This window comes from Oncorhynchus nerka, unplaced genomic scaffold (genome assembly GCF_034236695.1).
Source record: "Oncorhynchus nerka isolate Pitt River unplaced genomic scaffold, Oner_Uvic_2.0 unplaced_scaffold_801, whole genome shotgun sequence".
In the NCBI taxonomy this organism is placed as follows: Eukaryota; Metazoa; Chordata; class Actinopteri; order Salmoniformes; family Salmonidae; genus Oncorhynchus; species Oncorhynchus nerka.
Window position 1 is genome coordinate 209,787 of NW_027040446.1, and position 144,179 is coordinate 353,965.

Consider the following 144,179-nt stretch of genomic DNA (forward strand, 5'->3'; position numbering starts at 1 on the left):
GGAGAACAGCACCTTGTTCCCTACCTTAAACTGACTGTGTTATAGCTGGTAGGGAGAACAGCACCTTGTTCCCTACCTTAAACTGACTCTGTTATAGCTGGTCAGAACAGCACCTTGTTCCCTACCTTAAACTGACTGTGTTATAGCTGGTCAGAACAGCACCTTGTCCCCTACCTTAAACTGACGGTGTTATAGCTGGTCAGAACAGCACCTTGGTCCTACCTTAAACTGACTGTGTTACTGGTCAGAGCACCTGGTCAGAACATAGCTGGTCACCTTGTTCCCTACCTTAAACTGACTGTGTTATAGCTGGTCAGAACAGCACCTTGTTCCCTACCTTAAACTGACTGTGTTATAGCTGGTAGGGAGAACAGCACCTTGTTCCCTACCTTAAACTGACTGTGTTATAGCTGGTAGGGAGAACAGCACCTTGTTCCCTACCTTAAACTGACTGTGTTATAGCTGGTCAGAACAGCACCTTGTCCCCTACCTTAAACTGACTGTGTTATAGCTGGTAGGGAGAACAGCACCTTGTTCCCTACCTTAAACTGACTGTGTTATAGCTGGTCAGAACAGCACCTTGTTCCCTACCTTAAACTGACTGTGTTATAGCTGGTGAGGAGAACAGCACCTTGTTCCCTACCTTAAACTGACTGTGTTATAGCTGGTCAGAACAGCACCTTGTTCCCTACCTTAAACTGACTGTGTTATAGCTGGTCAGAACAGCACCTTGGTCCTACCTTAAACTGACTGTTATAGCTGGTCAGAACAGCACCTTGTTCCCTACCTTAAACTGACTGTGTTATAGCTGGTCAGAACAGCACCTTGTCCCCTACCTTAAACTGACTGTGTTATAGCTGGTAGGGAGAACAGCACCTTGTTCCCTACCTTAAACTGACTGTGTTATAGCTGGTCAGAACAGCACCTTGTCCCCTACCTTAAACTGACTGTGTTATAGCTGGTAGGGAGAACAGCACCTTGTTCCCTACCTTAAACTGACTGTGTTATAGCTGGTCAGAACAGCACCTTGTCCCCTACCTTAAACTGACTGTGTTATAGCTGGTAGGGAGAACAGCACCTTGTTCCCTACCTTAAACTGACTGTGTTATAGCTGGTCAGAACAGCACCTTGTCCCCTACCTTAAACTGACTGTGTTATAGCTGGTAGGGAGAACAGCACCTTGTTCCCTACCTTAAACTGACTGTGTTATAGCTGGTCAGAACAGCACCTTGTTCCCTACCTTAAACTGACTGTGTTATAGCTGGTAGGGAGAACAGCACCTTGTTCCCTACCTTAAACTGACTGTGTTATAGCTGGTCAGGAACAGCACCTTGTTCCCTACCTTAAACTGACTGTGTTATAGCTGGTCAGAACAGCACCTTGTTCCCTACCTTAAACTGACTGTGTTATAGCTGGTCAGAACAGCACCTTGTTCCCTACCTTAAACTGACTATGTTATAGCTGGTCAGAACAGCACCTTGTTCCCTACCTTAAACTGACTGTGTTATAGCTGGTCAGAACAGCACCTTGTTCCCTACCTTAAACTGACTGTGTTATAGCTGGTAGGGAGAACAGCACATTGTTCCCTACCTTAAACTGACTGTGTTATAGCTGGTCAGAACAGCACCTTGTTCCCTACCTTAAACTGACTGTGTTATAGCTGGTCAGAACAGCACCTTGTTCCCTACCTTAAACTGACTGTGTTATAGCTGGTAGGGAGAACAGCACCTTGTTCCACTACCTTAAACTGACTGTGTTATAGTTGGTAGGGAGAACAGCACCTTGTTCCCTACCTTAAACTGACTGTTATAGCTGGTCAGAACAGCACCTTGTTCCCTACCTTAAACTGACTGTGTTATAGCTGGTCAGAATAGCACCTTGTTCCCTACCTTAAACTGACTGTGTTATAGCTGGTAGGGAGAACAGCACCTTGTTCCCTACCTTAAACTGATTGTGTTATAGCTGGTCAGAACAGCACCTTGTCCCCTACCTTAAACTGACTGTATTATAGCTGGTAGGGAGAACAGCACCTTGTTCCCTACCTTAAACTGACTGTGTTATAGCTGGTAGGGAGAACAGCACCTTGTTCCCTACCTTAAACTGACTGTGTTATAGCTGGTCAGAACAGCACCTTGTCCCCTACCTTAAACTGACTGTGTTATAGCTGGTCAGAACACACCTATACAAACTGAGTGTTATAGCTGGTCAGAAAACTATACAGACAGAGAGGAAACAGTAGAACACTATACAGACACAGAGGGAACAGTAGAACACTATACAGACACAGAGGGAACAGTAGAACACTATACAGACAGAGAGGGAACAGTAGAACACTATACAGACAGAGAGGGAACAGTAGAACACTATACAGACAGAGATATAGCAGAGAGGGAACAGTAGAACACTATACAGACAGAGAGGGAACAGTAGAACACTATACAGACAGAGATATAGCAGAGAGGGAACAGTAGAACACTATACAGACAGAGAGGGAACAGTAGAACACTATACAGACAGAGAGAGAACAGTAGAACACTATACAGACAGAGAGGGAACAGTAGAACACTATACAGACAGAGATATAGCAGAGAGGGAACAGTAGAACACTATACAGACAGAGAGGGAACAGTAGAACACTATACAGACAGATATATAGCAGAGAGGGAACAGTAGAACACTATACAGACAGAGAGGGAACAGTAGAACACTATACAGACAGAGAGAGAACAGTATAACACTATACAGACAGAGGGAACAGTAGAACACTATACAGACAGAGAGGGAACAGTAGAACACTATACAGACAGAGATGGAACAGTAGAACACTATACAGACAGAGCAGAGAGGGAACAGTAGAACACTATACAGACAGAGGTATAGCAGAGAGGGAACAGTAGAACACTATACAGACAGAGATATAGCAGAGAGGGAACAGTAGAACACTATACAGACAGAGAGGGAACAGTAGAACACTATACAGACAGAGAGAGAACAGTAGAACACTATACAGACAGAGAGGGAACAGTAGAACACTATACAGACAGAGGGGGAACAGTAGAACACTATACAGACAGAGAGAGAACAGTAGAACACTATACAGACAGAGAGAGAACAGTAGAACACTATACAGACAGAGGGGGAACAGTAGAACACTATACAGACAGAGAGAGAACAGTAGAACACTATACAGACAGAGATATAGCAGAGAGGGAACAGTAGACAGAGAGGGAACAGTAGAACACTATACAGACAGAGAGGGAACAGTAGAACACTATACAGACAGAGAGGGAACAGTAGAACACTATACAGACAGAGAGCAGGAGGGAACAGTAGAACACTATACAGACAGAGAGAGAACAGTAGAACACTATACAGACAGAGAGAGGAACAGTAGAACACTATACAGACAGAGAGGGAACAGTAGAACACTATACAGACAGAGAGAGAACAGTAGAACACTATACAGACAGAGAGGGAACAGTAGAACACTATACAGACAGAGAGGGAACAGTAGAACACTATACAGACAGAGAGGGAACAGTAGAAGGGAACAGTAGAACACTATACAGACAGAGAGGGAACAGTAGAACACTATACAGACAGAGAGGGAACAGTAGAACACTATACAGACAGAGAGCAGAGGAGACAGTAGAACACTATACAGACAGAGGGAACAGTAGAACACTATACAGACAGAGAGGAGAGGGAACAGTAGAACACTATACAGACAGAGATATAGCAGAGAGGAGAACAGTAGAACACTATACAGACAGAGAGGGAACAGTAGAACACTATACAGACAGAGAGAGAACAGTATAGCAGAGAGGAACAGTAGAACACTATACAGACAGAGGTATAGCAGAGAGGGGAACAGTAGAACACTATACAGACAGAGAGGGAACAGTAGAACACTATACAGACAGAGAGAGAGAACAGTAGAACACTATACAGACAGAGAGGGAACAGTAGAACACTATACAGACAGAGAGAACAGTAGAACACTATACAGACAGAGAGAGAACAGTAGAACACTATACAGACAGAGGTATAGCAGAGAGGGAACAGTAGAACACTATACAGACAGAGAGAGAACAGTAGAACACTATACAGACAGAGAGGGAACAGTAGAACACTATACAGACAGAGAGGGAACAGTAGAACACTATACAGACAGAGAGAGAACAGTAGAACACTATACAGACAGAGAGGGAACAGAGAACACTATACAGACAGAGAGGGAACAGTAGAACACTATACAGACAGAGGGGGTAGAACACTATACAGACAGAGAGGGAACAGTAGAACACTATACAGACAGAGAGGGAACAGTAGAACACTATACAGACAGAGATATAGCAGAGAGGGAACAGTAGAACACTATACAGACAGAGAGGGAACAGTAGAACACTATACAGACAGAGAACAGTAGAACACTATACAGACAGAGGGGAACAGTAGAACACTATACAGACAGAGAGAGAACAGTAGAACACTATACAGACAGAGAGGAACAGTAGAACACTATACAGACAGAGAGGGAACAGTAGAACACTATACAGACAGAGAGGGAACAGTAGAACACTATACAGACAGAGAGGGAACAGTAGAACACTATACAGACAGAGAGAGAACAGTAGAACACTATACAGACAGAGAGGGAAGGAACAGTAGAACACTATACAGACAGAGAGGGAACAGTAGAACACTATACAGACAGAGGAACAGTAGAACACTATACAGACAGAGAGAGGGAACAGTAGAACACTATACAGACAGAGAGAGGGAACAGTAGAACACTATACAGACAGAGATATAGCAGAGGGAACAGTAGAACACTATACAGACAGAGAGAGAACAGTAGAACACTATACAGACAGAGAGGGGAACAGTAGAACACTATACAGACAGAGAGAGGGAACAGTAGAACACTATACAGACAGAGATATAGCAGAGAGGGAACAGTAGAACACTATACAGACAGAGAGGGAACAGTAGAACACTATACAGACAGAGAGGGAACAGTAGAACACTATACAGACAGAGAGGGAACAGTAGAACACTATACAGACAGAGAGGGAACAGTAGAACACTATACAGACAGAGGTATAGCAGAGAGGAACAGTAGAACACTATACAGACAGAGAGGGAACAGTAGAACACTATACAGACAGAGAGGGAACAGTAGAACACTATACAGACAGAGAGGGAACAGTAGAACACTATACAGACAGAGAGGGAACAGTAGAACACTATACAGACAGAGAGGGAACAGTAGAACACTATACAGACAGAGATATAGCAGAGAGGGAACAGTAGAACACTATACAGACAGAGAGGGAACAGTAGAACACTATACAGACAGAGAGGGAACAGTAGAACACTATACAGACAGAGAGGGAACAGTAGAACACTATACAGACAGAGGGGGAACAGTAGAACACTATACAGACAGAGAGGGAACAGTAGAACACTATACAGACAGAGATAGCAGAGAGGGAACAGTAGAACACTATACAGACAGAGAGGGAACAGTAGAACACTATACAGACAGAGAGGGAACAGTAGAACACTATACAGACAGAGGAGGGAACAGTAGAACACTATACAGACAGAGAGAGAACAGTAGAACACTATACAGACAGAGAACAGTAGAACACTATACAGACAGAGAGGGAACAGTATAACACTATACAGACAGAGAGAGAACAGTAGAACACTATACAGACAGAGAGGAACAGTAGAACACTATACAGACAGAGAGGAACAGTAGAACACTATACAGACAGAGATATAGCAGAGAGGGAACAGTAGAACACTATACAGACAGAGAGGGAACAGTAGAACACTATACAGACAGAGAGGGAACAGTAGAACACTATACAGAGATATAGCAGAGGGAACAGTAGAACACTATACAGACAGAGAGAGAACAGTAGAACACTATACAGACAGAGAGAGGAACAGTAGAACACTATACAGACAGAGAACAGTAGAGCAGAGAGGAACAGTAGAACACTATACAGACAGAGAGGAACAGTAGAACACTATACAGACAGAGAGAGAACAGTAGAACACTATACAGACAGAGAGGGAACAGTAGAACACTATACAGACAGAGAGGAAGGGAACAGTAGAACACTATACAGACAGAGGGGAACAGTAGAACACTATACAGACAGAGAGGAACAGTAGAACACTATACAGACAGAGAGAGAACAGTAGAACACTATACAGACAGAGGGGAACAGTAGAACACTATACAGACAGAGAGAGAACAGTAGAACACTATACAGACAGAGGTATAGCAGAGAAACAGTAGAACACTATACAGACAGAGGGGGAACAGTAGAACACTATACAGACAGAGAGGGAACAGTAGAACACTATACAGAGATATAGAGAGGGAACAGTAGAACACTATACAGACAGAGAGAGAACAGTAGAACACTATACAGAGAGAGAGAGGAACAGTAGAACAGACAGAGAGGAACAGTAGAACACTATACAGACAGAGAGAGAACAGTAGAACACTATACAGACAGAGAGGGATAGAACACTATACAGACAGAGAGGGAACAGTAGAACACTATACAGACAGAGAGGAGAGGGAACAGTAGAACACTATACAGACAGAGAGCAGAGAAACAGTAGAACACTATACAGACAGAGAGGGAAGGGAACAGTAGAACACTATACAGACAGAGAGGAACAGTAGAACACTATACAGACAGAGAGGGAACAGACAGAACACTATACAGACAGAGAGAGGGAACAGTAGAACACTATACAGACAGAGAGGGAACAGTAGAACACTATACAGACAGAGAGGAACAGTAGAACACTATACAGACAGAGCAGAGGGAACAGTAGAACACTATACAGACAGAGAGGGAACAGTAGAACACTATACAGACAGAGAGGGAACAGTAGAACACTAGACAGAGGGGAACAGGAGAAACAGTAGAACACTATACAGACAGAGAGGGAACAGTAGAACACTATACAGACAGAGAGGGGAACAGAACACTATACAGACAGAGAGGGAACAGTAGAACACTATACAGACAGAGGGGAACAGTAGAACACTATACAGACAGAGAGGGAACAGTAGAACACTATACAGACAGAGAGAGAAACAGTAGAACACTATACAGACAGAGAGGGAACAGTAGAACACTATACAGACAGAGATATAGCAGAGGGAACAGTAGAACACTATACAGACAGAGAGGGAACAGTAGAACACTATACAGACAGAGAGGGAACAGTAGAACACTATACAGACAGAGAGGGGGAACAGTAGAACACTATACAGACAGAGAGGGAACAGTAGAACACTATACAGACAGAGGGAACAGTAGAACACTATACAGACAGAGAGGGAACAGTAGAACACTATACAGACAGAGATAGGAGAGGGAACAGTAGAACACTATACAGACAGAGAGCAGAGAGGGAACAGTAGAACACTATACAGACAGAGAGGAACAGTAGAACACTATACAGACAGAGGGGAACAGTAGAACACTATACAGACAGAGAGGAGAACAGTAGAACACTATACAGACAGAGATATAGCAGAGGGAACAGTAGAACACTATACAGACAGAGAGGGAACAGTAGAACACTATACAGACAGAGAGGGAACAGTAGAACACTAGCAGACAGAGAGAGGGAACAGTAGAACACTATACAGACAGAGCAGAGGAACAGTAGAACACTATACAGACAGAGATATAGCAGAGGGAAACAGTAGAACACTATACAGACAGAGGGAACAGAGATATACAGACAGAGAGGGAAACAGTAGAACACTATACAGACAGAGAGGGAACAGTAGAACACTATACAGACAGAGAGGGAACAGTAGAACACTATACAGACAGAGAGATAACAGCTGTAGGACAGAGAGGGGGAACAGTAGAACACTATACAGACAGAGAGGGAACAGTAGAACACTATACAGACAGAGAGGGAACAGTAGAACACTATACAGACATAGCAGAGGGAGACAGAGAACACTATAGACAGAGAGGGAACAGTAGAACACTATACAGACAGAGAGGGAACAGTAGAACACTATACAGACAGAGAGGGAACAGTAGAACACTATACAGACAGAGATATGGAGAACAGTAGAACACTATACACAGACGGGAACAGTAGAACACTATACAGACAGAGAGGGAACAGTAGAACACTATACAGACAGAGATATAGCAGAGAGGGAACAGTAGAACACTATACAGACAGAAAGGAACAGTAGAACACTATACAGACAGAGATATAGCAGAGGTACAGAACAGTAGAACACTATACAGACAGAGAGGAACAGTAGAACACTATACAGACAGAGAGGGAAACAGTAGAACACTATACAGACAGAGGGGAACAGTAGAACACTATACAGACAGAGATATAGCAGAGGGAGAACACTAGAACACTATACAGACAGAGATATAGCAGAGAGGGAACAGTAGAACACTATACAGACAGAAAGGGTACAGTAGAACACTGGGTACAACACTGGGTACAACACTGGGTACAGACAGATATAGCAGAGGGAGAACAGTAGAACACTATACAGACAGAGATACAACACTGAGAACAACAGGGTAGAACACTGGGTACAGACAGAGAGGGAACAGTAGAACACTATACAGACAGAGAGGGAACACTGGAACACTATACAGACAGAGAGGGAACAGTAGAACACTGGGTACAACACTGGGTACAACACTGTAACAGATCACTGGGTACAAGCACTGGGACAGTACACCAGCTCAGAGTCGTGATAAATCCCCCAGACGCTGGGAACAACACTGTGGCCCTGTGCTGCAGGACCAACAGACAGAGAGCCATTCATCTGAACACTGGGATTAATTATTCCTGGTTAACAGGAACGTTAAAACATTGGGTCAATCACGGTTTATCTGAGAGAATATTCAATAATTCATTGATGAATGAACTACCTTACATCACTCTAAACCACTGAATACGGTGTCCACTGGGTACAACACTGGTGAACAACACTGGGTACAACACTGGGTACAACACTGGGAACAACACTGGGTACAACACTGGGTACAACACTGGGAACAACACTGGGTACAACACTGGGTACAACACAACACTGGGAACAACACTGAGTACAACACTGGGTACAACACTGGGTACAACACTGGGAACAACACTGGGTACAACACTGGGTACAACACTGGGTACAACACTGGGTACAACACTGGGTACAACACTGGGAACAACACTGAGTACAACACTGGGTACAACACTGGGTACAACACTGGGTACAACACTGGGAACAACACTGGGTACAACACTGGGAACAACACTGGGTACAACACTGGGTAGACAACACTGGGTACAACACTGAGTACAACACTGGGTACAACACTGGGTACAACACTGGGTACAACACTGGGAACAACACTGGGTACAACACTGGGTACTGGGTACAACACTGGGTACAACACTGGGTACAACACTGAGAACAACACTGGGTACAACACTGGGTACAACACTGGGTACAACACTGGGTACAACACTGGGAACAACACTGGTCAACACTGGGAACAACACTGGGATACAATGACTGGGTTAACAACACTGGGTACAACACTGGGAACAACACTCAGGTACAACACTGGGAACAACACCCTGGGTAGAACACTGGGTAACAACACTGGGAACAACACTGGGAACAACACTGGGAACAACACTGGGAACAACACTGACTAGAGGTACAACACTGGGTACAACACTAATGGTTAGAGACAACCAGTCTGGGAACAACACTGGGTACAACACTGGGTCAACACTGGGTACAACACTGAACAACACTAATGGTTAGTCAACACTAACAACTAATGGTTACAACACTGGGTACAACTAATGGTTAGTCCAGACACTACCAGTCTGGGTCAACACTACCACTAATGGTACAACACTACCAGTCTAACAACTGGGTTACTGGGACACAACACTAATGGCAACACTGGGAACAACACTGGTACAACACTACCAGTCAACACTGGGTTAGTCAACACTGGGAGTCAACACTGCTGGGTTAGTACAACACTGGGTACAACACTGAAAGTCAACACTGGGTACAACACTGAGAACAACCACTGGGTACACTACACTGGGTACAACACTGGTCAACACTGAGAACAACACTGGTTAGTCCAACACTGAGAACAACACTGGGTTACAACACTGAGTACAACACTGAGTCAACACTGAGAACAACACTGAGTCAATGGTTGAGAACCAGACACTACCAGTCTAATGGTTAGTCAGACACTACCAGTCTAATGGTTAGTCCAGACACTACCAGTCTAACTGGGTTAGTCAACACTGAGTCTAACTGGGTACAACACTGGGTCTACACTGGGTCCAGACAACAGTCTGGGTTACAGACACTACCAACAATGAGTTAGTCACAGGACACTACCAGTCTAATGGCTGGGTTAGTCCAGACACTACCAGTCTAATAGCTGAGGTCAGGTCCAGACACTACCAGTCCCTTCTCCAGACACTCCAGTCTAATGGCTGATTGGTCCATGAGGTCAATGGTTAGTCCAGACACTACCAGTCTCCTTAGTCCAGACACTCCCAGTCTAATGGCTGAGGTTAGGTAGACACTACCAGTCCCTGGTTAGTCCCCACTCCCTAATCTGATAGATAGACACTACCAGTCTAATGGCTGGGTTATAAAATATGATTTGATTTTGATATGGCTGAAGCGCCCTCTAGAGGACAATAACAGATATTACAGCAATGGTACCAGACACTACCAGTCTAATGGTTAGTCCAGACACTACCAGTCTAATGGCTGGGTTAGTCCAGACACTACCAGTCTAATGGCTGGGTTAGTCCAGACACTACCAGTCTAATGGTTAGTCCAGACACTACCAGTCTAATGGCTGGGTTAGTCCAGACACTACCAGTCTAATGGTTAGTCCAGACACTACCAGTCTAATGGTTAGTCCAGACACTACCAGTCTAATGGCTGGGTTAGTCCAGACACTACCAGTCTAATGGCTGGGTTAGTCCAGACACTACCAGTCTAATGGTTAGTCCAGACACTACCAGTCTAATGGTTAGTCCAGACACTACCAGTCTAATGGCTGGGTTAGTCCAGACACTACCAGTCTAATGGCTGGGTTAGTCCAGACACTACCAGTCTAATGGTTAGTCCAGACACTACCAGTCTAATGGCTGGGTTAGTCCAGACACTACCAGTCTAATGGCTGGGTTAGTCCAGACACTACCAGTCTAATGGCTGGGTTAGTCCAGACACTACCAGTCTAATGACTGGGTTAGTCCAGACACTACCAGTCTAATGACTGGGTTAGTCCAGACACTACCAGTCTAATGACTGGGTTAGTCCAGACACTACCAGTCTAATGACTGGGTTAGTCCAGCCACTACCAGTCTAATGGCTGGGTTAGTCCAGACACTACCAGTCTAATGGTTAGTCCAGACACTACCAGTCTAATGGTTAGTCCAGACACTACCAGTCTAATGGCCGGGTTAGTCCAGACACTACCAGTCTAATGGCCGGGTTAGTCCAGACACTACCAGTCTAATGGCTAACTAACTAACTAACTAACTAACTACTCCAGACCAGAGCCCTATTCCCTATGAAGTGCACTACTACAGACCAGAGCCCTATTCCCTATGAAGTGCACTACTTTAGACCAGAGCCCTATTCCCTATGAAGTGCACTACTCCAGACCAGAGCCCTATTCCCTATGAAGTGCACTACTCCAGACCAGAGCCCTATTCCCTATGAAGTGCACTACTTTAGACCAGAGCCCTATTCCCTATGAAGTGCACTACTTTAGACCAGAGCCCTATTCCCTATGAAGTGCACTACTACAGACCAGAGCCCTACTCCAGACCAGAGCCCTATTCCCTATGAAGTGCACTACTACAGACCAGAGCCCTACTACAGACCAGAGCCCTATTCCCTATGAAGTGCACTACTACCAGAGCCTACCAGAGCCCTATTCCCTATGAAGTGCACTACTCCAGACCAGAGCCCTATTCCCTATGAAGTGCACTACTACAGACCAGAGCCCTACTCCAGACCAGAGCCCTATTCCCTATGAAGTGCACTACTCCAGACCAGAGCCCTATTCCCTATGAAGTGCACTACTTTAGACCAGAGCCCTATTCCCTATGAAGTGCACTACTCCAGACCAGAGCCCTATTCCCTATGAAGTGCACTACTACAGACCAGAGCCCTTACCAGAGCCTACTCCAGACCAGAGCCCTATTCCCTATGAAGTGCACTACTCCAGACCAGAGCCCTATTCCCTATGAAGTGCACTACTCCAGACCAGAGCCCTATTCCCTATGAAGTGCACTACTCCAGACCAGAGCCCTATTCCCTATGAAGTGCACTACTCCAGACCAGAGCCCTATTCCCTATGAAGTGCACTACTCCAGACCAGAGCCCTATTCCCTATGAAGTGCACTACTACAGACCAGAGCCCTATTCCCTATGAAGTGCACTACTCCAGACCAGAGCCCTATTCCCTATGAAGTGCACTACTACAGACCAGAGTCCTATTCCCTATGAAGTGCACTACTTTAGACCAGAGCCCTATTCCCTATGAAGTGCACTACTTTAGACCAGAGCCCTATTCCCTATGAAGTGCACTACTACAGACCAGAGCCCTACTCCAGACCAGAGCCCTATTCCCTATGAAGTGCACTACTACAGACCAGAGCCCTACTACAGACCAGAGCCCTATTCCCTATGAAGTGCACTACTACCAGAGCCTACCAGAGCCCTATTCCCTATGAAGTGCACTACTCCAGACCAGAGCCCTATTCCCTATGAGGTGCACTACTACAGACCAGAGTCCTATTCCCTATGAAGTGCACTACTTTAGACCAGAGCCCTATTCCCTATGAAGTGCACTACTTTAGACCAGAGCCCTATTCCCTATGAAGTGCACTACTACAGACCAGAGCCCTACTCCAGACCAGAGCCCTATTCCCTATGAAGTGCACTACTACAGACCAGAGCCCTACTACAGACCAGAGCCCTATTCCCTATGAAGTGCACTACTACCAGAGCCTACCAGAGCCCTATTCCCTATGAAGTGCACTACTCCAGACCAGAGCCCTATTCCCTATGAAGTGCACTACTACAGACCAGAGCCCTACTCCAGACCAGAGCCCTATTCCCTATGAAGTGCACTACTCCAGACCAGAGCCCTATTCCCTATGAAGTGCACTACTCCAGACCAGAGCCCTATTCCCTATGAAGTGCACTACTCCAGACCAGAGCCCTATTCCCTATGAAGTGCACTACTCCAGACCAGAGCCCTATTCCCTATGAAGTGCACTACTCCAGACCAGAGCCCTATTCCCTATGAAGTGCACTACTCCAGACCAGAGCCCTATTCCCTATGAAGTGCACTACTCCAGACCAGAGCCCTATTCCCTATGAAGTGCACTACTCCAGACCAGAGCCCTATTCCCTATGAAGTGCACTACTCCAGACCAGAGCCCTATTCCCTATGAAGTGCACTACTCCAGACCAGAGCCCTATTCCCTATGAAGTGCACTACTCCAGACCAGAGCCCTCTGTAGTAGTTCACTTTGTAATGAGTTTCCTGGGTTGACAGAGGGGGGTTTATTTTTGAGGTTTAATCTTGGAGACGTATTCGAACATAAGGCCAGTATAACAGGCTTCCCTGGCTACGCGCCTGGTTACGCGCCTGGCTACGCGCCTGGCTACGCGCCTGGCTACGCGCCTGGCTACGCGCCTGGCTACGCGCCTGGTTACGCGCCTGGTTACGCGCCTGGTTACGCGCCTGGTTACGCGCCTGGCTACGGAACACACAGATTGATATTAGATGCATTGAGTTTGGCAGCAGATTGGTGATTATTCAATTGAAACAGCAAGGTCAAGACACCTATTACTTTACATACGAGACACGCTGTTGTATACAATTATAACAACCCAGCTTCTCACACACACACACACACACACACACACACACACACAGCCTGTTTGCTACTACAGTCCCAGACAGACAGATTGCTGAGGATAATGTAGTAGAGAAATGAATCAAACACTGTTGACTCTGCTGGGGATTTGATTCAAACACTGTTGACTCTGCCGGGGATTTGATTCAAACACTGTTGACTCTGCCGGGGATTTGAATCAAACACTGTTGACTCTGCTGGGGATTTGATTCAAACACTGTTGACTCTGCTGGGGATTTGATTCAAACACTGTTGACTCTGCTGGGGATTTGAATCAAACACTGTTGACTCTGCTGGGGATTTGAATCAAACACTGTTGACTCTGCTGGGGATTTGAATCAAACACTGTTGACTCTGCTGGGGATTTGATTCAAACACTGTTGACTCTGCTGGGGATTTGATTCAAACACTGTTGACTCTGCTGGGGATTTGATTCAAACACTGTTGACTCTGCTGGGGATTTGAATCAAACACTGTTGACTCTGCTGGGGATTTGAATCAAACACTGTTGACTCTGCTGGGGATTTGAATCAAACACTGTTGACTCTGCTGGGGATTTGAATCAAACACTGTTGACTCTGCCGGGATTTGATTCAAACACTGTTGACTCTGCTGGGGATTTGATTCAAACACTGTTGACTCTGCCGGGATTTGAATCAAACACTGTTGACTCTGCTGGGGATTTGATTCAAACACTGTTGACTCTGCTGGGGATTTGATTCAAACACTGTTGACTCTGCCGGGGATTTGATTCAAACACTGTTGACTCTGCTGGGGATTTGATTCAAACACTGTTGACTCTGCTGGGGATTTGATTCAAACACTGTTGACTCTGCTGGGGATTTGATTCAAACACTGTTGACTCTGCTGGGGATTTGAATCAAACACTGTTGACTCTGCTGGGGATTTGATTCAAACACTGTTGACTCTGCCGGGGATTTGATTCAAACACTGTTGACTCTGCTGGGGATTTGATTCAAACACTGTTGACTCTGCTGGGGATTTGATTCAAACACTGTTGACTCTGCTGGGGATTTGAATCAAACACTGTTGACTCTGCCGGGGATTTGATTCAAACACTGTTGACTCTGCTGGGGATTTGAATCAAACACTGTTGACTCTGCCGGGGATTTGAATCAAACACTGTTGACTCTGCCGGGGATTTGAATCAAACACTGTTGACTCTGCTGGGGATTTGAATCAAACACTGTTGACTCTGCCGGGGATTTGATTCAAACACTGTTGACTCTGCTTTGATTCAAACACTGTTGACTCTGCCGGGGATTTGATTCAAACACTGTTGACTCTGCTGGGGATTTGATTCAAACACTGTTGACTCTGCTGGGGATTTGAATCAAACACTGTTGACTCTGCTGGGGATTTGATTCAAACACTGTTGACTCTGCTGGGGATTTGATTCAAACACTGTTGACTCTGCCGGGGATTTGATTCAAACACTGTTGACTCTGCTGGGGATTTGAATCAAACACTGTTGACTCTGCCGGGGATTTGAATCAAACACTGTTGACTCTGCTGGGGATTTGATTCAAACACTGTTGACTCTGCTGGGGATTTGATTCAAACACTGTTGACTCTGCTGGGGATTTGATTCAAACACTGTTGACTCTGCTGGGGATTTGATTCAAACACTGTTGACTCTGCTGGGGATTTGATTCAAACACTGTTGACTCTGCTGGGGATTTGATTCAAACACTGTTGACTCTGCTGGGGATTTGAATCAAACACTGTTGACTCTGCTGGGGATTTGATTCAAACACTGTTGACTCTGCTGGGGATTTGAATAGTGTCTGAAGGACAGCTCCAAACACTGTTGACGGAGGGGAGGAGGAAAAGGAGGACAGGTCCCACTAGGGGAGGAGGAGGAGGGGACAGCTCCCCTGGGGATTCAAACACTGTTGACTCTGCTAGGAGGAAACACTGTTGACCCCCAGGGGATTCAAACACTGGAGGAGGGAGAGGAAACACTGCTCCCCTGGGGAATCAAACACTGGACTCTGGAGGAGGAGAAACAGGACAGCTCCCCAGGTTGGACTCTGCCGGAGATTCAGGACACTGCTCCCTGCTGGGGAGGACTCTGAGGAATCAAACTCCCCCCTGGGGAGGAGGAGTTGACTCTGGAGGAGGACAGCTCCCCTGGGGATTTGAGGAGGAGGAGGAGAGGAGATTTGAGGAGGACAGCTCCCCTGGGGACGGAGGAGGAGGAGGAGAAGGAGGACAGCTCCCCTGGGGAACAGAGGAGGAGGACAGCTCCCCAGGGAACGGAGGAGGAGGACAGCTCCCCCAGGGGAACGGAGGAGGAGGACAGCTCCCCAGGGGAACGGAGGAGGAGGGACCCCTCCCCAGGGGGACGGAGGAGGAGGAGGAGAAGGAGGACAGCTCCCCTGGGGGACGGAGGAGGAGGAGGAGAAGGAGGACAGCTCCCCTGGGGGCGGAGGAGGAGGAGGGACAGCTCCCCAGGGGAACAGGAGGAGGAGGACAGCTCCCCAGGGGAACGGAGGAGAAGGAGGACAGCTCCCCCAGGGGAGCGGAGGAGGAGGACAGCTCCCCCCAGGGGAGGGAGGAGGAGCTCCCCCAGGGAACGGAGGAGGAGGACAGCTCCCAGGGGAACGGAGGACAGCTCCCCCAGGGGAACGGAGGACAGCTCCCCAGGGGAACGGAGGACAGCTCCCCAGGGGAACAGGGAGGACAGCTCCCCCAGGGGAACGGAGGACAGCTCCCCAGGGAACGGAGGACAGCTCCCCAGGGGAACGGAGGGACAGCTCCCCCAGGGGAACAGAGGAGGAGGACAGCTCCCCCAGGGGAACGGAGGAGGAGGACAGCTCCCCAGGGGAACAGAGGAGGAGGACAGCTCCCCCAGGGGAACGGAGGAGGAGGAGACAAACAGAAAGAGATGCTTGATGGGAACGGTGACGGGCTCGTAGTTTCTCCTTTGCGCGGGGGGGTCACGTACCTCTTGACAACGTCGACTCCGTTCCAGCAGGCCAGTCCATCGGCGGAGGCCAGCTGGTTCACACACAGCTGGTCCGCCAGGCCACCGTAGAAGGTACGGTACAAACGCAGACTGTTCAGGAACTCTCTGTTGAGACAGACACACGGGGGGGAGGGGACCAACGCTGGTATACTTCCACACCCCCAGTCCTCTCAAGAACCTCATAACGCTAAAATCATCATCTAAGCAAACCTTAATCAACAACAAAATACGCCCTGAGAGATCAACCTTTTGAGTGTGGTCTAAAAGTGCTGAGTAGAAAATGAGGACTATAAAGTGAGTGTTTAGCAGTGGTGAACTGAGACAGTGTACTCACTTCCTCCTGGTAGCCAGGCTGTTTCCTGTTTCTCCGATGAAGGCTTTGAGAGGGATGGACTCTCCGTCCTGCTGGCCGCTGACTGACTGGGCAGGCTGTCTACTGGGACGACCACATACTTTATACACCTGGAGCACAACAAACACACAGAACAATCAGTTGATGTACAGCTCCTAATGTTAGAGAGCTCCTAACAGGGTGCAGTGGCAGGATGTCTCCACTAGATGGACCCAGAGGACTCCCTCCTAACAGGGTGCAGTGGCAGGATGTCTCCACTAGATGGACCCAGAGGACTCCTAACAGGGTGCAGTGACAGGATGTATCCACTAGATGGACCCAGAGGACTCCCTCCTAACAGGGTGCAGTGGCAGGATGTATCCACTAGATGGACCCAGAGGACTCCTAACAGGGTGCAGTGGCAGGATGTCTCCACTAGATGGACCCAGAGGACTCCCTCCTAACAGGGTGCAGTGGCAGGATGTCTCCACTAGATGGACCCAGAGGACTCCCTCCTAACAGGGTGCAGTGGCAGGATGTCTCCACTAGATGGACCCAGAGGACTCCTAACAGGGTGCAGTGGCAGGATGTCTCCACTAGATGGACCCAGAGGACTCCTAACAGGGTGCAGTGGCAGGATGTCTCCACTAGATGGACCCAGAGGACTCCCTCCTAACAGGGTGCAGTGGCAGGATGTCTCCACTAGATGGACCCAGAGGACTCCCTCCTAACAGGGTGCAGTGACAGGATGTATCCACTAGATGGACCCAGAGGACTCCCTCCTAACAGGGTGCAGTGGCAGGATGTCTCCACTAGATGGACCCAGAGGACTCCCTCCTAACAGGGTGCAGTGGCAGGATGTCTCCACTAGATGGACCCAGAGGACTCCCTCCTAACAGGGTGCAGTGGCAGGATGTCTCCACTAGATGGACCCAGAGGACTCCCTCTAACAGGGTGCAGTGGCAGGATGTCTCCACTAGATGGACCCAGAGGACTCCTCCTAACAGGGTGCAGTGGCAGGATGTCTCCACTAGATGGACCCAGAGGACTCCCCTCCTAACAGGGTGCAGTGGCAGGATGTCTCCACTAGATGGACCCAGAGGACTCCTAACAGGGTGCAGTGGCAGGATGTCTCCACTAGATGGACCCAGAGGACTCCTAACAGGGTGCAGTGGCAGGATGTCTCCACTAGATGGACCCAGAGGACTCCCTCCTAACAGGGTGCAGTGGCAGGATGTCTCCACTAGATGGACCCAGAGGACTCCCCTCTAACAGGGTGCAGTGGCAGGATGTCTCCACTAGATGGACCCAGAGGACTCCCTCCTAACAGGGTGCAGTGGCAGGATGTCTCCACTAGATGGACCCAGAGGACTCCCTCTAACAGGGTGCAGTGGCAGGATGTCTCCACTAGATGGACCCAGAGGACTCCCTCCTAACAGGGTGCAGTGGCAGGATGTCTCCACTAGATGGACCCAGAGGACTCCCTCTAACAGGGTGCAGTGGCAGGATGTCTCCACTAGATGGACCCAGAGGACTCCTCCTAACAGGGTGCAGTGGCAGGATGTCTCCACTAGATGGACCCAGAGGACTCCTAACAGGGTGCAGTGGCAGGATGTCTCCACTAGATGGACCCAGAGGACTCCTCCTAACAGGGTGCAGTGACAGGATGTCTCCACTAGATGGACCCAGAGGACTCCTCCTAACAGGGTGCAGTGGCAGGATGTCTCCACTAGATGGACCCAGAGACTCCTCTAACAGGGTGCAGTGGCAGGATGTCTCCACTAGATGGACCCAGAGGACTCCCTCCTAACAGGGTGCAGTGGCAGGATGTCTCCACTAGATGGACCCAGAGGACTCCTCCTAACAGGGTGCAGTGGCAGGATGTCTCCACTAGATGGACCCAGAGGACTCCCTCTAACAGGGTGCAGTGACAGGATGTCTCCACTAGATGGACCCAGAGGACTCCCTCCTAACAGGGTGCAGTGACAGGATGTCTCCACTAGATGGACCCAGAGGACTCCCTCCTAACAGGGTGCAGTGGCAGGATGTCTCCACTAGATGGACCCAGAGGACTCCCTCCTAACAGGGTGCAGTGGCAGGATGTCTCCACTAGATGGACCCAGAGGACTCCCTCCTAACAGGGTGCAGTGGCAGGATGTCTCCACTAGATGGACCCAGAGGACTCCCTCCTAACAGGGTGCAGTGGCAGGATGTCTCCACTAGATGGACCCAGAGAACTCCCTCCTAACAGGGTGCAGTGACAGGATGTCTCCACTAGATGGACCCAGAGGACTCCCTCCTAACAGGGTGCAGTGGCAGGATGTCTCCACTAGATGGACCCAGAGGACTCCCTCCTAACAGGGTGCAGTGGCAGGATGTCGCCACTAGATGGACCCAGAGGACTCCCTCTGAGCCAGTCTAGTGAGCCAGTCTAGTGTACACTACTCACTGTAGTCTATGTTGAAGTGAGCCAGTCTAGTGTACACTACTCACTGTAGTCTATGTTGAAGTGAGCCAGTCTAGTGTACACTACTCACTGTAGTCTATGTTGAAGTGAGCCAGTCTAGCTAAACTCACTGTAGTCTATGTTGAAGGAGCCAAGTGTACACTACTCACTGTAGTCTACCCTGAGTATACCACACATTATACTGTAGTTTACCCTGAGTATACCACACATTATACTGTAGTCTACCCTGAGTATACCACACATTATACTGTAGTCTACCCTGAGTATACCACACATTATACTGTAGTCTACCCTGAGTTACCACACATTATACTGTAGTCTACCCTGAGTATACCACACATTATACTGTAGTCTACCCTGAGTATACCACACATTATACTGTAGTCTACCCTGAGTTAACCACACATTATACTGTAGTCTACCCTGAGTTAACCACACATTATACTGTAGTCTACCCTGAGTATACCACACATTATACTGTAGTTTACCCTGAGTTAACCACACATTATACTGTAGTCTACCCTGAGTATACCAAACATTATACTGTAGTCTACCCTGAGTTAACCACACATTATACTGTAGTCTACCCTGAGTATACCATACATTATACTGTAGTTTACCCTGAGTATAGCACACATTATACTGTAGTCTACCCTGAGTTAACCACACATTATACTGTAGTTTACCCTGAGTATACCACACATTATACTGTAGTTTACCCTGAGTATACCACATTATACTGTAGTTTACCCTGAGTATACCACACATTATACTGTAGTTTACCCTGAGTTAACCACACATTATACTGTAGTCTACCCTGAGTATACCACACATTATACTGTAGTTTACCCTGAGTATACCACATATTATACTGTAGTTTACCCTGAGTATACCACATATTATACTGTAGTTTACCCTGAGTTAACCACACATTATACTGTAGTCTACCCTGAGTATACCACACATTATACTGTAGTCTACCCTGAGTATACCACACATTATACTGTAGTTTACCCTGAGTATACCACACATTATACTGTAGTTTACCCTGAGTATACCACATATTATACTGTAGTTTACCCTGAGTTAACCACACATTATACTGTAGTCTACCCTGAGTATACCACACATTATACTGTAGTCTACCCTGAGTATACCACACATTATACTGTAGTCTACCCTGAGTATACCACACATTATACTGTAGTCTACCCTGAGTTAACCACACATTATACTGTAGTTTACCCTGAGTATACCACACATTATACTGTAGTTTACCCTGAGTTAACCACACATTATACTGTAGTTTACCCTGAGTATACCACACATTATACTGTAGTCTACCCTGAGTATACCACACATTGTACTCTAGTCTACCCTGAGTATACCACAGATTATACTGTAGTCTACCCTGAGTATACCACACATTATACTGTAGTCTACCCTGAGTATACCACACATTATACTGTAGTCTACCCTGAGTATACCACACATTATACTGTAGTCTACCCTGAGTATACCACACATTATACTGTTTATACCCTGAGTATACCACACATTATACTGTAGTCTACCCTGAGTATACCACACATTATACTGTAGTATACCCTGAGTATACCATGTAGTCTACCCTGAGTATACCACATTATACTGTAGTCTACCCTGAGTATACCACACATTATACTGTAGTTTACCCTGAGTATACCACACATTATACTGTAGTTTACCCTGAGTATACCACACATTATACTGTAGTTTACCCTGAGTATACCACACATTATACTGTAGTCTACCCTGAGTATACCACACATTATACTGTAGTCTACCCTGAGTATACCACACATTATACTGTAGTCTACCCTGAGTATACCACACATTATACTGTAGTTTACCCTGAGTATACCACACATTATACTGTAGTTTACCCTGAGTATACCACACATTATACTGTAGTTTACCCTGAGTATACCACACATTATACTGTAGTCTACCCTGAGTATACCACACATTATACTGTAGTTTACCCTGAGTATACCACATTATACTGTAGTTTACCCTGAGTATACCACACATTATACTGTAGTTTACCCTGAGTATACCACACATTATACTGTAGTCTACCCTGAGTATACCACACATTATACTGTAGTCTACCCTGAGTATACCACACATTATACTGTAGTCTACCCTGAGTATACCACGCATTATACTATAGTCTACCCTGAGTTAACCACACATTATACTGTAGTTTACCCTGAGTATACCACATATTATACTGTAGTTTACCCTGAGTATACCACATATTATACTGTAGTTTACCCTGAGTTAACCACACATTATACTGTAGTCTACCCTGAGTATACCACACATTACTGTAGTTTACCCTGAGTATACCACATATTATACTGTAGTTTACCCTGAGTATACCACATATTATACTGTAGTTTACCCTGAGTTAACCACACATTATACTGTAGTCTACCCTGAGTATACCACACATTTACATTACATTTACATTTAAGTCATTTAGCAGACGCTCTTATCCAGAGCGACTTACAAATTGGTGCATTCACCTTATGACCTCCAGTGGAACAGTAGTGCATCTAAATCTTTTAAGGGGGAGGGGGTGAGAGGGATTACTTTATCCTATCCTAGGTATTCCTTAAAGAGGTGGGGTTTCAGGTGTCTCCGGAAGGTGGTGATTGACTCCGCTGTCCTGGCGTCGTGAGGGAGTTTGTTCCACCATTGGGGGGCCAGAGCAGCGAACAGTTTTGACTGGGCTGAGCGGGAACTGTACTTCCTCAGTGGTAGGGAGGCGAGCAGGCCAGAGGTGGATGAACGCAGTGCCCTTGTTTGGGTGTAGGGCCTGATCAGAGCCTGGAGGTATACTGAGTGCCGTTCCCCTCACAGCTCCGTGAGCAAGCACCATGGTCTTGTAGCGGATGCGAGCTTCAACTGGTAAGCCAGTGGAGGGAGCGGAGGATAACACACATTATACTGGGTGACGTGAGTAGAGAACTTGGGAAGGTTGAACACCAGACGGGCTGCGGCTGTTCTGGATGAGTTGTAGGGTAGTTTAATGGCACAGGCAGGGTAGCCCAGCCAACAGCTGTAGTTGCAGTAATCCAGACGGGAGATGACAAGTGCCTGGATTAGGACCTGCGCCGCTTCCTGTGTGAGGCAGGGTTATACTGTACTCTGCGGATGTTGTAGAGCATGAACCTACAGGAACGGGCCACCGCCTTGATGTTAGTTGAGAACGACAGGGTGTTGTCCAGGATCACGCCAAGGTTCTTAGCGCTCTGGGAGGAGGACACAATGGAGTTGTCAACCGTGATGGCGAGATCATGGAACGGGCAGTCCTTCCCGGGAGGAAGAGCAGCTCCGTCTTGCCGAGGTTCAGCTTGAGGTGGTGATCCGTCATCCACACGGATATGTCTGCCAGACATGCAGAGATGCGATTCGCCACCTGGTCATCAGAAGGGGGAAAGGAGAAGATTAATTGTGTGTCGTCTGCATAGCAATGATAGGAGAGACCATGTGAGGTTATGACAGAGCCAAGTGACTTGGTGTATAGCGAGAATAGGAGAGGGCCTAGAACAGAGCCCTGGGGGACACCAGTGGTGAGAGCACGTGGTGTGGAGACGGATTCTCGCCACGCCACCTGGTAGGAGCGATACTGTGTCAGGTAGGACGCAACATTATACGTGGTCCGCGCCGGAGATGCCCAATACTGAGAGGGTGGAGAGGAGGATCTGATGGTTCACAGTATCGAAGGCAGCCGATAGGTCTAGAAGGATGAGAGCAGAGGAGAGAGAGTTAGCTTTAGCAGTGCGGAGCGCTCCGTGGTACAGAGAAGAGCAGTCTCAGTTGAATGACTAGTCTTGAAACCTGACTGATTTGGATCAAGAAGGTCATTCTGAGAGAGATTATACTGGAGAGCTGGCCAAGGACGGCACGTTCAAGAGTTTTGGAGAGAAAATTAAAGAAGGGATACTGGTCTGTAGTTGTTTAACATTATACTGACATCGGAGGGATACTGTAGTTTAGGTTTTTTCAGAAGGGGTGCAACTCTCGCTCTCTTGAAGACGGAAGGGACGTAGTCAGCGGTCAGGGATGAGTTGATGAGCGAGGTGAGGTAAGGGAGGAGGTCTCCCTGAGTATACCAAATGGTCTGGAGAAGAGTTAACAGGGATAGGGTCAACCGGGCAGGTTGTAGGGCGGCCCTGGTATACCACAAGACGCGAGATTTCATCTGGAGAGAGAGGGAGAAAGAGGTCAGAGCACAGGGTAGGGCAGTGTGAGCAGAACCAGCGGTGTCGTTTGACTTAGCAAACGAGGATCGGATGTCGTACGACCTTCTTTTCAAAATGGTTGACAAGTCATCTGCAGAGAGGGAGGAGGGGGAGGGGGAGGAGGATTCAGGAGGGAGGAGAAGGTTGCAAAGAGCTTCCTAGGGTTAGAGGCAGATGCTTGGAATTTAGAGTGGTAGAAAGTGGCTTTAGCAGCAGAGAGAGAAGAGGAAAATGTAGAGAGGAGGGAGTGAAAGGATGTCAGGTCCGCAGGGAGGCGACACATTTACTGTATTTCCGCTGGCTGCCCGGAGCCCTGTTCTGTGAGCTCGCAATGAGTAGTCGAGCCACGGAGCGGGAGGGGAGGACCGAGCCGGCCTGGAGGATAGGGGACATAGAGAGTCAAAGGATGCAGAAAGGGAGGAGAGGAGGGTTGAGGAGGCAGAATCAGGAGATAGGTTGGAGAAGGTTTGAGCAGAGGGAAGAGATGATAGGATGGAAGAGGAGAGAGTAGCTACCCTGAGAGAGAGCGAAGGTTGGGACGGCGCGATACCATCCGAGTAGGGGCAGTGTGGGAAGTGTTGGATGAGAGCGAGAGGGAAAAGGATACAAGGTAGTGGTCGGAGACTTGGAGGGGAGTTGCAACGAGGTTAGTGGAAGAACAGCATCTAGTAAAGATGAGGTCGAGCGTATTTCCTGCCTTGTGAGTAGCGGGGGAAGGTGAGAGGGTGAGGTCAAAAGAGGAGAGGAGTGGAAAGAAGGAGGCAGAGAGGAATGAGTCAAAGGTAGGCGTGGGGAGGTTAAAGTCGCCCAGAACTGTGAGAGGTGAGTCGTCCTCAGGAAAGGAGCTTATCAAGGCATCAAGCTCATTGATGAACTCTCCGAGGGAACCTGGAGGGCGATAAATGATAAGGATGTTAAGCTTGAAAGGGCTGGTAACTGTGACAGCATGGAATTCAAAGGAGGCGATAGACAGATGGGTAAGGGGAGAAAGAGAGAATGACCACTTGGGAGAGATGAGGATCCCGGTGCCACCACCCCGCTGACCAGAAGCTCTCGGGGTGTGCGAGAACACGTGGGCAGACGAAGAGAGAGCAGTAGGAGTAGCAGTGTTGTCTGTGGTGATCCATGTTTCCGTCAGTGCCAAGAAGTCGAGGGACTGGAGGGAGACATAGGCGGAGATGAACTCTGCCTTGTTGGCCGCAGATCGGCAGTTCCAGAGGCTACCGGAGACCTGGAACTCTCCACGTGGGTCGTGCGCGCTGGGACCACCAGATTAGGTACTGTAGTCACGCGGTGTGGAGCGTTTGTATGGTCTGTGCAGAGAGGAGAGAACAGGGATAGACAGACACATAGTTGACAGGCTACACAAGAGGCTACGCTAATGCAAAGGAGATTGGAATGACAAGTGGACTACACGTCACGAGTGTTCAGAGAGTTAAGCTTACGTAGCAAGAATCTTATTGACTAAAATGATTAAAATGATACAGTACTGCTGAAGTAGGCTAGCTGGCAGAGGCTGCGTTGTTGACTAAGTAGGCTAGTTGGCATTGGCTGCGTTGTTGACACTACACTAATCAAGTCGTTCCGTTGAGTGTAATAGTTTCTACTGTGCTGCTATTCGGGGTATACCAGCTGGCTAGCTAGCAGTGTTGATTACGTTACGTTGCTAAAAGAACGACAATAGCTGGCTAACTAACCTAGGAAATACGCTCTAGACTACACAATTATCTTTGATACAAAGATACTGGCTATGTAGCTAGCTATGTAGCTGAGCTACGATCAAACAAATCAAGCCGTTGTACTGTAATGAAATGAAATGAAAAATGTGATACTACCTGTGGAGCGACCCTGAAATACGACCGGATTGTTGAGTGCAGAAGTTCTGTTCGGTAGACGTTGGCTAGCTGTTGGCTAGCATTATACAGAGTCTCCTATGTTAAGGACGACATAAAACTACACACTCTAAACTACACAATTATCTTGGGTACCCTGAAGACAGCAAAGACAACTATGTAGCTAGCTAACACTACACTAATCAAGTCGTTCAGTTGAGTGTAATAGTTGTGCTACTAATCGGTAGACATTGGACTGTAGCTAACCTGGTGGACGTTAGCTAGCTGGCTAGCTGCAGGGCAGTGTAGACTGCGTTACCCTGAGTATACGACGAAATACTGATAATTACGCAATTATCTATGATACAAAGACGGCTGTGTAGCTAGCTAAGAAGAAATTGCTAAGATTAGACAAATCAAACCGTTGTACTATAATGAAATGTAATGAAATGTAATGAAATGTAATACTACCTGCGGACCGAGTGCAGATGCGACCGCATCTGCTCCATGCTGTGGGCTCGATACGTTATACTGTAGTCTACCTGAGTATACCACACATTATACTGTAGTCTACCCTGAGTATACCACACATTATACTGTAGTTTACCCTGAGTTAACCACACATTAACCACACATTATACTGTAGTTTACCCTGAGTATACCACACATTATACTGTAGTCTACCCTGAGTATACCACACATTGTACTCTAGTCTACCCTGAGTATACCACAGATTATACTGTAGTCTACCCTGAGTATACCACACATTATACTGTAGTCTACCCTGAGTATACCACACATTATACTGTAGTCTACCCTGAGTATACCACACATTATACTGTAGTCTACCCTGAGTATACCACACATTATACTGTAGTCTACCCTGAGTTAACCACACATTATACTGTAGTTTACCCTGAGTTAACCACACATTATACTGTAGTTTACCCTGAGTTAACCACATACTGTAGTCTACCCTGAGTATACCACACATTATACTGTAGTCTACCCTGAGTATACCACACATTATACTGTAGTTTAGCCTGAGTATACCACACATTATACTGTAGTTTACCCTGAGTATACCACACATTATACTGTAGTCTACCCTGAGTATACCACACATTGTACTCTAGTCTACCCTGAGTATACCACAGATTATACTGTAGTCTACCCTGAGTATACCACACATTATACTGTAGTCTACCCTGAGTATACCACACATTATACTGTAGTCTACCCTTAGTATACCACACATTATACTGTTTATACCCTGAGTATACCACACATTATACTGTAGTCTACCCTGAGTTAACCACACATTATACTGTAGTTTACCCTGAGTTAACCACATACTGTAGTCTACCCTGAGTATACCACACATTATACTGTAGTCTACCCTGAGTATACCACACATTATACTGTAGTTTAGCCTGAGTATACCACACATTATACTGTAGTTTACCCTGAGTATACCACACATTATACTGTAGTCTACCCTGAGTATACCACACATTATACTGTAGTCTACCCTGAGTATACCACACATTATACTGTTTATACCCTGAGTATACCACACATTATACTATAGTCTACCCTGAGTTAACCACACATTATACTGTAGTTTACCCTGAGTATACCACACATTATACTGTAGTCTACCCTGAGTATACCACACATTATACTGTAGTCTACCCTGAGTATACCACACATTATACTGTAGTCTACCCTGAGTATACCACATATTATACTGTAGTTTACCCTGAGTATACCACACATTATACTGTAGTCTACCCTGAGTATACCACACATTATACTGTAGTCTACCCTGAGTATACCACACATTATACTGTAGTCTACCCTGAGTATACCACACATTATACTGTAGTCTACCCTGAGTATACCAAACATCAGGAACACCTTCCTAATATTGAGTTACACCCCCCCCACACACCTTTTGCCCTCAGAACAGCCTCAATTCATCAGGGCCATGGACTCTACAAGGTGTCGAAAGCGTTCCACGGGGATAATGGTTCCTGTGCTGTGAAGGGAGTAGTACACAGCGTTGCACCAGACCTTCAGTTTCTTGGCAATTTCTCACATAGAATAAATAGCCTTCATTTCTCAGAACAAGAATATGGGCCTGTTTGGGACCCAGTCATGATCTAACTCTCCCTGGTTAACAGTCTGGACAACCTCTTCTGGCTACTGGGGATGATCTAACTCTCCCTGGTTAACAGTCTGGACAACCTCTTCTGGCTACTGGGGATGATCTAACTCTCCCTGGTTAACAGGACAGTCTCTTCTGGCCACTGGGGATGAGCTAACTCTCCCTGGTTAACAGTCTGGACAACCTCTTCTGGCTACTGGGGATGATCTAACTCTCCCTGGTTAACAGTCTGGACAACCTCTTCTGGCTACTGGGGATGATCTAACTCTCCCTGGTTAACAGGACAGTCTCTTCTGGCCACTGGGGATGAGCTAACTCTCCCTGGTTAACAGTCTGGACAACCTCTTCTGGCTACTGGGGATGATCTAACTCTCCCTGGTTAACAGTCTGGACAACCTCTTCTGACCACTGGGGATGAGCTAACTCTCTCTGGTTAACAGTCTGGACAACCTCTTCTGGCCACTGGGGATGATCTAACTCTCCCTGGTTAACAGTCTGGACAACCTCTTCTGGCTACTGGGGATGATCTAACTCTCCCTGGTTAACAGTCTGGACAACCTCTTCTGGCTACTGGGGATGATCTAACTCTCCCTGGTTAACAGTCTGGACAACCTCTTCTGACCACTGGGGATGAGCTAACTCTCTCTGGTTAACAGTCTGGACAACCTCTTCTGGCCACTGGGGATGATCTAACTCTCCCTGGTTAACAGTCTGGACAACCTCTTCTGGCTACTGGGGATGATCTAACTCTCCCTGGTTAACAGTCTGGACAACCTCTTCTGGCTACTGGGGATGATCTAACTCTCCCTGGTTAACAGTCTGGACAACCTCTTCTGGCTACTGGGGATGATCTAACTCTCCCTGGTTAACAGTCTGGACAACCTCTTCTGGCTACTGGGGATGATCTAACTCTCCCTGGTTAACAGTCTGGACAACCTCTTCTGGCTACTGGCGCTCGCTGCCCACAATGGTCTATTCTTAGAATGTTCTGGGCACGCTGTTGTTGAGTGGTATGTACCGTGTGTGTGTGTGTGTGTGTGTGTGTGTGTGTGTGTGTGTGTGTGGTCTGCAGTACATTCCTGGGTGACGGAGTGGTAGCAGTTGGTTCGGTCATTAAACCTCAGATCAGTGTTACAACTCTGTCTCTCTTTCTGAGAAAAATGTGTTTCTTCCTTCTTCATCAGTTTCTAAGGATGTTAATCACTTAGTCTGGTGACTGGTTGGTTTTATAGGGACATTATTCACTTAGTCTGGTGACTGGTTGGTTTCATGTTATTCACTTAGTCTGGTGACTGGTTGGTTTCATGTTAATCACTTAGTCTGGTGACTGGTTGGTTTCATGTTATTCACTTAGTCTGGTGACTGGTTGGTTTCATGTTAATCACTTAGTCTGGTGACTGGTTGGTTTCATGTTAATCACTTAGTCTGGTGACTGGTTGGTTTTATAGGGACATTAATCACTTAGTCTGGTGACTGGTTGGTTTCATGTTAATCACTTAGTCTGGTGACTGGTTGGTTTTATAGGGACATTAATCACTTAGTCTGGTGACTGGTTGGTTTCATGTTAATCACTTAGTCTGGTGACTGGTTGGTTTTATAGGGACATTAATCACTTAGTCTGGTGACTGGTTGGTTTTATAGGGACATTAATCACTTAGTCTGGTGACTGGTTGGTTTTATGTTATTCACTTAGTCTGGTGACTGGTTGGTTTTATAGGGACATTATTCACTTAGTCTGGTGACTGGTTGGTTTCATGTTAATCACTTAGTCTGGTGACTGGTTGGTTTTATAGGGACATTATTCACTTAGTCTGGTGACTGGTTGGTTTCATGTTATTCACTTAGTCTGGTGACTGGTTGGTTTCATGTTATTCACTTAGTCTGGTGACTGGTTGGTTTCATGTTATTCACTTAGTCTGGTGACTGGTTGGTTTCATGTTAATCACTTAGTCTGGTGACTGGTTGGTTTCATGTTAATCACTTAGTCTGGTGACTGGTTGGTTTCATGTTATTCACTTAGTCTGGTGACTGGTTGGTTTCATGTTAATCACTTAGTCTGGTGACTGGTTGGTTTCATGTTAATCACTTAGTCTGGTGACTGGTTGGTTTTATAGGGACATTAATCACTTAGTCTGGTGACTGGTTGGTTTCATGTTAATCACTTAGTCTGGTGACTGGTTGGTTTCATGTTAATCACTTAGTCTGGTGACTGGTTGGTTTTATAGGGACATTAATCACTTAGTCTGGTGACTGGTTGGTTTTATAGGGACATTATTCACTTAGTCTGGTGACTGGTTGGTTTCATGTTAATCACTTAGTCTGGTGACTGGTTGGTTTCATGTTATTCACTTAGTCTGGTGACTGGTTGGTTTCATGTTAATCACTTAGTCTGGTGACTGGTTGGTTTTATAGGGACATTATTCACTTAGTCTGGTGACTGGTTGGTTTCATGTTAATCACTTAGTCTGGTGACTGGTTGGTTTCATGTTATTCACTTAGTCTGGTGACATTATTTAATCACTTAGTCTGGTGACTGGTTGGTTTTATAGGGACATTATTCACTTAGTCTGGTGACTGGTTGGTTTCATGTTAATCACTTAGTCTGGTGACTGGTTGGTTTTATAGGGACATTATTCACTTAGTCTGGTGACTGGTTGGTTTTATAGGGACATTAATCACTTAGTCTGGTGACTGGTTGGTTTCATGTTAATCACTTAGTCTGGTGACTGGTTGGTTTTATAGGGACATTATTCACTTAGTCTGGTGACGGGTTGGTTTTATAGGGACATTAATCACTTAGTCTGGTGACTGGTTGGTTTCATGTTAATCACTTAGTCTGGTGAATGGTTGGTTTCATGTTAATCACTTAGTCTGGTGACTGGTTGGTTTTATAGGGACATTATTCACTTAGTCTGGTGACTGGTTGGTTTCATGTTATTCACTTAGTCTGGTGACTGGTTGGTTTCATGTTAATCACTTAGTCTGGTGACTGGTTGGTTTCATGTTAATCACTTAGTCTGATGCCTGGTTGGTTTCAAAAATGATCTCTGATCTTAATCTGACAACTGGTTGGTTTCATGTTATTCACCAAACTGACCTGCCCATTTCAAAAATGATCTCTGATCTTAATCTGAGCAATGGGAGACGACAACGCGTCACCAAACACCTCACCTGTTCAGAGAGGTGTGGCCCGTTCCTCTGAGCATGTGGGACGACAACGCGTCAACCAAACACCTCACCTGTGCCGAGAGGTGTTGCCCGTTCCTCTGAGCATGTGCGACGGCGTCGTGGACGACGGCGTGAACTCCCAGCAGCACTTGCTCCAGGTCCAGAGATCCGTGCATGCGTGCCGACAGCCCCTCTAACGACCTCACGAATTCTCTCCAATGGGGGTCCACCTCAAATCAAAATCAACATTTTTTTTACAACCTTTTAAAAAAAAAAAACACACTTTCCAAGTAAAACAAATCAAAATGAAACAAGGAGCAAGAAGATGAAGTAGATAACAAGCAGAGGGAACCTATAGAATAGTGGTGTTATTATCAGGTGTAAAACAACGCCAGGGTTACCTCAGCCATGCTAGCCAGACAGCCACGCATCACGTTGAGACAGTAGCCCATGCAGGGTTTAGACAGGGTGAGTCCGTGGCAGTGGGGACAGTACTGCATCCTGAGCAGAGCTCTACGACACTCCCTGCTGAACACCAGATGATCCGTGGTGTTGATCACCTCCACGCCGAGGTGCAGCGCCTGTAACAGCACACGACCCCCGACCCCCGACCTCCCGATCTGATTGGCTAGGACTCCCGGAGCGGCGCCGAACGGGGACAAATCGCGGCGGGCGGAGCGGACGCACTCGGCGTAACCGGGGGTGACGCGGCTGAGGCTGGGGTTGATGAGGTGGTGGTAAACCAATGGGAAGAGAGCGTCGAAGAAGCGGCTGGTGATGTCATCAACGTTGAGTTCGGAGCCAAGGAGGAAGAGGCTGACGTCAGTGAACAACTCTCTCACCAGACCTGACGCCTCCCCAGCCATGTTGCGGTACGACGCCTGGAGGACCAGGTTGGTGTGGTTCTCTGATGCCTTTATCAGAGACTCAAAGCTTTCTACAAGAAGAGAGAGAGAGAGAGAGAGAGAGAGAGAGAGAGAGAGAGAGAGAGGGAGAGAGAGAGAGAGACAGAGAGAGACAGAGAGAGAGACAGAGAGAGAGAGAAAGAGAGGGGAATGAAGGGAGAGAGAGAGATGGGGGAAAGAGAGAGATAGAGATGGTTAATACTAGAGGACCAGGTTGGTTCTCTGATGCCTTCATCAGATTCAAAGGTTTCTACAAGAGGGGTGGGGGGGTGAAGGGACTGAAAGGGTTTCTGGGTAGGCTGGGACTCTCCAGTTTCTCTCCCCCCCAGGCTGGGACGAGCTAGGACCTGACCAGTGGGTAGTCTCTCCTTCCCCCAGGCTGGGACGAGCTAGGACCTGACCAGTGGGTAGTCTCTCCTTCCCCAGGCTGGGACGAGCTAGGACCTGACCAGTGGGTAGTCTCTCCTTCCCCCAGGCTGGGACGAGCTAGGACCTGACCAGTGGGTAGTCTCTCCTTCCCCCAGGCTGGGACGAGCTAGGACCTGACCAGTGGGTAGTCTCTCCTTCCCCCAGGCTGGGACGAGCTAGGACCTGACCAGTGGGTAGTCTCTCCTTCCCCCAGGGTCCAGGATGGGACGAGCTAGGACCTGACCAGTGGGTAGTCTCTCCTTCCCCCAGGCAGGGACGAGCTAGGACCTGACCAGTGGGTAGTCTCTCCTTCCACCAGGGTCCAGGCTGGGACGAGCTAGGACCTGACCAGTGGGTAGTCTCTCCTTCCCCCAGGCTGGGACGAGCTAGGACCTGACCAGTGGGTAGTCTCTCCTTCCACCAGGGTCCAGGCTGGGACGAGCTAGGACCTGACCAGTGGGTAGTCTCTCCTTCCACCAGGGTCCAGGCTGGGACGAGCTAGGACCTGACCAGTGGGTAGTCTCTCCTTCCCCCAGGATGGGACGAGCTAGGACCTGACCAGTGGGTAGTCTCTCCTTCCCCCAGGTTCCAGGCTGGGACGAGCTAGGACCTGACCAGTGGGTAGTCTCTCCTTCCCCCAGGCTGGGACGAGCTGGGACGAGCTAGGACCTGACCAGTGGGTAGTCTCTCCTTCCCCCAGGCTGGGACGAGCTAGGACCTGACCAGTGGGTAGTCTCTCCTTCCCCCAGGCTGGGACGAGCTAGGACCTGACCAGTGGGTGGTCTCTCCTTCCCCCAGGCTGGGACGAGCTAGGACCTGACCAGTGGGTAGTCTCTCCTTCCCCCAGGGTCCAGGCTGGGATGAGCTAGGACCTGACCAGTGGGTAGTCTCTCCTTCCCCCAGGGTCCAGGCTGGGACGAGCTAGGACCTGACCAGTGGGTAGTCTCTCCTTCCCCCAGGGTCCAGGCTGGGACGAGCTAGGACCTGACCAGTGGGTAGTCTCTCCTTCCACCAGGCTGGGATGAGCTAGGACCTGACCAGTGGGTAGTCTCTCCTTCCCCCAGGGTCCAGGCTGGGACGAGCTAGGACCTGACCAGTGGGTAGTCTCTCCTTCCCCCAGGGTCCAGGCTGGGACGAGCTAGGACCTGACCAGTGGGTAGTCTCTCCTTCCCCCAGGGTCCAGGCTGGGACGAGCTAGGACCTGACCAGTGGGTAGTCTCTCCTTCTCCAGGCTGGGACGAGCTAGGACCTGACCAGTGGGTAGTCTCTCCTTCCCCCAGGGCCAGGCTGGGATGAGCTAGGACCTGACCAGTGGGTAGTCTCTCCTTCCCCCAGGCTGGGACGAGCTAGGACCTGACCAGTGGATAGTCTCTCCTTCCCCCAGGGTCCAGGTTGGGACGAGCTAGGACCTGACCAGTGGGTAGTCTCTCCTTCCCCCAGGCTGGGACGAGCTAGGACCTGACCAGTGGGTAGTCTCTCCTTCCCCCAGGCTGGGACGAGCTAGGACCTGACCAGTGGGTAGTCTCTCCTTCCCCCAGGGTCCAGGCTGGAACGAGCTAGGACCTGACCAGTGGGTAGTCTCTCCTTCCACCAGGCTGGGACGAGCTAGGACCTGACCAGTGGGTGGTCTCTCCTTCCCCCAGGCTGGGACGAGCTAGGACCTGACCAGTGGGTAGTCTCTCCTTCCCCCAGGGTCCAGGCTGGGATGAGCTAGGACCTGACCAGTGGGTAGTCTCTCCTTCCCCCAGGGTCCAGGCTGGGACGAGCTAGGACCTGACCAGTGGGTAGTCTCTCCTTCTCCAGGCTGGGACGAGCTAGGACCTGACCAGTGGGTAGTCTCTCCTTCCCCCAGGGTCCAGGCTGGGATGAGCTAGGACCTGACCAGTGGGTAGTCTCTCCTTCCCCCAGGCTGGGACGAGCTAGGACCTGACCAGTGGGTAGTCTCTCCTTCCCCCAGGGTCCAGGTTGGGACGAGCTAGGACCTGACCAGTGGGTAGTCTCTCCTTCCCCCAGGCTGGGACGAGCTAGGACCTGACCAGTGGGTAGTCTCTCCTTCCCCCAGGCTGGGACGAGCTAGGACCTGACCAGTGGGTAGTCTCTCCTTCCCCCAGGGTCCAGGCTGGGACGAGCTAGGACCTGACCAGTGGGTAGTCTCTCCTTCCCCCAGGCTGGGACGAGCTAGGACCTGACCAGTGGGTAGTCTCTCCTTCCCCCAGGCTGGGACGAGCTAGGACCTGACCAGTGGGTAGTCTCTCCTTCCCCCAGGCTGGGACGAGCTAGGACATGACCAGTGGGTAGTCTCTCCTTCCACCAGGCTGGGACGAGCTAGGACCTGACCAGTGGGTAGTCTCTCCTTCCCCCAGGGTCCAGGCTGGGACGAGCTAGGACCTGACCAGTGGGTAGTCTCTCCTTCCCCCAGGCTGGGACGAGCTAGGACCTGACCAGTGGGTAGTCTCTCCTTCCCCCAGGCTGGGACGAGCTAGGACCTGACCAGTGGGTAGTCTCTCCTTCCCCCAGGCTGGGATGAGCTAGGACCTGACCAGTGGGTAGTCTCTCCTTCCCCCAGGGTCCAGGCTGGGACGAGCTAGGACCTGACCAGTGGGTAGTCTCTCCTTCCACCAGGCTGGGACGAGCTAGGACCTGACCAGTGGGTAGTCTCTCCTTCCCCCAGGCTGGGACGAGCTAGGACCTGACCAGTGGGTGGTCTCTCCTTCCCCCAGGCTGGGACGAGCTAGGACCTGACCAGTGGGTAGTCTCTCCTTCCCCCAGGGTCCAGGCTGGGATGAGCTAGGACCTGACCAGTGGGTAGTCTCTCCTTCCCCAAGGGTCCAGGCTGGGACGAGCTAGGACCTGACCAGTGGGTAGTCTCTTCTTCTCCAGGCTGGGACGAGCTAGGACCTGACCAGTGGGTAGTGTCTCCTTCCCCCAGGGTCCAGGCTGGGATGAGCTAGGACCTGACCAGTGGGTAGTCTCTCCTTCCACCAGGCTGGGACGAGCTAGGACCTGACCAGTGGGTGGTCTCTCCTTCCCCCAGGCTGGGACGAGCTAGGACCTGACCAGTGGGTAGTCTCTCCTTCCCCCAGGGTCCAGGCTGGGATGAGCTAGGACCTGACCAGTGGGTAGTCTCTCCTTCCCCCAGGGTCCAGGCTGGGACGAGCTAGGACCTGACCAGTGGGTAGTCTCTCCTTCCCCCAGGCTGGGACGAGCTAGGACCTGACCAGTGGGTAGTCTCTCCTTCCCCCAGGGTCCAGGTTGGGACGAGCTAGGACCTGACCAGTGGGTAGTCTCTCCTTCCCCCAGGCTGGGACGAGCTAGGACCTGACCAGTGGGTAGTCTCTCCTTCCCCCAGGCTGGGACGAGCTAGGACCTGACCAGTGGGTAGTCTCTCCTTCCCCCAGGGTCCAGGCTGGGACGAGCTAGGACCTGACCAGTTTGTAGTCTCTCCTTCCCCCAGGCTGGGACGAGCTAGGACCTGACCAGTGGGTAGTCTCTCCTTCCCCCAGGCTGGGATGAGCTAGGACCTGACCAGTGGGTAGTCTCTCCTTCCCCCAGGCTGGGACGAGCTAGGACATGACCAGTGGGTAGTGTCTCCTTCCACCAGGCTGGGACGAGCTAGGACCTGACCAGTGGGTAGTCTCTCCTTCCCCCAGGGTCCAGGCTGGGACGAGCTAGGACCTGACCAGTGGGTAGTCTCTCCTTCCCCCAGGCTGGGACGAGCTAGGACCTGACCAGTGGGTAGTCTCTCCTTCCCCCAGGCTGGGACGAGCTAGGACCTGACCAGTGGGTAGTCTCTCCTTCCCCCAGGCTGGGATGAGCTAGGACCTGACCAGTGGGTAGTCTCTCCTTCCCCCAGGGTCCAGGCTGGGACGAGCTAGGACCTGACCAGTGGGTAGTCTCTCCTTCCACCAGGCTGGGACGAGCTAGGACCTGACCAGTGGGTAGTCTCTCCTTCCCCCAGGCTGGGACGAGCTAGGACCTGACCAGTGGGTAGTCTCTCCTTCCCCCAGGGTCCAGGCTGGGATGAGCTAGGACCTGACCAGTGGGTAGTCTCTCCTTCCCCAAGGGTCCAGGCTGGGACGAGCTAGGACCTGACCAGTGGGTAGTCTCTTCTTCTCCAGGCTGGGACGAGCTAGGACATGACCAGTGGGTAGTCTCTCCTTCCACCAGGCTGGGACGAGCTAGGACATGACCAGTGGGTAGTCTCTCCTTCCACCAGGCTGGGACGAGCTAGGACCTGACCAGTGGGTAGTCTCTCCTTCCCCCAGGGTCCAGGCTGGGACGAGCTAGGACCTGACCAGTGGGTAGTCTCTCCTTCCCCCAGGCTGGGACGAGCTAGGACCTGACCAGTGGGTAGTCTCTCCTTCCCCAGGCTGGGGGGTGAGCTAGGACCTGACCAGTGGGACCAGTGGGTAGTCTCTCCTTCCCCAGGCTGGGATGAGCTAGGACCTGACCAGTGGGTAGTCTCTCCTTCCCCAGGGTCCAGGCTGGGACGAGCTAGGACCTGACCAGTGGGTAGTCTCTCCTTCCACCAGGCTGGGACGAGCTAGGACCTGACCAGTGGGTAGTCTCTCCTTCCCCCAGGCTGGGACGAGCTAGGACCTGACCAGTGGGTGGGGCTGGGATGAGCTCTGACCAGTGGGTAGTCTCCTTCCCCCAGGGTCCAGGCTGGGATGAGCTAGGACCTGACCAGTGGGTAGTCTCTCCTTCCCCAAGGGTCCAGGCTGGGACGAGCTAGGACCTGACCAGTGGGTAGTCTCTCCTTCCCCAGGCTGGGACGAGCTAGGACCTGACCAGTGGGTAGTGTCTCCTTCCCCCAGGGTCCAGGCTGGGATGAGCTAGGACCTGACCAGTGGGTAGTCTCTCCTTCCCCCAGGCTGGGACGAGCTAGGACCTGACCAGTGGGTAGTCTCTCCTTCCCCCAGGCTGGGACGAGCTCCAGGTTGGGACGAGCTAGGACCTGACCAGTGGGTAGTCTCTCCTTCCCCAGGCTGGGACGAGCTAGGACCTGACCAGTGGGTAGTCTCTCCTTCCCCCAGGCTGGGACGAGCTAGGACCTGACCAGTGGGTAGTCTCTCCTTCCCCCAGGGTCCAGGCTGGGACGAGCTAGGGGTAGTCTCTTCTTCCCAGGCTGATGTGGGTAGTCTCTCCTTCCCCCAGGCTGGGACGAGCTAGGACCTGACCAGTGGGTAGTCTCTCCTTCCCCCAGGCTGGGACGAGCTAGCTGACCAGGACCTGACCAGTGGGTAGTCTCTCCTTCCCCCAGGGTCCAGGCTGGGACTCTCCTTCCCCCAGCTGGGACGACCTGACCAGTGGGTAGTCTCTCCTTCCCCCAGGCTGGGACGAGCTAGGACCTGACCAGTGGGTAGTCTCTCCTTCCCCCAGGCTGGGACGAGCTAGGACCTGACCAGTGGGTAGTCTCTCCTTCCCCCAGGCTGGGACGAGCTAGGACCTGACCAGTGGGTAGTCTCTCCTTCCCCCAGGCTGGGATGAGCTAGGACCTGACCAGTGGGTAGTCTCTCCTTCCCCCAGGGTCCAGGTTGGGACGAGCTAGGACCTGACCAGTGGGTAGTCTCTCCTTCCCCCAGGATGGGACGAGCTAGGACCTGACCAGTGGGTAGTCTCTCCTTCCCCCAGGGTCCAGGCTGGGACGAGCTAGGACCTGACCAGTGGGTAGTCTCTCCTTCCCCCAGGCTGGGACCTGACCAGTGGGTAGTCTCTCCTTCCCTCAGGCTGGGACGAGCTAGGACCTGACCAGTGGGTAGTCTCTCCTTCCCCCAGGCTGGGACGAGCTAGGACCTGACCAGTGGGTAGTCTCTCCTTCCCCCAGGTTGGGACGAGCTAGGACCTGACCAGTGGGTGGTCTCTCCTTCCCCCAGGCTGGGACGAGCTAGTATCCCACACCATGTGCCTGTCATGGGGCTGTAACTCTGCTGTGGGGGTGAAGTAGAGAGCAGGGAGCTGTAGAGAAGGAGGGGGGTTGGAAGGAGACGTGACGGAGCCTAGGTACCCTCCCCCAGGCTGGGACGAGCTAAACACCCAGCACTGGGGGCTGGGGGGGTGATGTGCCAGGTTGAGAGAAAGGGCTCTGTCTGATTAAAGGGTATTAACAGCATCTGATCTCAGAGTCTAGTGACTGGGGAGGTTAGGGGAGGTTAGGGAGGGGAGGGGGGGGAGGGGAGGGGAGGGGGGGTTGATGTAGGAGTCTAGTGACTGGGGAGGGGAGGGGGAGGTTAGGGTTGATGTCTCCTTCCCCCAGGAGTCTAGTGACTGGGGAGGGGAGGGGAGGTTAGGGTTGATGTGAGGAGTCTAGTGACTGGGGAGGGGAGGGAGGGGAGGTTAGTCTCTCCTTCCCCCAGGCTGGGACGATGTAGGAGTCTAGTGACTGGGGAGGGGAGGGAGAGGGAGGTTAGGGTTGATGTAGGAGTCTAGTGACTGGGGAGGGGAGGGAGAGGTTAGGGTTGATGTAGGAGTCTAGTGACTGGGGAGGGAGGGGAGGTTAGGGTTGATGTCCCCCAGTCTAGTGACTGGGGAGAGAGGGGGAGGGGGAGGTTAGGGTTGATGTAGGAGTCTAGTGACTGGGGAGGGAGGGACCAGGTTAGGTTGATGTAGGAGTCTAGTGACTGGGGAGGGGAGGGGAGGTTAGGGTTGATGTAGGAGTCTAGTGACTGGGGAGGGGAGGGGAGGTTAGGGTTGATGTAGGAGTCTAGTGACTGGGGAGGGGAGGGGAGGTTAGGTTGATGTAGGAGTCTAGTGACTGGGGAGGGAGGGGGAGGTTAGGGTTGATGTAGGAGTCTAGTGACTGGGGAGGGGGGGGGTTAGGGTTGATGTAGGAGTCTAGTGACTGGGGAGGGAGGGGGGGTTGAGGGGGAGGTTAGGGTTGATGTAGGAGTCTAGTGACTGGGGAGGGGAGGGGGGAGGTTAGGGTTGATGTAGGAGTCTAGTGACTGGGGAGGGGAGGTTAGGGTTGATGTAGGAGTCTAGTGACTGGGGAGGGGAGGGGAGGGGAGGTTAGGGTTGATGTAGGAGTCTAGTGACTGGGGAGGGAGGGGAGGGGAGGGAGGTTAGGGTTGATGTAGGAGTCTAGTGACTGGGGAGGGAGGGGAGGTTAGGGTTGATGTAGGAGTCTAGTGACTGGGGAGGGAGGGGGAGGTTAGGGTTGATGTAGGAGTCTAGTGACTGGGGAGGGGAGGGGGGAGGTTAGGGTTGATGTAGGAGTCTAGTGACTGGGGAGGAGGGGGGAGGTTAGGGTTGATGTAGGAGTCTAGTGACTGGGGGAGGGGGGTTGAGGGGAGGTTAGGGTTGATGTAGGAGTCTAGTGACTGGGGAGGGGAGGGGAGGTTAGGGTTGATGTAGGAGTCTAGTGACTGGGGAGGGGAGGGGAGGTTAGGGTTGATGTAGGAGTCTAGTGACTGGGGAGGGGAGGGGGAGGTTAGGGTTGATGTAGGAGTCTAGTGACTGGGGAGGGAGGGGAGGTTAGGGTTGATGTAGGAGTCTAGTGACTGGGGAGGGGAGGGGAGGTTAGGGTTGATGTAGGAGTCTAGTGACTGGGGAGGGAGGGGGAGGTTAGGGTTGATGTGTAGGAGTCTAGTGACTGGGGAGGGAGGGGAGGTTAGGGTTGATGTAGGAGTCTAGTGACTGGGGAGGGGAGGGGAGGTTAGGGTTGATGTAGGAGTCTAGTGACTGGGGAGGGGAGGGAGGGGAGGTTAGGGGTTGATGTAGGAGTCTAGTGACTGGGGAGGGAGGGGAGGTTAGGGTTGAGGTTTAGGGTTGATGTAGGAGTCTAGTGACTGGGGAGGGAGGGGGAGGTTAGGGTTGATGTAGGAGTCTAGTGACTGGGGAGGGGAGGAGGTTAGGGTTGATGTAGGAGTCTAGTGACTGGGGAGGGGGGAGGGGAGGTTAGGGTTGATGTAGGAGTCTAGTGACTGGGGAGGGAGGGGGAGGTTAGGGTTGATGTAGGAGTCTAGTGACTGGGGAGGGGAGGGAGGGGAGGTTAGGGTTGATGTAGGAGTCTAGTGACTGGGGAGGGAGGGGAGGTTAGGGTTGATGTAGGAGTCTAGTGACTGGGGAGGGGAGGGGGAGGTTAGGGTTGATGTAGGAGTCTAGTGACTGGGGAGGGGAGGGGAGGTTAGGGTTGATGTAGGAGTCTAGTGACTGGGGAGGGGGGGAGGTTAGGGTTGATGTAGGAGTCTAGTGACTGGGGAGGGAGGGAGGTTAGGGTTGATGTAGGAGTCTAGTGACTGGGGAGGGGAGGGGAGGTTAGGGTTGATGTAGGAGTCTAGTGACTGGGGAGGGGAGGGGGAGGTTAGGGTTGATGTAGGAGTCTAGTGACTGGGGAGGGGAGGGGAGGTTAGGGTTGATGTGGGAGTCTAGTGACTGGGGAGGGGAGGGGAGGTTAGGGTTGATGTAGGAGTCTAGTGACTGGGGAGGGGAGGGGAGGTTAGGGTTGATGTAGGAGTCTAGTGACTGGGGAGGGGAGGGGGAGGTTAGGGTTGATGTAGGAGTCTAGTGACTGGGGAGGGAGGGGAGGTTAGGGTTGATGTAGGAGTCTAGTGACTGGGGAGGGGAGGGGAGGTTAGGGTTGATGTAGGAGTCTAGTGACTGGGGAGGGAGGGGAGGTTAGGGTTGATGTAGGAGTCTAGTGACTGGGGAGGGAGGGAGGGAGGTTAGGGTTGATGTAGGAGTCTAGTGACTGGGGAGGGGAGGGGGGGAGGTTAGGGTTGATGTAGGAGTCTAGTGACTGGGGAGGGAGGGGAGGTTAGGGTTGATGTAGGAGTCTAGTGACTGGGGGGGAGGGGAGGTTAGGGTTGATGTAGGAGTCTAGTGACTGGGGAGGGAGGGGAGGTTAGGGTTGATGTAGGAGTCTAGTGACTGGGGAGGGAGGGGAGGTTAGGGTTGATGTAGGAGTCTAGTGACTGGGGAGGGGGAGGGGAGGTTAGGGTTGATGTAGGAGTCTAGTGAGGGGAGGAGGTTAGGGCTGATGTAGGAGTCTAGTGACTGGGGAGGGAGGGGGGTTAGGGTTGATGTAGGAGTCTAGTGACTGGGGAGGGAGGGGGGTTAGGGTTGATGTAGGAGTCTAGTGACTGGGGAGGGGGGGGAGGTTAGGGTTGATGTAGGAGTCTAGTGACTGGGGAGGGGAGGGAGGTTAGGGTTGATGTAGGAGTCTAGTGACTGGGGAGGGAGGGGGAGGTTAGGGTTGATGTAGGAGTCTAGTGACTGGGGAGGGGAGGGGAGGTTAGGGTTGATGTAGGAGTCTAGTGACTGGGGAGGGAGGGGAGGTTAGGGTTGATGGGAGTCTAGTGACTGGGGAGGAGGGGAGGTTAGGGTTGATGTAGGAGTCTAGTGACTGGGGAGGGGAGGGAGGTTAGGGTTGATGTAGGAGTCTAGTGACTGGGGGAGGGGAGGGGAGGTTAGGGTTGATGTAGGAGTCTAGTGACTGGGGAGGGGAGGGGAGGTTAGGGTTGATGTAGGAGTCTAGTGACTGGGGAGGGGAGGGGGAGGTTAGGGTTGATGTAGGAGTCTAGTGACTGGGGAGGAGGGGAGGTTAGGGTTGAGTAGGAGTCTGTGACTGGGGAGTTAGTGACTGGGTGACTGGGGAGGGGAGGTTAGGGTTGATGTAGGAGTCTAGTGACTGGGGAGGGGAGGGGAGGTTAGGGTTGATGTAGGAGTCTAGTGACTGGGGAGGGGAGGGGGAGGTTAGGGTTGATGTAGGAGTCTAGTGACTGGGGAGGGAGGGGAGGTTAGGGTTGATGTAGGAGTCTAGTGACTGGGGAGGGGAGGGGAGGTTAGGGTTGATGTAGGAGTCTAGTGACTGGGGAGGGGAGGGGAGGTTAGGGTTGATGTAGGAGTCTAGTGACTGGGGAGGGGAGGGGAGGTTAGGGTTGATGTAGGAGTCTAGTGACTGGGGAGGGGAGGGGAGGTTAGGGTTGATGTAGGAGTCTAGTGACTGGGGAGGAGGGGTTAGGGGAGGTTAGGGTTGATGATAGGAGTCTAGTGACTGGGGAGGGAGGGGAGGTTAGGGTTGATGTAGGAGTCTAGTGACTGGGGAGGGGAGGGGGAGGTTAGGGTTGATGTAGGAGTCTAGTGACTGGGGAGGGGAGGGGAGGTTAGGGTTGATGTAGGAGTCTAGTGACTGGGGAGGGAGGGGAGGTTAGGGTTGATGTAGGAGTCTAGTGACTGGGGAGGGAGGAGGATGGAGGTTAGGGTTGATGTAGGAGTCTAGTGACTGGGGAGGGGAGGGGGAGGTTAGGGTTGATGTAGGAGTCTAGTGACTGGGGAGGGGAGGGGGAGGTTAGGGTTGATGTAGGAGTCTAGTGACTGGGGAGGGGAGGGAGGAGGTTAGGGTTGATGTAGGAGTCTAGTGACTGGGGAGGGGTAGGAGGTGACTGGGGAGGGAGGGGGAGGTTAGGGTTGATGGGGAGTCTAGTGACTGGGGAGGGAGGGGGAGGTTAGGGTTGATGTAGGAGTCTAGTGACTGGGGAGGGGGTTAGGGTTGATGTAGGAGTCTAGTGACTGGGGAGGGGAGGGGAGGTTAGGGTTGATGTAGGAGTCTAGTGACTGGGGAGGGAGGGGGAGGTTAGGGTTGATGTAGGAGTCTAGTGACTGGGGAGGGGGGGAGGTTAGGGTTGATGTAGGAGTCTAGTGACTGGGGAGGGGAGGGGAGGTTAGGGTTGATGTAGGAGTCTAGTGACTGGGGAGGGAGGGGAGGTTAGGGTTGATGTAGGAGTCTAGTGACTGGGGAGGAGGGGGAGGTTAGGGTTGATGTAGGAGTCTAGTGACTGGGGAGGGGAGGGAGGTTAGGGTTGATGTAGGAGTCTAGTGACTGGGGAGGGAGGGAGGTTAGGGTTGATGTAGGAGTCTAGTGACTGGGGAGGGAGGGGAGGTTAGGGTTGATGTAGGAGTCTAGTGACTGGGGAGGGGAGGGGAGGTTAGGGTTGATGTAGGAGTCTAGTGACTGGGGAGGGGAGGGGGTTAGGTTAGGGTTGATGTAGGAGTCTAGTGACTGGGGAGGGAGGAGGTTAGGGTTGATGTAGGAGTCTAGTGACTGGGGAGGGGAGGGGAGGTTAGGGTTGATGTAGGAGTCTAGTGACTGGGGAGGGGAGGGGGAGGTTAGGGTTGATGTAGGAGTCTAGTGACTGGGGAGGGGAGGGGGTTAGGGTTGATGTAGGAGTCTAGTGACTGGGGAGGGGAGGGGGGAGGTTAGGGTTGATGTAGGAGTCTAGTGACTGGGGAGGGGAGGGGGAGGTTAGGGTTGATGTAGGAGTCTAGTGACTGGGGAGGGAGGGGAGGTTAGGGTTGATGTAGGAGTCTAGTGACTGGGGAGGGGGGGGAGGTTAGGGATTGATGTGACTGGGGAGGGAGTCTAGTGACTGGGGAGGGGAGGGGGAGGTTAGGGTTGATGTAGGAGTCTAGTGACTGGGGAGGGAGGGGAGGTTAGGGTTGATGTAGGAGTCTAGTGACTGGGGAGGGGGGGAGGGGGAGGTTAGGGGTTGATGTAGGAGTCTAGTGACTGGGGAGGGAGGGGAGGTTAGGGTTGATGTAGGAGTCTAGTGACTGGGGAGGGAGGGGGTTGAGGTTAGGACTGGGGAGGGGAGGAGGGGAGATGTAGGAGTCTAGTGACTGGGGAGGGAGGGGAGGTTAGGGTTGATGTAGGAGTCTAGTGACTGGGGAGGGAGGGGAGGTTAGGGTTGATGTAGGAGTCTAGTGACTGGGGAGGGAGGTTAGGGTTGATGGGGTCTAGGGGGAGGGAGGGGAGGTTAGGGTTGATGTAGGAGTCTAGTGACTGGGGGGAGGGGAGGTTAGGGTTGATGTAGGAGTCTAGTGACTGGGGAGGGGAGGGGAGGTTAGGGTTGATGTAGGAGTCTAGTGACTGGGGAGGGGAGGGGGAGGTTAGGGTTGATGTAGGAGTCTAGTGACTGGGGAGGGAGGGGAGGTTAGGGTTGATGTAGGAGTCTAGTGACTGGGGAGGGGAGGGGAGGTTAGGGTTGATGTAGGAGTCTAGTGACTGGGGAGGGGAGGGGAGGTTAGGGTTGATGTAGGAGTCTAGTGACTGGGGAGGGGAGGAGGTTAGGGTTGATGTAGGAGTCTAGTGACTGGGGAGGAGGGGAGGGAGGTTGATAGGGTGACTGGGGAGGGGAGGGGGAGGTTAGGGTTGAGTGACTGACTGGGAGGGGGGGAGGTTAGGGTTGATGTAGGAGTCTAGTGACTGGGGAGGGAGGGGGGGAGGTTAGGGTTGATGTAGGAGTCTAGTGACTGGGGAGGGAGGGGGAGGTTAGGGGATGTAGGAGTCTAGTGACTGGGGAGGGGAGGTTAGGGTTGATGTAGGAGTCTAGTGACTGGGGAGGGGAGGGGAGGTTAGGGTTGATGTAGGAGTCTAGTGACTGGGGAGGGGAGGGGAGGTTAGGGTTGATGTAGGAGTCTAGTGACTGGGGAGGGGAGGGGAGGTTAGGGTTGATGTAGGAGTCTAGTGACTGGGGAGGGAGGGGAGGTTAGGGTTGATGTAGGAGTCTAGTGACTGGGGAGGGGAGGGGGAGGTTAGGGTTGATGTAGGAGTCTAGTGACTGGGGAGGGGAGGGGAGGTTAGGGTTGATGTAGGAGTCTAGTGACTGGGGAGGGAGGGGAGGTTAGGGATTGATGTAGGAGTCTAGTGACTGGGGAGGGGAGGGGAGGTTAGGGTTGATGTAGGAGTCTAGTGACTGGGGAGGGGAGGGGAGGTTAGGGTTGATGTAGGAGTCTAGTGACTGGGGAGGGAGGGGAGGTTAGGGTTGATGTAGGAGTCTAGTGACTGGGGAGGGAGGGGGGGTTAGGGTTGATGTAGGAGTCTAGTGACTGGGGAGGGGAGGGGAGGTTAGGGTTGATGTAGGAGTCTAGTGACTGGGGAGGGAGGGGAGGTTAGGGTTGATGTAGGAGTCTAGTGACTGGGGAGGGGAGGGGGAGGTTAGGGTTGATGTAGGAGTCTAGTGACTGGGGAGGGGAGGGGAGGTTAGGGTTGATGTAGGAGTCTAGTGACTGGGGAGGGAGGGGGAGGTTAGGGTTGATGTAGGAGTCTAGTGACTGGGGAGGGAGGGGAGGTTAGGGTTGATGTAGGAGTCTAGTGACTGGGGAGGGGAGGGGAGGTTAGGGTTGATGTAGGAGTCTAGTGACTGGGGAGGGGAGGGGAGGTTAGGGTTGATGTAGGAGTCTAGTGACTGGGGAGGGAGGGGGGAGGTTAGGGTTGATGTAGGAGTCTAGTGACTGGGGAGGGAGGAGGTTAGGGTTGATGTAGGAGTCTAGTGACTGGGGAGGGGGGATGTAGGTTAGGGTTGATGTAGGAGTCTAGTGACTGGGGAGGGAGGAGGTTAGGGTTGATGTAGGAGTCTAGTGACTGGGGAGGGGGGGAGGTTAGGGTTGATGTAGGAGTCTAGTGACTGGGGAGGGGAGGGGGAGGTTAGGGTTGATGTAGGAGTCTAGTGACTGGGGAGGGAGGGGAGGTTAGGGTTGATGTAGGAGTCTAGTGACTGGGGAGGGAGGGGAGGTTAGGGTTGATGTAGGAGTCTAGTGACTGGGGAGGGGGGAGGTTAGGGTTGATGTAGGAGTCTAGTGACTGGGGAGGGGAGGGGAGGTTAGGGTTGATGTAGGAGTCTAGTGACTGGGGAGGGAGGGGGAGGTTAGGGTTGATGTAGGAGTCTAGTGACTGGGGAGGGAGGGGAGGTTAGGGTTGATGTAGGAGTCTAGTGACTGGGGAGGGGAGGGGAGGTTAGGGTTGATGTAGGAGTCTAGTGACTGGGGAGGGGAGGGGGAGGTTAGGGATGGGAGTCTAGTGACTGGGGAGGGAGGGGAGGTTAGGGTTGATGTAGGAGTCTAGTGACTGGGGGGGAGGGGAGGGGGAGGTTAGGGTTGATGTAGGAGTCTAGTGACTGGGGAGGGGAGGGGAGGTTAGGGTTGATGTAGGAGTCTAGTGACTGGGGAGGGGGAGGTTAGGGTTGATGTAGGAGTCTAGTGACTGGGGAGGGAGGGGAGGTTAGGGTTGATGTAGGAGTCTAGTGACTGGGGAGGGAGGGGAGGTTAGGGTTGATGTAGGAGTCTAGTGACTGGGGAGGGGAGGGGAGGTTAGGTTGATGTAGGAGTCTAGTGACTGGGGAGGGGAGGGGGAGGTTAGGGTTGATGTAGGAGTCTAGTGACTGGGGAGGGAGGGAGGTTAGGGATGTAGGAGTCTAGTGACTGGGGAGGGGGGGAGGTTAGGTTGATGTGAGAGTCTAGTGACTGGGGGGAGGGAGGGGAGGTTAGGGTTGATGTAGGAGTCTAGTGACTGGGGAGGGGAGGGGAGGTTAGGGTTGATGTAGGAGTCTAGTGACTGGGGAGGGAGAGGAGGTTAGGGTTGATGTAGGAGTCTAGTGACTGGGGAGGGGAGGGAGGGGGAGGTTAGGGTTGATGTAGGAGTCTAGTGACTGGGGAGGGGAGGGGGAGGTTAGGGTTGATGTAGGAGTCTAGTGACTGGGGAGGGGAGGAGGGGAGGTTAGGGTTGATGTAGGAGTCTAGTGACTGGGGAGGGGAGGGGGAGGTTAGGGTTGATGTAGGAGTCTAGTGACTGGGGAGGGGAGGGGAGGTTAGGGTTGATGTAGGAGTCTAGTGACTGGGGAGGGGAGGGGAGGTTAGGGTTGATGTAGGAGTCTAGTGACTGGGGAGGGAGGGGAGGTTAGGGTTGATGTAGGAGTCTAGTGACTGGGGAGGGAGAGGTTAGGGTTGATGTAGGAGTCTAGTGACTGGGGGAGGGGAGGGGAGGTTAGGGTTGATGTAGGAGTCTAGTGACTGGGGAGGGGGGGAGGTTAGGGTTGATGTAGGAGTCTAGTGACTGGGGAGGGGAGAGGGGAGGTTAGGGTTGATGTAGGAGTCTAGTGACTGGGGAGGGAGGGGAGGTTAGGGTTGATGTAGGAGTCTAGTGACTGGGGAGGGGAGGGGAGGTTAGGGTTGATGTAGGAGTCTAGTGACTGGGGAGGGAGGGGGAGGTTAGGGTTGATGTAGGAGTCTAGTGACTGGGGAGGGAGGGGAGGTTAGGGTTGATGTAGGAGTCTAGTGACTGGGGAGGGAGGGGAGGTTAGGGTTGATGTAGGAGTCTAGTGACTGGGGAGGGGAGGGGAGGTTAGGGTTGATGTAGGAGTCTAGTGACTGGGGAGGGAGGGGAGGTTAGGGTTGATGTAGGAGTCTAGTGACTGGGGAGGGGAGGGGAGGTTAGGGTTGATGTAGGAGTCTAGTGACTGGGGAGGGGAGGGGAGGTTAGGGTTGATGTAGGAGTCTAGTGACTGGGGAGGGGGTTAGGGGAGGTTAGGGGGGAGGGAGGAGGGGAGGTTGATGTAGGAGTCTAGTGACTGGGGAGGGGGGAGGTTAGGGTTGATGTAGGAGTCTAGTGACTGGGGAGGGAGGGGGAGGTTAGGGTTGATGTAGGAGTCTAGTGACTGGGGGGGGGAGGGAGGGTTGATGTAGGGTTGATGTAGGAGTCTAGTGACTGGGGAGGGGAGGGGGGAGGTTAGGGTTGATGTAGGAGTCTGTGACTGGGGAGGGAGGGGAGGGGAGGTTAGGGTTGATGTAGGAGTCTAGTGACTGGGGAGGGGGAGGTTAGGGTTGATGTAGGAGTCTAGTGACTGGGGAGGGGAGGGGAGGTTAGGGTTGATGTAGGAGTCTAGTGACTGGGGAGGGGAGGAGGGGTCTAGTGACTTAGGGTTGATGTAGGAGTCTAGTGACTGGGGAGGGGAGGGGGAGGTTAGGGGTTGATGTAGGAGTCTAGTGACTGGATGGGAGGGACTGGGGGGGGAGGTTAGGGTTGATGTAGGAGTCTAGTGACTGGGGAGGGAGGGGAGGTTAGGGTTGATGTAGGAGTCTAGTGACTGGGGAGGGAGGGGAGGTTAGGGTTGATGTAGGAGTCTAGTGACTGGGGAGGGGAGGGGGGGGAGGTTAGGGTTGATGTAGGAGTCTAGTGACTGGGGAGGGAGGGGGGTTAGGTTGATGTAGGAGTCTAGTGACTGGGGAGGGGAGGGGGAGGTTAGGGTTGATGTAGGAGTCTAGTGACTGGGGAGGGGAGGTTAGGGTTGATGTAGGAGTCTAGTGACTGGGGAGGGAGGGGAGGGGGAGGTTAGGGTTGAGTGACTGGGGAGGGTTAGGTTGACTGGGGACTGGGGAGGGAGGGGAGGTTAGGGTTGATGTAGGAGTCTAGTGACTGGGGAGGGGGGAGGTTAGGGTTGATGTAGGAGTCTAGTGACTGGGGAGGGGGGGAGGTTAGGGTTGATGTAGGAGTCTAGTGACTGGGGAGGGGAGGGGGGGAGGTTAGGGTTGATGTAGGAGTCTAGTGACTGGGGAGGGAGGGGAGGTTAGGGTTGATGTAGGAGTCTAGTGACTGGGGAGGGGGAGGTTAGGGGGGAGGGGGGAGGGGGAGGTGATGTAGGAGTCTAGTGACTGGGGAGGGAGGGGAGGTTAGGGTTGATGTAGGAGTCTAGTGACTGGGGAGGAGGGGAGGGAGGTAGGAGTCTAGTGACTGGGGAGGGGGGAGGTTAGGGTTGATGAGTCTAGTGACTGGGGAGGGGAGGGAGGTTAGGGTTGATGTAGGAGTCTAGTGACTGGGGAGGGGAGGGGGAGGTTAGGGTTGATGTAGGAGTCTAGTGACTGGGGAGGGAGGGGAGGTTAGGGTTGATGTAGGAGTCTAGTGACTGGGGAGGGGAGGGGAGGTTAGGGTTGATGTAGGAGTCTAGTGACTGGGGAGGGGAGGGGGAGGTTAGGGTTGATGTAGGAGTCTAGTGACTGGGGAGGGAGGGAGGGGAGGTTAGGGTTGATGTAGGAGTCTAGTGACTGGGGAGGGAGGGGAGGTTAGGGTTGATGTAGGAGTCTAGTGACTGGGGAGGGGAGGGGAGGTTAGGGTTGATGTAGGAGTCTAGTGACTGGGGAGGGGAGGGAGAGGTTAGGGTTGATGTAGGAGTCTAGTGACTGGGGAGGGGAGGGGATGTAGGAGTCTAGGTTAGGGTTGATGTAGGAGTCTAGTGACTGGGGAGGGAGGGGAGGTTAGGGTTGATGTAGGAGTCTAGTGACTGGGGAGGGGAGGGGAGGTTAGGGTTGATGTAGGAGTCTAGTGACTGGGGAGGGGGGTTGAGGGGTCTAGGTTAGGGTTGATGTAGGAGTCTAGTGACTGGGGAGGGAGGGGAGGTTAGGGTTGATGTAGGAGTCTAGTGACTGGGGAGGGAGGGGGGAGGTTAGGGTTGATGTAGGAGTCTAGTGACTGGGGAGGGGGAGGTTAGGGTTGATGTAGGAGTCTAGTGACTGGGGAGGGGAGGGGAGGTTAGGGTTGATGTAGGAGTCTAGTGACTGGGGAGGGGGAGGTTAGGGTTGATGTAGAGTCTAGTGACTGGGGAGGGGGGAGGTTAGGGTTGATGTAGGAGTCTAGTGACTGGGGAGGGAGGGGAGGGGGAGGTTAGGGTTGATGTAGGAGTCTAGTGACTGGGGAGGGGAGGGGGAGGTTAGGGTTGATGTAGGAGTCTAGTGACTGGGGAGGGGAGGTTAGGGTTGGGTTGATGTAGGAGTCTAGTGACTGGGGAGGGAGGGGGGGAGGTTAGGGGGAGGTTGATGTAGGAGTCTAGTGACTGGGGAGGGGAGGTTAGGGTTGATGTAGGAGTCTAGTGACTGGGGAGGGAGGGGGAGGTTAGGGTTGATGTAGGAGTCTAGTGACTGGGGAGGGGAGGTTAGGGTTGATGTAGGAGTCTGGTGACTGGGGAGGGGGGGAGGTTAGGGTTGATGTAGGAGTCTAGTGACTGGGGAGGGGAGGTTAGGGTTGATGTAGGAGTCTAGTGACTGGGGAGGAGGAGGGGGGGAGGTTAGGGTTGATGTAGGAGTCTAGTGACTGGGGAGGGGGAGGGGAGGTTAGGGTTGATGTAGGAGTCTAGTGACTGGGGGGGAGGGGAGGTTAGGGTTGATGTAGGAGTCTAGTGACTGGGGAGGGGAGGGGGAGGTTAGGGTTGATGTAGGAGTCTAGTGACTGGGGAGGGGAGGGGAGGTTAGGGTTGATGTAGGAGTCTAGTGACTGGGGAGGGGAGGGGAGGTTAGGGTTGATGTAGGAGTCTAGTGACTGGGGAGGGAGGGGAGGGGAGGTTAGGGTTGATGTAGGAGTCTAGTGACTGGGGAGGGAGGGGGAGGTTAGGGTTGATGTAGGAGTCTAGTGACTGGGGAGGGAGGGGGAGGTTAGGGTTGATGTAGGAGTCTAGTGACTGGGGAGGGGGAGGTTAGGGTTGATGTAGGAGTCTAGTGACTGGGGGGAGGGAGGGGAGGTTAGGGTTGATGTAGGAGTCTAGTGACTGGGAGAGGGGAGGTTAGGGTTGATGTAGGAGTCTAGTGACTGGGGAGGGAGGGGAGGTTAGGGTTGATGTAGGAGTCTAGTGACTGGGGAGGGGGGGAGGTTAGGGTTGATGTAGGAGTCTAGTGACTGGGGAGGGGAGGAGAGGGGAGGTTAGGGGTTGATGTAGGAGTCTAGTGACTGGGGAGGGGAGGGGTTAGGGTTGATGTAGGAGTCTAGTGACTGGGGAGGGGAGGTTAGGGTTGATGTAGGAGTCTAGTGACTGGGGAGGGGAGGTTAGGGTTGATGTAGGAGTCTAGTCACTGGGGAGGGAGGGGAGGTTAGGGTTGATGTAGGAGTCTAGTGACTGGGGAGGGGAGGTTAGGGTTGATGTAGGAGTCTAGTGACTGAGGAGGGGAGGGGAGGGGAGGTTAGGGTTGATGTAGCAGTCTAGTGACTAGGGGAGGGAGGGGAGGTTAGGGTTGATGTAGGAGTCTAGTGACTGGGGAGGGGAGGGGAGGTTAGGGTTGATGTAGGAGTCTAGTGACTGGGGAGGGGAGGGGAGGTTAGGGTTGATGTAGGAGTCTAGTGAATGAGGAGAGGAGGGGAGGGGGAGGTTAGGGTTGATGTAGGAGTCTAGTGACTGGGGAGGGGAGGTTAGGGTTGATGTAGGAGTCTAGTGACTGGGGAGGGGAGGTTAGGGTTGATGTAGGAGTCTAGTGACTGGGGAGGGGAGGTTAGGGTTGATGTAGGAGTCTAGTGACTGGGGAGGGGAGGTTAGGGTTGATGTAGGAGTCTAGTGACTGGGGAGGAGAGGGGGGAGGTGCAGCCATACTTGGTTTAATGGTACCTTTACACAAAGAGAGAGAGAGAGAGAGAGAGAGAGAGAGAGAGGGTAAAGATAAACCTCCTCTGGGGTTTCCTCTCTGCTAAGTCATCTTGACAGATAAACCTCCTCTCCGTTTCCTCTCTGCTAAGTCATCTTGACAGATAAATCTCCTCTCCGTTTCATCTCTGCTAAGTCATCTTGACAGATAAACCTCCTCTCCGTTTCCTCTCTGCTAAGTCATCTTGACAGATAAACCTCCTCTCCGTTTCCTCTCTGCTAAGTCATCTTGACAGATAAACCTCCTCTCCGTTTCCTCTCTGCTAAGTCATCTTGACAGATAAGAGCGAGAGATGGGGAGAGAGCAGCACCATGATGTAGGGACCAGCCAACCAGGAAAGCCCTGTGATGGAGTCAACCATCTGCTGGAGAGAGAGAGCAGCACCATGATGTAGGGACCAGCCAACCAGGAAAGCCCTGTGATGGAGTCAACCATCTGCTGGAGAGAGAGAGAGAGAGAGAGAGCAGCACCATGATGTAGGGACCAGTCAACCAGGAAAGCCCTGTGATGGAGTCAACCATCTGCTGGAGAGAGAGAGAGAGAGAGAGAGCAGCACCATGATGTAGGGACCAGCCAACCAGGAAAGCCCTGTGATGGAGTCAACCATCTGCTGGAGAGAGAGAGAGAGAGAGCAGCACCATGATGTAGGGACCAGCCAACCAGGAAAGCCCTGTGATGGAGTCAACCATCTGCTGGAGAGAGAGAGCAGCACCATGATGTAGGGACCAGCCAACCAGGAATGCCCTGTGATGGAGTCAACCATCTGCTGGAGAGAGAGAGAGAGAGCAGCACCATGATGTAGGGACCAGCCAACCAGGAAAGCCCTGTGATGGAGTCAACCATCTGCTGGAGAGAGAGAGAGAGCAGCACCATGATGTAGGGACCAGCCAACCAGGAAAGCCCTGTGATGGAGCCAACCATCTGCTGGAGAGAGAGAGAGAGCAGCACCATGATGTAGGGACCAGCCAACCAGGAAAGCCCTGTGATGGAGTCAACCATCTGCTGGAGAGAGAGAGAGCAGCACCATGATGTAGGGACCAGCCAACCAGGAAAGCCCTGTGATGGAGTCAACCATCTGCTGGAGAGAGAGAGAGAGCAGCACCATGATGTAGGGACCAGCCAACCAGGAAAGCCCTGTGATGGAGTCAACCATCTGCTGGAGAGAGAGAGAGAGTAGCACCATGATGTAGGGACCAGCCAACCAGGAAAGCCCTGTGATGGAGTCAACCATCTGCTGGAGAGAGAGAGAGAGAGCAGCACCATGATGTAGGGACCATCCACCAACCAGGAAAGCCCTGTGAAAGAGTCAACCATCTGCTGGAGAGAGAGAGAGAGCAGCACCATGATGTAGGGACCAGCCAACCAGGAAAGCCCCGTGATGGAGTCAACCATCTGCTGGAGAGAGAGAGAGAGCAGCACCATGATGTAGGGACCAGCCAACCAGGAAAGCCCTGTGATGGAGTCAACCATCTGTTTGTTTCATCACCGCTGTTACGGTTTTAATGAAGACTAGATTTCATTACATAGCGCTCTGTTGTCACTGCTCCCTCTACCGCTCTGTTACCCTCTCTCTGGCACGGGGCTCTGTTACCCTGGCTCTCTCTCTCTGGCACGGGGCTCTGTTACCCTGGCTCTCTCTCTCTGGCACGGGGCTCTGTTACCCTGGCACGCGCTCTCTGGCACGGGGCTCTGTTACCCTGGCTCTCTCTCTCTCTGGCATGGGGCTCTGTTACCCTGGCTCTCTCTCTCTCTCTCTCTCTCTGGCACGGGGCTCTGTTACCCTGGCTCTCTCTCTCTCTCTGGCACGGGGCTCTGTTACCCTGGCTCTCTCTCTCTGGCACGGGGCTCTGTTACCCTGGCTCTTTCTCTCTGGCACGGGGCTCTGTTAGCCTGGCTCTCTCTCTCTGGCACGGGGCTCTGTTAGCCTGGCTCTCTCTCTCTCTGGCATGGGGCTCTGTTACCCTGGCTCTCTCTCTCTCTCTCTCTCTCTCTCTGGCACGGGGCTCTGTTACCCTGGCTCTCTCTCTCTCTCTGGCACGGGGCTCTGTTACCCTGGCTCTTTCTCTCTGGCACGGGGCTCTGTTAGCCTGGCTCTCTCTCTCTGGCACGGGGCTCTGTTAGCCTGGCTCTCTCTCTCTCTGGCACGGGGCTCTGTTACCCTCTCTCTGGCACGGGGCTCTGTTACCCTCTCTCTGGCACGGGGCTCTGTTACCCTCTCTCTGGCACGGGGCTCTGTTACCCTGGCTCTCTCTCTCTCTCTCTGGCACGGGGCTCTGTTACCATGGCTCTCTCTCTCTGGCACGGGGCTCTGTTACCCTCTCTCTGGCACGGGGCTCTGTTACCCTGGCTCTCTCTCTCTCTGGCACGGGGCTCTGTTACCCTGGCTCTCTCTCTCTGGCACGGGGCTCTGTTACCCTGGCTCTCTCTCTCTGGCACGGGGCTCTGTTACCCTGGATCTCTCTCTCTCTGGCACGGGGCTCTGTTACCCTGGCACGGGGCTCTGTTACCCTGGCTCTCTCTCTCTCTGGCACGGGGCTCTGTTACCCTGGTTCTCTTTCTCTCTCTGGCATTGGGCTCTGTTACCCTGGTTCTCTTTCTCTCTCTGGCACGGGGCACTGTTACCCTGGCTCTCTCTCTCTCTCTGGCACGGGGCTCTGTTACCCTGGCTCTCTCTCTCTCTGGCACGGGGCTCTGTTACCCTGGCTCTGGCTCTCTGGCACGGGGCTCTGTTACCCTGGCTCTCTCTCTCTCTCTGGCACGGAGCTCTGTTACCATGGCTCTCTCTCTCTGGCACGGGGCTCTGTTACCCTGGCTTTCTCTCTCTGGCACGGGGCTCTGTTACCCTGGCTCTCTCTCTCTGGCACGGGGCTCTGTTACCCTGGCTATCTCTCTCTCTGGCACGGGGCTCTGTTACCCTGGCTCTCTCTCTCTCTGGCACGGGGCTCTGTTACCCTGGCTCTGGCTCTCTCTCTGGCACGGGGCTCAGTTACCCTGGCTCTCTCTCTCTCTCTCTGGCACGGGGCTCTGTTACCCAAGCTCTCTCTCTCTGGCACGGGGCTCTGTTACCCAAGCTCTCTCTCTCTGGCACGGGGCTCTGTTACCCAAGCTCTCTCTCTCTGGCACGGGGCTCTGTTACCCAAGCTCTCTCTCTCTGGCACGGGGCTCTGTTACCCAAGCTCTCTCTCTCTGGCACGGGGCTCAGTTACCCTGGCTCTCTCTCTGGCACGGGGCTCTGTTACCCAAGCTCTCTCTCTCTCTCTGGCACGGGGCTCTGTTACCCAAGCTCTCTCTCTCTGGCACGGGGCTCTGTTACCCTGGCTCTCTCTCTCTCTGGCATGGGGCTCTGTTACCCTGGCTCTCTCTCTGGCACGGGGCTCTGTTACCCTGGCCCTCTCTCTGGCACGAGCCTCTACTATGAACTTTCCTGGTGGCCTTTGTTGACAGTTCAATGAGTGTTGACGGGTGTGTGTGTGTGTGTGTGTGTGTGCGCACGCGCGTGCACTGTTCAATTATCTCTTCCTGAAACCATTTTAAATCATCTTTGATATAATTGTAAACGTTATATTCAGGATGTTTATAAAGCGTTAGTTACGTCCCTGAGGTTTTATGGGTATTTTCCGTTTGCCGCGGCAGGAAGAAAAATATGATATTCTGTAAATAATCCCCCATGTGTTCCTGCCTCCTATTGGACAATACTACATCTGTTCTGATAGGACACTTCAACAGTCTGTAGAGAGACCAAGTGTTCAGTTAGCTGGTCAGAAAACAAAAACCTTTAAATAAGGCATGTTCTCTGAACATGTATTATCAAACTAACCCAGAGTCCTAACCCAGAGTCCTAACCCAGAGTCCTAACCCAGAGTCCTAACCCAGAGTCCTAACCCAAATCCAGAGTCCTAACCCAAATCAAGAGTCCTAACCCAAATCCAGAGTCCTAACCCAGAGTCCTAACCCAAATCCAGAGTCCTAACCCAGAGTCCTAACCCAGAGTCCCCTCCCTTCCTCCTAAACTAACCCAGAGTCACCTCCCCTTAAACTAACCCTAACCCAGAGTCCCCTCCTCCTAACCTAACCTTAACCCAGAGTCCCATCCCCCTAAACTAACCCAGTCCCATCCTCCTAAACTAACCCTAACCCAAAGTCCCCTCCCCCAAACTAGCCCTAACGGGCCTGGACATGCGTTGGCTTGAGCAGAGGGACCTTGCGTGCGCTGCAGGTTTTTAATTCATGACGGCGTAGTGTGTTATTAATGGTTTTCTTTGAGACTGTGGTCCCAGCTCTCTTCAGGTCATTGACCAGGTCCTGCCGTGTAGTTCTGGGCTGATCCCTCACCCTCCTCATGATCATTGATGCCCCACGAGATGAGATCTTGCATGGAGCCCCAGACCGAGGGTGATTGACCGTCATCTTGAACTTCTTCCATTTTCTAATAATTGCACCAACAGTTGTTGCCTTCTCACCAAGCTGCTTGCCTATTGTCCTGTAGCCCATCCCAGCCTTGTGCTGGTCTACAATTTTATCCCTGATGTCCTTACACAGCTCTCTGGTCTTGGCCATTGTGGAGAGGTTGGAGTCTGTTTGATTGAGTGTGTGGACAGGTGTCTGTTATACAGGTAACGAGTTCAAACAGGTGCAGTTAATACAGGTAATGAGTGGAGAACAGGAGGGCTTCTTAAAGGAAAACTAACAGGTCTGTGAGAGCCGGAATTCTTACTGGTTGGTAGGTGATCAAATATCAATTTGTCATGCAATAAAATGCAAATGTATTACTTAAAAATCATACAATGTGATTTTCTGGATTTTAGTTTTAGATTCCGTCTCTCACAGTTGAAGTGTACCTATGATAAAAATTACAGACCTCTACATGCTTTGTAAGTAGGAAAACCTGCAAAATCGGCAGTGTATCAAATACTTGTTCTCCCCACTGTACACTGGCAGTCAGATCTAATTTAGCCTGCCCAACACTGTGGTTCAGGATGAACACATCTAAGTGGAAGGAGCTAGAAGCAAGAGAGAGAGACAGAGGCAGACAGAGAGACAGACACAGAGAGAGAGAGACAGAGAGAGAGAGAAATGGCCGAGAAAGCGAGCGCAAGAGGGAAAGAGAGAGATGACTTAATGGGCCTAACCTAACCAGACCTACTTCAGTCATGGGAAAAGGGATATTGTCTTTGTCTCCTTTCCCCGTCTCTGCCTCTATCACTCTCACCCTTCCAAACCTCTTCTGGAGGTTTACAAATTGATATTTGAGGAGGCGCTATGATGAGGCCTCTCTTCTGAACTCCAAAGAGATGAGAGGAGAGGAGGTGAGAGGATGGGAGAGGAGAGCCGGGGAGAGGAAGGGAGAGGAGAGCAGGGGAGAGGATAGGATAGGAGAGCAGGGGAGAGGATAGGAGAGGAGAGCAGGGGAGAGGATAGGAGAGGAGAGCAGGGGAGAGGATAGGAGAGGAGAGCAGGGGAGAGGAGAGGAGAGGAGAGCAAGGGAGAGGATAGGAGAGGAGAGCAGGGGAGGGGATAGGAGAGGAGAGCAAGGGAGAGGATAGGAGAGGAGAGCAGGGGAGAGGATAGGAGAGGAGAGCAAGGGAGAGGATAGGAGAGGAGAGCAATGGAGAGCAGGGGAGAGGATAGGAGAGGAGAGCAGGGGAGAGGATAGGAGAGGAGAGCAATGGAGAGCAGGGGAGAGGAGAGCAGGGGAGAGGATAGGAGAGGAGAGCAATGGAGAGCAGGGGAGAGGAGAGCAGGGGAGGGGATAGGAGAGGAGAGCAATGGAGAGCAGGGGAGAGGAGAGCAGGGGAGAGGATAGGAGAGGAGAGCAATGGAGAGCAGGGGAGAGGAGAGCAGGGGAGGGGATGGGAGAGGAGAGCAGGGGAGGGGATAGGAGAGGAGAGAGGATGGGAGAGGAGAGCAGGGGAGAGGATGGGAGAGGAGAGGAGAGCCGGGGAGAGGAAGGGAGAGGAGAGCCGGGGAGAGGAAGGGAGAGGAGAGCAGGGGAGAGGATAGGAGAGGAGAGCAGGGGAGAGGAAGGGAGAGGAGAGCAGGGAGAGGATAGGAGAGGAGAGCAATGGAGAGCAGGGAGAGGAGAGCAGGGGAGGGGATAGGAGAGGAGAGCAGGGGAGAGGATGGGAGAGGAGAGCAGGGGAGAGGATGGGAGAGGAGAGGAGGAGAGCCGGGGAGAGGAAGGGAGAGGAGAGCCGGGAGAGGAAGGGAGAGAGGAAGGAGAGGAGAGCCGGGGGAGGAAGGGAGAGGAGAGCAGGGAGAGGATAGGAGAGCAGGGGAGAGGAAGGGAGAGAGGAAGGGAGAGGGAGAGCAGGGGGAGGAAGGGAGAGGAGAGCAGGGGGAGGATAGGAGAGGAGAGGATGGGAGAGGCGAGCAGGGGGAGAGAGGATAGGAGAGGAGAGCTGGGGGAGAGGATAGGAGAGAGGAGAGCCGGGGAGGAGGGGAGAGGAGAGCAGGGAGAGGAGGGGAGAGGAGAGCAGGGGAGAGGGATAGGAGAGGAGAGCAGGGGAGAGGATAGGATAGGAGAGGAGAGCAGGGGAGAGGATGGGAGAGGAGAGGAGAGCCGGGGAGAGGGAGAGGAGAGGAGAGGAGAGGAGAGGAGAGGAGAGGAGAGGAGAGGAGAGGAGAGCAGGGGAGAGGATAGGAGAGGAGAGGAGAGCCGGGGAAAGGAGGGGAGAGGAGAGGAGAGGAGAGCCGGGGAGAGGAGGGGAGAGGAGAGCAGGGGAGAGGATGGGAGAGGAGAGCAGGGGAGAGGATGGGAGAGGAGAGCAGAGGAGAGGATGGGAGAGGAGAGCAGGGGAGAGGATAGGAGAGGGCACTGTACCGCTCTGGTCAGGAAAACATGGGGGGAGAGGAGCAACAAAGTGGTCCTACACAAGCCCAGCTACTCTCAGGAAGTGGTATACACACACACACACACGGTAAGTGTGATTGCCCAACTCCACTGCCGACTGGTAGGCACTTTCAGAAGCAGCAATAACAACTCAACAACCCCTCCTCAGTTTAAGAGCCAGAGTGAAATAAAAACAGTCCATAATGACCCTTTCATGACTTCTGAAAGCAGCTCTGTGTGAGGGAGGAGCAGGGAGGAAAAAGAGGCTGTGTGAGGGAGGAGCTGGGAGGATAGAGAGGCTGTGTGAGGGAGGAGCTGGGAGGCTAGAGAGGCTGTGTGAGGGAGGAGCTGGGAGGCTGGAGAGGCTGTGTGAGGGAGGACCTGGGAGGCTGGAGAGGCTGTGTGAGGGAGGAGCTGGGAGGATAGAGAGGCTGTGTGAGGGAGGAGCTGTGAGGCAAGAGAGGCTGTGTGAGGGAGGAGCTGTGAGGCAAGAGAGGCTGTGTGAGGGAGGAGCTGTGAGTCTAGAGGGAGGAGCTGTGAGGCTAGATATGCTGTGTGAGGGAGGAGCTGTGAGGCTAGAGAGGCTGTGAGGGACAAGCTGGGAGGATAGAGAGGCTGTGTGAGGGAGGAGCTGGGAGGATAGAGGGAGGAGCTGTGAGGCTAGATATGCTGTGTGAGGGAGGAGCTGTGAGGCTAGAGAGGCTGTGAGGGACAAGCTGGGAGGATAGAGAGGCTGTGTGAGGGAGGAGCTGGGAGGATAGAGAGGCTGTGTAAGGGAGGAGCTGGGAGGATAGAACGGAAGTGTGAGGGAGGAGCTGGGAGGATAGAGAGGCTGTGTGAGGGAGGAGCTGGGAGGAAAAAGAGGCTGTGTGAGGGAGGAGATGGGAGGAAAAAGAGGCTGTGTGAGGGAGGAGATGGGAGGAAAAAGAGGCTGTGTGAGGGAGGAGCTGGGAGGATAGAGAGGCTGTGTGAGGGAGGAGCTGGGAGGATAGAGAGGCTGTGTGAGGGAGGAGCTGTGAGGCTAGAGAGGCTGTGTGAGGGAGGAACTGTGAGGCCAGAGAGGCTGTGTGAGGGAGGAGCTGTGAGGCCAGAGAGGCTGTGTGAGGGAGGAGCTGTGAGGCTAGAGAAACTGTGTGAGAGAGGAGCTGTGAGTTCAGAGAGGCTGTGAGGGAGGAGCTGTGAGGCCAGAGGGAGGGACTGTGAGGCCAGAGAGGCTGTGTGAGGGAGGACCTGTGAGGCTAGAGAGGCTGTGTAAGGGAGGAGCTGGGAGGATAGAGAGGCTGTGTGAGGGAGGAGCTGGGAGGATAGAGATGCTGTGTAAGGGAGGAGCTGGGAGGATAGAGAGGCTGTGTGAGGGAGGAGCTGGGAGGAAAAAGAGGCTGTGTGAGGGAGGAGATGGGAGGAAAAAGAGGCTGTGTGAGGGAGGAGCTGGGGGGATAGAGAGGCTGTGTGAGGGAGGAGCTGGGAGGAAAAAGAGGCTGTGTGAGGGAGGATCTGGGAGGATAGAGAGGCTGTGTGAGGGAGGAGCTGGGAGGATATAGAGGCTGTGTGAGGGAGGAGCTATAGAGGCTGTGTGAGGGAGAAGATGGGATGATAGAGAGGATGTGTGAGGGAGGAGCTGTGAGGCAAGAGAGGCTGTGTGAGGGGGGAGCTGTGAGGCAAGAGAGGCTGTGTGAGGGAGGAGCTGTGAGACTAGAGGGAGGAGCTGTGAGGCTAGATATGCTGTGTGAGGGAGGAGCTGTGAGGCTAGAGAGGCTGTGAGGGACAAGCTGGGAGGATAGAGAGGCTGTGTGAGGGAGGAGCTGGGAGGATAGAACGGAAGTGTGAGGGAGGAGCTGGGAGGATAGAGAGGCTGTGTGAGGGAGGAGCTGGGAGGAAAAAGAGGCTGTGTGAGGGAGGAGCTGGGAGGAAAAAGAGGCTGTGTGAGGGAGGAGCTGGGAGGATAGAGAGGCTGTGTGAGGGAGGAGCTGGGAGGATAGAGAGGCTGTGTGAGGGAAGAGCTGGGAGGCCAGAGAGGCTGTGTGAGGGAGGAGCTGTGAGGCTAGAGAGGCTGTGTGAGGGAGGAACTGTGAGGCCAGAGAGGCTGTGTGAGGGAGGAGCTGTGAGGCCAGAGAGGCTGTGAGGGACAAGCTGGGAGGATAGAGAGGCTGTGTGAGGGAGGAGCTGGGAGGATAGAAATGCTGTGTGAGGGAGGAGCTGGGAGGATAGAGAGGCTGTGTGAGGGAGGAGCTGGGAGGATAGAGAGGCTGTGTGAGGGAGGAGCTGGGAGGCTGGAGAGGCTGTGTGAGGGAGGACCTGGGAGGCTGGAGAGGCTGTGTGAGGGAGGAGCTGGGAGGATAGAGAGGCTGTGTGAGGGAGGAGCTGGGAGGATATAGAGGCTGTGTGAGGGAGAAGATGGGATGATAGAGAGGATGTGTGAGGGAGGAGCTGTGAGGCAAGAGAGGCTGTGTGAGGGAGGAGCTGTGAGGCAAGAGAGGCTGTGTGAGGGAGGAGCTGTGAGTCTAGAGGGAGGAGCTGTGAGGCTAGATATGCTGTGTGAGGGAGGAGCTGTGAGGCTAGAGAGGCTGTGAGGGACAAGCTGGGAGGATAGAGAGGCTGTGTGAGGGAGGAGCTGGGAGGATAGAGAGGCTGTGTAAGGGAGGAGCTGGGAGGATAGAACGGAAGTGTGAGGGAGGAGCTGGGAGGATAGAGAGGCTGTGTGAGGGAGGAGCTGGGAGGAAAAAGAGGCTGTGTGAGGGAGGAGATGGGAGGAAAAAGAGGCTGTGTGAGGGAGGAGATGGGAGGAAAAAGAGGCTGTGTGAGGGAGGAGCTGGGAGGATAGAGAGGCTGTGTGAGGGAGGAGCTGGGAGGATAGAGAGGCTGTGTGAGGGAGGAGCTGTGAGGCTAGAGAGGCTGTGTGAGGGAGGAACTGTGAGGCCAGAGAGGCTGTGAGGGAGGAGCTGTGAGGCTAGAGAGACTGTGTGAGGGAGGAGCTGTGAGTTCAGAGAGGCTGTGAGGGAGGAGCTGTGAGGCCAGAGGGAGGGACTGTGAGGCCAGAGAGGCTGTGTGAGGGAGGAGATGTGAGGCTAGAGAGGCTGTGTAAGGGAGGAGCTGGGAGGATAGAGAGGCTGTGTGAGGGAGGAGCTGGGAGGATAGAGAGGCTGTGTAAGGGAGGAGCTGGGAGGATAGAGAGGCTGTGTGAGGGAGGAACTGGGAGGAAAAAGAGGCTGTGTGAGGGAGGAGATGGGAGGAAAAAGAGGCTGTGTGAGGGAGGAGCTGGGGGGATAGAGAGGCTGTGTGAGGGAGGAGCTGGGAGGAAAAAGAGGCTGTGTGAGGGAGGAGCTGGGAGGATAGAGAGGCTGTGTGAGGGAGGAGCTGGGAGGATAGAGAGGCTGTGTGAGGGAGGAGCTGGGAGGATATAGAGGCTGTGTGAGGGAGGAGCTATAGAGGCTGTGTGAGGGAGAAGATGGGATGATAGAGAGGATGTGTGAGGGAGGAGCTGTGAGGCAAGAGAGGCTGTGTGAGGGAGGAGCTGTGAGGCAAGAGAGGCTGTGTGAGGGAGGAGCTGTGAGACTAGAGGGAGGAGCTGTGAGGCTAGATATGCTGTGTGAGGGAGGAGCTGGGAGGCTAGAGAGGCTGTGAGGGACAAGCTGGGAGGATAGAGAGGCTGTGTGAGGGAGGAGCTGGGAGGATAGAGAGGCTGTGTAAGGGAGGAGCTGGGAGGATAGAACGGAAGTGTGAGGGAGGAGCTGGGAGGATAGAGAGGCTGTGTGAGGGAGGAGCTGGGAGGAAAAAGAGGCTGTGTGAGGGAGGAGATGGGAGGAAAAAGAGGCTGTGTGAGGGAGGAGCTGGGAGGATAGAGAGGCTGTGTGAGGGAGGAGCTGGGAGGATAGAGAGGCTGTGTGAGGGAAGAGCTGGGAGGCCAGAGAGGCTGTGTGAGGGAGGAGCTGTGAGGCTAGAGAGGCTGTGTGAGGGAGGAACTGTGAGGCCAGAAAGGCTGTGTGAGGGAGGAGCTGTGAGGCCAGAGAGGCTGTGTGAGGGAGGAGCTGGGAGGCTAGAGAGACTGTGTGAGGGAGGAGCTGTGAGGCTAGAGAGGCTGTGAGGGAGGAGCTGTGAGGCCAGAGGGAGGGACTGTGAGGCCAGAGAGGCTGTGTGAGGGAGGAGCTGTGAGGCTAGAGAGGCTGTGTAAGGGAGGAGCTGGGAGGATAGAGAGGCTGTGTGAGGGAGGAGCTGGGAGGATAGAGAGGCTGTGTAAGGGAGGAGCTGGGAGGATAGAGAGGCTGTGTGAGGGAGGAACTGGGAGGAAAAAGAGGCTGTGTGAGGGAGGAGATGGGAGGAAAAAGAGGCTGTGTAAGGGAGGAGCTGGGAGGATAGAGAGGCTGTGTGAGGGAGGAGCTGGGAGGAAAAAGAGGCTGTGTAAGGGAGGAGCTGGGAGGATAGAGAGGCTGTGTGAGGGAGGAACTGGGAGGAAAGAGGCTGTGTGAGGGAGGAGATGGGAGGAAAAGAGGCTGTGTGAGGGGAGGAGCTGTGGGGGAGGAGCTGGGGGAAGAGAGGCTGTGTGAGGGAGGAGCTGGGAGGATAGAGAGGCTGTGTGAGGGAGGAGCTGGGAGGAAAAAGAGGCTGTGAGGGAGGAGCTGGGAGGATAGAGAGGAGTGTGAGGGAGGAGCTGGGAGGAAAAAGAGGCTGTGTGAGGGAGGAGCTGGGAGGATAGAGAGGCTGTGTGAGGGAGGAGATGAGAGGAAGGGAGGAAAGAGGCTGTGTGAGGGAGAGAGGCTGGGGGAGGAGCTATAGAGGCTAGAGAGGCTGTGAGGGAGGAGCTGGGAGGATAGAGAGGCTGTGTGAGGGGAGGAGCTGAGGGAGGAGATAGGCTAGAGAGGTGTGAGGGAGGAGCTGGGAGGATGAGAGGCTGTGTGAGGGAGGAGCTGGGAGGATAGAGAGGCTGTGTGAGGGAGGAGCTGGGAGGATAGGAGAGGCTGTGTGAGGGAGGAGCTGGGAGGATATAGAGGCTGTGAGGATAGGGAGGAGCTATGAGGCTAGAGAGGCTGTGTGGGGAGGAGCTGATGGGATGAGGCTAGAGGGAGGATGTGTGAGGGAGGAGCTGTGAGGCAAGAGGGAGGAGCTGTGAGAGGCTGAGGGAGGAGCTGTGAGGCTAGAGAGGCTGTGAGGAGGAGCTGTGAGGCTAGAGAGCTGTGAGGGACAAGCTGGGAGGATAGAGAGGCTGTGTAGGGAGGAGCTGTGAGGATAGAGAGGCTGTGTAGAGGAGGAGCTGTGAGGCTAGAGAGGCTGTGAGGGACAAGCTGGGAGGATAGAGAGGCTGTGTGAGGGAGGAGCTGGGAGGATAGAGAGGCTGTGTGGAGGGAGGAGCTGGGCTAGAGAGGCTGGGAGAGGAAGCTGTGAGGGAGGAGCTGAGGAGGAGCTGTGAGAGAGGCTGTGGGGGAGGAGCTGTGAGAGAGAGGCTGTGAGGGAGGAGCTGTGAGGCTAGAGGGCTGTGAGGGGAGGATAGCTGTGTGAGGGAGCCAGAGGAGAGGCTGTGAGGACAAGCTGGGAGGCTGTGAGGCTGAGGAGGAGGAGCTGTGAGGCTAGAGAGGCTGTGAGGGAGGAGGCTGAGAGACTGAGGGAGGAGCTGTGAGGCTAGAGAGGCTGTGTGAGGGAGGAGCTGTGAGGCTAGAGAGGCTGTGAGGGAGGAGCTGTGAGGCTAGAGAGGCTGTGAGGAGAGGAGGAGCTGTGAGGCTAGGAGAGGCTGTGTGAGGGACAAGCTGGGAGGCTAGAGAGGCTGTGAGGGAGGAGCTGGGAGGATAGAGAGAGGCTGTGTAAGGGAGGAGCTGGGAGGCTAGAGAGGCTGTGAGGGAGGAGAGAGGCTGTGAGGGAGGAACTGGGAGGATAGAGAGGCTGTGTGAGGGAAGAGCTGGGAGGATAGAGAGGCTGTGTGAGGGAGGAGCTGTGAGGCTAGAGAGGCTGTGAGGGAGGAGCTGGGAGGCTAGAGAGGCTGTGTGAGGGAGGAGCTGTGAGGCAAGAGAGGCTGTGTGGGAGGAGCTGTGAGGCTAGAGAGGCTGTGAGGGAGGAGCTGTGAGGCTAGAGAGGCTGTGAGGGACAAGCTGGGAGGATAGAGAGGCTGTGTGAGGGAGGAGCTGTGAGGCAAGAGAGGCTGTGTGAGGGAGGAGCTGTGAGACTAGAGGGAGGAGCTGGGAGGATAGAGAGGCTGTGTAAGGGAGGAGCTGTGAGACTAGAGGGAGGAGCTGGGAGGATAGAGAGGCTGTGTGAGGGAGGAGCTGTGAGGCCAGAGGGAGGGACTGTGGCTGTGTGAGGGAGGAGCTGTGAGGCTAGAGAGGCTGTGAGGGACAAGCTGGGAGGCTAGAGAGGCTGTGTGAGGGAGGAGCTGTGAGGCCAGAGGGAGGGACTGTGAGGCCAGAGAGGCTGTGTGAGGGAGGAGCTGTGAGGCTAGAGAGGCTGTGAGGGACAAGCTGGGAGGATAGAGAGGCTGTGTGAGGGAGGAGCTGTGAGGCTAGAGAGGCTGTGAGGGAGGAGCTGTGAGGCCAGAGGGAGGGACTGTGAGGCCAGAGAGGCTGTGTGAGGGAGGAGCTGTGAGGCTAGAGAGGCTGTGAGGGACAAGCTGGGAGGATAGAGAGGCTGTGTAAGGGAGGAGCTGGGAGGATAGAGACGCTGTGTAAGGGAGGAGCTGTGAGACTAGAGGGAGGAGCTGGGAGGATAGAGAGGCTGTGTGAGGGAGGAGCTGTGAGGCAAGAGAGGCTGTGTGAGGGAAGAGCTGTGAGGCCAGAGAGGCTGTGAGGGAGGAGCTGTGAGGCCAGAGAGGCTGTGTGAGGGAGGAGCTGTGAGGCCAGAGAGGCTGTGTGAGGGAGGAGCTGTGAGGCCAGAGAGGCTGTGTGAGGGAGGAGCTGTGAGACCAGAGAGGCTGTGAGAGAGGAGCTTCACTATGACTGACCTGTTAACTAGAGGTGTTGATCTGTGGAAAGGTGAGACTCAGGAACTAGGATCTAGGATCCCTACAGGAAGTCTAAAGGCCTCACCAGACTGGTCTGAGGGTCCACCGGTACAGGATGTCTACAGGATGTCTACAGGATGCCTACAGGATGTCTACAGGATGCCTACAGGATGCCTACAGGATGTCTACAGGAAATCTACAGGATGTCTACAGGATGAATACAGGATGAATACAGGATGCCTACAGGATGTCTACAGGAAATCTACAGGATGTCTACAGGATGAATACAGGATGCCTACAGGATGTCTACAGGATGCCTACAGGATGCCTACAAGATGTCTACAGGAAGTCTACAGGAAGTCTACAGGATGTCTACAGGATGCCTACAGGATGTCTACAGGAAATCTACAGGATGTCTACAGGATGAATACAGGATGAATACAGGATGCCTACAGGATGTCTACAGGAAATCTACAGGATGTCTACAGGATGCCTACAGGATGTCTACAAGATGTCTACAGGATGTCTACAGGATGTCTACAGGAAGCCTACAGGATGGCTACAGGCCTCACCATCCTACAGGATGTCTACAGGAAGTCTACAGGAAGTCTACAGGAAGCCTACAGGATGTCTACAGGATGCCTACAGGATGTCTACAGGATGCCTACAGGATGAATACAGGCCTCACCATCCTACAGGATGTCTACAGGAAGTCTACAGGAAGTCTACAGGATGTCTACAAGATGTCTACAGGATGTCTACAAGATGTCTACAGGATGCCTACAGGATGCCTACAGGATGTCTACAGGATGCCTACAGGCCTCACCAGACTGGTCTGAGGGTCCACCGGTACAGGATGTCTACAGGATGTCTACAGGAAGTCTACAGGATGTCTACAGGAAGTCTACAGGAAGTCTACAGGAAATCTACAGGATGTTTACAGGATGCCTACAGGATGCCTACAGGATGTCTACAGGATGTTTACAGGATGTCTACAGGATGTTTACAGGATGTCTACAGGATGTCTACAGGATGCCTACAGGATGTTTACAGGATGTTTGCAGGATGTCTACAGGATGTTTACAGGATTTACATTTACATTTAAGTCATTTAGCAGACGCTCTTATCCAGAGCGACTTACAAATTGGTGCATTCACCAGTGGAACAGTAGTGCATCTAAATCTTTTAAGGGGGGGGGGGTGAGAGGGATTACTTTATCCTATCCTAGGTATTCCTAGGTATTCCTTAAAGAGGTGGGGTTTCAGGTGTCTCCGTAAGGTGGTGATTGACTCCGCTGTCCTGGCGTCGTGAGGGAGTTTGTTCCACCATTGGGGGGCCAGAGCAGCGAACAGTTTTGACTGGGCTGAGCGGGAACTGTACTTCCTCAGTGGTAGGGAGGCGAGCAGGCCAGAGGTGGATGAACGCAGTGCCCTTGTTTGGGTGTAGGGCCTGATCAGAGCCTGGAGGTACTGAGGTGCCGTTCCCCTCACAGCTCCGTAGGCAAGCACCATGGTCTTGTAGCGGATGTGAGCTTCAACTGGAAGCCAGTGGAGAGAGCGGAGGAGCGGGGTGACGTGAGAGAACTTGGGAAGGTTGAACACCAGACGGGCTGCGGCGTTCTGGATGAGTTGTAGGGGTTTAATGGCACAGGCAGGGAGCCCAGCCAACAGCGAGTTGCAGTAATCCAGACGGGAGATGACGAGTGCCTGGATTAGGACCTGCGCCGCTTCCTGTGTGAGGCAGGGTCGTACTCTGCGGATGTTGTAGAGCATGAACCTACAGGAACGGGCCACCGCCTTGATGTTAGTTGAGAACGACAGGGTGTTGTCCAGGATCACGCCAAGGTTCTTAGCGCTCTGGGAGGAGGACACAATGGAGTTGTCAACCGTGATGGCGAGATCATGGAACGGGCAGTCCTTCCCCGGGAGGAAGAGCAGCTCCGTCTTGCCGAGGTTCAGCTTGAGGTGGTGATCCGTCATCCACACTGATATGTCTGCCAGACATGCAGAGATGCGATTCGCCACCTGATCATCAGAAGGGGGAAAGGAGAAGATTAATTGTGTGTCGTCTGCATAGCAATGATAGGAGAGACCATGTGAGGTTATGACAGAGCCAAGTGACTTGGTGTATAGCGAGAATAGGAGAGGGCCTAGAAAAGAGCCCTGGGGGACACCAGTGGTGAGAGCACGTGGTGTGGAGACGGATTCTCGCCACGCCACCTGGTAGGAGCGACCTGTCAGGTAGGACGCAATCCAAGCGTGGGCCGCGCCGGAGATGCCCAACTCGGAGAGGGTGGAGAGGAGGATCTGATGGTTCACAGTATCGAAGGCAGCCGATAGGTCTAGAAGGATGAGAGCAGAGGAGAGAGAGTTAGCTTTAGCAGTGCGGAGCGCCTCCGTGATACAGAGAAGAGCAGTCTCAGTTGAATGACTAGTCTTGAAACCTGACTGATTTGGATCAAGAAGGTCATTCTGAGAGAGATAGCGGAGAGCTGGCCAAGGACGGCACGTTCAAGAGTTTTGGAGAGAAAAGAAAGAAGGGATACTGGTCTGTAGTTGTTGACATCGGAGGGATCGAGTGTAGGTTTTTTTCAGAAGGGGTGCAACTCTCGCTCTCTTGAAGACGGAAGGGACGTAGCCAGCGGTCAGGGATGAGTTGATGAGCGAGGTGAGGTAAGGGAGAAGGTCTCCGGAAATGGTCTGGAGAAGAGAGGAGGGGATAGGGTCAAGCGGGCAGGTTGTTGGGCGGCCGGCCGTCACAAGACGCGAGATTTCATCTGGAGAGAGGGGAGAAAGAGGTCAGAGCACAGGGTAGGGCAGTGTGAGCAGAACCAGCGGTGTCGTTTGACTTAGCAAACGAGGATCGGATGTCGTCGACCTTCTTTTCAAAATGGTTGACGAAGTCATCTGCAGAGAGGGAGGAGGGGGAGGGGAGGAGGATTCAGGAGGGAGGAGAAGGTTGCAAAGAGCTTCCTAGGGTTAGAGGCAGATGCTTGGAATTTAGAGTGGTAGAAAGTGGCTTTAGCAGCAGAGAGAGAAGAGGAAAATGTAGAGAGGAGGGAGTGAAAGGATGTCAGGTCCGCAGGGAGGCGAGTTTTCCTCCATTTCCGCTCGGCTGCCCGGAGCCCTGTTCTGTGAGCTCGCAATGAGTCGTTGAGCCACGGAGCGGGAGGGGAGGACCGAGCTGGCCTGGAGGATAGGGGACATAGAGAGTCAAAGGATGCAGAAAGGGAGGAGAGGAGGGTTGAGGAGGCAGAATCAGGAGATAGGTTGGAGAAGGTTTGAGCAGAGGGAAGAGATGATAGGATGGAAGAGGAGAGAGTAGCGGGGAGAGAGAGCGAAGGTTGGGACGGCGCGATACCATCCGAGTAGGGGCAGTGTGGGAAGTGTTGGATGAGAGCGAGAGGGAGAAGGATACAAGGTAGTGGTCGGAGACTTGGAGGGGAGTTGCAATGAGGTTAGTGGAAGAACAGCATCTAGTAAAGATGAGGTCGAGCGTATTTCCTGCCTTGTGAGTAGGGGGAAGGTGAGAGGGTGAGGTCAAAAGAGGAGAGGAGTGGAAAGAAGGAGGCAGAGAGGAATGAGTCAAAGGTAGACGTGGGAGGTTAAAGTCGCCCAGAACTGTGAGAGGTGAGCCGTCCTCAGGAAAGGAGCTTATCAAGGCATCCAGCTCATTGATGAACTCTCCGAGGGAACCTGGAGGGCGATAAATGATAAGGATGTTAAGCTTGAAAGGGCTGGTAACTGTGACAGCATGGAATTCAAAGGAGGCGATAGACAGATGGGTAAGGGGAGAAAGAGAGAATGACCACTTGGGAGAGATGAGGATCCCGGTGCCACCACCCCGCTGACCAGAAGCTCTCGGGGTGTGCGAGAACACGTGGGCAGACGAAGAGAGAGCAGTAGGAGTAGCAGTGTTGTCTGTGGTGATCCATGTTTCCGTCAGTGCCAAGAAGTCGAGGGACTGGAGGGAGACATAGGCGGAGATGAACTCTGCCTTGTTGGCCGCAGATCGGCAGTTCCAGAGGCTACCGGAGACCTGGAACTCCACGTGGGTCGTGCGCGCTGGGACCACCAGATTAGGGTGGCCGCGGCCACGCGGTGTGGAGCGTTTGTATGGTCTGTGCAGAGAGGAGAGAACAGGGATAGACAGACACATAGTTGACAGGCTACACAAGAGGCTACAGGATGCCTACAGGATGTCTACAGCAGGACTACCAGACTACAGCAGGACTACCAGACTACAGCAGGACTACCAGACTACAGCAGGACTACCAGACTACAGCAGGACTACCAGCAGGACTACCAGACTACTGTCTACAGCAGGACTACCAGCAGGACTACCAGACTACTGTCTACAGCAGGACTACCAGACTACCATCTACAGCAGGACTACCGTCTACAGCAGGACTACCAGACTACAGCAGGACTACCAGACTACCATCTACAGCAGGACTACCAGACTACAGCAGGACTACCAGACTACTGTCTACAGCAGGACTACCAGACTACCATCTACAGCAGGACTACCGTCTCCAGCAGGACTACCAGACTACCGTCTACAGCAGGACTACCAGACTACCGTCTACAGCAGGACTACCAGACTACCGTCTACAGCAGGACTACCAGACTACCGTCTACAGCAGGACTACCAGACTACCGTCTACAGCAGGACTACCAGACTACCGTCTACAGCAGGACTACCAGACTACCGTCTACAGCAGGACTACCAGACTACAGTCTACAGCAGGACTACCAGACTACCGTCTACAGCAGGACTACCAGACTACCGTCTACAGCAGGACTACCAGACTACTGTCTACAGCAGGACTACCAGACTACTGTCTACAGCAGGACTACCAGACTACTGTCTACAGCAGGACTACCAGCAGGACTACCAGACTACTGTCTACAGCAGGACTACCAGCAGGACTACCAGCAGGACTACCAGCAGGACTACCAGGCTACCGTCTACAGCAGGACTACCAGCAGGACTACCAGCAGGACTACCAGCAGGACTACCAGGCTACCATCTACAGCAGGACTACCAGACTACCGTCTACAGCAGGACTACCAGCAGGACTACCAGCAGGACTACCAGGCTACCATCTACAGCAGGACTACCAGGCTACCGTCTACAGCAGGACTACCAGACTACCGTCTACAGCAGGACTACCAGCAGGACTACCAGACTACTGTCTACAGCAGGACTACCAGACTACTGTCTACAGCAGGACTAACGTCTACAGCAGGACTACCAGCAGGACTACCAGACTACTGTCTACAGCAGGACTACCAGACTACTGTCTACAGCAGGACTACCAGCAGGACTACCAGACTACTGTCTACAGCAGGACTACCAGCAGGACTACCAGACTACTGTCTACAGCAGGACTACCAGACTACTGTCTACAGCAGGACTACGAGCAGGTCTACCAGCAGGACTACCAGACTACTGTCTACAGCAGGACTACCAGGCTACCATCTACAGCAGGACAACCAGACTACCAGACTACAGCAGGACTACCAGACTACAGCAGGACTACCAGACTACAGCAGGACTATCAGCAGGACTACCAGACTACTGTCTACAGCAGGACTACCAGCAGGACTACCAGACTACTGTCTACAGCAGGACTACCAGACTACCATCTACAGCAGGACTACCGTCTACAGCAGGACTACCAGACTACAGCAGGACTACCAGACTACCATCTACAGCAGGACTACCAGACTACAGCAGGACTACCAGACTACTGTCTACAGCAGGACTACCAGACAGCAGGACTACCGTCTCCAGCAGGACTACCAGACTACCGTCTACAGCAGGACTACCAGACTACCGTCTACAGCAGGACTACCAGACTACCGTCTACAGCAGGACTACCAGACTACCGTCTACAGCAGGACTACCAGACTACCGTCTACAGCAGGACTACCAGACTACCATCTACAGCAGGACTACCAGACTACCGTCTACAGCAGGACTCTACAGCAGGACTACCAGACTACCGTCTACAGCAGGACTACCAGACTACCGTCTACAGCAGGACTACCAGACTACCGTCTACAGCAGGACTACCAGACTACCGTCTACAGCAGGACTACCAGACTACCGTCTACAGCAGGACTACCAGACTACTGTCTACAGCAGGACTACCAGACTACTGTCTACAGCAGGACTACCAGACTACTGTCTACAGCAGGACTACCAGCAGGACTACCAGACTACTGTCTACAGCAGGACTACCAGCAGGACTACCAGCAGGACTACCAGCAGGACTACCAGGCTACCGTCTACAGCAGGACTACCAGACTACCAGCAGGACAGCAGGACTACCAGACTACCATCTACAGCAGGACTACCAGACTACCGTCTACAGCAGGACTACCAGCAGGACTACCAGCAGGACTACCAGGCTACCATCTACAGCAGGACTACCAGGCTACCGTCTACAGCAGGACTACCAGCAGGACTACCAGACTACTGTCTACAGCAGGACTACCAGACTACTGTCTACAGCAGGACTAACGTCTACAGCAGGACTACCAGCAGGACTACCAGACTACTGTCTACAGCAGGACTACCAGCAGGACTACCAGCAGGACTACAGCAGACTACTGTCTACAGCAGGACTACCAGCAGGACTACCAGACTACTGTCTACAGCAGGACTACCTGTCTAGCAGGACTACCAGCAGGTCTACCAGCAGGACTACCAGACTACTGTCTACAGCAGGACTACCAGGCTACCATCTACAGCAGGACAACCAGACTACCATCTACAGCAGGACTACCAGTCTACCAGACTACAGCAGGACTACCGTCTACAGCAGGACTACCAGACTACAGCAGGACTACCGTCTACAGCAGGACTACCAGCAGGACTACCAGACTACTGTCTACAGCAGGACTACCAGCAGGAATACCAGCAGGACTACCAGACTACCGTCTACAGCAGGACTACCAGACTACCGTCTACAGCAGGACTACCAGACTACCGTCTACAGCAGGACTACCAGACTACCGTCTACAGCAGGACTACCAGACTACCGTCTACAGCAGGACTACCAGACTACCGTCTACAGCAGGACTACCAGCAGGAATACCAGCAGGACTACCAGACTACTGTCTACAGCAGGACTACCAGACTACTGTCTACAGCAGGACTACCAGACTACTGTCTACAGCAGGACTACCAGACTACTGTCTACAGCAGGACTACCAGACTACTGTCTACAGCAGGACTACCAGACTACCGTCTACAGCAGGACTACCAGACTACAGCAGGACTACCGTCTACAGCAGGACTACCAGCAGGACTACCAGACTACTGTCTACAGCAGGACTACCAGACTACTGTCTACAGCAGGACTACCAGACTACCGTCTACAGCAGGACTACCAGCAGGACTACCAGACTACCGTCTACAGCAGGACTACCAGACCACCGTCTACAGCAGGACTACCAGCAGGAATACCAGCAGGACTACCAGCAGGACTACCAGACTACTGTCTACAGCAGGACTACCAGACTACTGTCTACAGCAGGACTACCAGACTACCGTCTACAGCAGGACTACCAGCAGGACTACCAGGCTACCATCTACAGCAGGACTACCAGCAGGACTACCAGACTACCGTCTACAGCAGGACTACCAGCAGGACTACTAGCAGGACTACCAGCAGGACTACTAGCAGGACTACCAGCAGGACTACCAGGCTACCATCTACAGCAGGACTACCAGGCTACCGTCTACAGCAGGACTACCAGCAGGACTACCAGACTACTGTCTACAGCAGGACTACCAGCAGGACTACCAGGCTACCATCTACAGCAGGACTACCAGGCTACCGTCTACAGCAGGACTACCAGCAGGACTACCAGCAGGACTACCAGGCTACCATCTACAGCAGGACTACCAGCAGGACTACCAGCAGGACTACCAGGCTACCATCTACAGCAGGACTACCAGCAGGACTACCAGGCTACCATCTACAGCAGGACTACCAGGCTACCGTCTACAGCAGGACTACCAGCAGGACTACCAGCAGGACTACCAGGCTACAATCTACAGCAGGACTACCAGACTACCGTCTACAGCAGGACTACCAGCAGGACTACTAGCAGGACTACCAGCAGGACTACCAGGCTACCATCTACAGCAGGACTACCAGGCTACCGTCTACAGCAGGACTACCAGGCTACCGTCTACAGCAGGACTACCAGCAGGACTACCAGACTACTGTCTACAGCAGGACTACCAGACTACTGTCTACAGCAGGACTACCGTCTACAGCAGGACTACCAGCAGGACTACCAGACTACTGTCTACAGCAGGACTACCAGACTACTGTCTACAGCAGGACTACCAGCAGGACTACCAGACTACTGTCTACAGCAGGACTACCAGCAGGACTACCAGACTACTGTCTACAGCAGGACTACCAGCAGGACTACCAGACTACCGTCTACAGCAGGACTACCAGCAGGACTACCAGGCTACCATCTACAGCAGGACTACCAGCAGGACTACCAGACTACCGTCTACAGCAGACTACCAGCAGGACTACCAGACTACTGTCTACAGCAGGACTACTAGCAGGACTACCAGCAGGACTACCAGACTACTGTCTACAGCAGGACTACCAGACTACTGTCTACAGCAGGACTACCAGGCTACCATCTACAGCAGGACTACCAGCAGGACTACCAGACTACTGTCTACAGCAGGACTACCAGCAGGTCTACCAGCAGGACTACCAGACTACCGTCTACAGCAGGACTACCAGACTACTGTCTACAGCAGGACTACCAGGCTACCATCTACAGCAGGACTACCAGACTACCATCTACAGCAGGACTACCAGACTACCAGACTACAGCAGGACTACTGTCAACAGCAGGACTACCAGACTACCAGACTACAGCAGGACTACCGTCTACAGCAGGACTACCAGACTACTGTCTACAGCAGGACTACCAGCAGGACTACCAGACTACTGTCTACAGCAGGACTACCAGCAGGACTACCAGGCTACCGTCTACAGCAGGAGTACCAGCAGGACTACCAGCAGGACTACCAGCAGGACTACCAGGCTACCATCTACAGCAGGACTACCAGACTACCGTCTACAGCAGGACTACCAGCAGGACTACTAGCAGGACTACCAGCAGGACTACCAGGCTACCATCTACAGCAGGACTACCAGGCTACCGTCTACAGCAGGACTACCAGGCTACCGTCTACAGCAGGACTACCAGACTACCGTCTACAGCAGGACTACCAGCAGGACTACCAGACTACCGTCTACAGCAGGACTACCAGCAGGAATACCAGCAGGACTACCAGCAGGACTACCAGCAGGACTACCAGACTACTGTCTACAGCAGGACTACTGTCTACAGCAGGACTACCAGCAGGACTACCAGACTCTACCAGGACTACCAGACTACAGCAGGACTACCAGCAGGACTACCAGACTACTGTCTACAGCAGGACTACCAGCAGGACTACCAGCAGGACTACCAGCAGGACTACCAGACTACTGACTACCAGGACTACCAGCAGGTCTACAGCAGGACTACCAGACTACTGTCTACAGCAGGACTACCAGACTACTGTCTACAGCAGGACTACCAGCAGGTCTACAGCAGGACTACCAGACAGGACTACAGCAGGACTACCAGACTACTACAGCAGGACTACCAGCAGGACTACCAGACTACTGTCTACAGCAGGACTACCAGCAGGACTACTAGCAGGACTACCAGCAGGACTACCAGCAGGACTACTACTACAGCAGGACTACCAGCAGGACTACCAGACTACTGTCTACAGCAGGACTACCAGACTACCATCTACAGCAGGACTACCAGGCTCCATCTACAGCAGGACTACCAGACTACTGGCAGGACTACCAGACTACCATCTACAGCAGGACTACCAGACTACAGCAGGACTACCAGACTACCAGTCTACAGCAGGACTACCAGACTACCATCTACAGCAGGACTACCAGACTACCGTCTACAGCAGGACTACCAGACTACCGGACTACAGCAGGACTACCAGACTACCATCTACAGCAGGACTACCAGCAGGACTACCAGTCAGCAGGACTACCAGACTACCATCTACAGCAGGACTACCAGCAGGACTACCAGACTACCATCTACAGCAGGACTACCAGACTACCGTCTACAGCAGGACTACCAGTACTACAGCAGGACTACCAGCAGGACTACCAGGCTACCGTCTACAGCAGGACTACCAGCAGGACTACAGCAGGACTACCAGAGGACTACCGTCTACAGCAGGACTACCAGCAGGACTACTAGCAGGACTACCAGCAGGACTACCAGGCTACCATCTACAGCAGGACTACCAGGCTACCGTCTACAGCAGGACTACCAGGCTACCGTCTACAGCAGGACTACCAGGCTACCGTCTACAGCAGGACTACCAGACTACCGTCTACAGCAGGACTACCAGCAGGACTACCAGACTACTGTCTACAGCAGGACTACCAGACTACTGTCTACAGCAGGACTACCGTCTACAGCAGGACTACCAGCAGGACTACCAGACTACTGTCTACAGCAGGACTACCAGACTACTGTCTACAGCAGGACTACCAGCAGGACTACCAGACTACTGTCTACAGCAGGACTACCAGCAGGACTACCAGACTACTGTCTACAGCAGGACTACCAGCAGGACTACCAGACTACCGTCTACAGCAGGACTACCAGGCTACCATCTACAGCAGGACTACCAGACTACCATCTACAGCAGGACTACCAGACTACAGACTAGCAGGACTACCAGGACTCAACAGCAGGACTACCAGACTACCAGACTACAGCAGGACTACCGTCTACAGCAGGACTACCAGACTACTGTCTACAGCAGGACTACCAGCAGGACTACCAGACTACTGTCTACAGCAGGACTACCAGCAGGACTACCAGCAGGACTACCAGGCTACCGTCTACAGCAGGACTACCAGCAGGACTACCAGGCTACTATCTACAGCAGGACTACCAGACTACCATCTACAGCAGGACTACCAGACTACCATCTACAGCAGGACTACCAGCAGGACTACCAGGACTACCAGACTACAGCAGGACTACCGTCTACAGCAGGACTACCAGACTACTGTCTACAGCAGGACTACCAGGACTACCAGACTACTGTCTACAGCAGGACTACCAGCAGGACTACCAGCAGGACTACCAGGCTAGCAGGACTACCAGGCTACCGTCTACAGCAGGACTACCAGGCTACCAGCAGGACTACCAGCAGGACTACCAGACTACTGGCAGGACTACCAGTCTACAGCAGGACTACCAGCAGGACTACCAGACTACTGTCTAGCAGGACTACCAGACTACTGTCTACAGCAGGACTACCAGCAGGACTACCAGACTACTGTCTACAGCAGGACTACCAGACTACCGTCTACAGCAGGACTACCAGCAGGACTACCAGACTACTGTCTACAGCAGGACTACCAGCAGGACTACCAGGCTACCATCTACAGCAGGACTACCAGACTACCGTCTACAGCAGGACTACCAGGGACTACAGCAGGACTACCAGACTACAGCAGGACTACAGCAGGACTACCAGCAGGACTACCAGACTACTGTCTACAGCAGGACTACCAGACTACTGTCTACAGCAGGACTACCAGACTACCGTCTACAGCAGGACTACCAGCAGGACTACCAGACTACTGTCTACAGCAGGACTACCAGACTACTGTCTACAGCAGGACTACCAGCAGGAATCTACTACCAGACTACCATCTACAGCAGGACTACCAGCAGGACTACCAGACAGACTACAGCAGGACTACCGTCTACAGCAGGACTACCAGACTACCAGACTACAGCAGGACTACCAGCAGGACTACCAGACTACTGTCTACAGCAGGACTACCAGCAGGACTACCAGACTACCAGTCTACAGCAGGACTACCAGCAGGACTACCAGGCTACCATCTACAGCAGGACTACCAGCAGGACTACCAGACTACCGTCTACAGCAGACTACCAGCAGGACTACCAGACTACTGTCTACAGCAGGACTACCAGCAGGACTACCAGACTACCGTCTACAGCAGGACTACCAGACTACTGTCTACAGCAGGACTACCAGACTACTGTCTACAGCAGGACTACCAGGCTACCATCTACAGCAGGACTACCAGCAGGACTACCAGACTACTGTCTACAGCAGGACTACCAGCAGGTCTACCAGCAGGACTACCAGACTACCGTCTACAGCAGGACTACCAGACTACTGTCTACAGCAGGACTACCAGGCTACCATCTACAGCAGGACTACCAGACTACCATCTACAGCAGGACTACCAGACTACCAGACTACAGCAGGACTACCGTCAACAGCAGGACTACCAGACTACCAGACTACAGCAGGACTACCAGCAGCAGGACTACCAGACTACTGTCTACAGCAGGACTACCAGCAGGACTACCAGACTACTACAGCAGGACTACCGTCAACAGCAGGACTACCAGGCTACCGTCTACAGCAGGACTACCAGCAGGACTACCAGCAGGACTACCAGCAGGACTACCAGGCTACCATCTACAGCAGGACTACCAGACTACCGTCTACAGCAGGACTACCAGCAGGACTACTAGCAGGACTACCAGCAGGACTACCAGGCTACCATCTACAGCAGGACTACCAGGCTACCGTCTACAGCAGGACTACCAGGCTACCGTCTACAGCAGGACTACCAGGCTACCGTCTACAGCAGGACTACCAGGCTACCGTCTACAGCAGGACTACCAGACTACCGTCTACAGCAGGACTACCAGCAGGACTACCAGACTACTGTCTACAGCAGGACTACCAGACTACTGTCTACAGCAGGACTACCGTCTACAGCAGGACTACCAGACTACTGTCTACAGCAGGACTACCAGACTACTGTCTACAGCAGGACTACCAGCAGGACTACCAGACTACTGTCTACAGCAGGACTACCAGCAGGACTACCAGACTACTGTCTACAGCAGGACTACCAGCAGGACTACCAGACTACCGTCTACAGCAGGACTACCAGCAGGACTACCAGGCTACCATCTACAGCAGGACTACCAGCAGGACTACCAGACTACCGTCTACAGCAGACTACCAGCAGGACTACCAGACTACTGTCTACAGCAGGACTACTAGCAGGACTACCAGCAGGACTACCAGACTACTGTCTACAGCAGGACTACCAGACTACTGTCTACAGCAGGACTACCAGGCTACCATCTACAGCAGGACTACCAGCAGGACTACCAGACTACTGTCTACAGCAGGACTACCAGACTACTGTCTACAGCAGGACTACCAGCAGGTCTACCAGCAGGACTACCAGCAGGACTACCAGACTACCGTCTACAGCAGGACTACCAGACTACCGTCTACAGCAGAACTACCAGACTACCGTCTACAGCAGGACTACCAGCAGGAATACCAGCAGGACTACCAGACTACCGTCTACAGCAGGACTACCAGACTACCGTCTACAGCAGGACTACCACACTACCGTCTACAGCAGGACTACCAGACTACCGTCTACAGCAGGACTACCACACTACCGTCTACAGCAGGACTACCAGACTACCAGACTACAGCAGGACTACCGTCGACAGCAGGACTACCAGACTACCAGACTACAGCAGGACTACCGTCAACAGCAGGACTACCAGACTACCAGACTACAGCAGGACTACCGTCTACAGCAGGACTACCAGACTACTGTCTACAGCAGGACTACCAGCAGGACTACCAGCAGGACTACCAGCAGGACTACCAGCAGGACTACCAGGCTACCGTCTACAGCAGGACTACCAGCAGGACTACCAGCAGGACTACCAGCAGGACTACCATCTACAGCAGGACTACCAGCAGGACTACTAGCAGGACTACCAGCAGGACTACCAGGCTACCATCTACAGCAGGACTACCAGGCTACCGTCTACAGCAGGACTACCAGGCTACCGTCTACAGCAGGACTACCAGACTACCGTCTACAGCAGGACTACCAGCAGGACTACCAGACTACTGTCTACAGCAGGACTACCAGACTACTGTCTACAGCAGGACTACCGTCTACAGCAGGACTACCAGCAGGACTACCAGACTACTGTCTACAGCAGGACTACCAGACTACTGTCTACAGCAGGACTACCAGCAGGACTACCAGACTACTGTCTACAGCAGGACTACCAGCAGGACTACCAGACTACTGTCTACAGCAGGACTACCAGCAGGACTACCAGACTACCGTCTACAGCAGGACTACCAGGCTACCATCTACAGCAGGACTACCAGACTACCATCTACAGCAGGACTACCAGACTACCAGACTACAGCAGGACTACCGTCAACAGCAGGACTACCAGGCTACCAGGACTACCAGCAGGACTACCAGCAGGACTACCAGCAGGACTACCAGGACTACCAGACCAGGACTACCAGCAGGACTACCAGACTACCGTCTACAGCAGGACTACCAGGCTACCATCTACAGCAGGACTACCAGGCTACCGTCTACAGCAGGACTACCAGGCTACCGTCTACAGCAGGACTACCAGACTACCGTCTACAGGACTAGGCTACTACCAGCAGGACTACCAGACTACCGTCTACAGCAGGACTACCAGACTACCAGTCTACAGCAGGACTACCAGACTACTGTCTACAGCAGGACTACCAGCAGGACTACCAGACTACTGTCTACAGCAGGACTACCAGACTACTGTCTACAGCAGGACTACCAGCAGGACTACCAGACTACTGTCTACAGCAGGACTACCAGCAGGACTACCAGACTACTGTCTACAGCAGGACTACCAGCAGGACTACCAGGACTACCAGGACTACCAGCAGGACTACCAGGCTACCATCTACAGCAGGACTACCAGCAGGACTACCAGACTACCGACTACAGCAGACTACCAGCAGGACTACCAGACTACTGTCTACAGCAGGACTACTAGCAGGACTACCAGCAGGACTACCAGACTACTGTCTACAGCAGGACTACCAGACTACTGTCTACAGCAGGACTACCAGACAACTGTCTACAGCAGGACTACCAGGCTACCATCTACAGCAGGACTACCAGCAGGACTACCAGACTACTGTCTACAGCAGGACTACCAGACTACTGTCTAGGGACTACCAGCAGGTCTACCAGCAGGACTACCAGCAGGACTACCAGACTACCGTCTACAGCAGGACTACCAGACTACCGTCTACAGCAGAACTACCAGACTACCGTCTACAGCAGGACTACCAGCAGGAATACCAGCAGGACTACCAGACTACCGTCTACAGCAGGACTACCAGACTACCGTCTACAGCAGGACTACCAGACTACCGTCTACAGCAGGACTACCAGACTACCGTCTACAGCAGGACTACCACACTACCGTCTACAGCAGGACTACCAGACTAGGACTACAGCAGGACTACCGTCGACAGCAGGACTACCAGACTACCAGACTACAGCAGGACTACCGTCAGACAGCAGGACTACCAGACTACCAGAGGACTACCACAGCAGGACTACCAGACTACTGTCTACAGCAGGACTACCAGCAGGACTACCAGCAGGACTACCAGCAGGACTACCAGCAGGACTACCAGGCTACCGTCTACAGCAGGACTACCAGCAGGACTACCAGCAGGACTACCAGCAGGACTACCATCTACAGCAGGACTACCAGCAGGACTACTAGCAGGACTACCAGCAGGACTACCAGGCTACCATCTACAGCAGGACTACCAGGCTACCGTCTACAGCAGGACTACCAGGCTACCGTCTACAGCAGGACTACCAGACTACCGTCTACAGCAGGACTACCAGCAGGGACTACCAGACTACTGTCTACAGCAGGACTACCAGACTACTGTCTACAGCAGGACTACCGTCTACAGCAGGACACCAGCAGGACTACCAGACTACTGTCTACAGCAGGACTACCAGACTACCAGTCTACAGCAGGACTACCAGCAGGACTACCAGACTACTGTCTACAGCAGGACTACCAGGGACTACCATCTACCAGCAGGACTACCAGACTACCATCTACAGCAGGACTACCAGACTACTATCTACAGCAGGACTACCAGCAGGACTACCAGGACTACCGTCAACAGCAGGACTACCAGACTACCAGACTACAGCAGGACTACCAGCAGGACTACCAGACTACCGTCTACAGCAGGACTACCAGCAGGACTACCAGACTACTGTCTACAGCAGGACTACCAGCAGGACTACCAGACTACAGCAGGACTACCGTCTACAGCAGGACTACCAGACTACTGTCTACAGCAGGACTACCAGCAGGACTACCAGACTACTGTCTACAGCAGGACTACCAGCAGGACTACCAGACAGGACTACAGCAGGACTACCAGGCTACCGTCTACAGCAGGACTACCAGCAGGACTACCAGGCTACTATCTACAGCAGGACTACCAGACTACCGTCTACAGCAGGACTACCAGCAGGACTACTAGCAGGACTACCAGGCTACCGTCTACAGCAGGACTACCAGGCTACCGTCTACAGCAGGACTACCAGCAGGACTACCAGACTGCTGTCTACAGCAGGACTACCGTCTACAGCAGGACTACCAGCAGGACTACCAGACTACTGTCTACAGCAGGACTACCAGACTACTGTCTACAGCAGGACTACCACACTACCGTCTACAGCAGGACTACCAGACTACCGTCTACAGCAGGACTACCACACTACCGTCTACAGCAGGACTACCAGACTACCAGACTACAGCAGGACTACCGTCAACAGCAGGACTACCAGACTACCAGACTACAGCAGGACTACCGTCTACAGCAGGACTACCAGACTACTGTCTACAGCAGGACTACCAGCAGGACTACCAGCAGGACTACCAGCAGGACTACCAGCAGGACTACCAGGCTACCGTCTACAGCAGGACTACCAGCAGGACTACCAGCAGGACTACCAGCAGGACTACCATCTACAGCAGGACTACCAGCAGGACTACTAGCAGGACTACCAGCAGGACTACCAGGCTACCATCTACAGCAGGACTACCAGGCTACCGTCTACAGCAGGACTACCAGGCTACCGTCTACAGCAGGACTACCAGGCTACCGTCTACAGCAGGACTACCAGACTACCGTCTACAGCAGGACTACCAGCAGGACTACCAGACTACTGTCTACAGCAGGACTACCAGACTACTGTCTACTACAGCAGGACTACCGTCTACAGCAGGACTACCAGCAGGACTACCAGACTACTGTCTACAGCAGGACTACCAGACTACTGTCTACAGCAGGACTACCAGCAGGACTACCAGACTACTGTCTACAGCAGGACTACCAGCAGGACTACCAGACTACTGTCTACAGCAGGACTACCAGCAGGACTACCAGACTACCGTCTACAGCAGGACTACCAGGCTACCATCTACAGCAGGACTACCAGACTACCATCTACAGCAGGACTACCAGACTACCAGACTACAGCAGGACTACCGTCAACAGCAGGACTACCAGACTACCAGACTACAGCAGGACTACCGTCTACAGCAGGACTACCAGACTACTGTCTACAGCAGGACTACCAGCAGGACTACCAGATTACTGTCTACAGCAGGACTACCAGCAGGACTACCAGCAGGACTACCAGCAGGACTACCAGGCTACCGTCTACAGCAGGACTACCAGCAGGACTACCAGGCTACTATCTACAGCAGGACTACCAGACTACCATCTACAGCAGGACTACCAGCAGGACTACCAGCAGGACTACCGTCAACAGCAGGACTACCAGACTACTACCAGACTACAGCAGGACTACCAGCAGGACTACCAGACTACTGTCTACAGCAGGACTACCAGCAGGACTACCAGACTACTGTCTACAGCAGGACTACCAGCAGGACTACCAGCAGGACTACCAGGCTATCATCTACAGCAGGACTACCAGGCTACCGTCTACAGCAGGACTACCAGGCTACCGTCTACAGCAGGACTACCAGCAGGACTACCAGACTACTGTCTACAGCAGGACTACCGTCTACAGCAGGACTACCGTCTACAGCAGGACTACCAGCAGGACTACCAGACTACTGTCTACAGCAGGACTACCAGACTACTGTCTACAGCAGGACTACCAGCAGGACTACCAGACTACTGTCTACAGCAGGACTACCAGCAGGACTACCAGACTACTGTCTACAGCAGGACTACCAGCAGGACTACCAGACTACCGTCTACAGCAGGACTACCAGCAGGACTACCAGGCTACCATCTACAGCAGGACTACCAGCAGGACTACTAGACTACCGTCTACAGCAGACTACCAGCAGGACTACCAGACTACTGTCTACAGCAGGACTACTAGCAGGACTACCAGCAGGACTACCAGACTACTGTCTACAGCAGGACTACCAGACTACTGTCTACAGCAGGACTACCAGGCTACCATCTACAGCAGGACTACCAGCAGGACTACCAGACTACTGTCTACAGCAGGACTACCAGACTACTGTCTACAGCAGGACTACCAGCAGGTCTACAGCAGGACTACCAGACTACTGTCTACAGCAGGACTACCAGGCTACCATCTACAGCAGGACTACCAGACTACCATCTACAGCAGGACTACCGTCTACAGCAGGACTACCAGACTACCAGACTACAGCAGGACTACCGTCTACAGCAGGACTACCAGACTACTGTCTACAGCAGGACTACCAGCAGGACTACCAGACTACTGTCTACAGCAGGACTACCAGCAGGACTACCAGGCTACCATCTACAGCAGGACTACCAGCAGGACTACCAGACTACCGTCTACAGCAGACTACCAGCAGGACTACCAGACTACTGTCTACAGCAGGACTACTAGCAGGACTACCAGCAGGACTACCAGACTACCGTCTACAGCAGGACTACCAGACTACTGTCTACAGCAGGACTACCAGACTACTGTCTACAGCAGGACTACCAGGCTACCATCTACAGCAGGACTACCAGCAGGACTACCAGACTACTGTCTACAGCAGGACTACCAGCAGGTCTACCAGCAGGACTACCAGACTACCGTCTACAGCAGGACTACCAGACTACTGTCTACAGCAGGACTACCAGCTAGGGACTACCAGACTACCATCTACAGCAGGACTACCAGACTACCAGACTACAGCAGGACTACCGTCAACAGCAGGACTACCAGACTACCAGACTACAGCAGGACTACCGTCTACAGCAGGACTACCAGACTACTGTCTACAGCAGGACTACCAGCAGGACTACCAGACTACTGTCTACAGCAGGACTACCAGCAGGACTACCAGGCTACCGTCTACAGCAGGACTACCAGCAGGACTACCAGCAGGACTACCAGCAGGACTACCAGGCTACCATCTACAGCAGGACTACCAGACTACCGTCTACAGCAGGACTACCAGCAGGACTACTAGCAGGACTACCAGCAGGACTACCAGGCTACCATCTACAGCAGGACTACCAGGCTACCGTCTACAGCAGGACTACCAGGCTACCGTCTACAGCAGGACTACCAGGCTACCGTCTACAGCAGGACTACCAGGCTACCGTCTACAGCAGGACTACCAGACTACCGTCTACAGCAGGACTACCAGCAGGACTACCAGACTACTGTCTACAGCAGGACTACCAGACTACTGTCTACAGCAGGACTACCGTCTACAGCAGGACTACCAGACTACTGTCTACAGCAGGACTACCAGACTACTGTCTACAGCAGGACTACCAGCAGGACTACCAGACTACTGTCTACAGCAGGACTACCAGCAGGACTACCAGACTACTGTCTACAGCAGGACTACCAGCAGGACTACCAGACTACCGTCTACAGCAGGACTACCAGCAGGACTACCAGGCTACCATCTACAGCAGGACTACCAGCAGGACTACCAGACTACCGTCTACAGCAGACTACCAGCAGGACTACCAGACTACTGTCTACAGCAGGACTACTAGCAGGACTACCAGCAGGACTACCAGACTACTGTCTACAGCAGGACTACCAGACTACTGTCTACAGCAGGACTACCAGGCTACCATCTACAGCAGGACTACCAGCAGGACTACCAGACTACTGTCTACAGCAGGACTACCAGACTACTGTCTACAGCAGGACTACCAGCAGGTCTACCAGCAGGACTACCAGCAGGACTACCAGACTACCGTCTACAGCAGGACTACCAGACTACCGTCTACAGCAGAACTACCAGACTACCGTCTACAGCAGGACTACCAGCAGGAATACCAGCAGGACTACCAGACTACCGTCTACAGCAGGACTACCAGACTACCGTCTACAGCAGGACTACCACACTACCGTCTACAGCAGGACTACCAGACTACCGTCTACAGCAGGACTACCACACTACCGTCTACAGCAGGACTACCAGACTACCAGACTACAGCAGGACTACCGTCGACAGCAGGACTACCAGACTACCAGACTACAGCAGGACTACCGTCAACAGCAGGACTACCAGACTACCAGACTACAGCAGGACTACCGTCTACAGCAGGACTACCAGACTACTGTCTACAGCAGGACTACCAGCAGGACTACCAGCAGGACTACCAGCAGGACTACCAGCAGGACTACCAGGCTACCGTCTACAGCAGGACTACCAGCAGGACTACCAGCAGGACTACCAGCAGGACTACCATCTACAGCAGGACTACCAGCAGGACTACTAGCAGGACTACCAGCAGGACTACCAGGCTACCATCTACAGCAGGACTACCAGGCTACCGTCTACAGCAGGACTACCAGGCTACCGTCTACAGCAGGACTACCAGACTACCGTCTACAGCAGGACTACCAGCAGGACTACCAGACTACTGTCTACAGCAGGACTACCAGACTACTGTCTACAGCAGGACTACCGTCTACAGCAGGACTACCAGCAGGACTACCAGACTACTGTCTACAGCAGGACTACCAGACTACTGTCTACAGCAGGACTACCAGCAGGACTACCAGACTACTGTCTACAGCAGGACTACCAGCAGGACTACCAGACTACTGTCTACAGCAGGACTACCAGCAGGACTACCAGACTACCGTCTACAGCAGGACTACCAGGCTACCATCTACAGCAGGACTACCAGACTACCATCTACAGCAGGACTACCAGACTACCAGACTACAGCAGGACTACCGTCAACAGCAGGACTACCAGACTACCAGACTACAGCAGGACTACCGTCTACAGCAGGACTACCAGACTACTGTCTACAGCAGGACTACCAGCAGGACTACCAGACTACTGTCTACAGCAGGACTACCAGCAGGACTACCAGACTACAGCAGGACTACCGTCTACAGCAGGACTACCAGACTACTGTCTACAGCAGGACTACCAGCAGGACTACCAGACTACTGTCTACAGCAGGACTACCAGCAGGACTACCAGCAGGACTACCAGCAGGACTACCAGGCTACCGTCTACAGCAGGACTACCAGCAGGACTACCAGGCTACTATCTACAGCAGGACTACCAGACTACCGTCTACAGCAGGACTACCAGCAGGACTACTAGCAGGACTACCAGCAGGACTACCAGGCTACCATCTACAGCAGGACTACCAGGCTACCGTCTACAGCAGGACTACCAGGCTACCGTCTACAGCAGGACTACCAGCAGGACTACCAGACTACTGTCTACAGCAGGACTACCGTCTACAGCAGGACTACCAGCAGGACTACCAGACTACTGTCTACAGCAGGACTACCAGACTACTGTCTACAGCAGGACTACCACACTACCGTCTACAGCAGGACTACCAGACTACCGTCTACAGCAGGACTACCACACTACCGTCTACAGCAGGACTACCAGACTACCAGACTACAGCAGGACTACCGTCGACAGCAGGACTACCAGACTACAGCAGGACTACCGTCTACAGCAGGACTACCAGACTACTGTCTACAGCAGGACTACCACACTACCGTCTACAGCAGGACTACCAGACTACCAGACTACAGCAGGACTACCAGCAGGACTACCAGACTACCAGACTACAGCAGGACTACCGTCTACAGCAGGACTACCAGACTACTGTCTACAGCAGGACTACCAGCAGGACTACCAGCAGGACTACCAGCAGGACTACCAGCAGGACTACCAGGCTACCGTCTACAGCAGGACTACCAGCAGGACTACCAGCAGGACTACCAGCAGGACTACCATCTACAGCAGGACTACCAGCAGGACTACTAGCAGGACTACCAGCAGGACTACCAGGCTACCATCTACAGCAGGACTACCAGGCTACCGTCTACAGCAGGACTACCAGGCTACCGTCTACAGCAGGACTACCAGACTACCGTCTACAGCAGGACTACCAGACTACCGTCTACAGCAGGACTACCAGCAGGACTACCAGACTACTGTCTACAGCAGGACTACCAGACTACTGTCTACAGCAGGACTACCGTCTACAGCAGGACTACCAGCAGGACTACCAGACTACTGTCTACAGCAGGACTACCAGACTACTGTCTACAGCAGGACTACCAGCAGGACTACCAGACTACTGTCTACAGCAGGACTACCAGCAGGACTACCAGACTACTGTCTACAGCAGGACTACCAGCAGGACTACCAGGCTACCATCTACAGCAGGACTACCAGACTACCATCTACAGCAGGACTACCAGACTACCAGACTACAGCAGGACTACCAGACTACCAGACTACAGCAGGACTACCGTCAACAGCAGGACTACCAGACTACCAGACTACAGCAGGACTACCGTCTACAGCAGGACTACCAGACTACTGTCTACAGCAGGACTACCAGCAGGACTACCAGATTACTGTCTACAGCAGGACTACCAGCAGGACTACCAGCAGGACTACCAGCAGGACTACCAGGCTACCGTCTACAGCAGGACTACCAGCAGGACTACCAGGCTACTATCTACAGCAGGACTACCAGACTACCATCTACAGCAGGACTACCAGACTACCAGACTACAGCAGGACTACCGTCAACAGCAGGACTACCAGACTACCAGACTACAGCAGGACTACCGTCTACAGCAGGACTACCAGACTACTGTCTACAGCAGGACTACCAGCAGGACTACCAGACTACTGTCTACAGCAGGACTACCAGCAGGACTACCAGCAGGACTACCAGGCTATCATCTACAGCAGGACTACCAGGCTACCGTCTACAGCAGGACTACCAGGCTACCGTCTACAGCAGGACTACCAGCAGGACTACCAGACTACTGTCTACAGCAGGACTACCGTCTACAGCAGGACTACCAGCAGGACTACCAGACTACTGTCTACAGCAGGACTACCAGACTACTGTCTACAGCAGGACTACCAGCAGGACTACCAGACTACTGTCTACAGCAGGACTACCAGCAGGACTACCAGACTACTGTCTACAGCAGGACTACCAGCAGGACTACCAGACTACCGTCTACAGCAGGACTACCAGCAGGACTACCAGGCTACCATCTACAGCAGGACTACCAGCAGGACTACTAGACTACCGTCTACAGCAGACTACCAGCAGGACTACCAGACTACTGTCTACAGCAGGACTACTAGCAGGACTACCAGCAGGACTACCAGACTACTGTCTACAGCAGGACTACCAGACTACTGTCTACAGCAGGACTACCAGGCTACCATCTACAGCAGGACTACCAGCAGGACTACCAGACTACTGTCTACAGCAACACTACCAGACTACTGTCTACAGCAGGACTACCAGCAGGTCTACAGCAGGACTACCAGACTACTGTCTACAGCAGGACTACCAGGCTACCATCTACAGCAGGACTACCAGACTACCATCTACAGCAGGACTACCGTCTACAGCAGGACTACCAGACTACTGTCTACAGCAGGACTACCAGCAGGACTACCAGACTACTGTCTACAGCAGGACTACCAGCAGGACTACCAGACTACTGTCTACAGCAGGACTACCAGCAGGACTACCAGACTACAGTCTACAGCAGGACTACCAGCAGGACTACCAGGCTACCATCTACAGCAGGACTACCAGCAGGACTACCAGACTACCGTCTACAGCAGACTACCAGCAGGACTACCAGGCTACCATCTACAGCAGGACTACCAGGCTACCGTCTACAGCAGGACTACCAGGCTACCGTCTACAGCAGGACTACCAGCAGGACTACCAGACTACTGTCTACAGCAGGACTACCGTCTACAGCAGGACTACCAGCAGGACTACCAGACTACTGTCTACAGCAGGACTACCACACTACCGTCTACAGCAGGACTACCAGACTACCGTCTACAGCAGGACTACCACACTACCGTCTACAGCAGGACTACCAGACTACCAGACTACAGCAGGACTACCGTCGACAGCAGGACTACCAGACTACCAGACTACAGCAGGACTACCGTCTACAGCAGGACTACCAGACTACTGTCTACAGCAGGACTACCACACTACCGTCTACAGCAGGACTACCAGACTACCAGACTACAGCAGGACTACCGTCAACAGCAGGACTACCAGACTACCAGACTACAGCAGGACTACCGTCTACAGCAGGACTACCAGACTACTGTCTACAGCAGGACTACCAGCAGGACTACCAGCAGGACTACCAGCAGGACTACCAGGCTACCGTCTACAGCAGGACTACCAGCAGGACTACCAGCAGGACTACCATCTACAGCAGGACTACCAGCAGGACTACTAGCAGGACTACCAGCAGGACTACCAGGCTACCATCTACAGCAGGACTACCAGGCTACCGTCTACAGCAGGACTACCAGACTACCGTCTACAGCAGGACTACCAGACTACCGTCTACAGCAGGACTACCAGCAGGACTACCAGACTACTGTCTACAGCAGGACTACCAGCAGGACTACCAGTCTACAGCAGGACTACCAGCAGGACTACCAGACTACTGTCTACAGCAGGACTACCAGACTACTGTCTACAGCAGGACTACCAGCAGGACTACCAGACTACTGTCTACAGCAGGACTACCAGCAGGACTACCAGACTACTGTCTACAGCAGGACTACCGTCTACAGCAGGACTACCAGACTACTGTCTACAGCAGGACTACCAGACTACTGTCTACAGCAGGACTACCAGCAGGACTACCAGACTACTGTCTACAGCAGGACTACCAGCAGGACTACCAGACTACCGTCTACAGCAGGACTACCAGCAGGACTACCAGACTACCGTCTACAGCAGGACTACCAGCAGGACTACCAGGCTACCATCTACAGCAGGACTACCAGCAGGACTACTAGACTACCGTCTACAGCAGACTACCAGCAGGACTACCAGACTACTGTCTACAGCAGGACTACCAGGACTACAGCAGGACTACCAGACTACTGTCTACAGCAGGACTACCAGACTACTGTCTACAGCAGGACTACCAGGCTACCATCTACAGCAGGACTACCAGCAGGACTACCAGACTACTGTCTACAGCAGGACTACCAGACTACTGTCTACAGCAGGACTACCAGCAGGACTACAGCAGGACTACCAGACTACTGTCTACAGCAGGACTACCAGGCTACCATCTACAGCAGGACTACCAGAGGACTACCATCTACAGCAGGACTACCAGCAGGACTACCAGACTACTGAGGACTACCAGCAGGACTACCAGACTACTGTCTACAGCAGGACTACCAGCAGGACTACCGTCTACAGCAGGACTACCAGCAGGACTACCAGACTACCGTCTACAGCAGGACTACCAGCAGGACTACCAGGCTACCATCTACAGCAGGACTACCAGCAGGACTACCAGACTACCGTCTACAGCAGACTACCAGCAGGACTACCAGGCTACCATCTACAGCAGGACTACCAGGCTACCGTCTACAGCAGGACTACCAGGCTACCGTCTACAGCAGGACTACCAGCAGGACTACCAGACTACACAGCAGGACTAGCAGGACTACCAGCAGGACTACCAGACTACTGTCTACAGCAGGACTACCACACTACCGTCTACAGCAGGACTACCAGACTACCGTCTACAGCAGGACTACCACACTACCGTCTACAGCAGGACTACCAGACTACCAGACTACAGCAGGACTACCGTCGACAGCAGGACTACCAGACTACCAGACTACAGCAGGACTACCGTCTACAGCAGGACTACCAGACTACTGTCTACAGCAGGACTACAGCAGGACTACCAGACTACTGTCTACAGCAGGACTACCAGCAGGACTACCAGACAGGACTACAGCAGGACTACCAGCAGGACTACCAGGCTACTGTCTACAGCAGGACTACCAGCAGGACTACCAGCAGGACTACCAGCAGGACTACCATCTACAGCAGGACTACCAGCAGGACTACCAGCAGGACTACCAGCAGGACTACCAGGGACTACTAGCAGGACTACCAGCAGGACTACCAGGCTACCATCTACAGCAGGACTACCAGGCTACCGTCTACAGCAGGACTACCAGGCTACCGTCTACAGCAGGACTACCAGACTACCGTCTACAGCAGGACTACCAGCAGGACTACCAGACTACTGTCTACAGCAGGACTACCAGACTACTGTCTACAGCAGGACTACCGTCTACAGCAGGACTACCAGCAGGACTACCAGACTACTGTCTACAGCAGGACTACCAGACTACTGTCTACAGCAGGACTACCAGCAGGACTACCAGACTACTGTCTACAGCAGGACTACCAGCAGGACTACCAGACTACTGTCTACAGCAGGACTACCAGCAGGACTACCAGACTACCGTCTACAGCAGGACTACCAGGCTACCATCTACAGCAGGACTACCAGACTACCATCTACAGCAGGACTACCAGACTACCAGACTACAGCAGGACTACCGTCAACAGCAGGACTACCAGACTACCAGACTACAGCAGGACTACCGTCTACAGCAGGACTACCAGACTACTGTCTACAGCAGGACTACCAGCAGGACTACCAGACTACTGTCTACAGCAGGACTACCAGCAGGACTACCAGCAGGACTACCAGCAGGACTACCAGTCTCTACAGCAGGACTACCAGCAGGACTACCAGGCTACTATCTACAGCAGGACTACCAGACTACCATCTACAGCAGGACTACCAGACTACCAGACTACAGCAGGACTACCGTCAACAGCAGGACTACCAGACTACCAGACTACAGCAGGACTACCGTCTACAGCAGGACTACCAGACTACTGTCTACAGCAGGACTACCAGCAGGACTACCAGACTACTGTCTACAGCAGGACTACCAGCAGGACTACCAGCAGGACTACCAGGCTACCATCTACAGCAGGACTACCAGGCTACCGTCTACAGCAGGACTACCAGGCTACCGTCTACAGCAGGACTACCAGCAGGACTACCAGACTACTGTCTACAGCAGGACTACCGTCTACAGCAGGACTACCAGCAGGACTACCAGACTACTGTCTACAGCAGGACTACCAGACTACTGTCTACAGCAGGACTACCAGCAGGACTACCAGACTACTGTCTACAGCAGGACTACCAGCAGGACTACCAGACTACTGTCTACAGCAGGACTACCAGCAGGACTACCAGACTACCGTCTACAGCAGGACTACCAGCAGGACTACCAGGCTACCATCTACAGCAGGACTACCAGCAGGACTACTAGACTACCGTCTACAGCAGACTACCAGCAGGACTACCAGACTACTGTCTACAGCAGGACTACTAGCAGGACTACCAGCAGGACTACCAGACTACTGTCTACAGCAGGACTACCAGACTACTGTCTACAGCAGGACTACCAGGCTACCATCTACAGCAGGACTACCAGCAGGACTACCAGACTACTGTCTACAGCAGGACTACCAGACTACTGTCTACAGCAGGACTACCAGCAGGTCTACCAGCAGGACTACCAGACTACCGTCTACAGCAGGACTACCAGACTACTGTCTACAGCAGGACTACCAGGCTACCATCTACAGCAGGACTACCAGACTACCATCTACAGCAGGACTACCGTCTACAGCAGGACTACCAGACTACCAGACTACAGCAGGACTACCGTCTACAGCAGGACTACCAGACTACTGTCTACAGCAGGACTACCAGCAGGACTACCAGACTACTGTCTACAGCAGGACTACCAGCAGGACTACCAGCAGGACTACCAGGCTACCGTCTACAGCAGGACTACCAGCAGGACTACCAGGCTACTATCTACAGCAGGACTACCAGACTACCATCTACAGCAGGACTACCAGACTACCAGACTACAGCAGGACTACCGTCAACAGCAGGACTACCAGACTACCAGACTACAGCAGGACTACCGTCTACAGCAGGACTACCAGACTACTGTCTACAGCAGGACTACCAGCAGGACTACCAGACTACTGTCTACAGCAGGACTACCAGCAGGACTACCAGCAGGACTACCAGCAGGACTACCAGGCTACCATCTACAGCAGGACTACCAGGCTACCGTCTACAGCAGGACTACCAGGCTACCGTCTACAGCAGGACTACCAGCAGGACTACCAGACTACTGTCTACAGCAGGACTACCGTCTACAGCAGGACTACCAGCAGGACTACCAGACTACTGTCTACAGCAGGACTACCAGACTACTGTCTACAGCAGGACTACCAGCAGGACTACCAGACTACTGTCTACAGCAGGACTACCAGCAGGACTACCAGACTACTGTCTACAGCAGGACTACCAGCAGGACTACCAGACTACCGTCTACAGCAGGACTACCAGCAGGACTACCAGGCTACCATCTACAGCAGGACTACCAGCAGGACTACTAGACTACCGTCTACAGCAGACTACCAGCAGGACTACCAGACTACTGTCTACAGCAGGACTACTAGCAGGACTACCAGCAGGACTACCAGACTACTGTCTACAGCAGGACTACCAGACTACTGTCTACAGCAGGACTACCAGGCTACCATCTACAGCAGGACTACCAGCAGGACTACCAGACTACTGTCTACAGCAGGACTACCAGACTACTGTCTACAGCAGGACTACCAGCAGGTCTACCAGCAGGACTACCAGACTACCGTCTACAGCAGGACTACCAGACTACTGTCTACAGCAGGACTACCAGGCTACCATCTACAGCAGGACTACCAGACTACCATCTACAGCAGGACTACCGTCTACAGCAGGACTACCAGACTACCAGACTACAGCAGGACTACCGTCTACAGCAGGACTACCAGACTACTGTCTACAGCAGGACTACCAGCAGGACTACCAGGCTACCATCTACAGCAGGACTACCAGCAGGACTACCAGACTACCGTCTACAGCAGACTACCAGCAGGACTACCAGACTACTGTCTACAGCAGGACTACTAGCAGGACTACCAGCAGGACTACCAGACTACTGTCTACAGCAGGACTACCAGACTACTGTCTACAGCAGGACTACCAGACTACTGTCTACAGCAGGACTACCAGGCTACTGTCTACAGCAGGACTACCAGGCTACCATCTACAGCAGGACTACCAGCAGGACTACCAGACTACTGTCTACAGCAGGACTACCAGACTACTGTCTACAGCAGGACTACCAGCAGGTCTACCAGCAGGACTACCAGACTACTGTCTACAGCAGGACTACCAGACTACTGTCTACAGCAGGACTACCAGGCTACCATCTACAGCAGGACTACCAGACTACCATCTACAGCAGGACTACCAGACTACCAGACTACAGCAGGACTACCGTCTACAGCAGGACTACCAGACTACAGCAGGACTACCATCTACAGCAGGACTACCAGCAGGACTACCAGACTACTGTCTACAGCAGGACTACCAGCAGGAATACCAGCAGGACTACCAGACTACCGTCTACAGCAGGACTACCAGACTACCGTCTACAGCAGGACTACCAGACTACCGTCTACAGCAGGACTACCAGACTACCGTCTACAGCAGGACTACCAGCAGGAATACCAGCAGGACTACCAGACTACCGTCTACAGCAGGACTACCAGACTACCGTCTACAGCAGGACTACCAGACTACCGTCTACAGCAGGACTACCAGCAGGAATACCAGCAGGACTACCAGACTACCGTCTACAGCAGGACTACCAGACTACCGTCTACAGCAGGACTACCACACTACCGTCTACAGCAGGACTACCACACTACCGTCTACAGCAGGACTACCAGACTACCGTCTACAGCAGGACTACCAGACTACCGTCTACAGCAGGACTACCAGACTACCGTCTACAGCAGGACTACCAGACTACCGTCTACAGCAGGACTACCAGACTACCGTCTACAGCAGGACTACCAGACTACCGTCTACAGCAGAACTACCAGACTACCGTCTACAGCAGGACTACCAGACTACCGTCTACAGCAGGACTACCAGACTACCGTCTACAGCAGGACTACCAGACTACCGTCTACAGCAGAACTACCAGACTACCGTCTACAGCAGGACTACCAGACTACCGTCTACAGCAGGACTACCAGACTACCGTCTACAGCAGGACTACCAGACTACCGTCTACAGCAGGACTACCAGACTACCGTCTACAGCAGGACTACCAGACTACCGTCTACAGCAGGACTACCAGACTACCGTCTACAGCAGGACTACCAGACTACCAGACTACAGCAGGACTACCGTCTACAGCAGGACTACCAGCAGGACTACCAGACTACTGTCTACAGCAGGACTACCAGACTACTGTCTACAGCAGGACTACCAGCAGAAATACCAGCAGGACTACCAGACTACCGTCTACAGCAGGACTACCAGACTACTGTCTACAGCAGGACCACATTCAACACTGTTCAACTCTGACTCAGATCCCATTTCGGATGTAGACCTTTTTTATGTAAATAGTAAGCGGGGGAGAAAATGTAGACTATGTTAAAGGAGTAGTCTACATGAAGCCTGTGAACGACTGGTTCAGTCTATACATGAAGCCTGTGAACGACTGGTTCAGTCTACATGAAGCCTCTGAACGACTGGATCAGTCTATACATGAAGCCTGTGAACGACTGGTTCAGTCTACATGAAGCCTGTGAACGACTGGTTCAGTCTACATGAAGCCTGTGAACGACTGGTTCAGTCTACATGAAGCCTGTGAACGACTGGTTCAGTCTACATGAAGCCTGTGAACGACTGGTTCAGTCTACATGAAGCCTGTGAACGACTGGTTCAGTCTACATGAAGCCTGTGAACGACTGGTTCAGTCTACATGAAGCCTGTGAACGACTGGTTCAGTCTACATGAAGCCTGTGAACGACTGGTTCAGTCTACATGAAGCCTGTGAACGACTGGTTCAGTCTATATGAAGCCTGTGAACGACAGAGTCAACTCAACACAGATACAGGGACGGGCCTGAGGAAGGGACGGGCCTGAGGAAGGGACGGACCTGAGGAAGGGACGGGCCTGAGGAAGGGCCGGGCCTGAGGAAGGGCCGGGCCTGAGGAAGAAGAGATTTACAAGTCAACTCAACACCGATACAGGGCCGGGCCTGAGGAAGGGACGGGCCTGAGGAAGGGACGGGCCTGAGAAAGGGACGGGCCTGAGGAAGGGCCGGGCCTGAGGAAGAAGAGATTTACAAGTCAACTCAACACCGATACAGGGACGGGCCTGAGGAAGAAGAGATTTACAAGTCAACTCAACACCGATACAGGGACGGGCCTGAGGAAGGGACGGGCCTGAGGAAGGGACGGGCCTGAGGAAGGGCCGGGCCTGAGGAAGGGCCGGGCCTGAGGAAGAAGAGATTTACAAGTCAACTCAACACCGATACAGGGACGGGCCTGAGGAAGGGACGGGCCTGAGGAAGGGACGGGCCTGAGGAAGAAGAGATTTACAAGTCAACTCAACACCGATACAGGGACGGGCCTGAGGAAGGGACGGGCCTGAGGAAGGGCCTGAGGAAGGGACGGGCCTGAGGAAGGGCCGGGCCTGAATAAGGGACGGGCCTGAATAAGGGACGGGCCTGAGGAAGGGACGGGCCTGAGGAAGGGACGGGCCTGAGGAAGGGACGGGCCTGAGGAAGGGACGGGCCTGAGGAAGAAGAGATTTACAAGTCAACTCAACACCGATACAGGGACGGGCCTGAGGAAGGGACGGGCCTGAGGAAGGGACGGGCCTGAATAAGGGCCGGGCCTGAGGAAGGGACGGGCCTGAGGAAGGGACGGGCCTGAGGAAGGGACGGGCCTGAGGAAGGGACGGGCCTGAGGAAGAGGAGATTTACAAGTCAACTCAACACCGATACAGGGACGGGCCTGAGGAAGGGACGGGCCTGAGGAAGGGACGGGCCTGAGGAAGAGACGGGCCTGAGGAAGGGCCGGGCCTGAGGAAGGGCCGGGCCTGAGGAAGAGGAGATTTACAAGTCAACTCAACACCGATACAGGGACGGGCCTGAGGAAGAGGAGGTATATTGTTACTCCTGCTACCCTGGTAACCATCACCGCCCTGCACTCTAATTTAACACCATTCATTACGACCACAGACAGACGGTCACAGGAAGAACAGTCAAGTTAAAAGGGCAGAGGAGGAAACTAATGGTCTCATTTGTTATGTACGAGAGAGAGACAGAGAGAGAGAGACAGAGAGAGAGAGACATAGAGAGAGACATAGAGAGACAGAGGGGAGAAAGAAACAGACTCCCACATCCTCCATTCTGTTCGGTGAGACTAGAGGCATCAACAAATAAAACTGACTGGAAAACGTTGCTCAGAGCTTTATTTACATATAAAGGCTTTAACAAAACCCCAAATGTCAAAGGTTTGTTTTAACAAAACCCCAATTGTCAAAGGTTTGCTTTAACAAAACCCCAAATGTCAAAGGCCTTGCTTTAACAAAACCCCAAATGTCAAAGGCCTTGCTTTAACAAAACCCCAAATGTCAAAGGCCTTGCTTTAACAAAACCCCAAATGTCAAAGGCCTTGCTTTAACAAAACCCCAAATGTCAAAGGTTTGTTTTAACAAAACCCCAAATGTCAAAGGTTTGTTTTAACAAAACCCCCAAATGTCAAAGGTTTGCTTTAACAAAACCCCAAATGTCAAAGGTTTGCTTTAACAAAACCCCAAATGTCAAAGGTTTGCTTTAACAAAACCCCAAATGTCAAAGGTTTGCTTTAACAAAACCCCAAATGTCAAAGGCCTTGATTGTCAATGTATGGATAAAAAAACAGATTTATAAAAGGCCCTTCTCTCTCACACACACACACACACACACACACACACACACCTGGTCTTCATGAAACATCCTCTCCTACTACAGAATCAGTCTCCCCTGAGAGGCTGGTTGTGTTTCATCTCCAGGTCGTAAAGTCCCTCCACGTCTCCGGGAGAATGCCCAGGCCGGTGCCTGCTGACTGGGGCACTAGAGGAGCTCTATTCTTCTATCCCAGGTTTGTCCTGAGACCATGGCAACCGACCTGTGCTATCCCAGGTTTGTCCTGGGACCATGGCAACCGACCTGTGCTATCCCAGGGTCCCGCTGGGCTGGCGACGGGACACTGACAAGGGGCTGCTATTAAATCAGGGGGTAGAGGTGGGGTGGACGATGAGACATGAAGGAGACAGGGAACAGGAGAACAGACTGGACCTATTACCTTAAAGGAGGTGACTGTCTCTCTGTCTGTCTGCCCACCCTTTCTATGGTAGAACAGACTGGACCAATTACCTTAAAGGAGGTGACTATGTCTCGATCTGCCTCTCTGTCTCTCTGCCCACCCTGTCTATGGTAGAACAGACTGGACCAATTACCTTAAAGGAGGTGACTATGTCTCTATCTGCCTCTCTGTCTCTCTGCCTCCCTGCCCACCCTGTCTATGGTAGAACACACAGCAGCCAACATCTGACCTGGTGTCTCAGACAGTAACTGACCTGGTGTCTCCATGTCTCAGACAGTAACTGACCTGGTGTCTCAGACAGTAACTGACCCGGTGTCTCAGACAGCAACTGACCTGGTGTCTCCATGTCTCAGACAGTAACTGACCTGGTGTCTCCATGTCTCAGACAGTAACTGACCCGGTGTCTCAGACAGTAACTGACCCGGTGTCTCAGACAGTAACTGACCCGGTGTCTCAGACAGTAACTGACCCGGTGTCTCCATGTCTCAGACAGTAACTGACCCGGTGTCTCCATGTCTCAGACAGTAACTGACCCGGTGTCTCAGACAGTAACTGACCTGGTGTCTCCATGTCTCAGACAGTAACTGACCCGGTGTCTCAGACAGTAACTGACCCGGTGTCTCAGACAGTAACTGACCCGGTGTCTCAGACAGTAACTGACCCGGTGTCTCAGACAGTAACTGACCCGGTGTCTCAGACAGTAACTGACCTGGTGTCTCAGACAGTAACTGACCCGGTGTCTCAGACAGTAACTGACCCGGTGTCTCAGACAGTAACTGACCTGGTGTCTCAGACAGTAACTGACCCGGTGTCTCAGACAGTAACTGACCCGGTGTCTCAGACAGCAACTGACCCGGTGTCTCAGACAGCAACTGACCCGGTGTCTCCATGTCTCAGACAGTAACTGACCCGGTGTCTCCATGTCTCAGACAGTAACTGACCCGGTGTCTCCATGTCTCAGACAGTAACTGACCCGGTGTCTCCATGTCTCAGACAGTAACTGACCCGGTGTCTCCATGTCTCAGACAGTAACTGACCTGGTGTCTCAGACAGTAACTGACCTGGTGTCTCAGACAGTAACTGACCTGGTGTCTCCATGTCTCAGACAGTAACTGACCTGGTGTCTCCATGTCTCAGACAGTAACTGACCCGGTGTCTCAGACAGTAACTGACCTGGTGTCTCCATGTCTCAGACAGTAACTGACCCGGTGTCTCAGACAGTAACTGACCCGGTGTCTCAGACAGTAACTGACCCGGTGTCTCAGACAGTAACTGACCCGGTGTCTCAGACAGTAACTGACCCGGTGTCTCCATGTCTCAGACAGTAACTGACCCGGTGTCTCCATGTCTCAGACAGTAACTGACCCGGTGTCTCCATGTCTCAGACAGTAACTGACCCGGTGTCTCCATGTCTCAGACAGTAACTGACCCGGTGTCTCAGACAGTAACTGACCTGGTGTCTCAGACAGTAACTGACCTGGTGTCTCAGACAGTAACTGACCTGGTGTCTCCATGTCTCAGACAGTAACTGACCCGGTGTCTCAGACAGTAACTGACCCGGTGTCTCAGACAGTAACTGACCCGGTGTCTCAGACAGTAACTGACCCGGTGTCTCCATGTCTCAGACAGTAACTGACCCGGTGTCTCCATGTCTCAGACAGTAACTGACCCGGTGTCTCAGACAGTAACTGACCCGGTGTCTCAGACAGTAACTGACCCGGTGTCTCAGACAGTAACTGACCCGGTGTCTCAGACAGTAACTGACCCGGTGTCTCAGACAGTAACTGACCCGGTGTCTCAGACAGTAACTGACCCGGTGTCTCAGACAGTAACTGACCCGGTGTCTCAGACAGTAACTGACCCGGTGTCTCAGACAGTAACTGACCTGGTGTCTCAGACAGTAACTGACCTGGTGTCTCAGACAGTAACTGACCTGGTGTCTCCATGTCTCAGACAGTAACTGACCCGGTGTCTCAGACAGTAACTGACCCGGTGTCTCAGACAGTAACTGACCCGGTGTCTCAGACAGTAACTGACCCGGTGTCTCAGACAGTAACTGACCTGGTGTCTCAGACAGTAACTGACCTGGTGTCTCAGACAGTAACTGACCTGGTGTCTCCATGTCTCAGACAGTAACTGACCTGGTGTCTCCATGTCTCAGACAGTAACTGACCTGGTGTCTCAGACAGTAACTGACCCGGTGTCTCAGACAGCAACTGACCCGGTGTCTCAGACAGTAACTGACCCGGTGTCTCCATGTCTCAGACAGTAACTGACCCGGTGTCTCCATGTCTCAGACAGTAACTGACCCGGTGTCTCCATGTCTCAGACAGTAACTGACCCGGTGTCTCCATGTCTCAGACAGTAACTGACCCGGTGTCTCAGACAGTAACTGACCCGGTGTCTCAGACAGTAACTGACCATGTCTCAGACAGTAACTGACCGGTGTCTCAGACAGTAACTGACCCGGTGTCTCAGACAGTAACTGACCCGGTGTCTCAGACAGTAACTGACCCGGTGTCTCAGACAGTAACTGACCTGGTGTCTCAGACAGTAACTGACCTGGTGTCTCCATGTCTCAGACAGTAACTGACCCGGTGTCTCAGACAGTAACTGACCCGGTGTCTCAGACAGTAACTGACCTGGTGTCTCAGACAGTAACTGACCTGGTGTCTCCATGTCTCAGACAGTAACTGACCCGGTGTCTCAGACAGTAACTGACCTGGTGTCTCAGACAGTAACTGACCTGGTGTCTCCATGTCTCAGACAGTAACTGACCTGGTGTCTCCATGTCTCAGACAGTAACTGACCTGGTGTCTCAGACAGTAACTGACCCGGTGTCTCAGACAGTAACTGACCCGGTGTCTCCACGTCTCAGACAGTAACTGACCTGGTGTCTCCATGTCTCAGACAGTAACTGACCTGGTGTCTCCATGTCTCAGACAGTAACTGACCTGGTGTCTCCATGTCTCAGACAGTAACTGACCCGGTGTCTCAGACAGTAACTGACCCGGTGTCTCAGACAGTAACTGACCTGGTGTCTCAGACAGTAACTGACCTGGTGTCTCCATGTCTCAGACAGTAACTGACCCGGTGTCTCAGACAGTAACTGACCTGGTGTCTCCATGTCTCAGACAGTAACTGACCCGGTGTCTCAGACAGTAACTGACCCGGTGTCTCAGACAGTAACTGACCCGGTGTCTCAGACAGTAACTGACCCGGTGTCTCAGACAGTAACTGACCCGGTGTCTCAGACAGTAACTGACCCGGTGTCTCAGACAGTAACTGACCTGGTGTCTCCATGTCTCAGACAGTAACTGGCCTGGTGTCTCCATGTCTCAGACAGTAACTGACCTGGTGTCTCAGACAGTAACTGACCTGGTGTCTCCATGTCTCAGACAGTAACTGACCTGGTGTCTCAGACAGTAACTGACCTGGTGTCTCAGACAGTAACTGACCTGGTGTCTCAGACAGTAACTGACCTGGTGTCTCAGACAGTAACTGACCTTGGTGTCTCCATGACAGACAGTAACTGACCCGGTGTCTCAGAGACAGTAACTGACCTGGTGTCTCAGACAGGGAGACTCCATGTGACCCGGTGTCTCCATGTCTCAGACAGTAACTGACCTGGTGTCTCAGACAGTAACTGACCTGGTGTCTCCATGTCTCAGACAGTAACTGACCTGGTGTCTCAGACAGTAACTGACCTGGTGTCTCAGACAGTAACTGACCTGGTGTCTCAGACAGTAACTGACCCGGTGTCTCCATGTCTCAGACAGTAACTGACCCGGTGTCTCCATGTCTCAGACAGTAACTGACCTGGTGTCTCAGACAGTAACTGACCTGGTGTCTCCATGTCTCAGACAGTAACTGACCTGGTGTCTCAGACAGTAACTGACCTGGTGTCTCAGACAGTAACTGACCTGGTGTCTCAGACAGTAACTGACCCGGTGTCTCAGACAGTAACTGACCCGGTGTCTCCATGTCTCAGACAGTAACTGACCCGGTGTCTCCAGAGACAGTAACTGACCCCGGTGTCTCAGACAGTAACTGACCCGGTGTCTCAGACAGTAACTGACCTGGTGTCTCAGACAGTAACTGACCTGGTGTCTCCATGTCTCAGACAGTAACTGACCCGGTGTCTCAGACAGTAACTGACCCGGTGTCTCAGACAGTAACTGACCTGGTGTCTCAGACAGTAACTGACCTGGTGTCTCCATGTCTCAGACAGTAACTGACCTGGTGTCTCAGACAGTAACTGACCCGGTGTCTCAGACAGTAACTGACCTGGTGTCTCAGACAGTAACTGACCTGGTGTCTCCATGTCTCAGACAGTAACTGACCTGGTGTCTCAGACAGTAACTGACCCGGTGTCTCAGACAGTAACTGACCCGGTGTCTCAGACAGTAACTGACCCGGTGTCTCAGACAGTAACTGACCCGGTGTCTCAGACAGTAACTGACCCGGTGTCTCAGGCAGTAACTGACCTGGTGTCTCAGACAGTAACTGACCTGGTGTCTCAGACAGTAACTGACCTGGTGTCTCCATGTCTCAGACAGTAACTGACCTGGTGTCTCAGACAGTAACTGACCTGGTGTCTCAGACAGTAACTGACCCGGTGTCTCAGACAGTAACTGACCCGGTGTCTCAGACAGTAACTGACCCGGTGTCTCAGACAGTAACTGACCCGGTGTCTCAGACAGTAACTGACCCGGTGTCTCAGACAGTAACTGACCCGGTGTCTCAGACAGTAACTGACCTGGTGTCTCAGACAGTAACTGACCTGGTGTCTCAGACAGTAACTGACCTGGTGTCTCAGACAGTAACTGACCTGGTGTCTCAGACAGTAACTGACCTGGTGTCTCCATGTCTCAGACAGTAACTGACCTGCTGTCTCAGACAGTAACTGACCCGGTGTCTCCATGTCTCAGACAGTAACTGACCCGGTGTCTCAGACAGTAACTGACCCGGTGTCTCAGACAGTAACTGACCTGGTGTCTCCATGTCTCAGACAGTAACTGACCTGGTGTCTCAGACAGTAACTGACCTGGTGTCTCCATGTCTCAGACAGTAACTGACCTGGTGTCTCAGACAGTAACTGACCTGGTGTCTCAGACAGTAACTGACCTGGTGTCTCCATGTCTCAGACAGTAACTGACCTGGTGTCTCAGACAGTAACTGACCTGGTGTCTCAGACAGTAACTGACCTGGTGTCTCAGACAGTAACTGACCCGGTGTCTCAGACAGTAACTGACCCGGTGTCTCCATGTCTCAGACAGTAACTGACCCGGTGTCTCAGACAGTAACTGACCCGGTGTCTCAGACAGTAACTGACCCGGTGTCTCAGACAGTAACTGACCCGGTGTCTCAGACAGTAACTGACCCGGTGTCTCAGACAGTAACTGACCCGGTGTCTCAGACAGTAACTGACCCGGTGTCTCAGACAGTAACTGACCCGGTGTCTCAGACAGTAACTGACCCGGTGTCTCAGACAGTAACTGACCCGGTGTCTCAGACAGTAACTGACCTGGTGTCTCAGACAGTAACTGACCTGGTGTCTCCATGTCTCAGACAGTAACTGACCTGGTGTCTCAGACAGTAACTGACCTGGTGTCTCAGACAGTAACTGACCCGGTGTCTCCATGTCTCAGACAGTAACTGACCCGGTGTCTCCATGTCTCAGACAGTAACTGACCCGGTGTCTCAGACAGTAACTGACCCGGTGTCTCAGACAGTAACTGACCCGGTGTCTCAGACAGTAACTGACCCGGTGTCTCAGACAGTAACTGACCCGGTGTCTCAGACAGTAACTGACCTGGTGTCTCCATGTCTCAGACAGTAACTGACCTGGTGTCTCAGACAGTAACTGACCTGGTGTCTCCATGTCTCAGACAGTAACTGACCTGGTGTCTCAGACAGTAACTGACCTGGTGTCTCAGACAGTAACTGACCTGGTGTCTCCATGTCTCAGACAGTAACTGACCTGGTGTCTCAGACAGTAACTGACCTGGTGTCTCAGACAGTAACTGACCTGGTGTCTCAGACAGTAACTGACCTGGTGTCTCAGACAGTAACTGACCCGGTGTCTCAGACAGTAACTGACCCGGTGTCTCCATGTCTCAGACAGTAACTGACCCGGTGTCTCAGACAGTAACTGACCCGGTGTCTCAGACAGTAACTGACCCGGTGTCTCAGACAGTAACTGACCCGGTGTCTCAGACAGTAACTGACCCGGTGTCTCAGACAGTAACTGACCTGGTGTCTCAGACAGTAACTGACCCGGTGTCTCAGACAGTAACTGACCCGGTGTCTCAGACAGTAACTGACCCGGTGTCTCAGACAGTAACTGACCTGGTGTCTCAGACAGTAACTGACCTGGTGTCTCCATGTCTCAGACAGTAACTGACCTGGTGTCTCAGACAGTAACTGACCTGGTGTCTCAGACAGTAACTGACCCGGTGTCTCCATGTCTCAGACAGTAACTGACCCGGTGTCTCCATGTCTCAGACAGTAACTGACCCGGTGTCTCAGACAGTGACCCGGTGTCTCAGACAGTAACTGACCGGTGTCTCAGACAGTAACTGACCGGTGTCTCAGACAGTAACTGACCCGGTGTCTCAGACAGTAACTGACCCGGTGTCTCAGACAGTAACTGACCTGGTGTCTCAGACAGTAACTGACCTGGTGTCTCAGACAGTAACTGACCTGGTGTCTCAGACAGTAACTGACCTGGTGTCTCCATGTCTCAGACAGTAACTGACCTGCTGTCTCAGACAGTAACTGACCCGGTGTCTCCATGTCTCAGACAGTAACTGACCCGGTGTCTCAGACAGTAACTGACCCGGTGTCTCAGACAGTAACTGACCTGGTGTCTCCATGTCTCAGACAGTAACTGACCCGGTGTCTCAGACAGTAACTGACCCGGTGTCTCAGACAGTAACTGACCCGGTGTCTCAGACAGTAACTGACCTGGTGTCTCCATGTCTCAGACAGTAACTGACCTGCTGTCTCAGACAGTAACTGACCCGGTGTCTCCATATCTCAGACAGTAACTGACCCGGTGTCTCAGACAGTAACTGACCTGGTGTCTCAGACAGTAACTGCATGTCATATTGCACCCAGCTGACAGACCACAGCAGTCAACAACTGAACAAGAGCTTACAGGCCACCCCAGGGCCCAGAGCCCACCCCAAAGGCCACCCCAGGGCCCAGAGCCCGCCCCAAAGGCCACCCCAGGGCCTAGAGCCCGCCCCAGATCCCGAATAAACTCTTAAAGACCTAGTCATATTTTACATCAATAGCAGTCAATATCAATCGTCACCTTATTTCAGTCTCATCTGAAAGTTGTAAATTCTTGGTTATCTTCACGAACCCTGGCTAACAAGTTGAATCAGCAATGCAAAATTGGGTTTAATTATTTATTTACTAAATACCTAACTAATCACACAGAATTACATATGCACAGAATCAATCATACCTTGATTACAAATGACGTCATAAAGGAAAACGTCCCTAGTGGACGGAACATATATGACAGCTGGTTACACAAAGAAAAGGGAGATTGGGTTTGAGTGAAAGAGCGGGAAGACTGAGGAACAAAGGGAGGATGCGATGTCTCTATTGTAAATACAGTATCGTATGCATTCTAAATAACCGCCTCTGGTGGTGAACGGGAAACGTTGTAGTGTCGTCGTTAGGTGGTAGACGGGATACTCCGTCTGTCCTTTCCTAGCCCAGGTTTTTAGCTGCTGTTGCTAACTCAACGGCTAGGATGTCTCACTTCTTTAGTGAATAAGAGTTCAAAGTTCACACCATTCACAACCAAAGCTCACACTGAGGTTGGCTTAGTTCTGTAGTTGACATGTTAGTCCTTTTTAACGTATGGACCGTCGTCCTCACGTCCTCGGAACAGGAGGTTACATTGTCGTCATGGCTTTATATAGGAAGGGAGAGGAGGGCGTGTTTCATTAGTTATAACCAAAGTCTCTTCACGTGGGCAGGCCACTGAGTCGGGCCTAATTCACTCATTAAAACCCAATTCTCACATTTTAGAAGCTAAAATAACATTTCATTCCATCACATAATGGGACTGAACCACAGTCACTGAACCAGACTAGTCCCTGAACCACTGAACCAGACTAGTCCCTGAACCAGACTAGTCCCTGAACCACTGAGCCTAATCTCTAGATCAGAGGGGGAGGACAGACCAGGCTCTGGTTGCTGTGGGCCCCGGCAGACAAAGTCCCTCACTCAACACATGGCCCGCCTGCTTTGCTGCACTCCTCCCACCCCAGTCTCCCCGTCTCCCTCCCTCCACTCACCTTGGAAGGCTGCTACGTTCCTGGAGATGAGGAACTTGAGGCTGGCGGAGGAGGTCTGGAGGAGGTTCTGAACATCCCGCCGGGCCGCCACCTGATACCTCTCCTCCATCTTCTTAGAACAGCATGTCAAGTTCCTGGACTGGCACACCTGGAGGTCCGAACCTGGAGTGGAATAAATGACTGTTACTCTGTTGTTTTGCCTCATTACATGAACAGGTCTTCCGAGAGAGAGGGTTCTGGAACATTAGGTCTTCCATTGTGATCATAGACAGAGAGGGTTCTGGAACATTAGGTCTTCCATTGTGATCATAGACAGAGAGAGGGTTCTGGAACATTAGGTCTTCCGTTGTGATCATAGAAAGAGAGAGGGTTCTGGAACATTAGGTCTTCCATTGTGATCATAGAGAGAGAGGCTTCTGGAACATTAGGTCTTCCATTGTGATCATAGAGAGAGGAGGGTTCTGGAACATTAGGTCTTCCATTGTGATCATAGAGAGAGAGGGTTCTGGAACATTAGGTCTTCTGGAACAACATTAGGTCTTCCATTGTGATCATAGAGAGAGAGAGGGTTCTGGAACATTAGGTCTTCCATTGTGATCATAGAGAGAGAGAGATCATAGTTCTGGAACATTAGGTCTTCCATTGTGATCATAGAGAGAGAGAGGGTTCTGGAACATTAGGTCTTCCATTGTGATCATAGAGAGAGAGAGGGTTCTGGAACATTAGGTCTTCCATTGTGATCATAGAGAGAGAGAGAGGGTTCTGGAACATTTGGTCTTCCATTGTGATCATAGAGAGAGGGTTCTGGAACATTAGGTATTCCATTGTGATCATAGAGAGAGAGAGAGAGGCTTCTGGAACATTAGGTATTCCATTGTGATCATAGAGAGAGAGGGTTCTGGAACATTAGGTGTTCCATTGTGATCATAGAGAGAGAGAGGGTCCTGGAACATTAGGTGTTCCATTGTGATCATAGAGAGAGAGAGGGTTCTGGAACATTAGGTATTCCATTGTGATCATAGAAAGAGAGAGAGGGTTCTGGAACATTAGGTCTTCCATTGTGATCATAGAGAGAGGGTTCCGGAACATTGCTTACATCCATTCTGAATGGGTGAGTATGGCTAAAGTGGCATTGCTCAGCCAGACAGTGCTATGCTTTAACATGAGAGATGCTGTTTCATCCTCAGGTCTTTCTACTGCTGACATACATAGGAGAGAAGCTAGACATTAATGTCATTCACTATTTATTTCCCCCTCCTTAACCCACTGGGCCGATTACTGCCAGACAGCCGCCACGCAGCCAAAACGACAGCCACCACGTGGCAGTAAAAACCTGCCAGACAGCCACCACGTGGCAGTAAAAACCTGCCAGACAGCCACCACGTGGCAGTAAAAACCTGCCAGACAGCCGCCACGTGGCAGTAAAAACCTGCCAGACAGCCACCCTGCCAGACAGCTGGCAGTAAAACCTGCCAGACAGCCGCCACGTGGCAGTAAAAACCTGCCAGACAGCTGCCACGTGGCAGTAAAAGCCTGCCAGACAGCCACGACGTGGCAGTAAAAACCTGCCAGACAGCTGCCATGTGGCAGTAAAAACCTGCCAGACAGCTGCCACGTGGCAGTAAAAGCCTGCCAGACAGCTGCCATGTGGCAGTAAAACCTGCCAGACAGCCGCCACGTGGCAGTAAAACCTGCCAGACAGCCACGACGTGGCAGTAAAAACCTGCCAGACAGCCACCATGTGGCAGTAAAAACCTGCCACACAGCCGCCACGTGGCAGTAAAAACCTGCCAGACAGCCGTCAACATGAAGCCACATCACTAGGGCCCTATGTCACATGACTTGGATTTGAACCTGTATTTAAAACGTTTTCAACAAACGGTCCACTTCATGTCACATGGTCCAGTAACATCCTCAGACAAGTGCTTTCATTTTTGGGTGTAATTCTCATGTTTTGGAAAAGGATTAACATTTTTTTTTAAAGGTTAAAATCTTGGTCATGTGACATGATCGTCCAAGACACCGAGCCCTACAGACATCACATAAGAGATATGTAACATGAATAAATTAATCTCCGTCAAGACACAGACAGCATAGCACCACTGTCTGAGGCTCGTAGTGGGCTCTTCTATCGAGCCTCCTAGATGATACAGGACTAAATCCTCACCACTGTCTTGAGGCTCGTAGTGGTCTCTTCTATCGAGCCTCCTAGATGATACAGGACTACATCCTCACCACTGTCTTGAGGCTCGTAGTGGTCTCTTCTATCGAGCCTCCTAGATGATACAGGACTACATCCTCACCACTGTCTGAGGCTCGTAGTGGGCTCTTCTATCGAGCCTCCTAGATGATACAGGACTACATCCTCACCACTGTCTTGAGGCTCGTAGTGGGCTCTTCTATCGAGCCTCCTAGATGATACAGGACTACATCCTCACCACTGTCTTGAGGCTCGTAGTGGTCTCTTCTATCGAGCCTCCTAGATGATACAGGACTACATCCTCACCACTGTCTGAGGCTCGTAGTGGGCTCTTCTATCGAGCCTCCTAGATGATACAGGACTACATCCTCACCACTGTCTTGAGGCTCGTAGTGGGCTCTTCTATCGAGCCTCCTGGATGATACAGGACTACATCCTCACCACTGTCTTGAGGCTCGTAGTGGGCTCTTCTATCGAGCCTCCTAGATGATACAGGACTACATCCTCACCACTGTCTTGAGGCTCGTAGTGGTCTCTTCTATCGAGCCTCCTAGATGATACAGGACTACATCCTCACCACTGTCTTGAGGCTCGTAGTGGTCTCTTCTATCGAGCCTCCTAGATGATACAGGACTACATCCTCACCACTGTCTGAGGCTCGTAGTGGGCTCTTCTATCGAGCCTCCTAGATGATACAGGACTACATCCTCACCACTGTCTGAGGCTCGTAGTGGTCTCTTCTATCGAGCCTCCTAGATGATACAGGACTACATCCTCACCACTGTCTTGAGGCTCGTAGTGGTCTCTTCTATCGAGCCTCCTAGATGATACAGGACTACATCCTCACCACTGTCTGAGGCTCGTAGTGGTCTCTTCTATCGAGCCTCCTAGATGATACAGGACTACATCCTCACCACTGTCTGAGGCTCGTAGTGGTCTCTTCTATCGAGCCTCCTAGATGATACAGGACTACATCCTCACCACTGTCTGAGGCTCGTAGTGGTCTCTTCTATCGAGCCTCCTGGATGATACAGGACTACATCCTCACCACGTCCACACAGACGGTCTACGTGTTGAAACAAGCTCAGGGGCAGAAGGCAGATTTGTGTGAAAGCAAATCATGAGTCTTGCCGTTATCACCTCGACAAGTGGTGTCCATACATTTGCCCCTACGTGTGGCAAAGCTACCGGCTCGCCTTGGAAACACACACACACACACACACACACACACACACACACACACACGGGACAATCAAAACAACTTTTCGTTTTTACTCTAAAAAAGGGTTTTCAGACGTGCTGAAACAGTGTCTTTGGCAGCTCTTCCCTCCATTCTATCAGACGACCTGTACTGGGTGTTGTTAGAGCTCTTCCCTCCATTCTATCAGACGACCTGTACTGGGTGTTGTTAGAGCTCTTCCCTCCATTCTATCAGACGACCTGTACTGGGTGTTGTTAGAGCTCTTCCCTCCATTCTATCAGACGACCTGTACTGGGTGTTGTTAGAGCTCTTCCCTCCATTCTATCAGACGACCTGTACTGGGTGTTGTTAGAGCTCTTCCCTCCATTCTATCAGACGACCTGTACTGGGTGTTGTTAGAGCTCTTCCCTCCATTCTATCAGACGACCTGTACTGGGTGTTGTTAGAGCTCTTCCTCCATTCTATCAGACGACCTGTACTGGGTGTTGTTAGAGCTCTTCCCTCCATTCTATCAGACGACCTGTACTGGGTGTTGTTAGAGCTCTTCCCTCCATTCTATCAGACAACCTGTACTGGGTGTTGTTATCAGACAACCTGTACTGGGTGTTGTTAGAGCTCTTCCCTCCATTCTATCAGACGACCTGTACTGGGTGTTGTTAGAGCTCTTCCCTCCATTCTATCAGACAACCTGTACTGGGTGTTGTTAGAGCTCTTCCCTCCATTCTATCAGACAACCTGTACTGGGTGTTGTTATCAGACAACCTGTACTGGGTGTTGTTAGAGCTCTTCCCTCCATTCTATCAGACAACCTGTACTGGGTGTTGTTAGAGCTCTTCCCTCCATTCTATCAGACAACCTGTACTGGGTGTTGTTAGAGCTCTTCCCTCCATTCTATCAGACGACCTGTACTGGGTGTTGTTATCAGACGACCTGTACTGGGTGTTGTTAGAGCTCTTCCCTCCATTCTATCAGACAACCTGTACTGGGTGTTGTTAGAGCTCTTCCCTCCATTCTATCAGACAACCTGTACTGGGTGTTGTTAGAGCTCTTCCCTCCATTCTATCAGACGACCTGTACTGGGTGTTGTTAGAGCTCTTCCGTCCATTCTATCAGACGACCTGTACTGGGTGTTGTTAGAGCTCTTCCCTCCATTCTATCAGACGACCTGTACTGGGTGTTGTTAGAGCTCTTCCCTCCATTCTATCAGACGACCTGTACTGGGTGTTGTTAGAGCTCTTCCCTCCATTCTATCAGACAACCTGTACTGGGTGTTGTTAGAGCTCTTCCCTCCATTCTATCAGACGACCTGTACTGGGTGTTGTTATCAGACAACCTGTACTGGGTGTTGTTAGAGCGGGTTAGTCACTCAGAGGAGGCGATGGCACACGTTAACACATTCCTTCTCATCTAGATAAGACTACATGAAAAGATCCTCAGAGGCCTGATTTTATCTTTCCACTTAGAGACCACAGAAACTGGACTCGGTCCAACGCGCTGAAAAGCTCTGCTTGGATCTATAGTCTATATACACGTGTAGTTTAAGGTGAAAGGCTCTGCTTGGATCTATAGTCTATATACACGTGTAGTTTAAGGTGAAAGGCTCTGGTTGGATCTATAGTCTATATACACGTGTAGTTTAAGGTGAAAGGCTCTGCTTGGATCTATAGTCTATATACACGTGTAGTTTAAGGTGAAAGGCTCTGGTTGGATCTATAGTCTATATACACGTGTAGTTTAAGGTGAAAGGCTCTGGTTGGATCTATAGTCTATATACACGTGTAGTTTAAGGTGAAAGGCTCTGCTTGGATCTATAGTCTATATACAAGTGTAGTTTAAGGTGAAAGGCTCTGGTTGGATCTATAGTCTATATACACGTGTAGTTTAAGGTGAAAGGCTCTGCTTGGATCTATAGTCTATATACACGTGTAGTTTAAGGTGAAAGGCTCTGGTTGGATCTATAGTCTATATACGCGTGTAGTTTAAGCTGAAAGGCTCTGGTTGGATCTATATACGTGTAGTTTAAGGTGAAAGGCTCTGGTTGGATCTATAGTCTATATATGTGTAGTTTAAGGTGAGTTCCAGATGAGTCAGGCCATTTCCACGAGTCAATAGGGTCTCATATTACAAATGGTTTTGAAACACAGCATCTCCTTTCATTGGTGATAAGACTGATTGGCCCCCGAGGTCTGTTCCATGGACTAAACATCCCTTTGGATCTATAGTAATGTAGTGATAAGACTGATTGGCCCCCGAGGTCTGTTCCATGGACTAAACATCCCTTTGGATCTATAGTAATGTAGTGATAAGACTGATTGGCCCCCGAGGTCTGTTCCATGGACTAAACATCCCTTTGGATCTATAGTAATGTAGTGATAAGACTGATTGGCCCCCGAGGTCTGTTCCATGGACTAAACATCCCTTTGGATCTATAGTAATGTAGTGATAAGACTGATTGGCCCCCGAGGTCTGTTCCATGGACTAAACATCCCTTTGGATCTATAGTAATGTAGTGATAAGACTGATTGGCCCCCGAGGTCTGTTCCATGGACTAAACATCCCTTTGGATCTATAGTAATGTAGTGATAAGACTGATTGGCCCCCGAGGTCTGTTCCATGGACTAAACATCCCTTTGGATCTATAGTAATGTAGTGATAAGACTGATTGGCCCCCGAGGTCTGTTCCATGGACTAAACATCCCTTTGGATCTATAGTAATGTAGTGATAAGACTGATTGGCCCCCGAGGGCTTTTCATGGACTAAAAATCCCTTTTCACATCACCAATATTGTTTAGAGCAGGGGTCACCAACAGGTGAGTTACCCGTAACTACCAGCCCACCTATGAGTAGGGTTAGGGGTTAGGGTTAGGGTTTAGGGTTAGCTACCAGCCCACCTATGAGTAGGGTTAGGGGGGTTAGGGTTAAGGGTTAGCTAGCAGCCCACCTATGAGTAGGGTTACGGGTTAGGGTTAGGGTTTAGGGTTAGCTACCAGCCCACCTATGAGTAGGGTTAGGGGGCTTAGGGTTAGGGTTAAGGGTTAGCTACCAGCCCACCTATGAGTAGGGTTAGGGGGCTTAGGGTTAGGGGTTAAGGGTTAGGGTTTAGGGTTAGCTACCAGCCCACCTATGAGTAGGGTAGGGGGTTAGGGTTAGGGGTTAGCTACCAGCCCACCTATGAGTAGCTAGCCAAGCTATTCTGAAAGGTTTTACCATACACCAGGGGTCTCCAGCAGGTTAGGGTTAGGGTTTAAGGGTTAGGGGTTAGGGTTAAGGGTTAGGGTTTAGGGTTAGGGTTAAGGGTTAGGGTTTAGGGTTAGCTACCAGCCCACCTATGAGTAGGGTTAGGGGGTTAGGGTTAGGGTTAAGGGTTAGCTACCAGCCCACCTATGAGTAGCTAGCCAAGCTATTCTGAAAGGTTTTACCATACACCAGGGGTCTCCAGCAGGTTAGGGTTAGGGTTTAAGGGTTAGGGTTAGGGTTAGGGTTAAGGGTTAGCTACCAGCCCACCTATGAGTAGGGTTAGGGGGCTTAGGGTTAGGGTTAAGGGTTAGCTACCAGCCCACCAATGAGTAGCTAGCCAAGCTATTCTGAAAGGCTTTACCATACACCAGGGGTCTCCAGCAGGTTAGGGGTTAGGGGGTTAGGGTTTAGGGTTAGCTACCAGCCCATCTATGAGTAGCTAGCCAAGCTATTCTGAAAGGTTTTACCATACACCAGGGGTCTCCAGCAGGCTAGGGTTAGGGGTTAAGGTTAGGGGTTAGGGAGGTTAGGGGTTAGGGTTAGGGTTTAGGGTTAGCTACCAGCAGCCCACCTATGAGTAGCTCACAATACAATTCTGAAAGGTTTTACCATACACCAGGGGTCTCCAGCAGGCTAGGGTTAGGGATTAGGGTTAGGGTTAAGGGGGTTAAGGGTTAGGGTTAGGGGTTAGGGGGTTAAGGGTTAGCTACCAGCCCACCTATGAGTAGGGTTAGGGGGGTTAGGGTTAAGGGTGGAACAAACTCCCTCACGACGCCAGGACAGCGGAGTCAATCACCACCTTCCGGAGACACCTGAAACCCCACCTCTTTAAGGAATACCTAGGATAGGATAAAGTAATCCTTCTCCCCTCCCCCTTTAAAAGACCTAGATGCACTATTGTAAAGTGGCTGTTCCACTGGATGTCATAAGGTGAAAGCACCAATTTGTAAATCGCTCTGGATAAGAGCGTCTGCTAAATGACTTAAATGTAAATGTAAATGTTAAATGTTAGCTACCAGCCCACCTATGAGTAGCTCGCAAAACTATTCTGAAAGTACATGTTCGCGTGTTCCCCCACAAACCGTCATTAACATCAGACACCACAATCTCCCAGCTACTATCCAACCAACGCAACATAATCCCACCCCTGCTCAGCCACTATTGGTTAAGACAAACCTAACAACATAATCCCACCCCTGGTCAGCCACTATTGGTTAAAACAAACCTAACACAACATAATCCCACCCCTGGTCAACCACTATTGGTTTAAAGAGACAAACCTAACAACATAATCCCACCCCTGGTCAGCCACTATTGGTTAAGACAAACCTAACACAACATAATCCCACCCCTGGTCAGCCACTATTGGTTTAAAAAGACAAACCTAACAACATAATCCCACCCCTGGTCAGACACTATTGGTTTAAAGAGACAAACCTAACACAACATAATCCCACCCCTGGTCAGCCACTATTGGTTAAGACAAACCTAACACAACATAATCCCACCCCTGGTCAGCCACTATTGGTTTAAAGAGACAAACCTAACAACATAATCCCACCCCTGGTCAGCCACTATTGGTTAAAACAAACCTAACACAACATAATCCCACCCCTGGTCAGTCACTATTGGTTTAAAGAGACAAACCTAACAACATAATCCCACCCCTGGTCAGCCACTATTGGTTTAAAAAGACAAACCAAAAATAATTTCCCCAAAACCTTCCCAATTGAATGTTAACTGTAAAGTAGTTTTACCTGGCAGAAGTATAGCGCGAGGAAGTATAGCGCGAGGAAGTAGTACAGCGCGAGGAAGTAGTACAGCGCGAGGAAGTACAGCGCGAGGAAGTACAGCGCGAGGAGGTACAGCGCGGGAGGTACAGCGCGAGGAGGTACAGCGCGAGGAGGTACAGCGCGAGGAGGTACAGCGCGAGGACGTACAGCGCGAGGACGTACAGCGCGAGGAGGTAGCTGAGTAGATGCGCAATTAAAGGGCCAGATGAGCAATTAAAGGGCCAGATGCGCAATTAAAGGGCCAGATGAGCAATTAAAGGGCCAGATGCACAATTAAAGGGCCAGATGCACAATTAAAGGGCCAGATGAGCAATTAAAGGGGAATTACACTCAACTCTAAATGTTTTAGTTTCTTCCAGACCTTAAACAAATTGTCTTGTGTGATTTCAGAATTGAATCAGAACATCCCATTTTGTTGTTCCTACCAGCAGCATCAACCCACCAGGACTTCAGATGGAAAGAACTGACAACAAGCATCAACCCACCAGGACTTCAGATGGAAAGAACTGACAACAAGCATCAACCCACCAGGACTTCAGATGGGCTCCCGAGTGGCCCAGTGGTCTAAGGCACTGCATCTTAGTGCTAGAGGCGTCACTACAGACAACCGGGTTCGAATGCTGGCTGTATCGCAACTGGCCATGACTGGGAGTCTCTTCACAGTGGTAGTAAGGATGGTTGTGGATCTGACCAGTCGGTCTCTTCAGTGGTAGTAAGGATGGTTGTGGATCTGACCAGTCGGTCTCTTCAGTGGTAGTAAGGATGGTTGTGGATCTGACCAGTCGGTCTCTTCAGTGGTGGTGAGGATAATAATCTGACCAGTCGGTCTCTTCAGTGGTAGTGAGAATAATAATCTGACCAGTCGGTCTCTTCAGTGGTAGTGAGGATAATAATCTGACCAGTCGGTCTCTTCAGTGGTAGTGAGGATAATAATCTGACCAGTCGGTCTCTTCAGTGGTAGTGAGGATAATAATCTGACCAGTCGGTCTCTTCAGTGGTAGTGAGGATAATAATCTGACCAGTTTGGTCTCTTCAGTGGTAGTGAGAATAATAATCTGACCAGTCGGTCTCTTCAGTGGTAGTGAGAATAATAATCTGACCAGTCGGTCTCTTCAGTGGTAGTGAGGATAATAATCTGACCAGTCGGTCTCTTCAGTGGTAGTGAGAATAATAATCTGACCAGTCGGTCTCTTCAGTGGTAGTGAGGATAATAATCTGACCAGTCGGTCTCTTCAGTGGTAGTGAGAATAATAATCTGACCAGTCGGTCTCTTCAGTGGTAGTGAGGATAATAATCTGACCAGTCGGTCTCTTCAGTGGTAGTGAGGATAATAATCTGACCAGTCGGTCTCTTCAGTGGTAGTGAGGATAATAATCTGACCAGTCGGTCTCTTCAGTGGTAGTGAGGATAATAATCTGACCAGTCGGTCTCTTCAGTGGTAGTGAGGATAATAATCTGACCAGCCAGAGAAAGAGAATATCCAAGGCCTGAGGTCATCTGAGGTCATCTGCCTTTGGCCTAAAGAGCAGGAACCTGGATATTGCCATCCTACAAGAAACATGGTACAAAGGAGACAGACCCACTGGTTGCCCTCTAGGTTACAGAGAGCTGGTAGTCCCATCCACCAAACTACCAGGTGGGGGGTATAGAGGAGATGGTTGCCCTCTAGGTTACAGAGAGCTGGTAGTCCCATCCACCACACTACCAGGTGGGGGGTATAGAGGAGATGGTTGCCCTCTAGGTTACAGAGAGCTGGTAGTCCCATCCACCACACTACCAGGTGGGTGGTATAGAGGAGATGGTTGTCCTCTAGGTTACAGAGAGCTGGCAGTCCCATCCACCACACTACCAGGTGGGTGGTATAGAGGAGATGGTTGTCCTCTAGGTTACAGAGAGCTGGCAGTCCCATCCACCACACTACCAGGTGGGTGGTATAGAGGAGATGGACCCACTGGTTGTCCTCTAGGTTACAGAGAGCTGGCAGTCCCATCCACCACACTACCAGGTGGGTGGTATAGAGGAGATGGACCCACTGGTTGTCCTCTAGGTTACAGAGAGCTGGTAGTCCCATCCACCACACTACCAGGTGGGTGGTATAGAGGAGATGGACCCACTGGTTGTCCTCTAGGTTACAGAGAGCTGGTAGTCCCATCCACCACACTACCAGGTGGGTGGTATAGAGGAGATGGTTGTCCTCTAGGTTACAGAGAGCTGGTAGTCCCATCCACCACACTACCAGGTGGGGGGTATAGAGGAGATGGTTGCCCTCTAGGTTACAGAGAGCTGGTAGTCCCATCCACCACACTACCAGGTGGGGGGTATAGAGGAGATGGTTGCCCTCTAGGTTACAGAGAGCTGGTAGTCCCATCCACCACACTACCAGGTGGGTGGTATAGAGGAGATGGTTGTCCTCTAGGTTACAGAGAGCTGGTAGTCCCATCCACCACACTACCAGGTGGGGGGTATAGAGGAGATGGTTGCCCTCTAGGTTACAGAGAGCTGGTAGTCCCATCCACCACACTACCAGGTGGGGGGTATAGAGGAGATGGTTGCCCTCTAGGTTACAGAGAGCTGGTAGTCCCATCCACCACACTACCAGGTGGGTGGTATAGAGGAGATGCCCCACTGGTAGTGTGGTGGAGGTTACAGAGAGCTGGTAGTCCCATCCACCAAACTACCAGGTTTGAAACAGGGAAGGGACTCAGGGGGACTCAGGGGGTATGCTACTTTGGTATAGAGCAGACCTAACTCACTCCATTAAATTAATCAAAACAGGAACATTTTACATCTGGCTAGACATTCAAAAGGAAATGATCTGAAAAGAGTAAAATGTCCTCCTGTGTGCTTCCTATATCCCCCCACTAGAATCCCCATACTTTAATGAAGACAGCTTCTCAATCGCTTCCAGGGACATGTACTAGTCTGTTGCGACCTAAATGCCAGAACTGGACAAGAACCCGACACCCTCAGTACACAGGGGGACAAACACCTACCTGGAGGTGACAGCATTCCCTCCCCCATATTCCCCCCTAGGCATAACTACGACAATAAACAAAAATGGGTCACAACTCCTGCAGCTCTGCCGCACGCTGGGTATGTACATAGTCAACGGAAGGCTTCGAGGGGACTCCTATGGTAGGTACATCTATAGCTCATCTCTTGGCAGCAGTACTGTAGTCTACTTTATCACTGACCTCAACCCAGAGTCTCTCAGTGCGTTCTAATCAGTCGACTGACACCCCCTATCAGATCACAGCAAAATCAGTCTACTTGAACAGAGCAATACTCAATCATGAGTCATCAAAGCCAAAAGAACTGAGTAACATTAAGAAATGCTATAGATGGAAGGAAAGTAGTGTGAATGTTTAAACTTCGCAGTAGGAAGCCTAAACAATATATTTTACCTATCAGCTAACATATCAAATGTAAATTCTGGAAAGACAACTGAGAAATGGTTTGATGAATGTAAAAAAAACTAAAAAGAAAGAAATTGAGAAATCTGTCCAACCAAAAACACAGAGACCCAGAAAACCCTGAGTCTACGCCTTCACTATGGTGAATCACTAAAACAATACAGAAATACACTACGGACAAGCTGAACCTTCACTATGGTGAATCACTAAAACAATACAGAAATACACTACGGACAAGCTGAACCTTCACTATGGTGAATCACTAAAACAATACAGAAATACACTACGGACAAGCTGAACCTTCACTATGGTGAATCACTAAAACAATACAGAAATACACTACGGACAAGCTGAACCTTCACTATGGTGAATCACTAAAACAATACAGAAATACACTACGGACAAGCTGAACCTTCACTATGGTGAATCACTAAAACAATACAGAAATACACTACGGACAAGCTGAACCTTCACTATGGTGAATCACTAAAACAATACAGAAATACACTACGGACAAGCTGAACCTTCACTATGGTGAATCACTAAAACAATACAGAAATACACTACGGACAAGCTGAACCTTCACTATGGTGAATCACTAAAACAATACAGAAATACACTACGGACAAGCTGAACCTTCACTATGGTGAATCACTAAAACAATACAGAAATACACTACGGACAAGCTGAACCTTCACTATGGTGAATCACTAAAACAATACAGAAATACACTATGGAAAAATGGAGGCGCAGCACGTCAGAAATGAGCTCAATGTAATTGAAGAATCCATAGAACCAAAATTGGAAGACAATTAGCTCTATAACAAAGAATCAACTATTAAAAACGAACAGAACCCACTGGATTCCAGAACCCACTGGATTCCAGAACCCACTGGATTCTCCAATTACATTCAATGAACTACAGGACAAAATACAAACCAAAAAAGGCCCGTGGTGTTGATACCTAATTAAATGAAAATATACAGACCACGAATTCAAAAATGGGCTATTCTTAAAATCTCTTAAACATTACCCTCAGCTCTGGCATCTTCCCTAATATTTGTAACCAAGGCCTGATGGAATATGCGTTAGCGGCAATCTCCAACAAATCCTCTGCAGTATGAGCAACAGCAGACTCCTACAAATCCTCTGCAGTATGAGCAACAGCAGACTCCAACAAATCCTCTGCAGTATGAGCAACAGCAGACTCCTACAAATCCTCTGCAGTATGAGCAACAGCAGACTCCTACAAATCCTCAGTGAAAAAAAAACTGTCGTAAGCAAATGTCAAATTGGCTACTTAACAAAATACCGTATGACAGACCACGTACACACCCCAAAATACCGTATGACAGATCACGTACACACCCTACACCCCCAAAATACCGTATGACAGACCACGTACACACCCCAAAATAACGTTATGACAGACCCGTACACCCCCAAAATACCGTATGACAGACCACGTACACCCCCATAATACCGTATGACAGACCACGTACACCCCCAAAATACCGTATGACAGACCACGTACACCCCCAAAATACCGTATGACAGACCACGTACACCCCCCAAAATACCGTATGACAGACCACGTACACACCCTACACCCCCAAAATACCGTATGACAGACCACGTACACCTACACACCCCAAAATACCGTATGACAGACCATGTACACACCCCAAAATACCGTATGACAGACCACGTACACACCCTACACACCCCAAAATACCGTATGACAGACCACGTACACACCCTACACACCCCAAAATACCGTATAACAGACCACGTACACCCCTACACCCCCAAAATACCGTATGGCAGACCACGTACACCCCCCATAATACCGTATGACAGACCACGTACACACCCCAAAATACCGTATGACAGACCACGTACACCCCCCAAAATACCGTATAACAGACCACGTACACACCCTACACCCCCCAAAATACCGTATGACAGACCACGTACACACCCTACACCCCCCAAAATACCGTATGACAGACCCTACACACCCCTTTTTGGCAAACAAAACAAAATCAAAGCATGAGCAGATTTTTTTTTTAAAGCCTTTGACTCAATTTGGCATGAGTGTCCTACAAATTGATGGAAAGCGGTGTTGGGGGGGAGAACGCATATGACATTATAAAATCAATTTACACAAACAAGTGTGCGGTTAATATTGGTTTAAAAAAAAAAAATTAAAACACTGATTTCTTCCCAAAGGGCCATGGGATGAGACGGGGATGCATCTTAAGCCCCACCCTCTTCAACAACTATATCAATTAATTGGCGAGAGCACTAGAACAGTCTGCAGCACCCGGCCTCACCCTACTAGAATCTGAAGTCAAATGTCTACTGTTTGCTGATGATCTGGTGCTTCAGTCCCCAACCAAGGAGGGCCTACAGCAGCACCTAGATCTTCTGCACAGATTCTGCCAGACCTGGGCCCTGACAGACCTGAGCCCTGACAGACCTGGGCCCTGACAGACCTGCGCCCCGACAGACCTGCGCCCCGACAGACCTGGGCCCCGACAGTAAATCTAAATAAGACAAAACATAATGTTTAAAGAAAAGTCCAGTAGCCAAGACAACAAATACAAACTCAAGATTGACATCGTCGCCCACACAAAGAATGACACCTACTTCGGCCTAAACATCAGCACCACAGGTAACTTCCACAGAGCTGTGAATGATCTGAGAGACAAGGCAATAATTGCCTTCTATGCCATCAAAAGGAAGACTCTCAAATAGGATCTGGCTAAACACACTTCAAATCAGTTATCGAACACATTACCCTCGATGGTTGAAGTCTGGGATCCACCCACCAACAACAAATTCACAAAATGGGACAAACACCAAATTGAGACACTGCATGCAGAGCAGAATTTAGACCTACTAGTCAACAAAATCCAGAAACGAGAAGTCCACCTAAAAGGAAGCGATGCCCACACAGTCCACCACAAAGCCCTCACCTACAGAGAGATGAAAATGGAGAAGAGTCACCTACGCAAGCTGGTCCTGGGACACATTTAGACTAGAGGTCATTAAATGGGACTCATTTAGACTAGAGGTCGAACGATTATGATTTTTCAACGCCGATACCCATTATTGGAGGATCAAAAAAAGCCAAAACCGAATCATTTCAGTTCCTTGCTCAGAACATGAGAACATATGAAAGCTGGTGGTTCCTTTTAACATGAGTCTTCAATATTCCCAGGTAAGAAGTTTTAGGTTGTAGTTATTATAGGACTATTTCTCTATACCATTTGTATTTCATATACTGTTGACTATTGGATATTCTTATTAGGCACTTCAGTATTACCAGTGTAACAGTATAGCTTCCGTCCTTCTCCTCACTCCTACCTGGGCACGAACCAGGAACATATCGACAAAAGCCACCCTCTAAGCAGCATTACCCATGCAGAGCAAGGGGAACAACCACTCCACTAAACAGCGCAATGCTTGACACACAACAAAGAGCTGCTGGCAAAACGCAGGAAAGTGCTGTTTGAATTAATGCTTACGAGCCTGCTGGTGCCTACCATCACTCAGTCAGACTGCTCTATCAGATCATAGACTTAGTTATAATATAATAACACACAGAAATGCGAGCCTTAGGTCATTAATATGGTTGAATCCGGAAACAATCATCTCGAAAACAAGACTTTTATTATTTCAGTGAAATACAGAACCGTTCCGTATTTTATCTAACAGAGGGCATCCATTAGTCTAAATATTCCTGTTACATTGCACAACCTTCAATGTTATGTCATAATTAGGTAAAATTCTGGCTAATTAGTTCGCAACGAGCCAGGCGGCCCAAACTGCTACATATACAATGACTCTGTGTGCAATGAACGGAAGAGAAGTGACACAATTTCACCTGGTTAATATTGCCTGCTAACCTGGATTTCTTTTAGCTAAATATGCAGGTTTAAAAGTATATACTTCTGTGTATTGATTTTAAGAAAGGCATTGGTGTTTATGGTTAGGTACAGTCGTCCAACGATTGTGCTTTTCTTGCAAATGCGCTTTTGTTAAATCATCCCCAGTTTGGCGGAGTTGGCTGTCTTTGTCAGGAAGAAATAGTCTTCACACAGTTCGCAACGAGCCAGGCGGCTCAAACTGCTGTACATACCCCGACTCTGATGCAAGAGAAGTGACACCATTTCCCTCATTAAAAGAAATTCACGTTCGCAGGCAATATTAACTAAATATGCAGGTTTAAAAACATATTACTTGTGTATTGATTTTAAGAAAAGGCATTGATGTTTATGGTTAGGTACACGTTGGACCAACGACAGTCCTTTTTCGCAAATGCGCACCGATTATATGCAACGCAGGACACGCTAGATAAACTAGTAATATCATCAACCATGTGTAGTTAACTAGTGATTATGATTGATTGTTTATAAGATAAGTTTAAATGGTAGCTAGCAACTTACCTTTGCTTCTTACTGCAGTCGCGTAATAGGCAGGCTGCTCGTGGAGTGCAATGTAATCAGGTGTAATCAGGTGGTTAGAGCGTTGGTCTTGTTAACCGTAAGGTTGCAAGTTCAAATCCCGAGCTGACAAGGTAAAATCTGTAGTTCTGCCCCTGTGCGAGGCAGTTAACCCACTGTTCTAGGCCGTCATTGAAAATAAGAATGTGTTCTTAACTGACTTGCCTGGTTAAATAAAGATTAAATAAAAGGTGTAAAATATATATATATTTTTTGTGTGTTTTTATTTTATTTATTTATTTTAAATCGCCCCAAAATACCGATTTTCGAACGTTACACAACTTGAAATCAGCCTTAAAAATCGGCCATTTTGCAAAGTAATTACAATTTAGCAATTAACACTGGAATGATAGATGTCAAGATGATGATGTGCAGGTAGAGATACTGGTGTGCAAAAGAGCAGAAAAGTAAATCAAATAAAAACAGTTTGGGGATGAGGTAGGTAAATTGGGCTATTTACAGATGGACTATGTACAGCTGCAGCGATGAGTTAGCTGCTCAGACAGCTGATGTTTGAAGTTGGTGAGGGAGATAAAAGTCTCCAACTTCAGCGATTTTTGCAATTCGTTCCAGTCACTGGCAGCAGAGAACTGGAAGGAAAGGCGGCCAATTGGCTAAACTAAAACTCTTTAACATCATCCTCAGCTCTGGCATCTTCCCCAATATCTGGAACCAAGGACTGATCACCTCAATCCACAAAAGCGGAGACAAATTTGACCCCGAAAACTACCGTAGGTACATTTCCTCAGTGAAAACAATGAGGTGGGATGGACTCCTGTCGACTGTATGACCACATTACAGACACATATTACCCACAGACCCACAAAGAATATGAAAAGAAATCCAAACATCTATATATACTCCTATATCTGTTAGGCGAAAATACCGCAGTGTGCCATCACAGCAGCTAGATGTGTGGCCTGTTGCCACAAGGGGCAATCAGAACAAACACTGTAAATAGTACCCGTATATATCGGTTCACATCAGTTAGATGTGTGGCTTGTTGCCACAAGGGGCAGTGGAGAACAAACACTGTAAATAGACCCCGTATATATCGGTTCACATCAGCTAGATGTGTGGCCTGTTGCCACAAGGGGCAATCAGAACAAACACTGTAAATAGACCCCGTATATATCGGTTCACAGCAGCTAGATGTGTGGCCTGTTGCCACAAGGGGCAATGGAGAACAAACACTGTAAATAGACCCCGTATATATCGGTTCCCAGCAGCTAGATGTGTGGCCTGTTGCCACAAGGGGCAATCAGAACAAACACTGTAAATAGAACCCGTATATATCGGTTCACATCAGCTAGATGTGTGGCCTGTTGCCACAAGGGGCAATGGAGAACAAACACTGTAAATAGAACCCGTATATATCGGTTTACATCAGCTAGATGTGTGGCCTGTTGCCACAAGGGGCAGTGGAGAACAAACACTGTAAATAGTACCCGTACATATCGGTTCACATCAGCTAGATGTGTGGCCTGTTGCCAAAAATGGAGAACAAACACTGTAAATGGTACCCGTATATATTTTCACATCAGCTAGATGTGTGGCCTGTTGCCACAAGGGGCAGTGGAGAACAAACACTGTAAATAGAACCCGTATATATCGGTTTACATCAGCTAGATGTGTGGCCTGTTGCCACAAGGGGCAGTGGAGAACAAACACTGTAAATAGAACCCGTATATATCGGTTCCCAGCAGCTAGATGTGTGGCCTGTTGCCACAAGGGGCAATCAGAACAAACACTGTAAATAGAACCCGTATATATCGGTTCACAGCAGCTAGATGTGTGGCCTGTTGCCACAAGGGGCAGTGGAGAACAAACACTGTAAATAGAACCCGTATATATCGGTTCCCAGCAGCTAGATGTGTGGCCTGTTGCCACAAGGGGCAGTGGAGAACAAACACTGTAAATAGAACCCGTATATATCGGTTCACAGCAGCTAGATGTGTGGCCTGTTGCCACAAGGGGCAGTGGAGAACAAACACTGTAAATAGAACCCGTATATATCGGTTCACATCAGCTAAATGTGTGGCCTGTTGCCACAAGGGGCAGTGGAGAACAAACACTGTAAATAGACCCCGTATATATCGGTTCACAGCAGCTAGATGTGTGGCCTGTTGCCACAAGGGGCAGTGGAGAACAAACACTGTAAATAGTACCCGTATATATCGGTTCCCATCAGCTAGATGTGTGGCCTGTTGCCACAAGGGGCAGTGGAGAACAAACACTGTAAATAGTACCCGTATATATCGGTTCACAGCAGCTAGATGTGTGGCCTGTTGCCACAAGGGGCAATCAGAACAAACACTGTAAATAGACCCCGTATATATCGGTTCACATCAGCTAGATGTGTGGCCTGTTGCCACAAGGGGCAGTGGAGAACAAACACTGTAAATAGTACCCGTATATATCGGTTCACATCAGCTAGATGTGTGGCCTGTTGCCACAAGGGGCAATCAGAACAAACACTGTAAATAGTACCCGTATATATCGGTTCCCATCAGCTAGAGGTGTGGCCTGTTGCCACAAGGGGCAATCAGAACAAACACTGTAAATAGACCCCGTATATATCGGTTCACATCAGCTAGATGTGTGGCCTGTTGCCACAAGGGGCAATCAGAACAAACACTGTAAATAGTACCCGTATATATCGGTTCCCATCAGCTAGAGGTGTGGCCTGTTGCCACAAGGGGCAATCAGAACAAACACTGTAAATAGACCCCGTATATATCGGTTCACATCAGCTAGATGTGTGGCCTGTTGCCACAAGGGGCAATCAGAACAAACACTGTAAATAGACCCCGTATATATCGGTTCCCATCAGCTAGATGTGTGGCCTGTTGCCACAAGGGGCAATCAGAACAAACACTGTAAATAGTACCCGTATATATCGGTTCCCATCAGCTAGAGGTGTGGCCTGTTGCCACAAGGGGCAGTGGAGAACAAACACTGTAAATAGAACCCGTATATATGGGTTCACATCAGCTAGATGTGTGGCCTGTTGCCACAAGGGGCAATCAGAACAAACACTGTAAATAGACCCCGTATATATCGGTTCCCATCAGCTAGATGTGTGGCCTGTTGCCACAAGGGGCAATCAGAACAAACACTGTAAATAGACCCCGTATATATCGGTTTAGTTTCCCTTTCATACTTCAACTACTTGCACATTTTTTACAACACTGTCATTAGACAACAACATGTCTATTCTTTTATAAATGTTTGTGAGTGCCATGTTAACTAAATGTTTACCCTTGTTCATTTCCATTTGGTTTGTCTACTCCGTTTGATGTGGCAGTGTAAACATGTGTTTCCACTTGCCAATAAAGCCCTTTGAATTGAACTGGAGAGGCGGCAGAGAGGAGGAGGGAGAGAGGAGGCGGCAGAGAGGAGGAGGGAGAGAGGAGGAGGCAGAGAGGAGGAGGCAGAGAGGAGGAGGGAGAGAGGCAGAGAGGCGGCGGCAGAGAGGAGGAGGGAGAGAGGCGGCGGCAGAGAGGAGGAGGGAGAGAGGCGGCGGCAGAGAGGAGGAGGCAGAAGAGAGGAGGAGGCAGAGAGGCGGCAGAGAGGAGGAGGCAGAGAGGCGGCAGAGAGGCGGCAGAGAGGAGGAGGGAGAGAGGCGGCAGAGAGGAGAGAGAGGCAGAGAGAGGAGAGAGAGAGGCGGCAGAGAGGAGAGAGGCGGCAGAGAGAGGAGGCAGAGAGGCGGCAGAGAGGAGGAGAGAGAGAGGCAGAGAGGAGGAGAGAGAGACAGAGAGGAGGAGAGAGAGAGACAGAGAGGAGGAGAGAGACAGAGATGAGAGAGAGAGACAGAGAGGAGGAGGAGAGAGGCAGAGAGGAGGAGAGAGAGAGAGAAACGAGAGGAGGAGAGAGAGAGAGGCAGAGAGGAGGAGAGATGAGGCAGAGAGGAGGAGAGGGAGAGGCAGAGAGGAGGAGAGAGAGAGGCAGAGAGGAGGGAGAGAGAGAGAGGAGGAGAGGAGGAGGAGAGAGAGAGGAGGAGGAGAGAGATCAGAGGAGAGAGAGACAGAGAGGAGGAGAGAGAGACAGAGAGGAGGAGAGAGAGAGGCGGCAGAGAGGAGGAGGAGAGGCGGCAGAGAGGAGGAGAGAGAGAGGCGGGAGGAGAGGAGGAGGCAGAGGAGGCGAGAGAGGCGGCAGGAGGAGGAGAGAGAGGCGGCAGAGAGGAGGAGAGGCAGAGGAGGAGAGAGGAGAGAGGAGGAGACGGCAGAGAGGAGGAGAGAGAGGCAGAGCAGGAGGAGAGAGGCAGAGAGGAGGAGAGAGAGCGGCAGAGAGGAGGAGAGAGAGGCGGCAGAGAGGAGGAGAGAGAGAGGCAGAGGAGGGAGAGAGAGAGGCAGAGAGGAGGAGAGAACTCAGAGAGCTGGAGAGAGAGGCAGAGAGGAGAGGAGAGAGAGAGAGGCAGAGGAGGAGAGAGAGGCAGAGAGGAGGAGAGAGAGAGGCAGAGAGGAGGAGGGAGAGGCAGAGAGGAGAGAGAGAGACCAGAGAGGAGGAGAGAGATCCAGTTAGGAGAGAGAACCACAGGAGAGAGAGAAGGAGACGTTCAGAGAGTGAGCTGGAGACAGAGAGGAGGAGAGAAGAGTTCGGCAGAGAGGAGGTGATCCAGCGAACAGAACCACATTCACGGCAGAGAGGAGGAAGAGGTGGCACAGTAGAACAGAACCACGAGAGACTCAGAGAGCGGCAGGTGATCCAGAGAACAGAACCAGGCAGAGAGGGAGGAGAGGAGGTGATCGGCAGTAGAAGGAGTGACCAGAGAGGAGGGAGAGAGAAGGCAGAGACTCCAGTGAGCTGGTGATCCAGAGAGGAGAGAACGGCAGAGTAGAACAGAACCGGTTCACTCAGTGAGCTGGTGATCCAGAGAACAGAACCAGAGACTCAGTGAGCTGGAGATCCAGAGAACAGAGACCAGGCGGCACTCAGTGAGCTGAGAGATCCAGAGAACAGAACCCAGGCAGAGAGGAGAGCTGGTGATCAGAGAACAGAACCAGATTCAGAGAGGAGGAGAGTTGAACAGAACCACAGTAGAGAGGCAGAGAGGAGGAGGAGACTCAGAGAGGAGGAGGTGATCCAGAGGAAGAGAACCCACGAGGACTCAGTGAGCTGAGTGATCCAGTTGAGACAGAAACCCAGGAGAGAGAACAGAGAGCTGGTGATCCAGAGAGAGGAGAGAGAGAGACAGAGAGGAGTGAGATAGACAGAGGGAGAGAGAGATTTACTAAGTGGTCCATTGTCTCTCAGCACCAGACCCATAGGTGATCGAAAACAAACCATTTCTCCACAGATGTGAGATGGACAGGCGTCAGACGTCAGGACGTCAGATAGAACAGACTTCCACGCGTCAGAGACTTCAGATGGAGCTGGTTATCAGATGGGCGAGACTTCAGATGGGCACTCAGTTGGGCGAGGGTGATGGGCCAGACTTCAGAAACAGAACGTCAGATGGACACTTCAGGCGTCAGAGACTTCAGACGTCAGAGACTTCAGATGGAACAGATGGGCCAGACTTCAGATGGACGAGACTTCCAGATGGGCAGAACGTCAGAGACTTCAGACGTCAGGAGACTTCAGCGTCAGTTGAACAGATGGTGAGACTTCAGATGGACAGACTTCAGATGGACGAGAATTCAGATGGACGGTGAACGTCAGATGGAACGAGAACGTCGGATGGGCGAGGCGTCGGATGGGCGGGCGTCGGATGGACGAGACTGATGGACCGAGACCCTAGATGGAACAGACTTGTTCACTTCAGATGGAGCGAGACCAGATGATATTTTACTTCCAGATGGAGAGACGTCAGGATGGGCCGAGGCGCCAGGATGGGCGAGGCGTGGATGGGCGAGGCGTCGGATGGGCAGATATTCGGATGGGAGTTCGGATGGCCGGTGATCCAGATGGCAGACCCGGATGGCGAGGGCGCCGGATGGGCGACGCGTCGGATGGACCAGGCGTCGGATGGGCCGACAACTGCTCTCTGCCCCCTCTTCAACTCTGCTAAGGAAAACTCCAGTTGAACAGAACCACAGTTGAACAGAACCACGTTCACTCAGTGAGCTGGTGATCAGTTGAACAGAACCACGTTCACTCAGTGAGCTGGTGATCAGTAGAACAGAACCACGTTCACTCCAGTGAGCTGGTGATCCAGTTGAACAGAACCACGTTCACTCAGTGAGCTGGTGATCAGTTGAACAGAACCACGTTCACTCAGTGAGCTGGTGATCCGGGAAACAGAACCATGTTCACTCAGTGAGCTGGTGATCCAGTTGAACAGAACCACGTTCACTCAGTGATCTGGTGAATCAAGAACAGATATTTCCTCAGTGAGCTGGTGATCAGTTGAACAGAACCACAGTAGAACAGAACCACGTTCCTCAGTGAGCTGGTGATCCAGTAGAACAGAACCACAGTAGAACAGAACCACGTTCACTCAGTGAGCTGGTGAACCAGTTGAACAGAACCACGTTCACTCAGTGAGCTGGTGATCCAGTAGAACAGAACCCCGTTCACTCAGTGAGCTGGTGATCCAGTAGAACAGAACCACAGTTGAACAGAACCGCGGTCACTCAGTGAGCTGGTGATCCAGTTGAACAGAACCACGTTCACTCAGTGAGCTGGTGATCCAGTAGAACAGAACCACAGTAGAACAGAACCACGTTCACTCAGTGAGCTGGTGATCCAGTTGAACAGAACCACAGTAGAACAGAACCACGTTCACTGAGTGAGCTGGTGATCCAGTTGAACAGAACCACAGTAGAACAGAACCACGTTCACTCAGCGAGCAGGTGATCCAGTAGAACAGAACCACAGTAGAACAGAACCACGTTCACTCAGTGAGCTGCTGATCCAGTAGAACAGAACCACAGTAGAACAGAACCACGTTCACTCAGTGAGCTGGTGATCCAGTTAACAGAACCACAGTAGAACAGAACCACGTTCACTCAGTGAGCTGGTGATCCAGTAGAACAGAACCCGTTCACTCAGTGAGCTGGTGATCCAGTTGAACAGAACCACGTTCACTCAGTGGTTATTGACCCAGTTGAACAGAACCCACGTTCACTCAGTGAGCTGGTGATCCAGTAGAACAGAACCACGTTCACTCAGTGAGCTGGCTGATCCAGTTGAACAGAACCACGTTCACTCAGTGAGCTGGTGATCCAGTAGAAGCACAACCACAGTAGAACAGAACCACGTTCACTCAGTGAGCTGGTGATCCAGTAGAACAGAACCACAGTAGAACAGAACCACGTTCACTCAGTGAGCTGGTGATCCAGTAGAACAGAACCACAGTTGACAGAACCACGTTCACTCAGTGAGCTGGTGATCCAGTAGAACAGAACCACGTTCACTCAGTGAGCTGGTGATCCAGTAGAGACAGAACCACGTTCACTCAGTGAGCTGGTGATCCAGTTGAACAGAACCCGTTCACTCAGTGAGCTGGTGATCCAGTTGAACAGAACCACGTTCACTCAGTGAGCTGGTGATCCAGTTGAACAGAACCACAGTAGAACAGAACCACGTTCACTCAGTGAGCTGGTGATCCAGTTGAACAGAACCACGTTCACTCAGTGAGCTGGTGATCCAGTTGAACAGAACCGCATTCAGAAACGCCTATAAAACAGTTCAACCGGCATGTGTGGTATAATGATGGCATCCTGGATAGTGATGCTAAGAAAACAAACCATGCTACGCTACTATATCTGGGAGATGAATCAAGAGAGATATTTTTACCTTCATAGTTTCAGAATTAGTCACAGAACACCGGAGGCAGTGTTTCCCCTAGTTAGATATTCAAGGTGGAGTGCGGAGGCCACCAAAACAACACCCGTAGCCTCTGGCTATGGAAGCACAACCAAGACAACACCCGTGGCCTCTGGCTATGGAAGCACAACCAAGACAACACCTGTGGCCTCTGGCTATGGAAGCACAACCAAAACAACACCCGTGGCCTCTGGCTATGGAAGCACAACCAAGACAACACCCGTGGCCTCTGGCTATGGAAGCACAACCAAGACAACACCCGTAGCCTCTGGCTATGGAAGCACAACCAAGACAACACCCGTGGCCTCTGGCTATGGAAGCACAACCAAAACAACACCCGTAGCCTCTGGCTATGGAAGAACAACCAAGACAACACCCGTAGCCTCTGGCTATGGAAGCACAACCAAAACAACACCCGTAGCCTCTGGCTATGGAAGCACAACCAAGACAACACCCGTAGCCTCTGGCTATGGAAGCACAACCAAGACAACACCCGTAGCCTCTGGCTATGGAAGCACAACCAAGACAACACCCGTAGCCTCTGGCTATGGAAGCACAACCAAGACAACACCCGTAGCCTCTGGCTATGGAAGCACAACCAAAACAACACCCGTAGCCTCTGGCTATGGAAGCACAACCAAAACAACACCCGTAGCCTCTGGCTATGGAAGCACAACCAAGACAACACCCGTGGCCTCTGGCTATGGAAGCACAACCAAGACAACACCCGTAGCCTCTGGCTATGGAAGCACAACCAAGACAACACCCGTAGCCTCTGGCTATGGAAGCACAACCAAGACAACACCCGTAGCCTCTGGCTATGGAAGCACAACCAAGACAACACCCGTGGCCTCTGGCTATGGAAGCACAACCAAGACAACACCCGTGGCCTCTGGCTATGGAAGCACAACCAAGACAACACCCGTAGCCTCTGGCTATGGAAGCACAACCAAGACAACACCCGTGCCTCTGGCTATGGAAGCACAACCAAGACAACACCCGTAGCCTCTGGCTATGGAAGCACAACCAAGACAACACCCGTGGCCTCTGGCTATGGAAGAACAACCAAGACAACACCCGTGGCCTCTGGCTATGGAAGCACAACCAAGACAACACCCGTAGCCTCTGGCTATGGAAGCACAACCAAGACAACACCCGTGGCCTCTGGCTATGGAAGCACAACCAAGACAACACCCGTAGCCTCTGGCTATGGAAGCACAACCAAAACAACACCCGTAGCCTCTGGCTATGGAAGCACAACCAAGACAACACCCGTAGCCTCTGGCTATGGAAGCACAACCAAGACAACACCCGTAGCCTCTGGCTATGGAAGCACAACCAAGACAACACCCGTAGCCTCTGGCTATGGAAGCACAACCAAGACAACACCCGTAGCCTCTGGCTATGGAAGCACAACCAAGACAACACCCGTAGCCTCTGGCTATGGAAGCACAACCAAGACAACACCTGTGGCCTCTGGCTATGGAAGCACAACCAAGACAACACCCGTAGCCTCTGGCTATGGAAGCACAACCAAGACAACACCCGTAGCCTCTGGCTATGGAAGCACAACCAAGACAACACCCGTAGCCTCTGGCTATGGAAGCACAACCAAGACAACACCCGTAGCCTCTGGCTATGGAAGCACAACCAAGATTGTCAGACACCAAAACAATCCATCTAAAATAATCAAATTCAGAAACATCTTTAAACAAGTGAGAACCGTCTGTGTGTATTGAGTTGATCTCAGACACAGTGAGAACCGTCTGTGTGTATTGAGTTGATCTCAGACACAGTGAGAACCCTCTGTGTGTATTGAGTTGATCTCAGACACAGTGAGAACCCTCTGTGTGTATTGAGTTGATCTCAGACACAGTGAGAACCCCGTCTGTGTGTATTGAGTTGATCTCTGTGACACAGTGAGAACCTCTGTGTGTATTGAGTTGATCTCAGACACAGTGAGAACCCTCTGTGTGTATTGAGTTGATCTCAGACACAGTGAGAACCGTCTGTGTGTATTGAGTTGATCTAGACACAGTGAGAACCGTCTGTGTATTGAGTTGATCTCAGACACAGTGAGAACCGTCTGTGTGTATTGAGTTGATCTCAGACACAGTGAGAACCTCTGTGTGTATTGAGTTGATCTCAGACACAGTGAGAACCTCTGTGTGTATTGAGTTGATCTCAGACACAGTGAGAACCGTCTGTGTGTATTGAGTTGATCTCAGACACAGTGAGAACCGCCTGTGTGTATTGAGTTGATCTCAGACACAGTGAGAACCGTCTGTGTGTATTGAGTTGATCTCAGACACAGTGAGAACCGTCTGTGTGTATTGAGTTGATCTCAGACACAGTGAGAACCGTCTGTGTGTATTGAGTTGATCTCAGACACAGTGAGAACCGTCTGTGTGTATTGAGTTGATCTCAGACACAGTGAGAACCGTCTGTGTGTATTGAGTTGATCTCAACACAGTGAGAACCGTCTGTGTGTATTGAGTTGATCTCAGACACAGTGAGAACCGTCTGTGTGTATTGAGTTGATCTCAAGACACAGTGAGAACCGTCTGTGTATTGAGTTGATCTCAGACACAGTGAGAACCCTCTGTGTGTATTGAGTTGATCTCAGACACAGTGAGAACCCTCTGTGTGTATTGAGTTGATCTCAGACACAGTGAGAACCCTCTGTGTGTATTGAGTTGATCTCAGACACAGTGAGAACCGTCTGTGTGTATTGAGTTGATCTCAGACACAGTGAGAACCCTCTGTGTGTATTGAGTTGATCTCAGACACAGTGAGAACCCTCTGTGTGTATTGAGTTGATCTCAGACAGTGAGAACCCCTCAGTCTGTGTGTATTGAGTTGATCTCAGACACAGTGAGAACCGTCTGTGTGTATTGAGTTGATCTCAGACACAGTGAGAACCGTCTGTGTGTATTGAGTTGATCTCAGACACAGTGAGAACCCTCTGTGTGTATTGAGTTGATCTCAGACACAGTGAGAACCGTCTGTGTGTATTGAGTTGATCTCAGACACAGTGAGAACCGTCTGTGTGTATTGAGTTGATCTCAGACACAGTGAGAACCCTCTGTGTGTATTGAGTTGATCTCAGACACAGTGAGAACCGTCTGTGTGTATTGAGTTGATCTCAGACACAGTGAGAACCCTCTGTGTGTATTGAGTTGATCTCAGACACAGTGAGAACCGTCTGTGTGTATTGAGTTGATCTCAGACACAGTGAGAACCGTCTGTGTGTATTGAGTTGATCTCAGACACAGTGAGAACCGTCTGTGTGTATTGAGTTGATCTCAGACACAGTGAGAACCGTCTGTGTGTATTGAGTTGATCTCAGACACAGTGAGAACCGCCTGTGTGTATTGAGTTGATCTCAGACACAGTGAGAACCCTCTGTGTGTATTGAGTTGATCTCAGACACAGTGAGAACCGTCTGTGTGTATTGAGTTGATCTCAGACACAGTGAGAACCCTCTGTGTGTATTGAGTTGATCTCAGACACAGTGAGAACCGCCTGTGTGTATTGAGTTGATCTCAGACACAGTGAGAACCGTCTGTGTGTATTGAGTTGATCTCAGACACAGTGAGAACCGTCTGTGTGTATTGAGTTGATCTCAGACACAGTGAGAACCGTCTGTGTGTATTGAGTTGATCTCAGACACAGTGAGAACCGTCTGTGTGTATTGAGTTGAACTAGGTGATGAATCTGTTAACTTTAAACTAAATAAGGTGTTTATCCCTGAACGAGCAGCACACACCTCTGAACAGTACTGTTGTTCTGTACCACCAACCTCTAGATGTCATGTGATCTTTAGAACACAGCTCCAACAGTACTGATGTTCTGTACCACCGAACCTCTAGATGTCATGTGATCTTTAGAACTCCAACAGTACTGTTGTTCTGTACCCTCACCGAACCTCTAGATGTCATGTGATCTTTAGAACCTCCAACAGTACTGATGTTCTGACCACCGAACCTCTAGATGTCATGTGATCTTTAGAACCTCCAACAGTACAGTTCTGAGAACCTCTAGATGTCATGTGATCTTTAGAACTCCAACAGGTACCACCGAACCTCTAGATGTCATGTGAACTTTAAACCTCCAAAGTACTGTTGTTCTTATCCCACCGAACCTCTAGATGTCATGTGATCTTTAGAACCTCCAACAGTACTGTTGTTCTGTACCCCACCGAACCTCTAGATGTCATGTGATCTTTAGAACCTCCAACAGTACTGCTGTTCCTAAAATTCACCAACCTCTAGATGTCATGTGATCTTTAGAACCTCAACAGTACTGTTGTTCTGTACCACCGAACCGCTAGATGTCATGTGATCTTTTAGAACCTCCAAAAACAACAACAAAGCGCCCTTTATCCTGGAACACAACCAAAACATGGCTGTGTCTGAAATGGCCCACTAGTCGCTGGTCAGAGAGCCCGACAGAGGGGGAAAAGGATGCCATTTCAGACGTAGCATAACCACTCTAACCAGAGTTGGACAAAGTGCCTCAGTACTGCTCTGCTCCGGGAGTCCAGTGTTGGGCAGGCAGCTGTGTCAACACAGATGAATATTATCTTTCGCTAATGGCTTCTGTAAATGTTCTCAGTCAAGTGCATTGTCCAAAACATGACGAATGATGTGTATGCAAAGGTATGGGATCTGATGGTCCATCAGAGACCCTGGAGAACCCTGAGACCCTGGAGAGATAGAACCCTGAGACCCTGGAGAGAGAGATAGACCCTGAGACCCTGGAGATAGAGAAACCCTGGAGAGAGATAGAACACTGAGACCCTGGAGAGATAGAACACTGAGACCTGGAGAGAGATAGAACCCTGAGAACCCTGGAGGGAGAGAGAACCCTGAGACCCTGGAGGGAGAGAGAACCCTGAGACCCTGGAGATAGATAGAACACTGACCCCTGGAGACCACTGAGACCCTGAGAGATAGAACACTGAGACCCTGGAGAGAGATAGAACCCTGAGAACCCTGGAGGGAGAGAGAACCCTGAGACCCTGGAGGGAGAGAGAACCCTGAGACCCTGGAGATAGATAGAACACTGAGACCCTGGAGATAGATAGAACCCTGAGAAACCCTGGAGGAGAGAACCCTGGAGGGAGAGAGAACACAGACCCTGGAGGGAGAGAGAACCCTGAGACCCTGGAGATAGATAGAACCCTGAGACCCTGGAGATAGATAGAACACTGAGAACCCTGGAGGAGAGATAACCCTGGAGGAGAGAGAACCCTGGAGGGAGAGAGAACACTGAGACCCTGGAGGGAGAGAGAACCCTGAGACCCTGGAGATAGATAGAACACACTGAGAACCTGGAGATAGAAACCCTGAGACCCTGGAGGAGAGAGAACCCTGGAGGGAGAGAGAGAACACTGAGACCCTGGAGGGAGAGAGAACCCTGAGACCCTGGAGATAGATAGAACACTGAGACCCTGAGATAGAACACTGAGACCCTGGAGATAGATAGAACACTGAGATCCTGGAGGGAGAGAGAACCCTGGAGGGAGAGAAAGCCCTGGGAGTGAGAGAGAACCCTGGAGTGAGAACACTGAGGCCCTGTAGATAGAACACTGAGGCCCTGTAGATAGAATACTGGAAGCCCATGGGTACCTAGACATTGACTCCTAGTCTCTGAGCCCTGTAGATAGAATACTGAAGCCCATGGGTAGACATTGACTACTGAGCCCTGTAGATAGAAGACTGAAGCCCATAGATAGAATACTGAAGCCCATGGGTACCTGACATTGACTCCTAGTCTCTGAGCCCTGTAGATAGAATACTGAAGCCCTCTGTAGATAGAATACTGAAGCCCTGTAGATAGACATTGACACTGAAGCCCTGTAGATAGAATACTGAAGCCCATGGGTACCTAGACATTGACTCTAGGCTCTGAGGCCCTGTAGATAGAATACTGAGTCCCTGTAGATAGAATACTGAAGCCCATGGGTACCCTAGACATTGACTCCTAGTCTCTGAGCCTGAAGCTTGTAGATAGAATAGCTTCCCATGGGTACCTAGACATTGACTCTAGTCTCTGAGCCCTGTAGATAGAATACTGAAGCCCTGTAGATAGAATACTGAGCCCATGGGTACCCTAGACATTGACTCTAGTCTCTGAGCCCTGTAGATAGAATACTGAAGCCCTTAGATAGAATGGGAAGCCCATGGGTACTCTAGACATTGACTCCTAGTCCTGAGTTCTGTAGATAGAATACTGGAAAGCCCTGTAGATAGAATACTGAAGCCCATGGGTACCTAGACATTGACTCTAGTCTCTGAGCCCTGTAGATAGAATACCAGCCCTGTAGATAGACATTGACTGGAGTCCATGGGTCCTGTAGATAAATACTCCCTAGATCTCTGAAGCCCTGTAGATAGAATACTGAAGCCCATGGGTACCTAGACATTGACTCCTAGTCTCTGAGCCCTCTGAGCCCTGTAGATAGAATACTGAAGCCCATGGGCACCTAGACATTGACTCCTAGTCTCTGAGCCCTGTAGATAGAATACTGAAGCCCATGGGTACCTAGACATTGAATTCCTAGTCTCTGAGCCCTGTAGATAGAATACTGAAGCTCCATGGGTACCTAGATTGACTCAGTCTTGAGGCCCCAGATAGAATACTGAAGCCCATGGGCACTAGACATTGACTCCTAGTCTCTGAGCCCTGTAGATAGAATACCAGCTCATGGGCACCTGGGACATTGACTCCCTAGTCTCTGAGCCCTGTAGATAGAATACTGAAGCCCATGGGTACCTAGACATTGACTCCTAGTCTCTGAGCCCTGTAGATAGAATACTGAAGCCCTGTAGATAGAATACTGAAGCCATGGTACCTAGACATTGACTCTAGTCTCTGAGCCCTGTAGATAGAATACTGAAGCCCATGGGTACCTAGACAGCTGACTCCTAGTCTCTGAGCCCTGTAGATAGAATACTGAAGCCCTGTAGATAGAATACTGGAAGCCCATGGGCAATTTCAGACATTGACTCCTAGTCTCTGAGCCCTGTAGATAGAATACTGAAGCCCATGGGTACTCTAGACATTGACTCCTAGTCTCTGAGCCCTGTAGATAGAATAATAGCCTATGGGTACCTAGACATTGACTCCTAGTCTCTGGAGCCTCTGTAGATAGAATACTGAAGCCCTGTAGATAGAATACTGAAGCCCATGGGTACTCTAGACATTGACTCCTAGTCTCTGAGCCCTGTAGATAGAATACTGAAGCCCATGGGCAATTCTAGACATTGACTCCTAGTCTCTGAGCCCTGTAGATAGAATACTGGAGCCCTGTAGATAGAATACTGAAGCCTATGGGTACCTAGACATTGACTCCTAGTCTCTGAGCCCTGTAGATAGAATACTGAAGCCCATGGGTACCTAGACACACTTAGTCTCTGAGCCCTGTAGATAGAATACTGAAGCCCTGTAGATAGAATACTGAAGCCCATGGTACCTAGACATGACTCCTAGTCTCGAGCCCTGTAGAACAATATCAGCTCCATGGGCAAGCCAGATGACATTGACCTAGTCTCTGAGCCTCCTGTAGATAGAATACTGAAGCCCATGGGGGTACTAGACATTGACCAGTCTCTGGAGCCCTGTGATAGAATACTGAAGCCCTGTAGATAGAATACTGAAGCCCATGGGTACCTAGACATTGACTCCTAGTCTCTGAGCCCTGCAGATAGAATACTGAAGCCCATGGGTACTCCAGACATTGACTCCTAGTCTCTGAGGCCCTGTAGATAGAATACTGAAGCCCATGGCACCTAGACATTGACTCTAGTCTCTGAGGCCCTGTAGATAGAATACTGGCCTATGGGTACCTAGACATTGTCTCCAGTCTCTGAGCCCTCCAGAGGATAGAATACTGAAGCCCATGGGTACCTAGACATTGACTCCCAGTCTCTGGTTCGATAGAATACTGAAGCCCATGGGTACCTAGACATTGACTCCTAGTCTCTGAGCCCTGTAGATAGAATAGTAGCCTGTAGATAGAATACTGAAGCCCATGGGTACTCTAGACATTGACTCCTAGTCTCTGAGCCCTGTAGATAGAATACTGAAGCCCATGGGTACCTAGACATGACTCCTAGTCTCTGAGCCCTGTAGATAGAATACTGAAGCCCATGGGTACTCTAGACATTGACTCCTAGTCTCTGAGCCCTGTAGATAGAATACTGAAGCCCTGTAGATAGAATACTGAAGCCCATGGGTAGACATTGAACCTAGTCTCTGAGCTCCTGTAGATAGAATACTGAAGCCCAGACCTAGACATTGACTCCTAGTCTCTGAGCCCTGTAGATAGAATACTGAAGCCCTGTAGATAGAATACTGAAGCCCATGGGTACTCTAGACATTGACCTAGTCTCTGAGCCCTGTAGATAGAATACTGAAGCCCATGGGTACCTGACATGACTCCTAGCTCTGATCCCTGTAGATAGAATACTGAAGCCCTGCAGATAGAATACTGAAGCCCTGTAGATAGAATACTGAAGCCCATGGGTACCTAGACATTGACTCCTAGTCTCTGAGCCCTGTAGATAGAATACTGAAGCCCTGTAGATAGAATACTGAAGCCCATGGGTACTCTGACATTGACTCCTAGTCTCTGAGCCCTGTAGATAGAATACTGAAGCCCATGGGTACCTAGACATTGACTCCAGTCTCTGAGCCCTGTAGATAGAATACTGAAGCTCTGTAGATAGAATACTGAAGCCCATGGGTACTCTAGACATTGACTCCTAGTCTCTGAGCCCTGTAGATAGAACAGCTCATGGGTGCCTAGACATTGACTCCTAGTCTCTGAGCCCTGTAGATAGAATACTGAGATAGAATACTGATGGGTACCTAGACATTGACTCCCAGTCTCTGAGCCCTGTAGATAGAATACTGAAGCCCTGTAGATAGAACATGGAAGCCCATGTAAGTACCTAGACATTGACTCCTAGTCTCTGAGCCCTGTAGATAGAATACTGAAGCCCATGGGTACCTAGACACTTGACTCCTAGTCTCTGAGCCCTGTAGAGCAGAATACTGAAGCCCTAGATAGAATACTAGCCTATGGGTACTCTGATATTGACTCAGTCTCTGAGCCCTGTAGATAGAATACTGAAGTCTCAGATAGGACATTGACTGAAGTCTATGGGCACGTAGATAGACCTTGGGCCCTGAGCCCTGTAGATAGAATAGCTCATGGGTACCTAGACATTGACTCTAGTCTCTGAGCCCTGTAGATAGAATACTGAAGCCCTGTAGATAGAATACTGAAGCCCATGGGTACTAGACATTGACTCCTAGTCTCTGAGCCCTGTAGATAGAATACTGAAGCCCATGGGTACCTAGACATTGACTCCTAGTCTCTGAGCCCTGTAGATAGAATACTGGAAGCCCATGGTACCTAGACATTGACTCTAGTCTCTGAGCCCTGTAGATAGAATACTGAGGCCCATGGGTACCTAGACATTGACTCCTAGTCTCTGAGGCCCTGTAGATAGAATACTGAAGCCTATGGGTACTAGACATTGACTCTAGTCTCTGAGCCCTGTAGATAGAATAATGAAGCCCATGGGTACCTAGACATTGACTCCTAGTCTCTGAGCCCTGTAGAATACTGAAGCCCATGGGTACCTAGACATTGACTCTAGTCTCTGAGCCCTGTAGATAGAATACTGAAGCCCATGGGTACCTAGACATTGACTCCTAGTCTCTGAGCCCTGTAGATAGAATAATGTTCCATGGGTACCTAGACATTGACCCTAGTCTCTGAGCCCTGAGATAGAATACTGAAGCCCATGGGTACCTAGACATGACTCCTAGTCTCTGAGCCCTGTAGATAGAATACTGAAGCCTAGGGTCTCTGAGACTCCTCTGGAGCCCTAGATAGAATACTGACCCTGTAGATAGAATACTGAAGCCCATGGGTACCTAGACATTGACTCTAGTCTCTGAGCCCTGTAGATAGAATACTGAAGCCCATGGGTACCTAGACATTGACTCTAGTCTCTGATCCCTGTAGATAGAATACTGAAGCCCTGTAGATAGAATACTGAAGCCCTGTAGATAGAATACTGAAGCCCATGGGTACCTGGACATTGACTCTAGTCTCTGAGCCCTGTAGATAGAATACTGAAGCCCTGTAGATAGAATACTGAAGCCCATGGGTACCTAGACATTGACTCCTAGTCTCTGAGCCCTGTAGATAGAATACTGAAGCCCATGGGTACCTAGACATTGACTCCTAGTCTCTGAGCCCTGTAGATAGAATACTGGAAGCCCTGTAGATAGAATACTGAAGCCCATGGGTACCTAGACATTGACTCCTAGTCTCTGAGGCCCTGTAGATAGAATACTGAAGCCCATGGGTACCTAGACATTGACTCCTAGTCTCTGAGCCCTGTAGATAGAATACTGAAGCCCATGGGTACCTAGACATTGACTGACCTAGTCTCTGAGCCCTGTAGATAGAATACTGAAGCCCATGGGTACCTAGACATTGACTCCTAGTCTCTGAGCCCTGTAGATAGAATACTGAAGCCCTGTAGATAGAATACTGAAGCCCATGGGTACCTAGACATTGACTCTAGTCTCTGAGCCCCAGATAGAATACTGAAGCCCATGGGTACCTAGACATTGACTCCTAGTCTCTGAGCCCTGTAGATAGAATACTGAAGCCCTGTAGATAGAATACTGAAGCCCATGGGTACCTAGACATTGACTCCTAGTCTCTGAGCCCTGTAGATAGAATATGAAGCCCATGGGTACCTAGACATTGACTCTAGTCTCTGAGCCCTGTAGATAGAATACTGAAGCCCATGGGTACCTAGACATTGACTCCTAGTCTCTGAGCCCTGTAGATAGAATACTGAAGCCCTGTAGATAGAATACTGAAGCCCATGGGTACCTAGACATTGACTCCTAGTCTCTGAGCCCTGTAGATAGAATACTGAAGCCCATGGGTACCTAGACATTGACTCTAGTCTCTGAGCCCTGTAGATAGAATACTGAAGCCCTGTAGATAGAATACTGAAGCCCATGGGTACCTAGACATTGACTCTAGTCTCTGAGGCCCTGTAGATAGAATACTGAAGCCCATGGGTACCTAGACATTGACTCCTAGTCTCTAGCTGGTTGTTTCATCCTTTTCTCTCACTTTATAATATTTAGGAGACCACAAAAGGAAACATAATTCCTAACGCAGAAATAATTACAACAAATATGTATATCTGTATGCAACACTATAGCCCATGAGCCCATGATAACCACCTGCTGCAACACTATGGGCCCATGATAACCACCTGCTCAACACTATGAGCCCATGATAACCTCCTGCTGCAACACTATGAGCCCATGAGCCCATGATAACCACCTGCTGCAACACTATGAGCACATGAGCCCATGATAACCACCTGCTGCAACACTATGAGCCCATGATAACCTGCTGCAACACTTGAGCCCATGACCCCATGATAACCACCTGCTGCAACACTATGAGCCCTTGAGCCCATGATAACCACCTGCTGCAACACTATGAGCCCATGAGCCCATGATAACCACCTGCTGCAACACTACGAGCCCATGACCCCATGATAACCACCTGCTGCAACACTATGAGCCCATGATAACCACCTGCTGCAACACTGAGCCCATGATAACCACCTGCTGCAAACACTCCCATGAGCCCATGATAACCACCTGCTGCAACACTGACCCGTGATAACCACCTGCTGCAACACTATGAGCCCATGATAACCACCTGCTGCAACACTATGGGCGAGCCCATGATAACCACCTGCTGCAACACCATGAGCCCATGAGCCCATGATAACCACCTGCTGCAACACTATGAGCCCATGATAACCACCTGCTGCAACACTTTATGAGCACATGGCAATGATAACAACACTATGAGCCCATGATAACCACCTGCTGCAACACTATGAGCCCATGACCCCATGATAACCACCTGCTGCAACACTATGAGCCCATGAGCCCATGATAACCACCTGCTGCAACACTATGAGCCCATGAGCCCATGATAACCACCTGCTCAGCACTATGAGCCCATGGGCCCACTGATAACCACCCGCTGCAACACTATGAGCCCATGATAACCACCTGCTGCAACACTATGAGCCCATGATAACCACCTGCTGCAACACTATGAGCCCATGAGCCCGTGATAACCACCTGCTGCAACACTATGGAGCCCATGATAACCACCTGCTGCAACACTATGGGCCATGATAACCACCTGCTGCAACACTATGAGCCCATGGCCCGATAACCACCTGCTGCAACACTATGAGCCCATGCCCAGTAACCACCTGCTGCAACACTATGAGCCCATCGATAACCACCTGCTGCAACACTATGAGCCCATGATCAACCACCTGCTGCAACACTGAGCCCATGCCCATGATAACCCACCTGCTGCAACACTGAGCCCATGAT

The 144,179-nt window shown here is 51.5% G+C and overlaps 1 protein-coding gene across 1 annotated transcript; it reads right to left on the reverse strand.

Annotated features, from left to right (window-relative positions):
* Positions 1 to 16,093: 16,093 nt before the first annotated feature.
* LOC135571074 (glypican-5-like) lies at positions 16,094 to 116,580 on the reverse strand. The gene is made up of 8 exons (XM_065016883.1): positions 116,531 to 116,580; positions 115,967 to 116,179; positions 107,571 to 107,788; positions 31,685 to 32,220; positions 31,355 to 31,513; positions 17,355 to 17,482; positions 17,000 to 17,125; positions 16,094 to 16,808 (listed from the first exon to the last, which is right to left on the reverse strand). The coding sequence occupies exons 1-8, from the start codon at positions 116,578 to 116,580 to the stop codon at positions 16,094 to 16,096; spliced, it is 2,145 nt and encodes a 714-aa protein (XP_064872955.1).
* Between the last annotated feature and the right edge of the window lie 27,599 nt (positions 116,581 to 144,179).

Excerpts from the sequence above, each read along its gene's own strand:
- LOC135571074 (XM_065016883.1), bottom strand. The coding sequence starts at position 116,580 with ATGCAGTGCCTTAGACCACTGGGCCACTCGGGAGCCCATCTGAAGTCC. Across the intron at positions 31,514-31,684 it reads GTCTGGCTAGCATGGCTGAG|GTGGACCCCCATTGGAGAGA; the intron begins GTAACCCTGGCG and ends TTTTGATTTGAG. Across the intron at positions 17,483-31,354 it reads GGCAACACCTCTCGGCACAG|GTGTATAAAGTATGTGGTCG; the intron begins GTGAGGTGTTTG and ends GTTGTGCTCCAG.